The sequence below is a fragment of the Rhipicephalus sanguineus genome, unplaced genomic scaffold (genome assembly GCF_013339695.2).
Source record: "Rhipicephalus sanguineus isolate Rsan-2018 unplaced genomic scaffold, BIME_Rsan_1.4 Seq275, whole genome shotgun sequence".
In the NCBI taxonomy this organism is placed as follows: Eukaryota; Metazoa; Arthropoda; class Arachnida; order Ixodida; family Ixodidae; genus Rhipicephalus; species Rhipicephalus sanguineus.
The window spans coordinates 1-144179 of NW_023614921.1; the positions used below are offsets into that span (position 1 = coordinate 1).

The 144179-nt window shown below is 48.0% G+C and overlaps 1 protein-coding gene and 1 pseudogene across 1 annotated transcript; both read right to left on the reverse strand.

Moving 5' to 3' along the window:
* Positions 1-604: 604 nt before the first annotated feature.
* On the reverse strand, positions 605-23851 carry LOC125756236 (DIS3-like exonuclease 2; annotated as a pseudogene).
* Positions 23852-28917: 5066 nt separating this feature from the next.
* Positions 28918-105405, reverse strand: LOC119376914 (5E5 antigen-like). The gene is made up of 11 exons (XM_049411505.1): positions 105302-105405; positions 103893-103957; positions 102957-103018; positions 94068-94121; positions 78339-78440; positions 71663-71812; positions 51451-51588; positions 48293-48589; positions 39108-39392; positions 31978-32155; positions 28918-29180 (listed from the first exon to the last, which is right to left on the reverse strand). Exons 5-11 carry the CDS (start codon positions 78429-78431, stop codon positions 28918-28920), a joined length of 1404 nt encoding a protein of 467 aa, XP_049267462.1. The 5' UTR covers positions 78432-78440; positions 94068-94121; positions 102957-103018; positions 103893-103957; positions 105302-105405.
* Positions 105406-144179: the final 38774 nt, after the last annotated feature.

Here is a 144179-nt window from a genome sequence, read left to right on the forward strand (position 1 = left end):
GAAGCACATGTTTCTGGTTAAAAGAGGGAGAAGGAAAGGCTCCTTCCTTGCCGCCGCAGTGGTGGCCAGGCTTATTTCAATGACCTTCTGTTTACCAAGGTAACAGTTTGGGCTAGTTGGTTTTCCATTTTTGCTGAAGTGGCTCAGTGCAAAGCAAGACGGAGGACATATCAACGACGAAAACGAGCGCCTACTTCCAACTAAAGGTTTATTGTTTCCTACACACATGGGAAAAGCAGAAAGAGAAGAAAGAACGAAACAAGGAATGTTTATGGAAACATACAAAGGAACCCCTCGCATATCGCTGGTGTCCTTCCAGGAATTCTAACTACCTTTGCGATAGGCATAAGGCTGGCTTGGTGTGTGCATTCCTCAAGTACAACGCATGGTCCGCATGGTACATGAGGAGCATATAGCTCCTCAAGTACCATCGAACTAAAGACCCTAGATTTTTCACTTTTGCTTAAAGTGACATCTGCCTCCTCTCCCCACCCCCTCATGCGCAGCTGGCACCTGCCGCCGTGTTCTTCCTAGCGTAGAAGAATTACAAGCCATGCATTAGCCACGCAAACGGGCACATGCGAACGAGACGCTCGACTCTCACCCGCGGGGGACGTGTGCGCTGCTGCTTCACCAGGGCCACCTGCGATGGAATGCACAAGGGGGGGGGGGCATACACTACAATGTATGACTGGAGAACCCGTTTCTTCCGTTTCTGACATTGTTGGCGTGCTCACGCAGGCGATCATTCAAGCATCTTTCATGTCTGAATGTGCAGAATGGGATGCGGGTGGGAAGCGGTTAGCTCGCTGCCAAAAAGGTGGGAATTAGGCAGCAGGTTTCACGCTCAGCAAAAAGGTCGAAGTGATGGGTGCATTTCTCGCCGCAGACAGGGAAGGTCGCCACAGCGCCCTAAAAAATTCCACGTGCCAAAAAATTGCTAATATAATATCTGGGGTTTAACGTCCCAAAACCAGGATATGATTATGAGAGACGCTGTAGTGGAGGGCTCCGGAAATTTCGACCACCTGGGGTTCTTTAACGTGCACCTAAATCTAAGTACACAGGCCTCAAACATTTTTACCTCCATCAAAAATGCAGCCGCCGCAGCCGGGATTCGATCCCGCGACCTTCGGGTCAGCAGTCGACTGCCATAACCACTAGGCCACCGTGGCGGGCAATATTCACACAAGCCTAGTCAACACGCCAGCGTGTTATCCGTCAATGCCGCACGGTGGAGCCATGTCTCCACCGATATCTGCTTTTAAAGGAGCATAATCAGTCACTGAAGAAATCGGATGCTTCGTCACACTGCTGCCCGTGTGGTTGTTCTCCTGTGTTTGCAGATACAAAGGTCTTATCATCCCACAAATGTATACTTGAATGGTATGTATACTTGAATGGTGTCAAATGCTCGTTAATATGAAGGGATTTAGCCACACACCGGTTAACTCGGACAACTCCGGAGAGGGCTACCGGGACTCCCATGCTTTGAGTCGCACAATCTTGGCGGCTTGGAGGTTCAAGCACTGCTTGCCGTAACTGACGGCAGAATTGGAGTTTTGGAGAAATTGTAACCAAACGAACAAGTGCAGCAGAATATGACCATGATGATAGTGAATGAGGGGGAAGCGGCTGGGTAGCGCTAGTCACCACCTGGCGGAAGCGCTTGGGCCGCCGGGGCATCTAGCGTCTACTAAATGCAGAATGCACGGATGACGGGACGGTTTGCGCTGCCACTGTCACCACAGCTGCTCGCTATGCTTACGCTGCTGGTTTCTTTGTGTTGCGACTTCGTGCGTAGTGTGCAAGCTCTTGCATGTTATGTTCTTCGGCTGTGCTTGTGCGTGTTGCCGCCGTCGTCGCGCTTCATAGTGATGCCGACCGTCACTGGAGTGAAGCGGCTACAGCAGCCAGCGAATGACGACTCAGATGTTCCAGAAGACACCCGCGAGCCCACTGGAAACATGGACGATGAAGAGGTGAATGACACGCGTTTTAAGTCTCTCCTTCCTAGTGGTGTCTAGTTTGAAGACTATGTTGCTATAGACGATGCTGGTCCGCTGACTGACGATGACATATTATCGGAAGTGCTCGAAAAGGATCAGAATCACTGTTCCGATGACAGTCAAAATGAGCCGACGCAACATCGCACCGTGCAGGAAGCCGCCGAAGCCCTCACTGTCCTCGAGGAGTTCTGTGTCGGTTCTTGCGACAGCGAGCGTGGAAGAAGATTGTTCTAGCACCAATTCCGACAACGAGGCAGACAAAAATAATGCAGTTTTTTCGTGAAATAAAGGTTTGTCTGCGCCGAGTACATTTTCCTTTTGTTTGCATGATCCATTCGATAATCTGGAATTCGGTTAACTTGGGACATTTTCGCCGGTCCTGTGAGATCCGGGCTAACAAGGTTTTACTGTATAGTTGAACTCCACTACAACGAACTCCACTTCAACGAAATTTCCGGTACAACGAAAAATTCTCGGTTTCCCGTCAACAGTCCATAGGAGTCAATGCATAAATATGCTCGCCACAACGAACACTTTTTCTGCTGCCGTTCCGCTTCAACGAAATTTGACGATGCATTCCGGGCTCAAAAATTTAATTTACCGTGCAATAAACACAATCTCGGACATTTTGGTGCATTTTAGAACATAAAAATACGAATTCAAAGTCTAAATCGCGTATTGGAACCACCAGAAACCACCGCTGTTGACTGAGCATGGGGGCCGCCATTGCTTGATAGCAACGGCGATCAGACTGCCCTGCTTTCGCAACTGGCTTGAGTTGTTTCTTAGTCGCAGACAATCCGAAGCCAAAGCTCAGTTGTTGACACTGAGGCAACTGGGGTGCAATCGCGGAACGATTCCTTTTCCGATGCCTTTCCAATGCTTTTCGTGCTTTTCGCGCTTCGCTAGTGGTCAGAGCGACGATACATTTGCGTTATCAATGCGAGCGGCCCTGGGGTGCAGTCGCGGAACGATGCCTTTTCCAATGCCAATGCTTTTCGTGCTTATCGCGCTTGGCCAGTGCGACTGGTGGTCGGAGCGACAATTCGTCCACGTTATCAACGGGATCAGCCAGCCGCGAGTGGTGGATAAGAATAGCATAGAATAAGGCGTAAATCATCACTCCGCGATAGCACGCCTGCATGTCGCTGTTGTCGGCGAATAGCTAGTGTTAGCGTATTAGTGCAACTGCGCAGTTTGTGTTGCGCGCCCTTGCCTGTTTGATTTGTTCACGGAAGCCGTTGTTTCCGCGTGCTTTTCAACATGGCGTCGCTATGCATATATGAGAATCGCGTCGTGACGCTGCTGGAGACGCAAAGGAAGCAGCAGACACTTTTTGAATTTTGGAAATAAAAGTTTCACCGTTCTACTAGCTCAGGTCAGCCATATTTTTTTCGATTTCACCACAACGAAATGTTCGCTTCAACGAACATTTTTCCGAGCACCGTCAATTTCGTTGTAGCGGGGCTTGACTGTACTATAGACTAGATTACCCACTTTGCTTTTGCATAGAGCTGTGCGATAGCAAAATTTTGGGTGCGAAGTGAATTCGAATATTAAAGTGTGAGTGCGAATCGAATCAAATATTTTTCGAATATTTCTCGAATATTTCTACAATATTTTTCGAATACTTCGAAGCAAAATTGCAGAAAAAAAGTTAGAGAGGATTCCTAAGCATATTCTTATGAGATAGCAACATGAAAGTGTTTCTTTTCACTAGGTTGATGAAGGACTGGCAGGGTGGCGTTTCATAGTTGTCTTATCAAGAATGAGGCAATGTAGAGGCCGAATTGTATTTAGGTAGATGATTTGGTGCAACCAAAGTGTTGCCAACAACAACACTTTACACTGATAGGCAAAATGCCATTTCCTCAGCCTCTCCTCCTCTTTCAACTTCTGTGGAAGCCCAACTGATGTGGCAGACAAAGGTGTGCTCCCTTCAAGTTCGGTGTTCCAAATCTGCCTCGTAGACGTCGATATATAAGAACATCTGAAATTTTGGATGCTAGAAAGCTTCGGCGTCCGATTTTTCGGACTTCCTGCCGAAATTTCAGGCCCGAAACAGCATTAATGAGACCCCTACTCAGCCACATCTATATCTCCATGTTGGAACCAGCATTTTCTTGAGTTAATACATTTGCGACCGTAGCAGAGCTCGAAAGGCAGCTTTGCCGCAATAAGGGGCTGTGATGAGGTGAAGCATATTGAAAATCTAGGGACCACTTCCAATCGGACGTTGACTGTGTCTTGCTAAATTCGACCGTAACGGAGCTTGAAAGGCAGCTTTGCCGCAATACTGGGGTGTGACGAGGTGAAGCATATTAAAAATCTAGGGACCACTTCCAATCGGACGTTGACTGTGTCTTGCTAAATTCGATCCACCCGGAGCTGAAAGGCAGCTTTGCCGCAATACCGGGGTGTGATGAGGTGCAGCATATTGAAAATCTGAAGGGGTCACTTTCAATCGGACGTTGACTGCATTTGTTTTTGGCAAGTTCGAATAGTTCGAATAGTAAAATTCCAGTGCGAATCGAATCGAATAGCAAACACTATTCGAAAAATATTCGAAATTTCGAATATTCGCACACCCCTACTTTTGCACACTTTTCCTTGTTTTTCTTTGTTCTTGTTTACGTGGGTGTTCTTTTCATAAAATTTTTTAGTTGCGAGTCAGCGTCGTACCTGTGTGTTGTTCCTTCTTAGCCTACGACTTTTAGCGGTGCTTCAAGGATGCAGGTGTTACAAGCACTAAATGTAGTCCCTTCGTTGGTTTCGAATACTGCGACATTGGTTCGAATATCCGCCTAAGTCCGAAGTCTCACCTGTGCATGCTCGTAGCTCAGCTTGCAGCACGACCGGATGATGGAGCGGCCAAACCATCACTCAGCACCCGACCGTCGGAGGTCAGTGTCCAGACCACTGAGAAGGTCAGCTTGTCCTCACCAGGGTGCAAGCTGCACAGGTGATCACACAGCAGCCGTGGCAGCATCGGAATCACCTGAGAACACCAACGAAAAAATTTGTGATCCACTGTAGCAGGTCTATCAAGAAAAGTGTCTGCAAATCCTTGAAAATAAAGGAAATGTGGTATATTTGCTCGTGCTTTCATTATTACCATTCCTGGGCAGCTGACACCTTGAATGCAGTAAGTGTTAACTATAAAAACTTAAGCCTATAAATTAGAGAAGAGGTGGTGGGTTTCAAATGGGAGAATCGAAGCTGTCCCTGCAAAGAGGCCATTGCCACTCTGAGACTTTGAAAAAGCAGCTGCAGGTAATTTTTACCAAGTGATGAAATCAAACAATACTGCAAGCCAAAAGGATGCTCTCAGGTAGGCAGGGCAGAAATTCCAGTCAGGGTTTCTTTTTCTTTAACATGCATGCTGCTCCACATCTTCACCCTAGTGGCCTATTGAACTGCACCGTATCAGGTAAAGATTTCACATATACATACTGCATAGTGATTGTGATAACGTGGATAATTCGAGTGAACAGAGCAAGACTGTTCAAGAAAGAACTGTTATTGAATACTGGCCCTGACTTCTTTTGTGCCCCTGTGATCTAAGCAAAGAGGAAACCCGAGTATACGACTTTGAGGGACCATGCAAACCATCATATAATCGAAAACTAAGAATACAGGCAGTGACCCTCAGCCTTGCCCAAAAAAAGGGAACAGACCACTGAATAAGCCCACGACATGACCCTGCACTTCTCCGAGGAAGGTAGATTAAATGATTTTGAAAACGGCATCTAAGCATTTCATCAAAGGAGGCATGAGCAACTCTTTATTCTCGACTTAAAAAAAAAGTCAAATCCAATTTCCAATAAATCCAGTCCGAAAATTCCCTGTGCATAAGATGAAACCAAAACTGCGTTGGCAGCAGCCCCCATCAGAAGAGTCAGATACAGTGTCATCGTTATCATAATGGCAATGGAGCACATTTTCTTGGGAGTTCGTGTAAGATGCTTTCGTGTGTGACAGAGATGCGTGCGTCTTATTTGTTCCCTTGTAAAGTGCAATTGGTGATGTGCCGCTCTTATTATGAACGCTCACGTCAAGGGAAAGTTATTTTGCGCGGTGAAAATACCTGCGTTGCGTCCTTGATGCATGGTCAACGCCTGCGCCGAGTACAGCAAACAAAGGGAGGAGATCTTCAGCTGTATGATCACCAGGAAAAGTTTCCATGGACTGAGAATGTGAAAATATTCGGATCTCAAAGACGAACTTTCTGACAAGCTGAAGCTACTCCATGTGGATATAGCACGTCTAAGTAATGGCCCTGGATAGGCATGCCATCGAGGCATTTTCAGAAGAGATCTTGAAGCCAGGAAAACTGCATCACAGAAGCCCATGAACTGCCAGGAGAATAAATTTTCCAGTCTAAGAAGTAGGGGTGTGCGAATATTCGAAATTTCGAATATTTTTCGAATAGTGTTTGCTATTCGATTCGATTCGCACTGAAATTTCACTATTCGAACTATTCGAACTTCCCAAAGACAAATGCAGTCAACGTCCGGTTGAAAGTGACCCCTTCAGATTTTCAATATGCTTCACCTCATTACACTCTCGTATTGCGGCAAAGCTGCCTTTCAAGCTCCGTTGCGGTCGAACTTAGCCAAGAGACAAAGTCCGGTTTGGAAATGGTCCCTAGATTTTCAATATGCTTCACCTCATCACACCCCCGTATTGCGGTAAAGCTGCCTTTCAAGCTCCGTTACGGTCGAACTTAGGCAGAGACAGTCAACGTCTGATTGGAAGTGGTTTCTAGATTTTCAATATACTTCACCTCCTCTACCCCCGTATTGCGGCAAAGCTGCCTTTCAAGGTCCGTTACAGTCGAACTTAGCCAAGAGACAGTCAACGTCCGTTTGGAAGTGGTCCCTAGATTTTCAATATGCTTCACCTCATCACACCCCCCTATTGCGGCAAAGCTGCCTTTCAAGCTCCGCTACGTCGTAAATGTATTAACTCGAGAAAACGCTGGTTCCAACATGGAGATGTAAGATGTGGCAGAGTTGGGGGCTCAATTAATGCTGTTTTGGACCTGAAATTGGGCAGGAAGTCTGAAAAATTGGACGCCGAAGCTTTTTAGCATCCAAAATTTCAGATGTTCTTATATATCGACATCTACTTGGCAGATTTGGAACTCCAAACTTGAAGGGAGCACACCCTTGTCCGCCACGTCAGTTGGCCTTCCACAGCAGTTGAAAGAGGAGGAGAGGCTGAGGAAATGGCATCTCTGCCTATCACGTGTAAAGTGTTTGTCGGCAACACTTTGGTTGCACCAAATCATGTACATAAATACAATTCGGCCTCTACATTGCCTCACTCTTGATAAGAAAGACAACTATGAAATATTGACCCCACCAGCGCTTCATCAACCTAGCGAAAAGAAACACTTTCATGTTGCGATCTCACAGGAACATACTTAGGGATTCTCTGCAACTTTTTCTGTAAGTTCACTTCGAATTATTCGAAAAATGTTTGAGAAATATTCGAAAATTATTCGAAATTATTCGATTCGATTCGCACTCAATCTTTATTATTCGAATTCGCTTCGCACCCAAAATTTTGCTATTCGCACAGCTCTACTAAGAAGGCATACTGTGCCTGTCTCACACTACAGAGAAACTTTAAATAAACATTCCCTGGTCATGCGACGACCCCCATTTTACGACAAACTGGCTTGCTCCCGGCAAAACCCACATAGAAATAATATATTAAAAACCTTGCTTGTACGACTCAATTTTACGCCAGCCCTTCCTTGTACAATGCCTCCTTGGGACCGTCTGAGAAAGAAAAAGCCCTAAGACGATGCAGGCTGGCACGTGAACACACTGCATCCACATGAAAAAAGTCGGGAAACTGAGGAACCGAGTTCCTCCGCGTTGCCACCACAGGACCTCTTCAATTTTTCGACTCGCGGGCTGCCATAGCTAGCCAGAGCCAACCAGAGTGCATTCGTTTTTGTCGCATTGCACTGCTCACCACGCTGCACACTTTCGGTGCAGTCGTTTTTTTTTTCTTCTGGCTGGCTGGTTCTAGAGTGACCATTGTGAGCAGATAACATGGCAGATGTTTTTTCACTAGATTTCGCTTGTTGCATCGGACCGTGTTGAACGGCGATTGTTAAAGGGCCCTGACAGCCGATTTCTTGTTTGTGACATTTATGTTGTAATAAGTAGGTCTATGTCTTGTAACCACGGAATGACACCGTAAATGCTCCAACGTGATGTCTAATTATTCCTGGCAGCGTTAATTATGGTCATTTTTAGTGTAGGTTCAAAACGCGCGCCGAAAGAGGATAAGAAACTAGCGCCGCGCCGCGGCGGTCCCGCCTCGGGGCACGCGTGATGACGTGCGCTCAGTATTGGGTGACGTCAGCCATGCGCTTGTTGAACTGCCAGTTGGAGAACACACACACGGAGAGCTCACGCTGCCTGCCGACACGTACCGAAGAAGGAGAAGGTGGGAGAGCAAACATGCTTCGCAATAAAGCACAGTGCATGCACCGCGCATATTTCTGTCTGTCACGTCGACAACACTTGCTTTACCTCTGCAACGTCACAAGGGGCCTACGTCTACGTCATACTAGTGGTTATGTTGATAGGAGTTCAAAATTCAGATGAGCACTCAGGCTTACTTTAAAACCAAATTAAAATATCTTAAAGGCAACGCTCGTCACTCATAATCGGTCAGAAGTGCCCCCGCATGCAGGACTATCAAACAACACAAGCATCTCGAGTTTCCAAATTCGGTGTCAGGGGTCCTTTAAGCCCGTCCATGTTAAAAGGTGGCAGCCGCAGAAACCGGAACTAGCTGCTGTCTAGCTACCAGAGGGCTGGGGCGCTGTCGTGGCTGCAAACTCACAGAAAAAGATCAGATTTTTTAAAAGGTTGAGATTCGTTCACACCTTCAATAAAATGCTTGGGCTCATTTTAGGGGGAAGCTCCTATAGCCGGGGCTATGTCCCTCGCACCGTGTACGCTAGTTCTCATTGCTCCCGCTAGAGGCACAGTTTGTTTAATTCAAAGGGTACCCGCTAGATGGCGCTGCCGCGGCGTGGCACACACCTGCACTCCCTGCTCCGCTGCACACTCGGTGCACGTGCTAGGTCCCTCTGCCATGTATGCTAGTTCTCAGTGCTCCTGCTAGAGGTGCCTGTGCTACAATTCAAAGGGCGCCCGCTAGATGAGGCGCGGCGCGGCACACACCTGCACTCCCCGGTTCCGCTGCACTCTCGACGCGCGTGCTAGGTCCCTTGCGCCATGTACGCTAGTTCTCAGTGCTCCTGCTAGAGGTGCAGCTGTGCTATAATTCAAAGGGTGCCCGCTAGATGGGGCGCTGCCGCGGCGTGGCACACACCTGCACTCCCCTGCTCCGCTGCACCCTCGTGCGCGTGCTAGGTCCCTCGCGCCATGTACGCTAGTTCTCATGCTCCTGCTAGAGGTGCAGCTGTGCTATAATTCAAAGGGCCGCCCGCTAGATGACGCGCGCGGCACACACCTGCACTCCCCGGTTCCGCTGCACTCTCGACTGCGTGCTAGGTCCCTTGCGCCATGTACGCTAGTTCTCAGTGCTCCTGCTAGAGGCAGCTGTGCTATAATTCAAAGGGTGCCCTAGATGGGGCACTGCCGCGGCGTGGCACACACCTGCACTCCCCTGCTCCGCTGCACCCTCGGTGCGCGTGCTAGGTCCCTCGCGCCATGTACGCTAGTTCTCAGTGCTCCTGCTAGAGGTGCAGCTGTGCTATAATTCAAAGGGCGCCCGCTAGATGAGGCGCGGCGCGGCACACACCTGCACTCCCCAGTTCCGCTGCATTCCGCGCGTGCTAGGTCCCTCGCGCCATGTACGCTAGTTCTCATTGCTCCCGCTAGAGGCGCAGTTGTGTTATAATTCAGGGCACCCGCTAGATGGGGCGCTGCCGCGGCGTGGCACACACCTGCCCTCCCCTGCTCCGCTGCACCCTCGGTGCGCGTGCTAGGTCCCTCGCGCCATGTACGCTAGTTCTCAGTGCTCCTGCTAGAGGTGCAGCTGTGCTATAATTCAAAGGGCGCCCGCTAGATGAGGCGCGGCGCGGCACACACCTGCACTCCCCGGTTCCGCTGCACTCTCGACGTGCGTGCTAGGTCCCTTGCGCCATGTACGCTAGTTCTCAGTGCTCCTGCTAGAGGTGCAGCTGTGCTATAATTCAAAGGGTGCCCGCTAGATGGGGCGCTGCCGCGGCGTGGCACACACCTGCACTCCCCTGCTCCGCTGCACCCTCGGTGCGCGTGCTAGGTCCCTCGCGCCATGTACGCTATTCTCAGTGCTCCTGCTAGAGGTGCAGCTGTGCTATAATTCAAAGGGCGCCCGCTAGATGAGGCGCGCGCGGCACACACCTGCACTCCCCAGTTCCGCTGCATTCTCGACGCGCGTGCTAGGTCCCTCGCGCCATGTACGCTAGTTCTCATTGCTCCCGCTAGAGGCGCAGTTGTGTTATAATTCAGGCACCCGCTAGATGGGGCGCTGCCGCGCGTGGCACACACCTGCCCTCCCCTGCTCCGCTGCACCCTCGGTGCGCGTGCTAGGTCCCTCGCGCCATGTACGCTAGTTCTCAGTGCTCCTGCTAGAGGTGCAGCTGTGCTATAATTCAAAGGGCGCCCGCTAGATGAGGCGCGGCGCGGCACACACCTGCACTCCCCGGTTCCGCTGCACTCTCGACGCGCGTGCTAGGTCCCTTGCGCCATGTACGCTAGTTCTCAGTGCTCCTGCTAGAGGTGCAGCTGTGCTATAATTCAAGGGTGCCCGCTAGATGGGGCGCTGCCGCGGCGTGGCACACACCTGCACTCCCCTGCTCCGCTGCACCCTCGGTGCGCGTGCTAGGTCCCTCGCGCCATGTACGCTTTCTCAGTGCTCCTGCTAGAGGTGCAGCTGTGCTATAATTCAAAGGGCGCCCGCTAGATGAGGCCGGCGCGGCACACACCTGCACTCCCCGGTTCCGCTGCACTCTCGACGTGCGTGCTAGGTCCCTTGCGCCATGTACGCTAGTTCTCAGTGCTCCTGCTAGAGGTGCAGCTGTGCTATAATTCAAAGGGTGCCCGCTAGATGGGGCGCTGCCGGCGTGGCACACACCTGCACTCCCCTGCTCCGCTGCACCCTCGGTGCGCGTGCTAGGTCCCTCGCGCCATGTACGCTAGTTCTCAGTGCTCCTGCTAGAGGTGCAGCTGCTATAATTCAAAGGGCGCCCGCTAGATGAGGCGCGGCGCGGCACACACCTGCACTCCCCAGTTCCGCTGCATTCTCGACGCGCGTGCTAGGTCCCTCGCGCCATGTACGCTAGTTCTCATTGCTCCCGCTAGAGGCGCAGTTGTGTTATAATTCAGGGCACCCGCTAGATGGGGCGCTGCCGCGGCGTGGCACACACCTGCCCTCCCCTGCTCCGCTGCACCCTCGGTGCGCGTGCTAGGTCCCTCGCGCCATGTACGCTAGTTCTCAGTGCTCCTGATAGAGGTGCAGCTGTGCTATAATTCAAAGGGCGCCCGCTAGATGAGGCGCGGCGCGGCACACACCTGCACTCCCCGGTTCCGCTGCACTCTCGACGCGCGTACTAGGTCCCTTGCGCCATGTACGCTAGTTCTCATTGCTCCCGCTAGAGGCGCAGTTGTGTTATAATTCCAAGCGCACCCGCTAGATGGGCGCTGCCGCGGCGTGGCACACACCTGCACTCCCCTGCTCCGCTGCACCCGCGTGCGCGTGCTAGGTCCCTCGTGCCATGTACGCTAGTTCTCATTGCTCCTGCTAGAGGTGCAGCTGTGCTATAATTCAAAGGGCGCCGGCTAGACGGCGCACCGCCTGAGCGGCGGCGCGGCACAGGCGTGCACTCCCCGCCCCGCTGCACACTCGGCGCGCGCACTAGTTAGCGTTGGAGCTTCGCCCCACTCATCAGCATTCACTTCGTGGAGATGGCGTGGTTTGTTTTCCAAATAATTTAATCCGCTTTTCTTGGAGCAGCGCAGGTTCGTGCTGCGGACTTTCTCAGGCAGTGTGTACCACTTTTCTGGGGCAACAGACCATCACTGCTTATATTCTTAGTTTTTCCAATTATAGGATGATTTTGCGTGGTCCCCTGAACGTCGTATAATCAGGGTACCACTGTATTTTTTTCTAATCGTGAACATAGGGGCTTGGAAAGTTTTTATTTTGCACCCGGGAATATTTGGTCCGCATTAGATTCAAGTAAAGAAGGAGATATTTTTTTTCTCGGACGGCATCAGAGAGTTGTTGTACAATGTGGGGTCGACGTAAAATTGAATCGTATATTGAGGTTTTTAATACATTTTCTATGGGGCTTTTGCCGCGAAATGCTGGTTGTTGCAAAACCGGGGAAGCATAATGGAGGTTCCACTACATAAGAAATGATCTTATTCACAGATGGGGTGAAGCCGCTCCAGTCACTTACCTGTTCCACGAGGTAGACACTGGTTGCCCGCTTCTGGGCCACCTGGTCGAGCTGTGTTCCTGGCCGCACAAAGCGAGACACATCCGCTATGTGCACGCCCACTTCCCACAGCTCACACGAATCCCCTTCGGCCACAACGAGCCGGCGACACGAGATGGCGTCGTCCAGATCTCGTGCGGTCTTGGGTCCACGGTGAACACCAGCTCTTCTCGAAAGTCTCTTCGCCCCGACAGTTCTTCCTGAAAAACCCGATATGCACAACAGGTTGCTTCACAAAGGATTGCTGAACTACAAGGCAGACTGCCAACAATCTGAATGACCCATTTTGAATAATGCCGTCAACATGCAGTGCAGCTCCAAGCCAGCTGGTAGATCCAGAACCAGAACCTTCAATTAGGTATTATGAGATTCAAACTCTAAACTTGAATATTTCTGCAACCTCGTTAATTAGTCAATTCTTTATTTAACTGGGTGTGTAAGTAATGCCTGCTTTTTCACTCAATGAGTAAACTTGTGCTACGAGTTGCAGGCATTTTTTTTTACAAACTACGTTAAAGGAGCCCTGACAGCGAAATTTTTGTTTGTGACTTTTTTACTGTAGTTTGTAGCCTTGTGTCTGGTAATGCTGAAATTGAATCGTTAGTGCTTAATGTGTCGTATAATTAATGCTAGCATCGTTAACTGTGACCAATTTAGTGTCACTTTGAAACGCCTGCCTAAAATCGTAAGAACCTAGTGCCCCACAGCAGGGGATGCCTGAGACCACGTGCGCTCAAGCTTTGATGACGCTGACAGCACAGTGCTTTAAATCGGGGCCTCACGCGCAGTAAGGAATGTGAATGCTTAGGTATGAGCTAAGCCTGTTAAGAGCATGTACCCTCAGGAAAAGAAAAGCATTTCTGGTGTAAGCAGCTGAAACCACTTTGAGAGCAGCCCGACAACAAAGCGGGAGGGGCAAGGAACAAAAGCCTTCGTTGGTGCCCTTCGTGGTTTTGTGTGTACCCCGCAAATGTTCTGCGACATCGACAATTCTCGTGTTTCTGGTGGAATGTCACATGGGCCTTCATCTACGTCATGCTAGTGGCGATGTCGTGAGGTGCAGTCAACTCAGATGAGCACTTGCGTTTCCTTTAAAATCAAATTAAAATGCCTTAGAGGCAACGCACGCCACTAATAATCGGCCAGAAGTGCCGCCGTATACAGGACAGTCAAACAACACACACATCTCAAGGTTTCGATTTCGGTGTCGGGGGCCCTTTAAGAAATGGCTGCTGCAAGGTGCATGGAGAATGCATGTGTGCTGCTCGTGGCTGACACTAGCGAGGGAAGTTAAAAACGTTGCTCACTCAGACTGGATAAATGGACTGGCACCCAGTGAGTGACTTCACCATTGGCTTGATTCATGCAATGGTAGTAGAGCACTGCAGACATGACTTCATCTTTAAACATGGCAATAACATCAGCCATTTATGGGGCAGCCAAATATGGGGCTTTTCACGAATTTCATGGCAAGTGCAGACACCAACTATAGCATGCTTATTTTAACATTGCACTCGCATGCATTGAACGTAAGGAGATTAGTAGGCCTGTGTGAATATTCGAGTACTTCAAATATTCCAACGAATATTAGAGCATTTGAATTCACTTCGACAAGGATTTAAATTTCCAAAATTTCAAAGTACTAGAAATGAATAAATAGGCGTAAGCGTATGCAACCCGCCTGAAAATGTGGTTTCACTGCAGAGTGGGGTCCCCTCTGCCGCGAAACCACACTTCAAAAGTCAGAAGACATATTTATTTATTATTTTTTAGTACCCACAGCGCCATGCAAGCATTACAGTGGAGCGTACAGAAAAAGAACATGAAAATTGCAGGCTTACATAAATCTGTGCAAATGAAAAATGTACATTATCCTACACCAACACAAACATACACAGCTGCGTCGCAAATGTCACATGTATTAGCAAAATGGAGTTAAAAAAAAAAGCACAAAGCACAACGATAAAAGGTTAATAATAAAACGGTAAATAACAAAGTGAAGAATAATTACAACAAAGTGCGGTAGTGGTAAATGGCACAGTACAAGGTGCAGAGTGTACACATCATGGTGATTGCCAGGCAGGATATTTTTAAGCCTGTGGTTCTATCGTTTTTAATGCAGAAAAGAAGGTATTTGTGGAAGGAAGTGGATTCCACTGACTGATGGTTCTATGAAACAACGAGCTGCTAAAGGATGATGCTTTCTGCATAATCACTGCGTCTTTCCTTAACCACAGTGTGCTGCATATTTTCATGTAAAAATGGAACATGACTGATTGCAGAATAATTAAATATTGAATTACATGCTCATTAGGATTAATTACCAAAACTCCCACTAAGCAACATACTACAGTCGAACTCGTTTATAACGAACTCGAAAGTGCCGCGAAAATGGCCGTTATATCAGTCGTTCATTGTAAATGGACTCGCCCTCAAAAATGTGCATTTAGCAACCAAGCCGCTTTTTTCTTTCTGCGCATTTTTATTGAGAAGTGCCAACGACCCCTCTGGTGTCACGTTAAGCCTTTTCGCTTTGTGAAGCGACGACCGCTGCGCTTCACCCACTGTGTGCACGAGTGACTTAAATCGTTTTTGCAGTGAACTGACACCGTTTTACTGAACAGCGGTACCGCCACGTGGAGCCGATCCCCTTGGCTAGTTGCGTGCAGCGCATCGCCTACAGGATCACGCCATCACTGCCAGGCCGCTTGTTGTATTACGCACATTTGTGCGTGGTTCGTGTCCGCTTCCCTTCAGACCGTGCATGGGTGCGGTGGGTAGTCTGTTCGCTCAAAGTGGCGAATACAAGCATTTTGCAAGTAACGTGCACTCTTGCCTCCGCGATGCTCTGACAGTTCTGCACGACGAGGTGCGGCGCGCTTGGGTTGTCGCCATAGTTGTCGCCTAATATAACACGAAGTATACGCGGTATACGCTCGCTGTAAGTGAATCGACGTTTTTCGGTGCCCGTGCCTCTCGGTGGCCATGCCGCTCAAAACCAGCGATGCTACCGAAACGGCAGCATCGCGCTTGTACTGCTCGTACTGCCATCAATCCGAACAGGTTACACCACACGTGCAGTCGTGCAGATAGCTGCAGATGACTTTGATTGTCGGCGATAATCATAATGGCACATTCATTGCTGGTCGCCACACTCGTTCGCTCTCTTCTGATGCTTATCCATGAAGGCATCGCCACAATCGCGCGGAAGTTGTAATCACTGATCGAGTGGTCTGTGCCGTTACCGAAAAGACGAGACATTTTGCTGCACATTGTGCCGTCGACGCAGTTAACTTTTATGCGCCGAAAAGTTATCGCGGTCATCGCTTATTGCATTTTATGAATAACTTCTTGCGTTCCAAGGCGTAGGTTCATCGTAAGCAGTCGTAGCTGCAGAGAACGGCGCCAGAAAAGGTTGCTGTGCGAAAAGCTGACCACAAGACTTCATGCTGCCTCTTATTCTTTCTTTTTTTTATTCCTCACTGCCATTCTACCACTGAAGAAATGACTTGAAAGTGAGCGACCTCGCTCGCAGTGTCCGAAATCAGCGTGCGGTGCTCGCCGATCTAGGGTATCGTCGTCGCGAGTAAATTTCTGGAGCGGGGCACGCGCGAGCGCGCGCCTCTCTCATGCTTTAGAACATGCTTTAGAAGGCCTTTTTGCTTCGCATACGCCACATTTTTACCGCGACCGTGTATGAGGGTTCATTGTAAAGGTAGGAGGCTTTGAAAATGTTCGCTGTATATGGACGCAATTTCGATGGGTAGCATAGGAAAATCGTAAGTGCACCGAATATATGGTCGTTATAACCGATAGATCGTTATATCTGGGATCGTTAAAGTGGGTTCGACTGTACTTGTTTTCTTTCTTAGAATGTAGTATCGAGTGCCTTAGATTATGTCATGTGAATTCGGCACATTTGCAGACAGGCGATCGTAATTTGTGCCTGACGGTGATCTATTCAAGCTATTCGATTTGAAATTGTTTGACTAAATCACTATTGCTTCGAATTCACTCAAACCTGAAATCCACAGAGATTAGCACTGACCTCGGGCACTTTCCACTCGTTGGTGACCCCAAGGTCGTCAAGGATGCCCGTGGGAACTCTTGGTGGTCGATGTTGTACGACTCGAGGATGGCATTTGTCTCCACGGGGATGCTGCCTGCAGGGCCGAGCAGCTGACGAATCCTCCTGCACATGGCACTACGTTAAAGGGACACTAAAGGCAAATATTAAGTCGACGTTGATTGTTGAAATAACGGTCCAGAAACCTTGTAGTGCTAGTTTTGTGCCAAGGAAGTGCTTATTTTGAAATAAATCACGTTTTAGTGGTCTGCATCGCGTTAGCACACTTCAAATCACCCGCCTGAAAGCGGTGTTTCTCACGTCACTGCTGCCGTGCCCAACGTTGCCCGCCTTTACTGTGCGGCGGTGTGCAGCGTTCGGCATTCGGCACCATCACATGCATGCGGCATTTTGTCGAACTTTCTGTCAGAGTGACTTTCACGAGTGCGCAAAAAACACGCGGCGGTATGCGATACTGAAACTACCACTGAGACGCGACCACGAGAGCGAAGCAGGGTGCCGGGTGAAGCGCAGTTCGGCTAAAATGGAACCTTTGAACCACACGCGCCGTTCCCCATGGCAACGCCAAAGAGGTTCTTTTTTCCGTGAATCAAACAGAAACGAACAAGCAGCATTTTATTACGCCTCTTGATGCACGGAAGGTTCTTTTTTTATTGCAGCTAGTTTTTACAAGTGATTAATTGTAGTCGGACTCTTTCACGTCGTCGGGATCACTTCCAAAATGTGGCGCTTGTGGCGCTCATCGTGAGATACACTTGGCTTAATTTCTCAGTAAGTAGGGCACTTCTGTTGATAATAATGCCGTTTTAGACGTTGTCATACATTGAGCTTTCACTCTGACATAAATTGTTATTTTCCTTTAGTGGGACCCCCCCTCTCCCACCCACAACCAGACTCACCCCAGGGGGAAGTTGGCGTCTGGCAACCACTTGACCAGCTCTGCTAGGAATAAGGTGTGGCTGAAGTCAGCGGGGCGTTGAAAGAAGCCTGCGAGAGACATTCAAGGTGAAGCACCGCAACACTTTGTGTGAATGTAGAGAAAGGTGCCCATCTGTATTCATGCAAATGCTTGGGCCTAATATTGTTGGACTGCATGTGCTACGGAATTCTCTCCTCCGCAGTGCTAATAAAACTAGGAGCATGAAGGCCTCATGTATCAATCGAGTGGGCGTGCACCAGAGGACCAGCAGGGGCGACATGCCCAGCCATTCATGGGGTGCCACAACGTGCCACCACACTGCAAGTCTGAACCAGGGGCAGCAGTGAATATGAAAATGTAACATATGGGTGGCACTCTTGCTTTCCTACTCGCATCCAACTTTTCGCTTCACGGTTGTCAGTTGGGAGCGTGAACACTGCGAATGCTTAAGAAGCATTTATCGAGACTTTTGTGACCTTCGGCATGCCACAGAAGAAAATGAAAGCTGGCGGGTAGACATGCTGTGCTCCGGCTTGTTAGCAGCGCATCTCCTCCCCACTACTTTCCAAAACAGTTGCAGCTTCAACCGAAAGGGGGCACTCCAATAGCAATAGCACTGTCATGGTTTTATAGTGCGTGTACACACGTCACCACGAACGCTGGCGTGATGAAGAGCAAGCATATGGAGTTACTGAGACAACATAAGCTGCAACGTGAGGCGTGCAGAGATTTCAGGACACTGGCACTGAGCAAACCGAGGGATGCTACCAGCTCTCTTGGCTTGACTCGGCAGCACAGAGGGCACCACCTTTTACGATTTTGACCTCCCTATGCCAGGCTGACTAAAAGAGAAACACCCCCTTGCGTGGGCAAAGAAAAGGGAGTGCCCAAACAGTTGGTCGGTGTGTCACGAATGAAACACTTGCCATGTACAGTGATGGCAACAACAGTGCTCTTTTCACTTGGAACGTCCCGATACAACTGCTTTTGGAGTGAGGTTGAGTAAGGAGTGGCTTTGCCAGATCAACTGTCAAAGTTGCCTAGTTGATAAAAAATAAAGTACAGTAGAACCCCGCTGATACGTTTTGAAGGGACCGTAGGAAATAACGTAAGAGACGGGAAACGTAAGAGCCGAAAAACAGGAAAAACGGCAAAATATTTAGTGGTACAGAATTTTATTTAAATTCTTACGAGCAGCATGAAAATTGGCGCGCTCAGCCGCGATCTAGTCGATGGATAGAAACGCGGAGCTTAGGACGGCCTCATCCACAGAAATGTAATCAACGTATGTGATTTTTTTAACACCAACAGCTGTAGGTATGAAAGAACTAAGCACACGCAATCACGACCGGCGCGGCGAGTCCGACCGCGAACCGCACGCACGACCATGTGAGCTCCAACCAGCTCGAACTCCTCCCGTTCTCCGACAAATAACGATGATGATGAGTCTACGCCAACGCGATGGCAGAAGTGAATGCCAATCTCGAAGGCCTTGCTTTCGCATGCAATTACGTCATACACGCCATGTTTGTGCAATGCAAATCTCAGAGGCTATGCTTTTGTCAATAGTAAATGCCAATCTCGAAGGCCTTGCTTACACGAGCAGTTACGTCATAGACGCCATGTTTGCAATTTGAATCTCGAAGGCCATGCTTTTTTTGCATCAATTGAAAGATTCTGTTGTTTGCGCCTCTCATGCGGCTAATATTATGGTCAAACGAGGCCAAGCCGCGTGAAAATGCGCCATGGCCGCTCTCTTTGGTAGTCACTCGGTCGGCTCCGGGCGCACTTCGCGACGTATCATACGGGAACGGTCCGACAGTTACGACGTAACCGGGGTTCCCAATACATTGTATCCTATGGGAGCTATGCCGGGACCGGCGGAAAACGACGTAACAGCCGGGAAAACGCAGCAGTGAGGAACGTAACAGCAGGGTCCTACTGTATTAGTTTTTGTCTGCACCTCTCTAATAATCCCTATTAATATGCTATGAAGAGTTGTGATTCACAAGAGATGAATGATGGTAGGAGTCTGGCCTCCAAAGCTCTTCATCCTCACTGCCTTTCGTATTTCTGCTACGTATTGCCTCGCAAGCAGATGAAGCCCGTAGTGCGAGTCGGGATGAACCAACAGGGTCTCAGGTGAGCTGCGTTCTGCTTTATTGCTCATTATTGCACAGGAGGCATGCTATTAGCAAGCGAGTTTGCTTAGGCAGTCCACAACTGCTTCAATAGAGTGACAATAAAAACAAATGTTAATGGCAATGCTTTAGTGCCACGCAAATGCTAAAAAAGGCTTAGATAACTCTTGATGATCTGGAATACAAGGCAAGGTGGATGTGCATGTGGCTGACATTTCTTTGCATGTCTCAGCATTGCACTGTGGCAAAGGATCGCCTTCAATATCAGTTTCCAAGAGCTCAGGGGCCCTTGTGAAGCCCAGACGAACAAAAAGATCCCAGTTTTTCATGACCAACTAGACAAATAACAAAGCCAAGCATTACATCGAAATGTCATGACTATGAAACGCCATCTTTTTTCAGCACATGACCTTCTTTTTGAGCACGAACAGAGCAGCACCTTGAGCAAAAATATTTTTCAATAATTTTAAGAGAAAAAAATTTAGTGTTCCTGCATGGTGTTTTCAGTAAGAAATAGCACAGGAGAATGCATACTTATGGGAGCTTTCGTGCCTCAAAGCGCAAGGATTGAACATTCACACACATGGGGAAAAAATGATGAAGCTCACACAGCACTGGCTACTTAAAACAGCACGGAGATGCTTTACAATGCTACATGGTGACATCGTTTCCCGATGGCCAAGGTTCGAAGCACAATACATCTTTCCTTAAAGGGGTCATGAACCACCCTTAGGGCTTGGTGAAAAAACATCCGTGGAAAGCAGACACTGCCATGAAAAGCTCAGCCAGATGTTTCAGTCGTGCACAGCAAGGAGAGTCCAGAAGTGGAGAGAAAAGCTGCCATTTTCTCAGGCGCCCTCTTTTCATGGCAAGGCATGTGGTCACTTTCTTTGGAGTTGCCAGTGCTCGCTGTTTGACGTCAAACAGTAGATGGGATGTTGGCTAATAGCCGGCATAAATAAAAGCGGTGTTTGAAACAGATGTGCTTCTTGCCACAGGGTGCCACCCCCCCTCGCTCCACAGTCTGATAACATCACACAGTAAGCCACACTAGCGCACACAGGAATCACAATGGCAAAGAGCGACTGTGTTTCATCATCCGCCAGTGTGCTCATCGGATGAGAGGAGAGAGAAAGCGCCGTGACAAATCCCTGTAACTCCACTCGTCTTGGACGGATTCGCAATGTATTCGCAAGGCATCAACTCCAATACTGAGGCCACGCGATGATTACTGGGAAAAGTGGTTCAGGGCCCTTTAAAACTGGGTGTGCATAAGAATGAGGCAAATACTGCCAAACAATGTGGACATACTTCTGGCTTTCTGCAGTTCAATTCACTGAATCAATTCAATTCCACCAGATCCATTCCCAATGAGTCTCAGCCGGAAACTGTCGGGCATCCCTGGTCTGACTCACCGGGTGGGCACTCCTGTGCAGGCACCATGAGTCGGGGAAAGCGTGCGTCCCTTGGCGAGAACAGCACCCACACCGGGTTGTTGTCCTGCAGCTGCCGCAAGATGCCAGCCGTCACCCTAGAGTTCTTGGCCTCAGGATATGCACCACCTGCGCACCTCACTCATTTAGCTCTGTTCCCAACCTGATTGCTGCAGTTTGAATAATCTCCTGTAATAACTTCACAGAAGCAATAAAGAAATGAATGTGCTTTTCAGGAATAAAATTTTTTAAATTACTTACGGTCGAGTGTCACCAGCTTCAACAATACAGTATAACCCTGTTACCTCAAAACTCAACAACCAGGAAAAAGTTACCAACGACTGCGATACTCCCTAATGAACCATTTTAGTGCAACTCTATGCACTGTTTTCATTTCACAATATATGAGGTATAGAATTTCGAAGAGACATATGTATGTAAAGTTATAGACAACTACATATTTTCCACACGTATACTTTTTTCTCAGCGACAGTGCCTAGCTTGTGCTTTGGCCTCATTGAGCATCTGTTTGGGCAGATCGTTTAGCAGCTGTGGCAGACGATTTTTCCACCAGTTGCATCGCTCATTGTTTAAAAAAATCTGATTTGCGTGCCGAGCACATAAGCGCTTACACGAACCTTCGAAGGTTCCACACACCGTATTTATTCGAATATAGGTCGACCTTTTTTCCCCAAAAATGTTGCCCATAATCAGCTATCGACCTATATTCGTGACCAAAGAATCTCGACCTATATTCGCGATCAAAGCGACCAAAAGCACCGCACCTATGGCGTTCAACTGCCGCGCCTGCTGTTCTTCAAGCAGTTCCTGCTACACACGCACATTATATACCATAAAATCTGGTATAAAAACCGTACCCGTTCGTCTTTTCCGACTAAGTAACTAAAAAAAGAAGTTATTGTGCAACCGCCTTTCAAAGCCCCGCGAAATGCAGCCGCTCCGCCATGTTTGCGCTGGAACCCGTGATTTCCCTAGGTAGGCCGTGAAGTCCCTAGCCCCCTAGCCGTGCTGCCTGCCGACGCGCAGCTAGCGCAGCCGCACTGGCACTGGCCTAAGGCCTCACTCTGTTTGTGTTGATCTGACGTGACGGTTCGCATTTGCAAATGTGCGGTTGCGACGGTGTCACGTCGGTAGAGCTACACAGCTGACTTCAAGCGTCAAGTGATACTTTTTACCGAGAATTCCAGCAATTGGTCGCTCAGCGTGAGTTCGACGTAAAAGTTGATTAGGGTTGGCGGAAGCAGCGGGACCGACTGTTCGCGTGCAATGGATAGCGTCGTGCTTTTCGCGGCCCAGCAACTGGCAGGCATGACACTCTTGAAAAAGAACTGAGGCTCCGGGCGTCAAGGAGGCCCTGCAGAAGGCCAACAGACCTGGTCGTCATACCGCTAGGTATGACGTCCCGGCTACATTAAGGACCGGGTGGCGAAGAGTTACAAAGAGTGGCTTGAAGGAGGATGCTGCAATGACACCGACGGGACGCCGCGAGAAGGGCTTCCCTCAATAGGCAGTTTTAGAATAGCGTACGCTAAGTTAGCGTTAGCGTTTGCCACTTAACGGGAGGCCCCAAGCGGTTAGCGTACGACGCATGTGCAGTTGCGCGAAAAGCCAACGCAAAGCTTGTGGTACGCTATTCTAAAACTGCCTAATGAAGTTGCGACGTGGGTGAAGGACGCGCGGAAAGACTTGCCCGCGGAAATTATCGTGACTGGCTTTAAAAAGTGCTTCATTTCCAACGCAATCGATGGCAGCGAAGTCGACGTCATTTGGGATGCCGAGGATGCCTGCGAAGAATCCGACAACCTTCCTTGCACATCTGACGAACGTGACACTCCCGGCAGCGACTAGGGCGCTAAGTTAATTGTAAATAAAGGTGTGGTATGTTTCAATTTTCCTGTTCTCTAAAAAAAAAAACATGGGTCGACCTATTTTCGAATATTTTTTTTTTATTCTCGTAGAGTGCTATAAGTAGGGGTCGACCTATATTCGTGCCCGACCTATTTCGAATAAATACGGTAATTGCTTGGCTTCCAGAAAGGGCTGAAGTGTTACACAGTTCGCGTTACGCATACAATCAGATTACGATTACAGTGGAACCCCGATTATGACTTTGAGGGGACCAAGCAAAACCGTTGTATCACCAAAAAACTAAGAATATAGGCAGTGACACTCAGCCTTGTGCCCCCCCCCCAAATAAACGGATACAGACTGCTGAATAAGCACACGGCACATCAGGTAGATTAAGTTACATATTATATTATATTAATTATATTATATTATATTATATTATTAGCTTAGAAAACACCTTTTTATTGCCCTTCACTCTTCGTCAGAATCGCTAGACACGTCATCCAGGTCGCTCACCAATTCGCCATCTTGCTCCCACAACTGGTCATCTGCGCTGTGTCCAGCGCATTTGCAATTCCAGTCTTCTTAAAACTCTTTACAATCAAATAGCTGGCAGCGAGCGCCGTGCATCCAAGATTCAGGAGCATGCCAGCTCGATGGACGGCCTTTTAATCTTGCCAGTCGGCGTCAGGGCGCGCCCTCCATAGGCCATTTAGTCTGTTTACAACTGGCGCACACTGTCTTTGAACGGCTTGTTCACACAAACATCAAGGGGCAGCACCAAAGCTCCACCTGGAATGATGGCGATCTCGGTGCGCAGCTCCTTCAGTTTCTGGCGTACGTTCTCTGCCAGGTGGCTGTGAAAGCTGTTGAGCACAGGAGAGATGGGAGAAGCAGGGCACCAGGGCGCCATCCCCAGACTGTCCGGACCCAATCAGCCATAAGACTGACCGACATCCATCCTTTCTCTTGGGCTTGCACGTGTATGCCGGCTGGAGTCGGCCTTTGGCACGGTTTCCCTTTTGAGGATAACGCACGGTGGCAACTTCCTGCCGTCTGCCGTGATAGCCAGCATTAGCGTGAAACGCTGCTTCTCGGCGGCTGTTGTTTTAACGAGCACGCTGCGTGCTCCCGTCTGACTGATTGTTCTGCTCATCGCATATCGAAATTGATGGGCGTCTGGTCTGCGTTCCCGATTTGCGAGAGAAGAAATTCTTGGTCCTGCGCCGCGTATCACAAACTTGTGAAGTCCACTACCTTTTCTTCGTAGCAACTAGGCAGTCGCTGACAAAGTGATGTGCACCTCCTCAAGCCCAGTCCGTTGCGCCACATGAAGCGTGTTGTCCACCCATTACTCGTTTGGAAAGCAGTAGTAGCGAGGCCATGCTTCCTGGCTGTGGCTCGAGCGTGCATCCCGACCATTTCATGCGAAACGACACAGCCCTCCTTCCGCAGGTGCTGGACGTATTCTAAGACCGCTTTTTCCCCAGCAGGAAGCTTTCCTGTCTTCGGTCCCCAAACACATCGTTCCCTATTCGTAGTGCACAGTTTGTCGTGCTGCTTCCTTCCGCCAGTAACGCACACGAACTTCGTCAATTCCAAAATGTCTACTGGCAGCACGATTCCCGTGCTCAAGAGCGTACTCCACAGCCTGTAGCTTGAACCGGCCGTGTAGCTCACATTTCGGCCCACTGTCCACGGCAAAACGCAAAACAGACTAAAAACGAACCCACAACGGGGTATGGCTGGTGGAAACAAAAAAAGTAGGGCTACAATGGCTAGAATGTTAGACACGCGTCACTGTTTAGTGCCGTTTTGAATGGCTGTCCCACCCAGCCTTGGAAACTCCGCCTTCTGTGGTAGATGGCGCTACTATCTTCTGCAAGCTGTCTCCACGCACTCCCGCCGCCGGTTGCCGCCGGCTCCTTAAAGTTTCGTATTTGTAGAAAGCAACCGTTGGCTGCGTGGGCATTTCGTGACCTTCGCTCACTGTGTACTTGTTAGCTGCGATGCCTCTACACTCGCACCGTTCGTGAATCCTGCTGTGGTGCACAGATACTTCAAAAACAGTACAAAAGAGAGTACATACCGTGCACAGATAGAAAGAAAAACAAACAAGAATGGTGCGCGGCAGTGGGCAGGAAGGGGGTAGACGAACCAAGGGGGAGTTGGCAGAATAATAAAAAAAGATCTACAGGCGAAGAGGTGCTGCGCGTCGGTTCGCGGGCTGTAGTGGATGAAAGTAGGGCATGCGTTTATTACGCTGGAGAAAACAAAATCCAAATTTCGACAACTAAAGTTGGGGGTGCGTTTATTATGCAAGTGGTTGATTACGTGAGTAAATACGGTACACACATTCAGAACCGCAGTTATGTTTTGCCACAACCACTGTGGACGAAGCTGTGGTCACTATCGCGCGATCATATATGGCGACTACAAAACTCCTAAGTGCTTTGGCATCCGATGCTCAGAGAGTCAAAGCAATGCCACTAGCCACAACTGCTGCGGACAAAACCGCAGTAGACACAATCATAGATACGACAACGTAGTTCTGAAGGCGTGGCCAGCACATAGATTGAAAACGGAACTACTGTTTGGCACAACCACCTCGCAGAGAACCGCAGTTGCTGTCGACGTAATCATTGACACAGACTACGCAGTTCCGAAGGTACATGGCTAACGCAGCGGTAGATTAAAGGCAACGAAGTCGTAAAAAGGCACGAAGTGTTTCGGCGTTCCTGTCGTACACTTATGGCTATGGTGGCGTGGACTTTCGCACTTAGTTTTCAGTTGGCCTCAAGTGAAGCTATGATGTGTGTGTTGCGGCAGCCCGCTGCGACGCCCCTTATTGATCCGTTCAAGTGTTTCTCAAAGACGTGCACGAGTTCTTTTGATGGCAACAAATGTTTTTGTGTTATCGCGGTTTGAAAGGGATCTGAATAGTTTTTTTGGTGATACAAAATTTCGAGTGATACGAATACTTTTGCTCCCCCTTGAGATTCGTATCATCGAGATTCTACTGTACGCACTGTAAAGAAAATGTCATAAATATCAGTTTATCTTCTTTGCATATTTATTTACATATATATGTAATAAAAATGGTTTGTGCATCACTTGTTTTCACTGAGTTTGAACCTTTCCAGGACAAGACGGACGACAAGTGTCACTATCACTACCGTATTACTCGAAAATAGGTCGGGCATGAAGGTAGGTTGACCCCTACTTACAGCGATCTATGAGAAAAAAAAAAATGTTCGAATATAGGTCGACCCATGTTTTTTAGAAACAGAAAAACTGAAACTAGCACACCTTTATTTATAATAACTTAGCGCCCTAGTCGCTGCCGAGAGAGTCATCTTCATCAGATGTGCAGGAAAGTTGTCGGATTCTTTGCAGGCATCCACGGCATCCCAAGGACGTTGTCCTCGCTGCCATCGGGCGTGTCAGGACAACAAAATGGATGTTCGAAACCGATTTGAATACAGTAGAACCTCGTTGATACGTTCCCGCTGATACGATTTCCCGGCTCCTACGCTCGAAATCGCGAAAATTAAAAATAACCCAATACAGCTGTGTGTAATATGTTCCGGTTAATACGTTCCCGGAATTCCAATTATTCGGCAGCAACGTTCAGCACCGCGGAAAACTGGGGTCGTATGATACGTTTTCTACTCAGAAACTCTCATTCAGGTGTGCAAAAAAAGGCCTTCTCAGCGACGGCAGCTTCTCCGCAGTGCCTTTCCTTCCTCTGTGCTTTCTCTGATTTGCTCAATTGTCCCCTCCGCGTCTCTTCCGAATTGCTCGATCGCCGCTCTCCTGTCAACCACGCGGCGACGCGGGCCGTCACAATCTTCGAACGGCTTGCCGCGGAAACGCACATGCCGCTGCCGCATCGCCACCGCTGCCAACAACGCCGCGACCCGTAACCATAGCAACGCCGCCATTGTGCCTAGTCAATATGGCCGATAATTTCCCGCACACTTTTCTCCCGGAGCGCAATCGTTTTTGGGTTGCTCCGCCCGGCGCAATTCCAGTCGGCGTTCGTATTTCTCTGGCTGGGCAGTTCTGCCTACCAGCGGGTCGTCAGAAGCTGACCGAAAAGATTTGTTCTGGAAGATATCTAGGAGATTTCTGGTTATCAGACGCTCGCCGCCATCTTTGTGAGGACTCGACAGATCGCAGTACGGGCGCTTGGGGACTTCACCTTCGGTTGCCATTACGCCGGGCGTTATCTTTTAAAGCCCGTTTCGCCGTGCGAGATGGTGCGATACGAGTGGCGGCGAACATACCAGCACATGTCTCAAGTTAAGGGGAGATGCGGGTCTTTTTTTTATTTCTTTTATTAGCTGGGTGAACTGAACAAAATTTAACAAACTTGTCCCATTTTTTCTGCAGATTCCAAATCTCTAATTAGATTTTGGTAGCTGCATTAGTACAAAAGATGTGCAATCTCTAAAAGCATATTTCTTACAGGAATTTTTGGCAACTTTGCTTTGTCAAACACAGAAACAAAGTATGTGGCAAGGCTGCCAGAGAGCTGGTTTAGCCGGTGATGCTAATCCGATTGTCTTCAACAAACTTGAATGCAAAGTAAATAGACGTAAATGTGAGTGAAATTTTTTTGCTGCATACTATTTCTGATAATCGAGAATTATAATTTGGTGAACAACATTATAAGAAAATAAATAGCATCACCGGCTAGACCAGCTTCATGGCAATCTTGCACATACTTTGTTTTTGTGTTTGACAAAGCAAAGTTGCCAAAAATCCCCGTAAGAAATTTGCTTAAATATGTGTTAGAAATTGCATATCTTTTGTTCTAATGCAGCTATTAAAAATCTACTTAGAGATTTTGAATCTTCAGAAAAAGCTGAATAAGTGTATTAAATTTCATGCCATTCACCCAACTTTTAAAAATCATTTTTTAAGACCCACGTCTCCCCTTAAGACGGAACGCAAACTGATCAGCGCGAGTGTGCGACGTAGTATGCGATAGCCGCGAACAGCTGTCGCTTTCGGGGACGCTTATCACTCTCGCGAGATATCGCATATCGTGTTGTACCGCGATTATTACGTGCACTGCGAAGAGTTGAGCTTGTTAAGCCTTTAGAGGGGCGGCAGTTTTCTTCACGACGGGGCGAGTTACGCGTGATCTTTCGAACGTACGTGATCGTATCCCAAATGCGCATGTTCGAGAATATCACTTCTGCTCTTCGGCAAACCTAGCCCCATATTTCCAAGCGACAATGCAGAAAGAACCGACGCTCACGTGGCGCAAAGTTTCGTCTGCTGACATGGCGGTAGCGTTTCTTTACGTTTACGCTGGTTGTCTCAGAGTTCGATTTTGCAATATTCGGGTTGTCTCGGGATTTCAATACACGTGACCACGACGTTATTTTCGGTCAGGATCGGAACTAGCTGGCTGACCTCTGGCGGCCAGCGAGATGCCAGGAGTTCGAAAATCGAAGAGTCCCTCCATGTTTTTTGAGAAATAAATGTTTTTGCCTTTGCACCTCAACATGGGCTTGTCAGCCTCAATTTTTACTGGATTCGGATCGTACGTTTCCCGGATCATACGTTTATTTTCCGCGTTTTTTTCGGAAACGTATCAACGAGGTTCTACTGTAATTGTTGTTTGTTGAACATTCGCCACGGAGTCAATTTCGAGCTGGGATTTCACTCGAGAATGTTCAACATATGGTAACTTTTGTTGAAATGGATTTAGAACATCCATTTTTATTGCACTGCACTCAGTTCTGATTCTAGATTATTGATATGCTCATTTATTTTGCAACTCTCTCAGTTTAGAAAAAATCTTGCTCCCCAATGGGCACATGAAATATTTTATTTTAAAAACAACACATTATACTAGAAAAATAACTGCATATTTGGAATTGGCACACAAAGTACAAAACTCGGGGAGTTTCACCAAAATCGATCAAGAAATAAAAAACACTTTTTAAAGTGCCATGTCCCCCCTTAAGCGACTATGGCACCTACCTCTCCTGTGCGCTGCACAAAGCGTTTGGACAGAGGATGGCGCAGAATGTCGGCCACCGAGAGCCCCTCGTACTGGCCCTTGGCTGCACGTGCCTTCCCACCATGCACGGCTGGTCCCCGTTTTTTTCTGTCCTTCTTCGACGAACGTCTTTTCCGGTGCTTGTTGTTGCCGGCCAGACGCTCGCCCTTGCGGCTGCTGACGAGACATTCCTCGTCTGGGGGTGTAGTTTGCGCGGCAGCTTCTGCAAAAACCGGTGAGCTCAAACCAAACACTAGATTCAATTTTGTAGCAAAACATCAAAGTAGAAATGTGCTGAAGATTTCTGATCTCTAGACGGCACCAGCCGTAGCCCTTTTATGCATCTCGTACGGCAACCACATGACACTACACAGATGTAAAGGCAAGTTCGTGTCTGTCAGGGGTTACAAATAAAACATTAGTGTTACTGTCCTACCTCCACCAATTGCCCTCGACATTTTGGTTTATGTTCTCATTTTGTTCTTGCAATAGGACATAAAACTACCATATTTATTCGAATCTAGGCCGATGGCTTTTTCGGAATTTCTTTGTATCAAACTCCAGGGTCGGCTTAGATTCGAGGATTTTGAAAAACGCGCCATTTTTCATCGAGAAAATGTTGCAAAACTAGCGCCACCTAGACAGTATTGTAGCTGTTAGTAGCCGAGCCAACACCTGGCTTAAGTACGCACATGAGGCCGCCATTTTTATCTTTGTGGCGAGTGTTGAGGCGAGCCGTTCGTCAGTTCGAGTCCGCTTCGAGTGGGCTGTGTGTGGCGTAGCTCAATGGTGCCAAACGAGCGTAGTCATTATAGTGCGGCATATAAAAGGAAAGTTGTGCTAGCCGTGGAGTCGTCCTCCAACTTTCAAGCCGGGCGGGACTTTGGAGTGGACGAAAACAATGTTCGTCGCTGGAGGGGCCAACGGGAGAAGCTCTTCGCGTGCACCGCAACGAGGATGGCTTTTACCGGTCCACGGAGAGGCCGTCACCCTGAATGGAGACTGCATTGGCCGACTTCGTTCGGACGCAGCGAGCAGCTGCCCTTCCAGTGACAACGGAAGTGCTCCAACGAAAGTTGGCAGGCTGGGTGGCTGCAGCGTGGGACGACATCCCAGGAACTTTGATCATGCGCTCTTTCAAGAAGTGCGGCATATCAAATGCGCTTGATGGCACTAAGGATTGCGCGCTGTTTGAGGACAGCGACAAAGAGATCAGCGACGACGACTCGGAATGAGCGCGGCATCTTGATGATGAACCAACTGCTCCGTTTCATCTTCATATTTTCAATAAATGTTTTCTCTTATGAATTTTACCCGGCCTACATTCGAGGTACGTTCTTTCTTTTTTTTCGGGCTTCGGACTTTAGGGGGTCGGCTTAGAATCGGGGTCGGCCTAGATTCGAGTAATTATGGTATGCCTCGCAAATGGACAATCTGATTAAAGGGCGAATATTATTGGCTGTCCAAACTAGGTACTTCTTTTCTACAGTTTCTTAAAAATTATATAAAAAGGATTCTAGTGTACCGATGCTTCACTATGGGCTGATCTCACATATCATAAATTACGTGTAAAATAAAATGTGACCTCAATTGCGATACTTCCCAATGCAAAATTCGAGCACACATCTATACAGTAAAACCTTGCCGATACAAATCTTGCGGGGTCAAGAAAAATATTTGTATCACCCGAAAATACAGAAAATTAGTAGGCGACAAACGAAAGCTGGAGTACATACATTTTCATTTACTGTTCCTCAGGGCTGCAGCAACGTCATAGACGGACCATGAATGATTTCAAGTAAAGGTTTTAGAACATCAGCGATCATACTGCTACTCATAAATACAGGACGTGTGCACGTGTGTGAGCACAGAACGTGCTGTGACACGTGACAGCTAGTAGCCCCTTCCTAATCTTAGTATGCTTTTCTGCATAACACCAGAGTACAGTGACCAAAGTGATAAGTGCTGCGCACGTGATAGGCCAGAAATTTTAGCACTCTTTTAGTACTCCCTTTTCGTGGTTTTTCGGGAGTTGGTGGGTGTGGCCTACAGTCGCGCATGTTGACCTTGCGAGGTCTAGCTCCTTCACCAAGTCCGTCCACTTCCTCTTTCGGTCCTTGTCCACCTTTCGTAGGGTGTCTGATTGTGAGGACATGGCTAGCATCAATGTGGCAGGCAGGTGTAAACACAGTACAACAACAATGCTGCCTTAAGCGCAGCAGCACACATCAATGCATCGGGGGGGGACACGATGCCAATGCCCTCTGTAATCCAAAAGCAAGGGCACAAGAAGGCGCTGCTCACACCATCTCGGACACGTGCTGCGGATGGGTGATACTGACAAACCGCCAAACCAGTGGTGTGCATGCCCACACTAGGGTTCTCACACTTGTGCACGACTGCCGTGTCTTCAATGGCAGCATGGACAGCGCCTGTTTGTACCTCTGCATTAGCGAACGTCCGTATCAAACGTTGCGGGGCTGAAGTCGGTTCGTAACAACTGCACTCTAGCACAGTGCAGGCTAACTGGCCTTGGTCAAGAACAAAAAAGTTCATATCACCCCAAAATTCACACGAGCCAGGATCGTATCACTGAGGTTCTACTGTACATGTCTTCATTTCGCAATATATTGGCTGGTGCGGACAATCTGCCTCGTGCGGCATGTTGCAAATGAAGTGAAGTGCGGTGCAAGTGCCTCGCTAATCTGGAGATCGCAAGAGCTGGCACATGGTTATAGCAAAGTGGGCACGACTCGGAGCAGCCACCACAGAGAGACCTCCCAGACAACATGCACTAGTCGGGCACCATCTCGCAGTCTTGTGCGGCGCTCCGATTCCCTCCTCGCCCTTTTTCCATCCTCTCTGCACTTCACCTCTGCTTTCATCTTTCTTTTGCTGCTATGACGGGTGAGGCATGCCAATGCCCAATGCAGGAATGGGTGCCTAAGAGCCTGCACTCCAGAATGTAATTAAGCTCAGCCATGGCACTCGTCAAACCCAAGTCTGCATGCCACACGCACCTTGCGCTGCTTGAGGTGGCACAGCGGGTGTCTCCTTTGGCCCCTCTTGGTCCCCACCGGGAGCGAGGCCCCACGTGAGAGGCCCCCAGCCACCCCCGGATGCTGCACTCTTGCTGTCTGGTGGTGGTTCCTGCTCCACGGCGGACCTTGGTGGAGGTGGCAAACTGATGCCGTCTACCTGGAAAAGATCCACTCTCTAAAGCTGCATGCGCACTCCAAGTAGTGTGTGATCTACAGCTCTCAACAAGATGGGGACAAAGGTGCCCTCCCTTTTTGCCCTTCTTGTGTCAAGTGCTTCACGCTGGTCACACCAACAATACTGAACGTGGACCCTTGTCTGCTCAACCACTCTCGCCATGCACAACAGTTTGGCAATACAAAGGGTCCACAAATGTTCCAAACTTCAAATATGAATAGAATATTTTCATTATTGAAAGCACATTCAATCCCGAAAATTTGTACAGTTAAACCTGCCTATAATGAACCCCAATAGAATGAATTCCTCATTATTACGAAGTTTTTTATTCCCCGCCGTTACTCCATAGAAGCACATGTACTTGCGACCTCTATGTAACAAAGTGGCAGAAGGAGACACCCTTGGTATAATGAACTTTCGCCGCCGACAACCTGGGGATTCCGCCCCAATTTTTGTCATTTTGGCACAAGCAGGAGCCACATGCATCTTCTGCGGTTGCCTCACTGACGACGGAATGCAAAGCGGCGGCGGTGCACATGGCACTCGAAGCCCCGGCGACTGCGAGGCAAGAGCGAGCACTTTTTTGTACGTGCACCCCTGGAGCCGGCGTTCTTGCCCCGCGGGCGTGCCCTTCCCCCCCCTCCCTTCAAACCTCATCCAGCTGCTCGCAGATGCCACCACACAGGCTTTCCTAAAAAAAAAAAAAAAAAAAAAAAAAAAAAAAAACGGTTTTTGCGTTGGCAGCGCCACTCTTCAGTTGTTGCAGAAGTCTCTGAACTGCACTTTGTTAATGTGACACCGACGCCACTAAAAAGAAAGAACAAAAAATCATTGCTCCGTGTCTTTACACTTCAAGTTTGTGCCCCATAAGCGGGGTCCCGCCGCATACAGAGTGCTTTTCTGAATATTTCGTGGTATCCGTGTCGCTCACTCTTCGTTTTCAACGCCGTGCGTGCGTGCATGGTTTCACTGCATGTGCATGGAGCAGCCCCTGAAGATGTGCAGCTTTGCTATTTTTTTCTTTCTTTTTTCGGCGGACTGCGCTGTCACTACCAAGGAGATATCACATTAGGCACTGGTGGAAACTGTCTCAGACAACAACGGATCTACAGAGGTTGACCCGTCATGCGTATTTCCGTCTTGCACAGCGCCGCGGGTTCGCTAGACCGTGGCCTCCGCGATTAACTCGCTGAGCCAATCCCGGAGGCCGGGACTACATGATGATGGATTCCCGGGACTAGATGATGATGGAGCAGCATTGTATTGATGCCCTACGAACGTCCAGTATTGCAATCTGTCATGAACAAGCAATAGAGCAAAAAAACGCAGTTTTTTGTCACTAAATAAATGTTTTAAGTAGAGCTGTGCGAATAGCAAAATTTTGGGTGCGAAGCGAATTCGAATAATAAAGATTGAGTGCGAATCGAATCGAATAATTTCGAATAATTTTCGAATATTTCTCAAACATTTTTCGAATAATTCGAAGTGAAATTACAGAAAAAGTTGCAGAGAATCCCTAAGTATGTTCTTGTGAGATAGCAACATGAAAGTGTTTCTTTTCGCTAGGTTGATGAAGCGCTGGTGGGGTCATATATCATAGTTGTCTTTCTTATCAAGAGTGAGGCAATGTAGAGGCCGAATTGTATTTATGTACATGATTTGGTGCAACCAAAGTGCTGCCGACAACACTTTACACGTGATAGGCAGAGATGCCATTTCTTCAGCCTCTCCTCCTCTTTCAACTGCTGTGGAAGCCCAACTGATGTGGCGGACAAGGGTGTGCTCCCTTCAAGTCCGGAGTTCCAAATCTGCCTCGTAGACGTCGATATATAAGAACATCTGAAATTTTGGATGCTAGAAAGCTTTGGCGTCCGATTTTTCGGACTTCCTGCCCACATTTCAGGTCCAAAACAGCATTAAATGAGCCCCCAACTCTGCCACCTCTTTCATCTCCATATTGGAACCAGCGTTTTCTTGAGTTAATACATTTGCGACCGTAGCGGAGCTTGAAAGGCAGCTTTGCTGCAATACGGGGGTGTGATGAGGTGAAGCATATTGAAAATTTAGGGACCACTTCCAAACGGACGTTGACTGTCTCCTGGCTAAGTTCGACCGTAACGGACCTTGAAAGGCAGCTTTGCCGCAATACGGGGGTGTGATGAGGTGAAGCATATTGAAAATCTAGAGACCACTTCCAACTGGACTTTGTTTCTTGGCTAAGTTCGACCGCAGCGGAGCTTGAAAGGCAGCTTTGCCGCAATACGAGAGTGTAATGAGGTGAAGCATATTAAAAATCTGAAGGGGTCACTTTCAACCGGACGTTGACTGCATTTGTTTTTGGGAAGTTCGAATAGTTCGAATAGTAAAATTTCAGTGCGAATCGAATCGAATAGCAAACACTATTCGAAAAATATTCGAAATTTCGAATATTCGCACACCTCTAGTTTTAAGTGAGCACTACCTTCAGTTCCCCTTTTGTTTAATTTGTGTGTTTCTTTTCCAAATTTTGGTGCTGAAACTGCATATAACGAAAACATGTTTATAACGAATTTTTTCGGGAATTTGTCAATTTTGCGATATCCAGATTTAACTGTACTCATATTTTCCGAATACTTGGCTATGGCTGAGTATTGGTTAAATATTTGATAAAAGCCGGAAGCCTTTGAACAACTTTTCAATATTTGAGCAAATAACAAATTACTCGGGTGCTGAAAATTCTTATGTTTACAGTAGAACCTTATTTTAAACTTACACCGGCTAAAACGTACTTGGAATGAATCCTTGACTGAGACTCCTTAGAGAATAACATATTCATTCACTGCACAGCAGTGGCTCACCCTATGCCTACTGATTAGTGCATATCACTATCACTGGTTGTCGCACCAAGGTTATAACTGCACCTGTAAACTCTCAGTACATCTCATTATGCCGCAAATGGTCTTCTCCCTTTAACACAAGTGTAGCGACACCTAAAAGGCTCATAGGTGTAACTGCAGGTTTTTGAAACACATAAGTTATGGTCAGATGGGTAGGTTAAAGCAGCATACGCAGTTCACTAAGATTTTTAGAAATTATCTGTGGGCTTTCAGTTGATTTTCTCTGCATTTTGCCTTCTTTTTGATTATGTAAATTTTGCGCAACACAAATATTTCACAGGGCCCTGCAAGATTCATATATCTGAGGTTTTACGGTAATCCAAAGCAAGAATACTCACGGAGGTGTTTCCTGGAACACTTGTTTTCTACGTGACATACTGTACAGTCAAGACGAATATGCAGGACATCCGATTTTCACATGTTCAAGGTAGAAAAAACTAAAGAAAATGCAGGACTAACATATATACAGTGAACTCCCGTTAAGACGAACTCGGTTAAGACGAATTCTCGCTTATGCCGAACAATAGAGAGCCGTTTGTTTGGTTTCCCATAGACTCAATGCGAAAAAAATTCGCTTAAGACGAACCGCCCAACTGTACTCTTCTGTTAAGACGAACTTTCGCGGTGATGACAACGCTGGCGATTCTGCGAAACGAACATTGCAGTCTTGGTGGAGCATTCAGGCGACCGAGAAAAAGCAAAAAAAAAAAAAAAAAGCGCTTCACTGAGCAAAGACAGGAAGCAAATCGCGACGCGGAGGGCACGAGATAAACGAAAAAGAACTGTCCCGATAAAGCTGGTATTCCCCCTCACCCCCAGTCGGTGGGTAGGGGAGGTGCGGGCTTTATCAGCAGAGAAAGCAACAAAAAGAGATGGGGAATTTACAAATGGGACCCCCAAGCCATTGCGTCCTTTTGTATTCCCCCCCTTCCTCCCGTACAAAGGAGAACAAAGGAGAACAGAACACAAAGAGCTTGGGGCCCCTCCGCCCGGTCAGAGGGGCTAACGCAAGGGGAGTGAAGGGAAAAAGAATAAAGAAAAACGGGAACAAAACTTGTCTGCGCATTACAATCGAAACTCGCACTCCCGTCAGAGGGGTCAGGTGCATTGTCATCGCCATCACACAATGGCGGCCGAGCACATTTTGTAGTCGGTTCGAGTTGGTTTGTGTAGGACCGTTGTATCTGTTTTCACTGAAGTGCAAATTGTGATGAGCCATTTTGATTACGGAAGTGCACAACAAGGGAAGGCTATTTTGTACACTGAATATAGCTGCGTCGTGTCTTTTCCGTGTGCGCGAGGCTTGTGACCGTGAGTAGCGCAATTGGATATCTTCAGCTGCACGTCGATCAGGAAAAGTTACTACGGGCCGAAAACGGGAAAATATCCGGACCTCGTAGAAAACCTTGCAGACTTTCTTAAGCAACTCAGCGTATCATGACTTTGTCAAGGCAACAGCACGCGACCGAGGCGTATCCAGAAGTGATCTTAGAGCCAGCAAAACAGGCTCATAGAAGAAAAGGAACTGCCAGGACAATAAATTTACATTATTTGAAGGAAAAGTGTGCTTCTCTCTCTCTCTCTTTTGTAATCGTCAACATAGGAGCGTGCTACAGTTTTATCATTAAAATGTGATAGCAGTATCTTCGTGGAATTTTTTATTTTTGAACCCGCGAAATTAGGTGCTCGTTTCGTGTAAATATTCTGCTTGTAGTTTTTATCTAGGTAAGCCAAATAAATGCTTTTTCTTGTCTTTTTGCCCCCATTGTAAGTCTACTCCAGCCAGTGTTTTCAAGTAACATATTTGGATGCACTTGGCATGTTAGCTTCTCTCTTTTTGGGGGCACTTCTGATAAGCCGAACTCCTGATAAGACGAACAGATGACCGCGGTCCCTTCGAGTTCGTCTTAACGGGAGTCTACTGTATAGTGTCACACTCAACGATTGGCAACCATTTTCACCACCCGCACCACATGTCCGACTCCTTTCGTCCCTCTCACTGTCCACTTGACACTCGCGCCATCTGGTTCCTCTCCCAGCAACTACACACAGCCTCTGAGAGCCGCACCCAACACAAGTGCACTCTTCACTCCCTTTCATCTCGCACAACATATTTTTTGGTACCACGTAAGGAAAGCTCCAACATACGCAATGACGCTCGACCATTCAGCTGCCATGCCATCCTGCTATTAATTTTCCTGGGTAGTTATGCAGGTGTACCAGACCTCTGCCACTCACGGCCATTGCCGCTGTGGCTGGAAGACATCCATTCAGACATCAAGTACATCAAAGGAAACAACGAGAATAGTTGTGATGGGTCCAATACAAAAAAGGTTATAAGAATTAGCAGTCTTGTGCAGAAAAAAGAAACAATAGCGTAAGTACCATCATAAGCGAGAAGTATTACACAGATTCAAGGAGCCACGCTAAAAAACAACAGATAAATAATTACTACGAACACACTAAATATACATGAGAAAATTTTTAAGAATAAATAAAAACTCAAGAAAATGCCTGGTTAGAAACAAAGATAGTTTCCAAGTAATGTCAAACATCTTGCGAGTTTTATTTCAAGAGGCAAATTGTTCCACAACTTAGCACCAGAAAATTGGATTAGTCTTTCACCGTACACATTCGAACATAGAGGAAGGTTAAGATTACTGATGCTTGCGCGCCGTGTGTTTAATGATGGGAACGTGAAAATAGTACGGGGCAGAGGCATGTTTGTGCTTATTATTTTATTTACTAAACAGGAAATCTTGTAGTTGCGTATGTCCGTAAACGGCAGTACAGTAGACGCTCGTTAAACTGAACCTGAAGGGACCAGGAAAATGTGTTCCATTTAACGGAGTTCCGTTTACTGAGAGGAGAGCAGGGGTGCAGAATACAAGTACGAAACTAATCTTGCCAGGGGCAGTTGTTCCATTTAAGCAGCAGTTCCGTTTAAGAGATTTCCGTTTACTGAGAGTCTACTGTATATGCAGTCTCTGAAATAAAGTATTAGAGGGGTAATGACCTGGGAGGAAGTAATCACACGCACAGCTCGTTTTTGTAAATGGATTAGCAGAGTAAGGTATATTATGTACGTTTGGCCCCACGACTCACAACAATAGCTGAGGTAGCAGTGAATTAGGCTAAAATATAATGTTCGCAGCAATGTTAAGCCAAAATATTGGCATGCGTGTATGAGAGTATAACAGGTCAATGACAACTTTTTGCAAATGGTATTCATTTGGTCTTTCCAGTTAAGGTTACTGTCAAATGTTGATAAGGCATATAAGACTTTTGCCTTAATAAGCTGTGAACTAACTAAACTTTTCTACAACCTTGCTAGGCATAAAGCACAAATGATGATCACACGCATTCCACTGAGAAGTCGAGTGTAAAGGCGATTCACACAAACTTGATTCTTTAATAACCAACTCTGTGCCTGCCCTAAATACTTTATGCTCTGTGCTGTTTCAGTGGGGCCTGCTAGGATCGTTGTCCCAGACCTTTCAGGACTGCCTGAAGAGGGGCAGCCAATGAGAGCACTACACAAGAAGCACCTCTGGCAGTTCTGGACAGTCTAGAATGACAAATCGAGGGGCTCGGCATGGGTATGTGTTTTGCAATACTGCAAGTGTGCCTGAACTAACAGAGAATGCCATGATTACAGTTGGGGTGCTTTCACTCCAGCGACTGACAGAGGTCGTGTGACCGAATTGGTTGCAAATGGTCACTTTGGTTGAAGAGTGACCGTTTGGTGGACTTACAACTGATTCTCCACCTCTGTGACTGGAGCCACAAAGCTTCTGAACCAGTCGACAGCGCAGGAGCATGTCATCAGAATACCTGTGGCGATACGCTGAAGGTTATTTTATGTGACCATGGTTGCGCTAGCCAAGACAAACGTGAGGAGCAGATGTAAACAGAAGTTATTGCAGTTGTGAGGAAGTGCGCGTTGCAATCACCAGTGTGAACACCGTGAGTAGCTTCTCGGACCAGTTTTAGACTTCTGTCAGTGTGCCTCGGAGAGCAGGCCTAATTCAGTGCCCCTCATCCGTGCTCCCACTCACCTCCGACGTGGCTGCTGCCAAGTTGACGCTGCGCCCGATGCGCTCGGCGACGCTTTCTCCCCCCGTCCTGCCCTGTGGTGCGCTGCCCTCCTCCTGCTGTGGGTTGCGTGCATCCAGGGAGGCCTGCAGGAAGGCCATGTCTTCCAGGTGTTGCTCGAGCGCTGCACTGCCCGTGCTCTCCGCATCCGATGACCAATCGTCCTCGCCGCTCAGTTCGTCGGGGGCGACCACACGCCCTTGGAGAGGTGGCGACGAGGAGCGGTGGTGTCGCTCTGGCTCGGGTACCTGCATAAAAGCAGAGTTAAGGACGGGATGAGAAACTTCCCACAGGGTCCGGTGGCCCAATAATGTGAAATTGGTACAGAATAGAGAGCACAAATTAAAAAAGTTTTCAATACTGCTGACTCTGGCACACATTGTTGCTAAGAATGTAATAAATTCTAAATTTAATATACGAGACATTCTTCAAACAGAAAACAGTACTGGTGAGGAAAAGAAACAACATGGCTGATCCCTCTGTCATAGGCATCGGTATAACACGAAAGTGAAATGTGTCTTCACAGATGTAGTTGAGTGTTTGTTGTGCATTCTTTTGCCCCAAGCGCGAAGGAACGAATGCTACAGCAACAAATTGTAATGTCACGCGAAGAACGACACAGCTCGAAACTTGCAATGCGCTGCACAAGCAGAAGGGGCGCACGGAACGAACATACACAGGATGAGCGCGAACTAACTGTCACAGTTGCAACTTATTTCTGTGTGAGAAGCGCGCTCCTTTTGCAAAAGCGGCCGCTGCAGTGAGCGAAGTGACCTTCGTCCCGCACACCCGCACATGAGCGACCATGCCCTGTAAAGGTGCGCGCTCATCCGCGTGGGGCGACGACTTTTAAAGTTCGCTCTTCGAGCCCTTCGTGCCATCTCGCTAGTGATAACGAAAACACGCTGATGTACCACCGATCTCTGAGTACCGCCACCGGCAAATGGTGTATATAAATAGCTCGCCGTTAGCATGGCAAGGAACGTGCCATTTGTGGCCGAATCGTTTCGCGCCCTGCGCTGCGGAGCGAGGGGTCGTAAGTTTGACTCCCGGCAATGGAACTTTTTACAACGTCATATCCATGACGGAAATGCGTCAGTGGAGCCGTGGTTGACCCCGGCATAAAACACTTTCATGTTAAAAAGGTGGTGGCATCGACAGCGAACAAGTAAAAATGGTGCTCAAAGTTTTACAAGACTAACCCGCACATGCAGGTTAATCTTGCACATGCGGGTTAGCCCATTCTAAACACTTTTGGGGAAACTAATACAAGTACACATGCAAGGTACAGTACAAAATCCAGTACAAATTGAGTCTGAGAAGCCCATTTTGAGGCGCAAGGGCAAAAAAAATTTATTTCTTAAAGAACATGGCGGGGCTCTTCAATTTTTGAACTTCTGGCAGCCAGAGGTTAGCCAACTAGTTCCGGTTCCGACAGAAAACAATGTCGTGGTCACGTATGTTGAAATTCCAGAACACCCAAAGCCCAAAGATTGCAAAATCGAACGCTGGGACAGCCAGCACAAACGTAAACAAACGCTACCGCCGTGGCATCAAACGAAACTTTGCCTGCGTGAGCGTTGGTTCTTTCTACATTGCCCGCTTGGAAATACAGTGGAACCTCGATTATCCGTCCCCTGGTTTTGCGACGACCCGTATTTTACTACGAATCGGTTTGGTCACGGCAAAACCCCCATAGAAATAATGTATTTAAAACCTTGGTTATACGACGCAATTTTACGCCGATCCCGCATCTTACGACGTCCGAGAGAAAACACCGCCTTCTTTATTCGAATCGGACGCCGACAAAATATTCCCGAGTGTAAAATAAGAACTTAAGTTCCCCTAGGTTGTCGGTCAGAAAAGTAGAGTGTAAGACAGTATGCCTTCTTAGAATGTAAAATTTATTCTCCAGGCAGTTCATGCGCTTCTGTGATCCAGTTTCCCTGGCTTAAGATCGCTTAAGATACGCCTCGATCGCATGCGTATCCAGGGTCGTTACCTAGACAAGCCCCTCTAGTACACGGAGAAGCTCCAACTGGCCGTAAAGCTCATCTTTGAGATCCGAATATTTTCACGTTTTCAGTCCGTGGAAACATGCAGACACTTTTCAGGCTTGATTTGTCGGGAGAAAGATGCGCGTTGGATTCGATATCTTAAATTTAAGGATAACGACTCGTTCACACCTCATTTAACTAAATAATGCTGCCATTAGCTGCCATTTTCAAAAATAATTTAATCTACCATCCATGGAGAACCTCAGGGTCTTGTCATGGGCTATTGAGGCGGTCTGTTCCCCTTTTTTGGGCAGAGCTGACTGCTACTGCCAATATTTTTAGTTTTTCGATTATACGACGCCCGGGTTATACGACGGTTTTGCATGGTCCCCTCAAAGTTGTATAATCGGGGTTCCACTGTATGTGGCTAGGTTTGCCAAAGAGCTGAAGCGATATTGTCGAGCATACGCAATTGGGATACGATCATGCACGTTCGCAAGATCACGTGCGATTCGCCCCGTCCGTGAAGAAAACGGCCGCGCCGCTAACGGCTTAACAAGTGTAACTCTGTGCAGTGCATGTAACAATCGCAGTACCCGCCGCGAAAGTGATAGCGTCCCCGGAAGTGACAGCTGTCGGTTATTGCGTGTACTACGGCACACACACGCGCTGATCAGTTAGCGTGCTGTCTAAACTTGAGACATGCGGCGGTATGTTCACTGCCTCGTAATCGTGCCATCTCATGCTGTGAAATGGGCTTTAGAAGACAATGCCAAGCCTAATGACAACCGAAGGTGAAACCCAAGAGCCCGCATTGCAATCCGCCGAGTCCTTACAAAGATGGCAGCGAGCATGCATGTGTCTTTTTGGCGTTTGATAGCCAGAAACCTTCCAGAATTCTTCCAGAACAAGTTGTCCTGGCCACGGAGGAAGGAAAGAACTGCCAGGTCCTGGCAGGTTCTGGCGACACGCAGGTAGGCAGAACTGTCCAGCCAGAGAAAAATAAATGCGTCTGAAAGTGTGCCGCGTGGCGGGTGGAGCAACACGAGAATGAATGCGCTCTGAGAAAGTGTGGAGGATATGAAGTCTCATCGGCCATATGCACTGGGCACAATGGCGGCGTTGCTATGGTTACGTGGCACAGCGTGTCGTGCAGCAGCAGCGGCATGCGCCATGTGCACTTCCGTAAGTCTCGTACAGAACCATGGAGGACTGGAGAAGTTCCACAGCATCCATTCTTTTCGTCGCATTGTTAGCTCCGCAGTGTTTCCCGGCTGTTGTAGCCACGGGGTCTAAACGAAAGTGTGTGGAACGAGTATGTATCTACATACAGTGCTGCGGATGAAGATTTGCAGTGCTCAGCGAAATCGCAGAACGAAATCACTGCTACAGAGAAGACACTTTCTTTTTTTTGAAAGCCAGTTGAAGATTTTGAAGGCCAGCATGACCACCTACCATCAGGTCAGTGTGTGTTGACGGAGAGCTGAGGCAATGGCTGAAGGGGCGATCGAGCAATTCAGAGCAGACGCAGAGGGGGGAAATTGCACACGGTGGAGAAGCGCGCAGCGGAGCTTCACAAGTACACAAGAGGGGCTTTTCTGCACACCTGAATGAGAGTTTTTGGCTGCAGAAAGTATCACACGACCGCAGTTTGCCACAGGTGCAGAACGCTGCGCGAATAATCGTATTTTCCGAAAACATATTAACGGAACGTATTAACATGTACAGTCGACGACCGATTTTTCGGACCCAATTTTCGGACATGCTTGATAATTCGGACATTACCGGCACCAGGACATAGCCTATAAATTCAATGATTTCACAGCTCGAAATTTCAGACACTTAAGGACGGGCTGTTCGATATTTCGGACTTCCAAGTGTCAGTCGAGCCGACTGCTAGCATTTTTTCGCGCCGCCGCGTCTTGTTTGTTTACTTTTTCCTCCAGTAGCTCGAACCGGTGCTGGCGTGCGCGGCTAGCTCCGCTAGGGTGGCTACCTCGAACTGCTGGATCGAGGCTATTTCCGCATCAGCGTCGCTGCTGAAAATTTTTCTTTCTTCTCTGCTTGTGACCGTTGGATTGACAGGAACGCATCGACTGACTGTTTACCTGTGCGTGTGCCATGTGTTCCACGTATGTTGCCTAGCTAAATGCGCTGATTCATAATGGATAAGGGATCATCGATGTTGTCGTCGGCCTCGAGAGCTCCGATGAAGCGCGGAAAGTATGTCACCATGTCGATGGCGAAAAAAGCTGCCATCGTCAAGCTTGTTGAAAGTGGCCGATCGCAGGCAGACGTTGCGAAAGAGTTCCATAGTTCCAAACAGACTCTTTCGGACTACATCAAAACAAGCAGAAGGTTTTGAAGGCGGCGGAAAAGTCCACTGGATGTCGTCAGAAAAATGTCAGCCAAGGTACCTACCCTAAGCTCGAGGAGGCCCTTCTCGTATGGCTGAAGTCGACAGTGGCCAGCAAGGTTCCCGTCTCCGGGGGCCTCCTCAAACAGAAAGCTGAGACGATGGCGCTTCAAATGAACATTGAAGGATTTAAGGTCAGTGACGGCTGGCTACGAAACTTCAAGAAGCGCTCCGACCTCAGTTTCAAAAAACTGTGCAGTGAAAGTGCAGCTGTTGACCTCAGCGCCGTTTCGAACTACCACTCTGAAAAGCTGCAGTCCCTTTTACAGGAGTACTCGCCAGACGATACTTTCAACTGTGACGAGACCGGACTTTTTTTCAAGCTGATGCCAGAAAAGACTCTTGCCTTTGCTGGCGACCCTTGTCATGGTGGCAAACACAGTAAGGAGCGAGTTACTGTACTGATCGGTAGCAATATGTCGGGCACAGAAAAACTGCCGATGCTCGTCATCGGCAAGTCGAAAGCTCCGAGGTGCTTTAAAGGAGGCCAACAAAAAGGCCTGGGTAACGCAGAAGATTTTTGAAAGCTATGTGAGAAGACTAGATCGCAAATTTGATCTAGAAGGCCGCAAAATTTTGTTGTTTGTCGACAACTGCGCTGCGCACGGGCACATAAACAACTTGAAGGCGGTGTGCGTCGAGTTCTTGCCACCGAACACGACAAGTGACCTACAACCGATGGACCAGGGTGTCATACGCACTCTCCAAGTGAACTATCGGTCACGCTTGCTTTCGCGTGCGGTGGTGTGCCTCGACAGCGGAAAAGCGTCCTCCGTCGATTTGCTTGGGGCACTTAGCATGCTCGCGATGCGTGGAAGTCGATGGCATCGACAACGCTGCGCAACTGGTTCCGCCACGCGGGATTTGTGTTGAATGGCGAGTCGGCCGCCTTGGACGAGGACAGCGTCGTCGACCAGGTGTTGGGAAGCGAGCAGCTTATCGACGACCTTCGCACTGCAAGCGTCGAGATTCCATCAGATGTCTCATTTTCCGAGTTTGCGTGTGTGGACAGCGAGTTAAAACTGTGCGCTAGCCTCACGGATGAGGAAATCATTCGCCAAGTGCTTGCGGAGTCCGAGAGCGACGATGACGACGACGACTTACCTGCAACAGCACAGCCGACGCAAGCTGAGCTGATGCAAGTGCTCGCAACTAGGGGTGTGCGAATATTCGAAATTTCGAACATTTTTCGAATAGTCTTTGCTATTCGATTCGATTCGCACTGAAATTTTACTATTCGAACTATTCGAACTTCCCAAAGACAAATGCAGTCAACGTCCGGTTGAAAGTGACCCCTTCAGATTTTCAATATGCCTCACCTCATTACACTCTCGTATCGCGGCAAAGCTGCCTTTCAAGCTCCGTTACGGTCGAACTTAGGCAAGAGAGCGTCAACGTCTGATTGGAAGTGGTCCCTAGATTTTCAATATGCTTCACCTCCTCACACCCCCGTATTGCGGTAAAGCTGCCTTTCAAGGTCCGTTACGGTTGAACTTAGGCAAGAGAGAGTCAACGTCTGATTGGAAGTGGTCCCTAGATTTTCAATATGCTTCACCTCATCATACCCCGTATTGCGGCAAAGCTGCCTTTCAAGCTCCGTTACGGTCGAACTTGGGCAAGAGACAACGTCCGATTGGAAGTGGTCCCTAGATTTTTAATATGCTTCACCTCCTCACACCCGTATTGTGGCAAAGCTGCCTTTCAAACTCCATTACGGTCGAACTTAGCCAAGAGACAGTCAACGTCCGTTTGGAAGTGGTCCCTATATTTTCAATATGCTTCACCTCATCACCCCCGTATTGCGGCAAAGCTGCCTTTCAAGCTCCGCTACGGTCGCAAATGTATTAACTCAAGAAAACGCTGGTTCCAATATGGAGATGAAAGATGTGGCAGAGTTGGGGGCTCAATTAATGCTGTTTTGGACCTGAAATTTGGGCAGGAAGTGCGAAAAATTGGACGCCGAAGCTTTTTAGCATCCAAAATTTCAGATGTTCTTATATTGACGTCTACGAGGCAGATTTGGAACTCCGGACTTGAAGAGAGCACACCCTTGTCTGCCACATCAGTTGGCCTTCCACAGCAGTTGAAAGAGGAGGAGAGGCTGAGGAAATGGCATCTCTGCCTATCACGTGTAAAGTGTTGTCGGCAACACTTTGGTTGCACCAAATCATGTACATAAATACCATTCGGCCTCTACATTGTCTCATTCTTGATAAGAAAGACAACTATGAAATATGACCCACCAGCGCTTCAACCTAGCGAAAAGAAACACTTTTATGTTTCTATCTCACAAGAACATACTTAGGGATTCTCTGCAACTTTTTCTGTAATTTCACTTCGAATTATTCGAAAAATGTTTGAGAAATATTCGAAAATTATTCGAAATTATTCGATTCGATTCGCACTCAATCTTTATTATTCGAATTCGCTTCGCACCCAAAATTTTGCTATTCGCACAGCTCTACTCGCAACTCTTTCGTCCGCTTACAGCGACACGACAACTCTAGCCGAAATGCGGGCGAACGTGCTCGCACGGAAGCGAAGCATGGTCCAGAAGAAGATAAATCACTTTTTCCGCCCTCCGGCTGAATAGTAAGCAATAAAGTGAGCATTTTGGGGGCACATTTGCTTTTTCGGACTGCCTGATTTTTCGGATATTTTCGCGGTCCCTTGAGGGTCCGAAAAATCGGTCGTTGACTGTAGCTCTATTGGTTTATTTTTAGTTTTCATGATTTCAAGCGTAGAAGACGGGAAATCGTACTAAGCAAGAACGTATCAACAAGGTTCTAACGTATTGGACAAACAGGGCGATGCATGAAGATTAGGTTGAAAGAGCATGTGTCTTCTCTGAGGGCTACAGGCAGTTTGCACTTGTCATCACACTGCACAGATTGTGGATATGAGCCAATGGTGACGGAAACAGATTGTTTGTTCTGGCACAAAGGTCAGAACATGAGGGAGATAATGGAAGCTGTGCACATTAACAGAGAAGGGGAGAGGTGCATCAGCCATCTGTCTGTTGCCCTTATGCCCCGGTCACACTGGCAAGTTTAGTGTCATTTTGAGCGAGTGCACTTACACCCCCGGAATGGCACTTTGGCAGCGCGCTGCTACACGAGAGAGGACAGTGCACTTTGGAAATGATTGTAATGGCGATCGGTAATTAAGTAGCACAACAGATGTTTGTTATTTCAGGCAATGTCTTTTAAGCAATACTGTGTTACAGCTATAACCAACCCTTAAAATAAAATTTACGTACAAACGCGGCAGCTGCAGCCATTGCACGGCGTGCGCTGGGCATGCCCCTGGCGGTCGTGGGTGTAAACTGCCCGAGAACGAGAATATCAAAGTAGTTTTTGTGTTATAGAATGTTTTAATGCATAAGAATATTCCTAATAAAGAAAACGATAGTTCAAAAATGCTATGAACTCGGCTTCGGATAATAACTCATTTATTCTCGAGCCATTGCTGTCGAGGCTAGACACTCAGTCTCGGCAAAGTGAGTTTGGCGAACGCACTCGCCGGCAAGTGTGCTTTGCAGCGAGTGTCACTAAACGTTCCCGTGTGACAGTGTGCGAATGGCACTAGCGGCGAAGTGCACTCCCTTTAAGTTGCCCCGTGTGACAGGGGTATTAGTGACCACGGTGGTCTAGTAGTTATGGTGCTCGACTGCTGACCCGCAGGTCGCGAGATCGAAACCTGGCCACGACGGCCGCATTTTCCATGGAGGTGCAAAATGCTTGAGGCCCGTGTACTTAGATTTAGGGGCACATTAAAGAACCCCAGGTGGTCGAAATTTCCGGAGCCCTCCACTATGGCATCTCTCATAATCATATCTTGGTTTTAGGACGTTAAACCCTAACAATTATTAGAAAAAGTGCCGGGATTTTTCAATTTGAGATTGTCACCCTGATTAACGCGAGGAAAAAAGGTTTCTTTGCGACTCTTTTAGTTTTGTTTGTTTGTTTTCTGGACGCACACATATGGTCTATGTGTTCTGGCATCTTGACATCACTTGGATGACTCTGCTGCACACACTCAGTCGCTCCGCTGAGGCGTGGCTGAATTTGTATTCTATTCATTTGTGACATTCCTTCCAAGAAACCTTTAGTCGTGTGTCAGTGCTCGTGTTGTTGCCTTCTTCATACTTTGTCCTCGTCCCTTTAGCATTGTGAACCATCAAAAATGTATTGCGTATTAGATTCGTCTGGCAAGCTCGCTGTTGTAAAAGTTGATAATAAATGTAAACATGTTCGTTTGTTGCCCGACGGCGTGACTGTCCGTGTGCTTTGAGAGCAGCCGGCCCATTTCGAGCACCCACAAACTTGGTACATGTCTGATATGACAAGGCAAGCTACGCAATCACATGCCAGCACGAGGACCGCAGAGAAAGTAGTACTCGAGAAGGAATCTGCTCTGCCGCATAAGCGCGTGCGGGCGGCATGATAAAACTACATTCGAGCAACGAGAAGATAAAGCTTTCACTGTAACATGATGGATGATGCACCGGGCGTGTTGCCATTGTTTACATGTTCTTGTATAGGCATGATGCACAAAAACCGCAATATACTGTTTCATGTATTGTAAATTTTCCTAGCTTTCCACCTGTAGCATCAATACACAGAATTGTATGACCTTCTAGCTGCATTTATTAATGAATACTGCCCTAATCACATGCCGTGCCACGCTTATAACAAACTACTAGATCGAACAGATGTCAAAAATGCGAGTTCACCTCGAGCAGTTCCTCCGGCGAGAAGACCATGGTGGAGCCCAGGTCCTCGGTCTCGGCCCAGGGGTCCATAGCAGCGGTGTCCTCGCGCTCTCTTTCCGGTTCTGGCTGGGTCTCCGGCTGTGGACGGGTTGGTGCCGGCAGCCGGTCTCCGCCCAGAGTCGTGGCGACAAGTGCGGAAGGAAGCGGTGCCAGCGATGCCTCCAACGAGCACAGCATGGGCAGGCGGCCTTGACGAGGGCCTCCCGACTTCCGGTGGCTTCTGCCATTGTGTCGCTGCTTCTGCACATACTCCTGCACCTGTCCCGGGGAAGAGGGATGGCAGTCACGTCTAGTTAACACACTTGTTTCTCAAGACAAGCATGTGATGCCGTTTTTTTCCCATTCGTGCAGTCGACCTCCATTAATTCGGCCACAAAGCAACCAATGAGAATGGCCGAATTATCAGGAAAGTCAAGTTAAGCAAAGAGGCACAAAAAACAATTAAGCGTGTGGGTTAACCATTTGGCAGTGTTCGCCACAATTTTAACACTTCCCCGACTCAAACAAGCACTAGTGACAGAAAAATTAGGCATGGCTCTGCTATTGCAAACACCAATGAAAAGCAGAGCTGCGGGGTCTCAGCAAACCACTGCAAGTTAAGCAAAGGAGAAGCAATTTTTTAGCACAGCCACATCTAAATTTTAGCAACTAACTGTTAGTTAACTGTTAGTGTGTGCCATTTCTTTGTGCTCGCCTTTGGACCATGATTATCCGGGCTAAATAGCTGCCTCGACAAGAAAGATAACTTTTAGGGGCGTAGCTCCTCTTAGTCTAACCTTGTCACGTCTCCGTTGTCCGGCGTAAACGGCAGATGGCGCTGTCTCATAAAGTACGTGCAAATTGCAGTTCAGGGACAATATTCTAGATGGCGCTGTACACAATCTGTGTCGTCATCACCATTTCTCGTCTCATTTCCTAGATGGCGTTGGTCCAATAGAATTGTGTGCAATATGGCGCTTGTGTGAATCGACACTAGATGGCGCTAGAAGTGCCGCTGCTCTCCGATTGGCTGCTGCGCGGGGAGCGAGCGCCTCTCTCATTCTCCTGGATCGTCGCCGTACGTGTCGGATCGTTCGTGGAGCAGGAACGATGCACAGCGGCGGGCGCTCGCTTGGCGGCAGCCAGGCGAATCCCGAGACGGTGCGCGCCAAGGACGCTGCTGCGAAACGGGCTCAACGAGAAGCCGATCCCGAGACCATGATTGCTTCAGGAGCTTCGCCCAAGCTCTTCATCATTCACCCGTGGATATGCTGTAATTTTTTTTCTTTCGATCTCTTCCTTTCTTTAGATCTATCTCATTCTCTTTGTCTCACCCACAGCAAGTTCCCCATAGAAAACCCATACAACAACGCAATCATATGCTTCCCATAAATGCATGTTCTGCAAGCGTGGGTGCATAGCTTAGAGGTTATAATGCTCGCCGTCGGACCACAGGTACTCGGCTTCGAATCCCGCCTTGCCAAGATTTTGTTTTATTCCTTTCTCCTCTGCACTTTGCCAAGCGGAGTTTTCTGTTAACATTCGGCACTTTGAAGGCAGAGGCCATTCGTGATGATGATGGTTTTCTGTTAACGTTCAACACAGCCAGAGGTCAAGCGTAAAAGAACTTCTAATCATTTGCGGATGGCATATGCTGCACTTAGTGGAAGGCAACATCGCATCAGCACGACTGCCAATATCTTATGAATCTCGGGAGTTTGGAGTTATGCAACCTCCAGCACGAGGCCCACAGGAAGAATGCACACATCAAGCAATCAATGATGTTGAATATCCCTCGCAGCCACTGCAGATTACCTCGATATTGTGTGAGGAACTGTGCAAATGCCTAGCTGGCAGAGCCAGCACAGCCACCATCCAAACAAGAGGAGACATACTTACTAGGCCATAGGGGTCCCGATATTAAAGAGGAAATTCGAATAACTTGTAGACATGCACGACGTCACGCTGATGTACCACTCCTGGCAGTTTTGTCCAAAACTTAGACATTTAATGTCTAATGTGCAAACCAACTTACCATAAGAACAGGAATATAGGTTGAATTTTTTTTCCAAAACAGCCCAAGTCTGGCCCCTATGGGCAACTGAAGTCAACCGCCTCCATCGCTATCGCAATCATCAGCGTCACTTTGTTACTAACAGCCTTGTGCCGTGGGTGGTCATTTTGCGCTTTTGTTGTTGTCTTGTGAATCTATTGGACTCAGAGGTGCTTTTTTTTCTTGTTCTCAACCTGCCAGTGGTGGACGACAGTTCACCGTAGCGTTCAAGAAAACAGTGATCAAGTTTGCGAAGGCACGAAAAAATCTGGTCTGAAGTGTGTGCAAGGTGTGTTGGGATGCTAGCTCACGTGAACCTGAACGCGAGCGGGAGCCGTGAGCAACAAACAATAACTGCTAGTTTATCTTTGCATGGATGTTCTGGCTGCTCCAATCTCGCCAGATACTCTTTCTTTGTTGCTTTCTGCGATGCCGGCAGCTCTGGTTACAGCGGCACGTATGGCTACGGCCGGGGGCAGATCGAGTACGCCACAGAAGCATTCGCTACTGGTGGACACTGAAGGATCACATCACGACACGCAGCGATCAGAAGAAAACTTTGTTTCGGTGCCAGACTGCAGCGTATCTACAGCTGGAGGCGAAGGTTGCACAGTTTAACCGGAAGCTGCACTCGCATTGTGATTGCTACTGGGGACATCCAATCCAAATTAATGCTGTCAAAACGGATGTGACGTTTTACAAAGATAATGCTTGAGTCCATCTTTTGGCTTTCTGCCATGTGGAACTTACGTGTAAACACATGTGTAAATTAATGGCATTTTCACTGTGCACCATTTGAAATTGTTTTTGTTTCACGGTGAGGCGTCTTTTGATACTTTGGCCGTTTCATGTACTTTTTTTTTTTCGATTTTTCAATAGTTAGAGTGGGGGGTTCGACCTATATTCCGGTCTTTACAGTATCACCGCTAAATTAAAGAGGGAGCAGCCCAAAAAATACTGATTTTGCCATTTTTAAAAAAGAAAGTTTTCCTTTAGGAAATAAGAATTTACAAAATTTATAAAGAGAAAGCAAACTCTGCAGATTGCAGGCAGATTCAAAGGAGTGAACGAGGCAAAAATATCGCACCTGGCCAAGCAGCCGCTCGATGCCGAGCACCTCGATGGTGTCCGAGGGACGAGGAGCACCTGGGTTCGGAGAAGAGCCATCCCAGGTGGCTGCTGCCAGAGGCACTGGCGATTCGGGCGACTCGTCCACAAAGTCCTCCTGCCAGACAGCCAAACAAGATCAGGGTAAGATGAACAATCGTTGAACACCACAGTTTTGGCAAGTCTTCCAGAGGGCTCGACAGCCCACATGGACATTCCATGCAACATTCAACGATGTTTCGAGACTAGACATTCACTGTTGCATTATCATGGGCTTTCAGTGTGCTTTATGCAGCGAAGTTAACAATGGGCAAGTCCCAATTCACAGCACGAAAAGAGATGGTGGTAGAGTGAACAGGGAAACGGGAACTTCCTGCAGTAGTTGACAATAATGCAAGCAGAATGCAGTGCACCTGCGTTCCATTGAACGCTTCAGAGCAGTGCACAGACACCAACGACTTGAAAGCTACATTAATGGGCATACAGTGAAACCCTGGTGATACAACCACATCTGGTACGAATTTGTAATACTCCTCGGCCAAAACGCACTATGAAGGTGCTTGGAAGTGCAACACACACAAAATACACAAAAAGCTAGACAAGACAAGCGCTCACTTAGAACTAAAGTTTATTTACAGAAAGTGGCCAAGTTTTATGGCACACCAAAAGGCAACAGGAAATGCATGCATGAAAGAACAAACAACTGATGAACGTTGCAATTCACACCTAGCGCGTCACCGTCGACAGTGCGGGTGCATTCCCAACTCAACAAAACCATCGTTCTTTTCCGGCACCCAAACAAGAGAAATAATCTACGCTTTCCATATCCACAGAATGCTCCCACGTGCGTCAGCTATCCGTCTATTAACACACTCTATTAACATAGAGACAGGCGCGATTTGGGCGGCATCCATAGTAGCTGAGCAACTCTCATTGGTCCCCCATCGAGTGGACTGTACCATTCTCAGCACGCATGAAGGGATGAAGGGCGAGACAGACAGCCAGCCTTCAAGAGCCTGCGTGCTTGCTCCAAGGCATGCACATCCTCCCCGCGCCATAACAAACCGACCCTCAGTTTCTCTTTTTATATTTTTTTAAATATGCGATACCAGCAACCCTTGCACAGCTCCAGCTTGTGTCTCGCCTCAAAGCCTGTTGCGCATGTGCTGTTTGCACAACTCAGCTCTTCACACTTGAAGTTTCACATCCGTTTCACGCTACTACATGGTTTGCTCATCTTGGGAGTTTGATATGTTCCTCACCAACACGTTGCGAAAGCCTCCTGCATAAGGTAAACAAAGATCTGACGAGAAAATGAACTGACCTCAACAAGGAGTTAGGTTTCACACCGTCCACTCCGTGCACAAGTGTCGGTTAGCATGACTACATAACATGTAACACTAAAGAAGCAAAACCTGCACATTGTGTACTCAAGGAAGTTCTGTTAACGGGATTTAAAGAGGTGACAGTTCGAATTGAAGATAGGAGGGAGCTGAGAGTTACTACTTGCACTTAGTATGACTTCGTCATTGCTGATGACGGCTGTGTGACATGCGGGTTGTGCACCGTGGGGCCGGAACACAACATGCACTTGACGTGCTGAGGCATGCAATATGAGGTCACGTGCGCACATTTTGTGACCCACATTGGGGCAAGAAGAAAACGCTGACGGATAAATTCACTTTTTTTTGTACTTTTTGGTGATACAAATTTCGGGTGGCACAATTACTTCATGTGACCTCGCAAAATTCGCAGTACCGGGCTTTTACCGTATTGCACCTTCACTACCTCTTTCAGGACAGTAAATCCTACACAACTGAGAAGTGAAAAGCAATTGATCAAGTAACTCTGATCATCAGTAAACAGTTTACTGTCCAACAAATGGAGCAGAATGTTTCCAAAAGAGCACCTAACTTTGTAGAGAATAGGCGAATCAATTTATGACGAAATTAAGGTGCAATGAAAATTCCATCTAGATGGTAAAGACCCTTTCATTGTTGCTAACTTGGGTGCTTTCGCTACCCGTTTCATGACAGCCAGAATATTCAATAAAACTGACTGGTGGGCTAGTTGGCACAGCATATTTTGTTTCAGCACAAGGAAACAAGAGGACGTAAAGAAAGACACGAGGACACAGCGCTACTAACAACTGAGGTTGTTAGGCTGAGCATGTGCTGCGGTTGTAAGCCCATTTTTCATACAACTAAAATGATTGTAAGAAATTCAGATCAGCTGACCAGAGAAATTGTCGAGGCGTTTGAAATTAGCAAAAGCGAAGGTTGTGTGAGCTGCCCATCTGTTTCGTTGTCTCAAAAAGAGATAGTGTTCTTCTCGTGGTAGCAGTGGTGCTGTTGCCGCAAAGCAATATGTGGTGCAAAGGTGATTTTGACACCCTTTCCCTCTTTCTTGTACATGCGTATTTATGCGGGTGCGACTATCACCGCTAATGAGTGCAGCACTCAATCACGTCAGCACACAGAACTGTGACGCACTTCCGCCAGTTCGCGAGCAGCCACCGAGAAAGGCTGCTGGAGCGAACGCAGCAAAAAAAAAAAATGGCGGCTATGACATCATCATAACTTGTTGCAGTGTGGTCACATGAGGGAAGTAGGGGGGTCACCGAGGGTGTTGATCGCTCACGCAAACTTCGAAATTCATTTAAAATACCTTCCAAGCTACTGTATTCACTGTTGATAATTTGCAGATGATATATGCATGTTCACGGCAATCGATCCCACAGGCTATCTCGGCCACGAAATTTTGTGTCAGTACCCCTTTAAGATATGTAGACGAATTTTTAATAACAATCGACTAACAGTACTCTTTAGGAAGCCATGACAAAGTTAGCTAACTTCAACACAGTGGTCTTTCATGCATAATTTCCTAAGTGACAACGAGTTGTCGTTTTCAGATTTGAAGATCAGGTCTTTAGATGAACATATCTGCCGGCACTATTCACTGCAGTGAGGTAACAACTACTGCATATGACGCTAACCCTCAAAAATTATTAATAGACGACAGACTCTGCCCAGGCGGCGTTGCGAAAAACACTGCCACCAGCGCCCTCATCGCAGCCCTGGTGCTAACTGGGTAGTACAAAAAGGGCCGTCCGCAAGCGAATGTGCGTAGGCCATAATAGAGCCGCCTTCTTCCGTTTGTGTCGAGGCGCGGTTCCCTGAAAATCAAGGACCTGGAAAGCTTCTTCCGCCAATCCACGCTTCAAAAAAGTAGGAAGCTCATCAAAGCAAACTGCGGGTACAATATGTAAAAGAAGTTTCAGTTATTCTGGCGCGCTGCAACTCGCAAGTACAAGCGAGCATCGCACGACATCGAGTTCGAGGCAAGCCCTCCGATGTCCGTTCTCTAGCACCTAAATGCGTTTAATTCGGGTATATACGTAATGCCAAAGTGATGAACTACATACGCGATCAACTTACTTAGCTATGTATCTTACATCAATGGTACAAAGCTCGCTTTATCAGGGACGAATGGCCCTGGCAATTTTCGCCTTGTCGGTTGCATTCTCCTTTAATTTATGTCTCTCTTCCTGTGCATTGGACTGTTTTATTACGCATCCTCAAATGGTATCTTGATGCTTCTATCCTGTTTGTATATACCGCAAATGGGGATACGTGCGTGTCCACTTTCGCGGGGTACAACCAAAGGCAAAACCGTGGCCTCGAGATAGCTACGGCAATCGCGGTGGCCGTGGGCAAAACAAGCCTGAAGGTGGTCACGACCAACATTTTACGATTTACTTGTATGACGCACGTGTTAGCTAGTTAGAACTGGAACTCTGAGCCTTAAGAATGTACATCCGCGATGCTGTGTGGTGACAATAAACTCTGATGTCACGGTGTGCGTATCATGACTCTTCAGTCTGCCTTTATCTCCTCACTTCGTGTTACACGGCACGCACTGCGATCAGAGCACCTGCTGAGCTTCATAGCCAAGGTTACCACAGTTCTCCATCAGGGCTATGCAAGAGAACAGCAGAGCACATTATCACACTTTCTCATGCGACCGGGAGAATACGGGTACTTCGCTTACCCAACACGCTCGCAATGGCCCGTCTATCCAGCGCTCTCGCCTTCTTCGTCCGACAACTATGAAAATCGGTAAAACTGAACGTTGTTATTCAGTCCTCTACGTCCGTGGCAATTCACAATGCAACAGTAGCGTTGACTGCGGTGTTTCTTCGTAGCGTGCGGAGCAGTCTCGTCTGTTGTTTTCGCCGTCGTTCTGGCGAGTGATCCAGCAAGCATTTCATGGTGGTTCGATGGAGCATCCGACTAGCGGAGAGAAATTCACAGCTCTCCTTCCGAGTGTTAAATGCGCAAACACACAATAATTAGCTCAACCGTTCTTTCGCACTCGCTAGTTGCACCTGGTCCCACAGGTGCAACTAGCGAGGGAGTCGGTCTGTACTACCCAATACTGCTCCCACAGGTGCGCACTCGTCTCGGAAACCCCAGAGTCTGATGTCTATAGACGTTCACAACACTCTGCCTAGGCAAGAGAAGTTTGGGAGGAGAAACTTCTCGGCCGCCTCAGCCGTGAGGGCAGTGCAATAGCGTCACGGAGGAAATGTGTATTTCGCCGCAGCACGACAGATGACCCTTCCGCGGTTGCCATCGTTTTACATGCTCTTCTATAAATGCAACGTATAAAAGTCGTGATACCACCTCGTATATTGTAGATTTCTCAGATTTCTGTCTGTGACATCAATCGACAGATGTGACAGGTATTTCAGCTGCAGTTAATAATAGATATTGCCCAAATTATAGGCCACACAGCGCTTGAAACAAGCTGCTAGTTGTGGCCCCTGAGCAGATGATGTCTGCTGCATGAATAGCTCCTCGCTCGCATGTTGAGCGCACGCTTGCATAGATGGCCTCGGGAGGAAAATTTCCAATTCGCGCGGGCAAGCTGTCATGCATTTCTTCACGATTTGCAGGCTTTCTGTCTCTTTAGCACGCTCAAGGGCTTCCGCGACGCTGACTTCTCAAACTTTGTGCGCGCTTTTCACGCCACAACAAAGGCACGTACAAAGTAGTATTGCTCCGTGAAGAAGTATTGCTCCTTTAGGATGGAGTGGAAACGTGTCGTACCGAACTGTAACGGTGGGTACGCATCCTGCAAGGAGAAGGTACGCAAGCTTCAAAGTTCCTAGTGACCCAGTGAGGTTGGAAGTATGGGCTTGTGCAATACCAAAGAAAGATAGAGAGCTCACGGGTCGTGACTACGTTTGCAAGAAGCACTTCTCGGAGAGTAAGTCTCACCATTCACTCAAAAACTCACAGGGTCCCTTATGCATTAGACTAAAACGACTCAAAGGCGAAAGCCATCTTCTTTTTCTTCAGTGAATGTGCCTATCCTGCCCCACCCCCGTGCAAAAGCTTTCAGCACCTCACCTGATTTTGCACTTCCTCCGTGATCGTGCCACCAATAACGGAGGCAACGCAAAGTGACGATGTCATGTGATATCGTTACGTAAAATGACACGAGGCGTGACTATCTACAAGTGTATTTACACTGATGTGCACAGCATCGCGCAAGATGGAGGACAGCACCCACAGCAGACAGCCAGGCCAGTCCTCTTTGTCATCTTCTGTACGCAGAATGTCTGGCTCTTGATGGGTTAGCTACGTAGCATTACCCCCGGCGGTAAAAGCGCCGTCTCGGTGCGCTTTAACCATGTTCTTCAGAAGGAGGGCGGTATTGTTTTAGCCGACTGACGTGCACTACGTCACTGGGCGTGTTTGCAGGCGGGCTACTCTCGGAAACGGGAACGATCTCGTAGGTGACGTCCGTTACCTGGCGGACGATACGGTACGGACCCATGTAGCGGGATAACAACTTCTCGGACAGGCCAACACGACGAACCGGGCACCACAGGAGAACTAGGGAGCCAGGCGAGAAACGAACGTCGACATGCCTGCTGTCGTAGAGGGTCTTCTGGGCTGCTTGTGAAGCCACAGCCTAGAGCGGGCTATCTGACGCGCGTGGTCGCACGAGCGATAGCATCCGTGCGTATTCGCTCGGCGGAGATGTAGTAGCCGGAAAGTAGGGTTCCAGTGGTAACGTCGGATCACGGCCATAGAGCATATAAAAAGGTGAGTAACCGGTATATCAGACGCGATGAATGTAAGCGAAGGTCACGTGAGGTAGCGCCAGGTCCCAGTCATGGTGGTCAGATGAGACATACATGGAGCATGTCCTGAGAGTGCGATTTAGGCGCTCGGTGAGGCCATTGTTTGGGGATGGTAGGAAGTGGTCAACTTGTGCTGCGTTGAGGAAGAGCGTAAAGATCATCAATGACTCGTGACAAAAATGCGCGGCCACGATCGGTGAGCATTGACGAGGAGCGCCATGGTGTAGAATGACGTCGTGGAGCAAAAAGTCGGCAACGTCAGTAGCAGTGCTGGTGGGGAGCGCTCGAGTGATGGCGTACCTGGTCGCATGGTCTATAGTGTGGGAGAGCACGCGCGCCCATTTCCTTTCCTTAAGGCAGGCGCGATCGGGAACTGACAGCGGGAGCGAAGGAACCACTAGGAGAGGAGCACAGTCGCCCTTTCCGGACAACCCCTTCTTTCCCGCTACTCCTCGCGCTAATCCTCGCATCCCGGCTCGCGGGAAAGGGAACTCGCCCTGCGAGGGAATCAACCCTCGCGGTGGGGAGGGACACGGGAGGTGAACAAAACTGCCGACCAGGCAGAGACGCTCTCGTGCCCTGCTGACCTACGAAGGAACATCTCACCGCCCCGAGACCCGCGAGCCGATCATCGACCGAAGGTGTAAGCCATACCCTTCTACGAGAGCGGACTATCCCTCTACGCGACATTTACGCGTTATTGCTAACGTAGCAATAAAGTGTTGTTTGTTGTGCTAGCCTGTTGCCTTATTCGCCCGAACCCGTCGTAGCTGCGATGACGCGCGCTACGGGAAGGGGACGTTGACACGGTACGACTATTTGCGGCTGGGACCGGAGCTAGGCTTCTGCACCAGCCGTACGTAGAGCGGACCCCCTCTGGCGCCCAACGTTAACGAATTTGGCAACGCGGCTAGTTTTGTGGACGCGAGCGACTACCGACGCTCCGTCAACGTAGGACAACGGGCATGTCTGAATTCCAGGATTTGTTCATGTTGTCTGATGTCGCGTCGCAGAATGTCGATCCTATGGCTAACGCGGGGGCATTGTTTGGACTTTCCGACAGCGTAAATTTTGGTTTCACGCAGGACAACCAAGGTGTTGCAGAGACCGCGTTAGGAGAGATTAGGCCTACGACGGAGAGCGCCACGCCGGGCACCCCGTCACCTCGCGACGCGAACAGCGAGATGCCACCACATGTTGCTTCGGCACAAGCCGCAGATGTGGTCGCGTCTTCGGGCAATAGTGTGCCCTCGAGCGAGGTACTCTTGCAGAATGCGCTGTCAGTTATGCAGAGCTTAGCCAGCGCATTGCAAAACACAGCGCAGCCTCCTTCGCAAAGTGCGGGACCACGTGTCAAGGTAGACATGCCTACCTACAGTGGCTACCACGACTGCAGGAGCGCGAATGAGTATCTCGACCGACTGCTCTACTATCAGCAAGCAATGGGGCTTCCCGACGCCGAACTTCTCGCGCGTGTGGTCCCGGTGTCGCTGACAGAGCAAGCGGCCCGATGGTTCCGACTGACCGGACATCGTGCCCGCACGGTAGAAGAGTTCCGCGAGAGCTTCCGCGACGAATTCCTTCCGGCGAATTACGAGTGGCGTTTGAGGAGGGAGTTGGAGCTACGCACAGCATCCGGACGAATCCTTGCTGGAGTACGTACGGGCGATGGACGAACTTATCGCCTCGCTAACCCTCTCGCCACCAACGCGGAGAAAGTCGAGCGCGTTACACGGCAAGCGCACCCGACTTTTGCGGCTCACTTCAGGGGATGCAAGTTCGCAGACCTAGAAGAGCTCGCCGCCGAAGCGAAGCGCATACAAGGGGACATCCTCGCGGCGCGAGCGTACCGCCCGCCTCCACCCGCAGCGCAGTCACTCGAGCCTCGCTGCGCGTGGAACGGTGGCGCGGTCGGTTCAGAGGCGTTTAGGGGTAACGCGTCAGCATCGTTCGCTGATGAGCACGTACCGCGCGGTTGGGAACTGTCAGACCGCGCTTTGGACCCCTACGCTTACGCGCTTCGTACGGCCCGTGCTGCGCCTGCACGTGACGTTCCGCGGCAGGAGCACGTGGTCGAGACGAGCCCAGACGAGCGGCGCAACGCGGAGCGAGGCCCGCCGGATCGTGGCGACGAGCGCCCGGCCGGCGTGGTTTCCGCGGTCCTTGCTACCGGTGCGGCGCACCGGGGCACATCGCCCGCGAATGCGGCCGCACGCCGGTCAGGAGCGAACACGCGGTTCGGGAAACGGACGACGCCGCCGGTGAACCACGTCGGGCACCGCGCGGCGATCAGTAGTCCTACCGATGCGCTCGGATCACTAGCACCTACAGTCTGTCGCGCAGGTGATGCCGTAGACTCGCCCGCACCGTTAATCGAGTTAACGATAGCTCGAAAGAAGTTTGTAGCACTTTTGGATACTGGGGCAAGCGCTTCATTATTTGGGGACGAGGTGTTGCACCATCTCTGCGAGAACAATATCCGCTTGAGACAAAGCAACACCACCTTCCGCCTTGCTTCGGGCACAGCGCAATCGAGCGGTGCGGCTAGACTTGTGATCCGCTGGGAAAGACGCGTGAGGCGACAACGCTTTGTCCATCTTCCCGGTTTGTCAATGCCTCTAATCCTGGGTCGAGACTTTCTCGCCAAGTCAGGGATTGTCATTGACATTGCAAGAGGGGTTACCGAGAGCGCGACGGCGACGCGCTAAAGCTTTTCTCGAAAGCACCCGCATTGACAACGGCATGCCAATCGCAGGGAGCAGCGCGAGTGAGAGAGGAGGAAAGCGCGCGGAGTAAGCGAGTAACCCCGCCAGAACAATGTGCCGCGGTACAGGGAAGGTCAGTGCACCCGCTTTTGGCAGATGCACACAGCATGCCAGAAAGGGAAAAGGTGCAGCTGTCGTCGCTGTTGTACGAGTACGACGCGATTTTCACTGACCGCCCGGGCCGCACTACGCTGGTCAAGCACACAATCGACACGGGTGACGCACGACCTTGGAAATGCAATCCCCGACCGATTAGCTTGGCTAAGCGGAAAGCACTTGACGCCGCCTTGGACGAACTCATCGACACAGGCGTGGTCGAAAGGTCAAACAGCCCATGGGGTTTCCCGGTGGTTCTAGTTCCAAAGAAGGATGATACATATCGCCTTTGTGTAGACTACCGCAGGCTGAATGAGGTTACGAAGAAGGACGCATACCCTCTTCCATCCATTTCATCGTTAGTATCCAACCTAGGCGGGGCGAAGTACTTTACGACGCTCGATGCTAGTCGCGGATATTTTCAGGTCGAAATGGACGAGCGGGACAGAGAGAAGTCAGCTTTCACATGCCACAGGGGACTTTTTCAATTCAGGAGAATGTCTTTTGGCTTGGTGGGGGCTCCCGCTACTTATCAGAGGCTAATGGACCAAGTTCTGGGAGATGCAAAGTGGCAGCACGCCCTCGCATATCTAGACGACATAGTGGTTTACTCGAAAACGTTCGATGAGCACTTGCGCCACTTAAGAGACGTTCTAGAAAGGCTGAGGTCTGCGGGCATCACTCTGAACCCGAACAAAGCTCAGATAGCGGCGACCCGAATAACATTGTTGGGATTCACGCTTGACGAGGGTCGCATTTTGCCGAATAAGGGTAAGCTTGAAGCGATAGTCAGCTATCCGTCGCCGAAAGACATCGGCGAGCTGAGGCGCTTTCTGGGGATGGCGAACTTCTATCGCCAATTCATTCCAGACTGCGCGCAGTGCAGGCGCCTTTGACAAAGCTCTTGAGGAAAGGCGAGCGTTGGGCTTGGGGTCAAGAGCAGGAGGCCGCACTGCGTCGCCTCACTAAGTTGCTGGCTAACACGGCTGAACTGCAGCTACCCGATTTGAACAGGGAGTTTGTGATTCAAACAGACGCAAGCGACCTGGGCTTAGGAGCAATTTTGCTTCAGCAGGAGGTGCCCTCCGACCGATTGCGTTCGCGAGCCGTTCGTTACGCCGGCGGAGAGGAACTACTCGGTAACAGAGAAAGAGTGTCTCGCGATAGTTTTCGCTCTCCGTAAGTTTGACTATTACATCGACGGAGTGGCGTTTGTTATTGAGACGGACCACATGGCGCTCACGTGGTTGAGGCGCTTGAACGAACCAAGCGGCCGCCTGGCTCGTTGGGCATTGCTTCTGCAGCGTTACGACTTCACCGTACGCTACCGCAAGGGCAAGAACAATGCCGCGGCCGACGCACTATCGCGTGCTCCAGTCCGTCACGAGACTGACCCGGAACGGACTGTGAGCGAGACACTCGAAGTAGCGCTAACGGAAACAGTAGAACAAACGTCAGTTCAAGGCACGAGCGTGAACCACGTAGAGGCTGTTGTTAGCGCGGGGATTGTTTTCAGCAGAAGGGAGCTGTTAGAAGCTCAGCAGAAAGATCCGTTTTGTCGAAAGGTGTTCGACGGGCTCCGGGAGCCGGGTGGCGAGGCCACCGCGCACACGGGGGCAGCTGGTATTGCTGTCGGTGCGGAGCGCTCGGCAACAGCTGGTAATGCTGTGAGCGCGCTGGATTCTTATCTGCTGGATTCTGATGGCGTCCTGCTGAGGTACATCCCATCCGACGATGACACAAGTGAGTCATTCAAGGTCGTTATACCGCGCAAGTTGAGAGGAGCACTGCTTCGCTACTTTCATGACTCGTGCATTGCTGGGCATGCGAGCGGCCCTAAGACTTATGCTAAGTTGTGTCGCCTCGCTACCTGGCCAGGCATGAAGCGGGATGTGATTCGTTACGCCCGTTCATGCCACGTGTGCCAAAGCGTCAAGCCCCGAGGCGGACGACCGCCCGGCCTCATGCAGCCGATCAACAGCCAGACTCCCTGGCAAATCGCGGCATGTGACGTAATGGGACCGTACCCCACAACTCCTAGCAGAAACAAATTCTTGCTGGTGATCACGGATCACTTCACTAAGTGGGTAGAACTTTTCCCCCTTAGAAAGCTGACGGCTCGTGTGATCTTGGATAAGTTGATGGAGGTTTTCACCAGGTTTGGTTTCCCTGAGCAGTTGATAACAGACAACGCGTCTTATTTTACTGCGAAGGTGTTTGTTGACACGTGCGCCGCGCTTGGCATTAAGCACAAGAAAACAACCACCTACCATGCTCAGTCGAACCCCACGGAACGAGTTAATCGCAACATCAAGCACATGCTTGTCGCGTTCTCTGAAAGGCACAAGGACTGGGATACCTACCTTCCAGAGATCGGGTTTGCGTTGCGATCGACTGTGAACCGCTCGACTGGGTATGCGCCTTCTTTTCTAAACCTGGGAAGAACTGCCGAATCCGATGGAGACTGTACTCGCGGATCGCAGTGGAGTGCCAGTGGCGTCATCAGCACGAGCTGAATACGCAGCGCAGTTGCGCGAGAAGCTAGCGGAAGTTTTACGTAAAGCACGCAGTAATCTCGGCACTGCTAGGGCACAACAGAAGGCGCAGTACGACCGCTCGCATCGGAACGTACACTACGAAGTGGGCGATCTGGTGCTGCGACGCCATCATGTTCTTAGCGACGCTAGCAAACAGTTTGCAGCCTCGCTGGCACCGAAATGGTCCGGGCCGTACCGAGTGCGAGAGAAGGTTTCCTCGCTTGTTTATCGGCTCGCGAACATGAAAGGCAAACCGAGCGGCGGACCAGTGCACGTATGCGACTTGAAACGTTACGTGTCACGGGAGGAGCATGGGGACGACTATCAGTCCCCCTCCGAGCCGCGGCCGGCGGCTGGGAACGCTCGAAACCGAGTGAAGAGCCCCGAGCCGCGGTACTTCTTGCGAAACAGGCGGAGACAACTGTAGTGTCGAAGGTCGACACTAGGTGACTTTAGTTATGTTCAACTGTCATCAAGAGATGGCGCCACCTCTGACATATATAAATACGACTGTCACCGGAATAAAGGAGTCTTGTGTGGCATGGGTTGAGTGTGTTCGTTGTCCTCAGTCGCGCCGTGTTGCCGACACTACAATCTGGCGACGAGGTTTTCGATCACACCGCGATGGCTTCCGCCGCGCTTTCGCCGCCGCCCCCCTTTCTCGCCGCCCCGGGCACTCCAGCCATACCATGGACCCGCTGGATACGCCTCTTCGAGAATTTTCTTCTCGCGTCTGGAGCGGCCGACCTGCGCGCCCCGCCGTCGAGCCCTGCTGTTGCACTGCCTGGGCCCGGAAGGACAACGTATTTTCGATGCGCTTCCACCGACGCCCACCGCACCCCAGCTACCGACGACTGAGCCGTTGGCCGCCGCCGCTACCTCAACCGGTGAAGTCAAAGACCGTGGCGTGCCCTCCAAGCAAGAAGCAGCAGCGACGAGTCTCCCAGACGTATACGACGCGGCCCGCGAGATTCTGGAACGACATTTCACCGGCGCGCGCAACATTCGCCTAGAACGACATCACTTCCGAGAGCGCCGTCAGCTACATGGTGAGTCCATCCCGACTTCGCCCTCGCGCTTCGTGAACTGGCAGCCTCTTGCGATTTCGCCGAGCAAGCCAACGATAATATGTGCGATCAGTTCGTTACCGGAGTTGCATCCCCGCAGTTGCGATCACGGTTGCTCTTGGAAGGTGACACATTGACGTTCGACCGTGCCGTTGAAATTGCGCTACTCAGCGAGCGAGCCCAGCTGCAGTCGGAAGCTTTTCTAATTCCGTTGAGCGCATCACACGCCAACATCCACGTCAGTATGACGCTTCCGAACAAAACACGCGCGATAGTCGCCGGTACAGCAACGAGGCACGCCCCCTTTATCAGAGCCGCCCTAGCTTGCCGCACGCTCGTCAAACGAGCTCGCCATCTTCAGATACCAACGCTGCCGATGCTCAGTACAGCAAAAATACGCAGGCTTGTGGTAATTGCGGCACACGTCACTGTGAACCGACGGCATGCCCCGCTCGCGGTAGAACCTGCTTCGCATGCGGCCGCCGTGGCCACTTTATGCGAGTGTGTCGTAGCTCACGCAGAGGACAACGACCACTTCGCATTGCAAGGTGGACTGCTCGGTTGCTGCGTTACAACTTCGTTGTACAGTTCCGGCGTGGGGAACACAACAAAGTAGCAGACGCTTTGTCCCGGCTTCCTGTCCCAGACACAGAAGACGGCCTTAAGATTGAAGAAGAAATAGTGTCCATCGTAACGTCTTCAGTCCATATCAATGATCTCCGTATTGCCACAGCCGAGGATTGCAAGCTCCAGCAGGTTGCACAATGCGTTCAGGCTACATGGCCAACCAAGAAAACATTGTCACCTGAACTAAGACCTTACTATGAGGTGCGAGAGGAACTGTCAGTAGTGGACGGCCTGTTGATGCGCTCAGAACGCGTTGTAGTTCCAGCCAAGCTCACAGCTACATTTGTTCAACTAGCCCATGAATCACACCCGGGAATAGTGAAGACAAAGCAACGTCTTCGCGAAAAGTACTGGTGGCCAGGTCTGGACAAGCAGGTTGAGAGTGCTATCCACAGCTGCGCAACCTGCCAAGCTGCAGACAAGAGTGTTAAGAGCTACCCCACTCCACTGCAGCCAGTAGCTCTTCCCGACCGGCCTTGGAGCAAGATAGCTATTGATGTTGTTGGGCCATTTGAGCGTGCATCAGCTGACTGTCGTTTTGTCATCTCTGTAGTCGATTACTTCTCAAAGTGGCCGGAAATAGCTTTCTGTCGTGAAGCCTCCTCCCGTACAGTGCTTGACTTCCTCTTGTCGATATTTGCACGGGAAGGCTATCCGGTTGAACTCGTCTCGGATCACGGACCACAGTTTACATCTCAAGAATTCGAGTCCTTTCTTCTTCAAGACAGAGGTTATCAGGCACAGCTTTTCGCTGTATTCACCCCCAAGCCCAACGACAGGTCGAAAGGTTTAACCGTGTCCTCAAATCATACATTCAGTTGGCAATGGAGCAGCGCCCAATAAAAAATACTGTTAGAGTACTTGGGAATCTACAGAGCCCTCCTCACGTACCACTGGACTCTCTCCGGCAGTGCTCTCTACATAGCCGCACATGAGGACATCCTTGGACGTCATTGGCTACCCCCTGCAACTTCTTCGCAGATCCCGCTCAGGAGATGTCCTCACTTCGGAAGAGGGTGAAAGAGCGCCAGCTTAAAAGCAAGGAGTTGACCGACGGAGAGCTGCCGAGTACCATCCAAGTTGGAAAGTACGTTGAGGGTCAAGAAGCCAGTCCCTGGTCCAAAGCACTCCCACTTTTGGACTCCTTGAAAATTCTCAAGCGATCGGAGCGCTGGTCCTTCTGCTGAAGATGGTCTCACACGTGGAATGCCTCTCAATTGACTGCAGTTCCCAAGGAAGCCCTGCCGCACCATGCTAATATGAATGACAAAGGACACTCCCACACCCGTGCGAAGTCCACCGACGCCTGGCAGACCGACTCTCTCCTCTGACCTTCACCGCACCCTGCCTAGATGATGATCGTGATGGTGATAGTGCTCCAGTGTATGGGATGGTGATAGTGCTCCAGTGGATGGTGATGGGATAGTGCTCCAGTGAATGGTGATGGTGATTGTGCTCCAGTTGTTGCACCGAACCGGCTGGTGAGCCACCACCTCTTCGTAGGTCCGCAAGAAACCGAAGACAACCCACGAGATTTCAGGACTATGTATAATACCATGATGTGAACATTGACTCTTTTTGTGATTATTTTTGGTAAATATGTATATATTTAGGGAGGATAGATGTAGGTCGAAGGTCGACACTAGGTGACTTTAGTTATGTTCACTGTCATCAAGAGATGGCGCCACTCTGACATATATAATACGACTGTCACCGGAATAAAGGAGTCTTGTGTGGCATGGGTTGAGTGTGTTCGTTGTCTCTCGCGCCGTTTGCCGACACTACAACTCTGCATGTTGATAAGCAAAAGGGAAATAGGTGCCGCCGGGACGGCTCGGAGAGGAGACCGCCTCCTCACGGCGAGCCCACACTCACATTCAGTCGTTGTCGCAGCCCCACACACCGGCAAACATCGCCATGGACGCCTGACTGGAGGTCGACTGGTACATCCCACTGCCACTTCCATGCTACCCCATCGCCTCACCGCCCGGCCTCCACACAAGAGGCCCGAAGACCATGCCAACCCAACTGGGAGCCAGCTGCCTGGGGGCCGCAGCCACCAGGACGTGCCAGGTTTGTGGACACCCCGATGGCCTATGCTCCCTCAAGGCCACGGCGCAGCACGCCGAAAACCCCGAGCCCCGCCAGACCGGAGGAGCCCGAACCATGCTGGAGAGGCCGCCCGGAATGAAACGCTTCGCTGACTCGCTCCTCTCATCACCTCCAACGACCAAGAGGCGGGGCCCAAGGAGACGCGGTCCGGACCACGGGGCTGCAGGAGCAGGCCAGACCTACCGCAGCAGTGATGGCGGAGGCGACGACTGGGGAAGCCATGACCAGGTGACGGCAGCGAAGACCGCAACGAGGCCGGTGGTGGCTACTTCGGAGGCAGCGGCGACGCCAGTGGGGGCACCGGCGACACCCACGCAGAGGGCCGACCGCAGGAGCACGACCTGGACCGATCCATCCTAGCCTTTCTCGATGAGGAATAACAAAATATTACCTCATGGTGCAGTCTCTGTCGTCCGAGGGCTTTCTTAAGGGGAGGAGGATGTGGGAGAGCACGCGCGCCCATTTCCTTTCCTTAAGGCAGGCGCGACGGGAACTGACAGCGGAGCGAGGAACCACTAGGAGAGCACAGTCGCCCTTTACCGGACAACCCCTTCTTTCCCGCTACTCCTCGCGCTAATCCTCGCATCCCGGCTCGCGGGAAAGGAACTCGCCCTGCGGGAATCAACCCTCGCGGTGGGGAGGGACACGGAGGTGAACAAAACTGCCGACCAGGCAGAGAGACGCTCTCTGGTGCCCTGCTGACCTACGAAGGAACATCTCACCGCCCCGAGACCCGCGAGCCGATCATCGACCGAAGGTGTAAGCCATACCCTTTGTTTTTCTACGAGAGCGGACTATCCCTCTACGCGACATTTACGCGTTATTGCTAACGTAGCAATAAAGTTTGTTTGTTGTGCTAGCCTGTTGCCTTATTCGCCCGAACCCGTCGTAGCTGCGATGACGCGCGCTACGGGAAGGGGACGTTGACACGGTACGACTATTTGCGGCTGGGACCGGAGCTAGGCTTCTGCACCAGCCGTACGTAGAGCGACCCCTCAATAGCAACGGCGACCCTGTTGCCAGAGTTGGACTCAGGAAAAGGGCCGAGAAGGTCTACACCAACACGGAAGAAAGGTTCGGTAGGGATGGAGATCGGGTGAAGTCCAGCAGGGGGTGCGGCAGGACGCTTCCGACGTTAGCATTATCGCAGGAGGCCACGTAACGTCGAACGGACCGGGCAGACCGCGCCAAAAGAAGCGGCGCCGGACACGGTCGTACGTGCGAGATATGCCCAGGTGGCCGGCAGTGGGCTCGTCGTGAAGCTCATGCAGGACCGTTGAACGCAAATGTTTAGGCACGACGAGAAGGAACTCGGGGCCATCGGGCAGAACGCTACGACGGTACAGCGTGCCATTCACGAGGACGAACATGCGAGTGACGCGTCGTTAGGGGCATTCGAGACGGCTAATGAGTGATCGCAAGGAAGCATCGCGACGTTGTTCTTCACCATCTGAAGAAACCGAGACATGGACATGAGCTGGGGCTAGGCTGGATGACCGATCCGTCTGGCTTTTCAACAGGTAACGAGACAAGCAATCGGCGTCCAGATGAGGCGTCCAGACTTGTAGGCAACTGAGTAGGAGTACTCCTGAAGACGCAGCGCCCACCGGCCAAGTCGTCCAGTAGGGTCCTTCAGTGAAGAAAGCCACAGAGCGCGTGATGATCGTTACGACGCGGAATGGGCGGCCATACAAGTAAGGGCGGAATTTTGAAACCGCCCAGACAAGGCAAGGCTTCACGTTCTGTTATAGAGTAGTTGCGTTCAGACTTCGAGAGGAGCAGACTTGCGTACGCAATACACGATCAGTGCCCCGCTGTTTGGGCCATACTGCACCGATGCCGTGACCACTAGCGTCTGTGCGCACTTCTGTAGAGCATCTGGGTCAAATGTGCAAGAATAGTGGTGTCGTTAGTGCGGTGATTAGCTGAGAAAAGGCGTCAGCTTGGAGAGGACCCCAACAAAACAGGACGTCTTATTTGAGAAGGTCAGTGAGTGGCGGTGAGTGCCGCAAAGTTTTTCACGAAACGGCGGAAGTACGAGCACAGGCCCACAAAACTGCGAACATCATGGACAGAGCGAGGAACGGGGAAGTTCGTTACAGCGCGACTTTGGCCGGGTCTGGTCGTACACCGGAAGCGTCAACGAGGTGGCCCAACACAGTAATTTGACGAATACCGAAGTGGCACTTCGATGAATTGAGCTGGGGCCAGCTTGTCGGAATATTGATAGAATGGTCGAAAGGCGTTCAAGGTGTGTGGCGAAAGTGGGTGAGAAGATGATCACGTCGTCCAAGTAACACAAGCACGTCGACCATTTAAATCCTTGAAGCAGCGTGTCCATCATTCTCTCGAAGGTTGCTGGAGTGTTGCAAGACCGAAGGGCATGACCTTGAATTGGTAAAGACCGTCAGGGGTAACGAAGGCGTCTTCTCATGATCCATGTCGTCTACATCATTTGCCAGTAGCCAGATCGGAGGTCGAGAGTTGAAAAGAAGGTGGCGCCATGGAGACAGTCGAGTGCGTCGTCAATACGTGGAAGAGACACGTCTTTCTTGGTAATTTGTTGAGGTGCCGATAATCGATGCAGAAACGCCAGGAACCGTCTTTCTTCTCTTACTAATACCACGGGGGAGGCCCGGGCTAGACGATGGTTCGATTATGTCTTTCGCTAGCATTTTGGCCACTTCTTTTTGAATCACTGCTCGCTCTGATGCAGACACGCGGTAAGGCGCGGTGGATGGGCGCAGAGTCACCTGGTGTTAATGCTACGTAGCTATATCATGACGGCATCACAATTTTGGCGATCTATGATGTATGATAACATCATGTGGCGATGTCATCACAGGACGATGATTTTTTGCATTAGTCACTTGAAGCCGCCGACACGGGCGGCACGGTTGTTTTTTGCGTTTGATTAGGCATCTAAGGCTTTCGCCTTAAAAATTGTACCTAACCTATCGAGTTCCCGTTACCAAAAATTATAGCTTTCACTTGTACAAGACTCACTCATGTAATTTTCCTGTATGTGATGCCAATTTTCCGTTAATTTACCAAAGCCGGCGAGAACACACAAGAAACACATCCACTTGGGCGTAAAGTGCAAACAGCGAATCGGCGCCAAATGGCCTTGAACCGGTGAGCTTCATCGGAGAGCGCAACGTACGTTTTTTCCTCTCAGCTAGCGGACTCTTACGACAGAAGGCGCGTCAGTGCTATGCCCTATTCCGTGACTTTTTAGGACGCTCAAGAAAGCGCAGTTTTGCCTCCTTAATAATTCTTACTCTGTGGCCTAGGGTTCACGATTAAATATTTGTGTTCCCCCTCAAGTCTAGATTAGAACATCAGGTCCAGTGGCTTTTAAATTTCAGACTCCCACATTCGGCTATGACCTCGTGGCACAAAACTTTGCTGCAAAGTTAAAACGTAGCAGTATACCAAGCTGGGTGAGCAGGATTTCCAAACAGTGCACCTTGTTCTAGCAAGTGGTCCCGACCTAAAGAAGGTGGTGACCTGTTATGTTTTCCACACAGAGAAACCTGGTTCACCTAATCACCCTAATCACAAGATTGCAGTGCGGATGTTAAGAATACAACAGGCTACCCGCAGATTGCTCCACTGCAGTTGTCTACCAGGCACCCCTAAGTTGTGGATAACCTACTGTAAAATGCCGCAAGTGCCCCCCCTACAGTGAAGGATAATCCGACCAGATTTGGTGGGGGGGGGGGCGCTTGCTCGGTCCCAGACTGAATTCAACATGGCGTGGGAGAGCTGCTAAAAATAAAAAATGACCATAGCTGTTTCTAGTGAATGCTTTATTTATTTACGTTTTTATTCCCCCTTGTCACTGTCAAACTCGTCAAACGACTCCCTAGAGTTGGATGCAAAAGTTAAGTCCGCACACTCGGCCTGCAGAGACCTGCGGTCTTCTGGTGGTACATCGCCGACACCAGAGAGCCTGACGGGCAGCGCACCATCCTCCGAACCATCTAGTGCATTGGATATGCACGCCCGGTGAATGATCGAGTCACCATTCTACCGAAACGCTGCCCAAGCCTGGGATCGAAGCACAGGACATCTTGCCAGTACAGTTTTCGGAGGTTGCCCTTCGGCGTCCGCTCGTATTTCCTCATGAACGTACACGGGGGCGTTTGCTCGGTCATTGGTGCATATTTCAATCTCCAGAAAAAGGGAGGGGGGTGCTTGCTCGGGTGGGGGCTTGCTCGGGTGGGGGTGCTTGCTCGGGTGGGGGCGCTTGCTCGGCATTTTATGGTATGTTGGTCAAGATTACTTCTGTATGTGTAATCCGGCATTTAGGTAGCATGCAAAAGTTGACAGAAGCCAGCCGTCAGCTGTTAAAAAGATTGTGTGCTGCATGATGCCAACATTCTACATTTGCTGCTGCAATGGACACGAGTGGCACCGACTAACATTCCCAGAACTAACTAAGAAAGTGAATGGGGAAATGACCACCACTGCAATTCAGTACGTAAGTATTGCATGTGTAATCCAAAGGCTGTGGGTTTTGTCCACACTGGAGCATAGTTGTTTTTTCATCCACTTTAATTCATAAGTACCACACTTGGATTAAAAACTGCAAGTAAGACCCTGTTGGCTTCACATAAATTATGCATGACATTTGATGTCACTGAATCTTGCAAATGTCGCAATACAGTGAGAAGCAGTACACAAGTCCAGGTGTGGACTTGTGAAATAGCATGTCGTGACAAGTGCACCAACGGAGATGACCAAGTTGTGCTGCATTCCCAAAGCTAATGCGAAAGAAGGTCAGATGTACTGAGACTACAGGTGACAACTGTAACTTGAGCATACTCACCTCCAGGAGTGAGTCGTTGGGCTGCTCTTCCAACTTCTCGCCATCTTCGACTGGAGAGCCTCCTCCGCTTGCACTGTTGCTGCCTAGAAGGACATCGTGGATGCTCTGGCCAGTCTTCTGTTCCCACAGGTGTATCCGGTCCCAAAGAACCTGCAAGTGCACACAACACTTCTTCCCTAAGAACCACTGCCAACTCTCCATCTGCACAGGGAACACACACTTGGCAGTGATCAGAAACGCTGGTGCTAAGACAGTAATATACAGCAGAACCCTGCTGACACGTTTCTGAAGGTAAACGCAAAAGCCGAGAAACAGGGAAAGCGAAAAAGATATTTAGTGGTAAAGAATTTCATCTGAATGCTTACTGTGCAACGTGAAAAAACTGTGCAACGTTGCCTGGTGCGCTTACTCATGCCCAAGCAGCACGAAAAGTTTTTGAGCACCTGCAGTGTCATATACTTTCAATAAATATAGTGTTGGCACGGCCAACAGCTGGCGAGCAATCACTTTCGGAGATACCTTTGTGAGATTGTCACCAAATGCGTCGGCGTCTCTGAGTGATAATGTAGCACTGTTGGCATAGTGTCGGACTACCGTGGCTCGTCGTAGACAGTTTAACGCCTCGCAAAAGTGAAAGTACACCCGAAAGCGATCGTCGAAGAAATGACCCCTGCTCCACCAACTCTTCATCACTGGTGCACGCATTGGCGCACTCAGCCACGATCTAGCCCACGAATAGAACCATGGAGCTGAGAGAATTGTCACCCACAGAAATTTAATCAACGTATGCAATTCTTTTGGCACCAACAGTCGCAGGCGTGAAAGACCTAAGAACACGCAACATGACCAGCACGGCAAGTCTGACCGCAAACCGCACGAACTCATCCGACAAATAATGATGATGAGTAGAGACCGGAATTTAGGTAAATGCCTATTTTGTTCCTTGCGTTCCTATCATGCCACTTTGATATATGAGCATGAATTATAGGTTAAAAAGGGCTTTCATGGTGTTTTTATAGTGCCTATAAATGCCTATTTCTAGTGTTTGTGCCTAAATTCCTATAACTGCCTATAAATTGCAGTAGTACGGAAAGCCGAGCTAGTTGGTACGAATGCAGTGCTTGTATCGTCTCTCTTGCCCGTGTGCCTGTGTTCTTTGAGCTATTGCACTATGCCTATAAATGCCTATTTTCAGAATCGGTGCCTATATGAACATAATTTAACCTCAAATTTTTCGCTTTCGAGTGCAGTTTGAGCATGTCATTCATGTTACCCAGCAACAATTGACCTTTCGGAACTCTATGTGGTACAACCTAGCCCTCTAGTTCAACCAACTTCCGAAAACAACCGCTAGCAATGGTGAAATGGGCCACCTTACACCGCTGTGCTGACATGGCGCGAGCGGTTGGAGGAGGACAAGGAGGAGACAGGAAAAGACACTATTTCTGCAACCCTAAACGGGAGCACGTCTCAGCGTCTGCAGGGGAATGGGGAGAGGGACATAAAGATGGGAAGAGGAGAGAAGAAGACGAGAGTAGCGTCCATGACGGCGGCTTCTACAGCCGGTTGTCCAGTCCAGTGCCCCAAGGAATTGAATAACCTCCTTCAAGGCCTGGGTGCGGCGGTGGGCAGGGAACAGGAGGTCCCGCTGTGCAGCCGCCCGAAGGCGGAGAACGAATGCGAAACCATGGAGTGCCGTAAGGAAAAGGAGAGTGCAGATTAAAAGAAAAAAAAAATGCGATATGCACGCGACTTTTGTTTTGTTCGTAATTTACTTCTTAAAGGGCCCTTCACCAGATCATATGAGAAATTCTAGTTAGACACTGGAAATGTGTCCAATGAAGAGCGTTGTACCACAACAATTTTCAAATTGGTTAATTACGAGCCGCGAGACCATGATGCGAGGAGGCAAGCTTGAAACCCTTGCCACTCTCCCCGTGTAGCCTTTGCAAGCCAAATTCCTTCCCTGCCCTTTTCGCTATCGGAGCAACTCTGAGCCGGAGCATCACATGATGCAGAAGCATCAACACGTCATGCGCATGCAAGGTCACATGCGCATGATGTGCCCGAGCCAGCTTATCCACGCGACCAGTGTTGTGTACTGCCTGTTTCTGCAGGATGGATCCCTCAGTGCGCGCGCGTTTGGAGAGGCTGGCATGGATCATGTATCCATACTGCGATACACGGCCTCGCACTACTGGAACTGCTGTAAGGGACAATGAAGGAAAAACGCGCCAAGCGTTGTCAGGAATGGCACCGGCACTATGAGGGAACGGCGAGAACAAAATGCATGCGAATTGGAGGCAGATTAGTCTCGCATCCCGCTGCGATTCGAAGCAAAAGAAGAAAAATGAAACGCACACAGATTCTGTTTCAGAGTTTTAATAGTCTATAAACTTTCATTGATCTATTCAAGAGCTGACTGCACAAATTACACCTGTCACCTCGAATAATCCTTGCAGTTTCGCATGCTACTGTGAGCTATGTCAGAGCATTAATGTATACGTAGAGGAGCGACATCAGGGCACACATAACTACGCAGGACCATCCCTTCTTGCACCCCCTCCGTGTAGGATCGCGCGCCCGTGAGATGACGGGCAAGCGGTGTTCATTTTGAAATTTCCCCTCTTTCCATGGCACCTAGTGTAGCAGATATTGGCAGACGTGATCGTGGGTGCCCAGCGCATGCATTACACTTGTCAGCTCGAAGTGCTCCAACCTGGTGAGGAGCCTTTTAAGGTGTTTACCGGCAGAAGAGAAATTCCCCCTGCGCGATTAGACCCTGAGGATATGAGGCATCCCTCCCTTCTGGTCTTTTGGCGTTTTGGCTATCTGCTCCTTTGTTGTCCTTCTCAGCCATGCCGAAAAGGAAAAGACACAGGAGTGTGTTTATTCGACTTGACTCACCATGCTAGACAATAAAAGGAGAGACCATGTTCTGCGAACCATGCGAAAGAAAGGACAATTGCATGGCGATGTTCAACTATTTGCGCATTTGTGCCAGGAGGTCCCGATAACAGTCTTCGACATTGGGACCTCCTTATGTATACTAAACACGTGTAATATTTCTGTATTTCTATCAATAAATTCTGATCATAAACAATAACAGTTTTTGCTTTTCTGCGCAGATACAAGTCGGCACGTCTTTCTTTGAAGTTATTTGAATTTATGTAAATTTATTGCGCTATATTTAAGATTTTGGAGGCCTATAACGGCATTTGCCTGCCTAATTTGGGTGCCTAAAACGTGCCTTTTTAGTGCCTAAAAATACGGCCTCTAGTGATGGGGCTCTTCGATTTTCCATTTTCTGGCAGCCCGCTGGCTGCCAGAAACCAGCCAGCGGGTCCGGTTCTGACAGGAAATGACGTTATATCACGTGGCCTAAAAACTTCTGGCAACCAGAAAGTGGTCGGGAGAAGTAAAATCGAATTTTGGGCTCGCGGCTGGGCGGCTCACAACTGCGTCGTCTTCCCCAACATGCTAGTACAAATTTTGTTAGCTACGATCGCTGGGCTGGTGGCCTTGCTGCACGCACGCAGGCTCCGCAGGCGTCACCAAACCATTGTGTGCGAGGATGAAAATGTCGAAGATCTCGTTGTGTGTCTGCTGATAAGCAGACTGCAACGAGAAGAACGGCATAGAGTTCCGCTGTATGTTGAGAACGTCGTGCCCCGACTGTCTAGAATTACTTGTGCAGCCCTGGTTGAGGAGCTTGAAGCTTCGGCATTTTATCCTCAAGGCCTCCGAGAACGACCGAAGATTTCGGCCAAAAAGACGCGCGCTTCTTGTCGCACTGGCCGAGAGCGGCCGAGGGTCCCGAAGCTTTTGCATTCCGCGGAGACCACGCAAAGATGGTCGCGAGCGCTCATCGTCCCTTTGGCGTCTGCTAGCCAGAAAACGGCCAGAGAGCCGCCAGACCAAAATCGTCCTGGCGAGTTCTGGCGACCTGCGGGTCGCCAGATGCAGCCAGAGGTCGAAAAACGAATGCCCACCGGAAGTGCGCGCGCGGTGGGCGGAGCAACCAGAGAAAAAACGAATGCGTTCCAGCTGTCTCTGGCAGCCCGCGGGTAGCCAGATGTAGCCAGAAGTGGTAAATCGAATAGGCCCGATGAGTCCACGCAATTAAACAAGCTGCTGCGCAATAGAAACATGGACAAGAAGAGAATGAGGATGGATGCAGTCTTCTGGGCAGCCCTCGGCGCAGTCTTCTGGGCGAAGTCCTCGTCCTCTTTTTGTCCATGTTTCGACTGCGCAGCAGCTTGTTTAATTATGTACGACCAATTCGCAAAGCAACATGCATGAGTCAAGGCCAATACAATGGTGGGAACAAACGCCAATCTCGAAGGCCTTACTTTCGCAAGCGCTAAAATCTAGTTTAAAACCAATTACTTCATACGCCATCTTTGCAATACAAACTCGGAGACTATGCTTTTGTTCGCGGCCACCAAAAATGCGTTATGCGTGTCACTTACGCCACTCATGCGGCTAATATCGCAGAAAAATTGCAATAACTTTACTGAACTTCAAACATTAAGCTTGTGTGAATGGTCGAGCACTTCAAATATTCAAACTCGCTTCGGTTTGAGTTTAAATTATTGGAAATTTCAAGTCTTCGAAATGAACGAATAGGTGTATATTGGTCCGCATGTAACCCCCCTGTAAAGGTGGTTTCACTGCAGTGGAGGGATGCTATACAGTGAATACATCTTTCCAGGAAAATTTGCATTGCTGCGAAGCCCCACTTCAAGGTTAAATAGAGAGAGTGTGAGGAAGTCAGCAGCTAAAATGGCTCAGCTTTTAAACAGGCATGTCTGTACTGTTAGAAAAACATTGTCAACGAAGACTGACTAACTGAGCATGTTTTGATTTTACAGAGTTCTCCCCACATGTTTCACTGAAAAACAAGGCATTTAGGAGCCCATTGTGTTTTAGAGCTGTGCGAATAGGCCTTCCAACCTCCAGAATGGGGCATAGCGCTAACACACATGGACAAGGAAGAGACAACAGGATAGCGCTTGTCCTATTGTCTCTTCCTGGTCCGTGTGTGTCAGCGCTATGCCCTATTCTAAAGCATATAACCAACTAGCCCAAAAAGCCACGATGACAAACTTCCAACCTCGGCCAGAGGGCGCTGCGGCACACGCATTTCGCTGCCTTTCTGGGAAAACCGGTCGCTTGTGTCCCCGCTTTTTGACTGCGTTCTCCCCACAAGTTCACGCGCTGTCGTCTACTCGCCGTGCACATGCAGCCTCATGTGTCGCTTGCTCTGAAAGTTTAAAAAGAATCAGAGGTGGATAAAACATTCTCACGGTGTGAATCTCACCAGAGGAGAGTGGTTGATTGACCACTTTTGCGGGACTTAACAGGTTGTCAAGGACGATGCTGTTTGTGCGAGTGCTACGTGCGTGTCGATGGGACTGTGCAGACTCTGTAATTATGTTACCGGTAAAACGCACATTCATTGCAGCAGTCCTGTCTGCTCGGCGCTTTCAGCAAACAACCACCAGGCTTTCATGTGCGTATATAGCGTTAGACTTTCGATTGCTTGGATGCCAAGTTTGTCATGTTAAAAATGCCAGAAAACCTCTGCAAGACTGCAGCACAGGCAGCCGACGTGGCCGCTGAGACCACGTGATCCTGCCAAGTATGTCTTGCCAACGGTTGCGCCAGCATTTCCAGTGGTGGGCTAAGCGCCCAATAGTGTATGTCAAGAAATACGCATAAATCACATGTTTAATTGAAAGGTTTGTGGGGTTACTTCAGTATTTACAAGAATTACACACCAACCTCTTAAGATTTTCAGAAAACGAGCCATTTCCTGGCTTTCATGACTTGCTCATTAGTGATACATGAGAAAACCAGCGAAAAAAGACGCGTACACAAAGGAAGGAAGACAAAACTCCACGCTGGACTAGCAAATGACACATAATTGAAAAACACACTGGCCTGAAATAATCAAAACAGGCAACACATGCGCCATGCTCTCAAAGTACAAAAAAAAGGACAAAACACCAAATGTGTCTTAACGTAATGGTTGCATCTCTTTTCGCGGGTTTTCTCAAGTTCAGTATGAAGAACTGGCCCAGAAAGCAGCACTTCTACAGTACATTCACTCATTAAATGTCTGGTAGCCTTTTATACTGCCTGATCACGCGGAGCCCAAAAGTGCCTCGGTCATTTGCTTGTCCTATTGCTGCTGTGCATCCCGGCCCAATACATGTCAGCATCATGGACGTGCAACGCGCGTAATCTTTTCTGCTATGTCTTAAAAAATCCGGACTCTCTGTTCATCAATACAACGTAGTAACACATTTAATCCGGCGCGCCATGTGGTAGCAGCGACCACACCGGCGCACCTCGCTGAAGCCTGATGCGACTACAGTACCACTTGCCGCCTCCACTTACGGTGAAGCCGTGCGACAGAGCCTTCAAACTGAAGTAGTTCTAGAAATGCTGGCCCCTAGCAATGTTTACAACTTGGTCCTAGGGAGTTAAAGAAATCGGGCGTTGAATGTATTTATCTTCCGGAAGTTTGCATACTTCGAATAGTCAAACTCCAGTGCGAATCGAATAGTGAACACCATTATAAAAATATTCGAAAGTTGGAATATTCGCACACCCCTAGTTTCATCACCCTGTGTCTTGTCATAGCAAAACATAAGGAAGGGAAACCTGCCTTCCACTCTTCCTGTGGCTTGATCTTCACAGCCACAAGGTCCCCGTTGAGGGCCCGGTTCCGGTCACGTAGACCGCCAATATAGATGTCCATCTGACTGTCCTGCAATGCACAAAAACCAGCGGCCAGTTCACAGGTGTGCTGGATGTATTGCATAACAAGAGGGATACGTATGTAAATGCTTTGAGTGCTTAATTAAACAATGTATATGCCAAAGGTACTCCTGCAAGAAATAGTGGTGTGTGTTTGTGAGGCAAAAAATTTGCGTATAGTACGCAGATTTACCCTGCTCTCACACTGCTAGAAAGTTAGGCTGGAGTAGGAAGGTGCGATACAGTGAAACAGGCAGATGCCAATGGCTCAGTTTTGATGCTTGGTTTCATTTTTCCCTAAGGTGCCAATATGGCTTCAGAAAAGAAATATCCACAGTTCTGACAGCAACTGGTAGTTTTACATAAATTCAAACATGTCAAATTACCTTTCATAGATAACTTGTGATGCAACACAAGAGCGCATTTACAAGAACACGGCAATTGCATTTTTGCAAAAAACACAGTCCAAGCTTATTAAAATTTCATCTTCTTCCAATGAGTTCAGTGCTTCCTCCTCCATTATGCCTCTCTTGTGTTTCCCTTGGAATACGAATGGTGATCTAGGCAGAGAGTGAAAAACACAAAAACTACAACAACAAATTCCTGTGACAAAAACAATGCACTTTCATCCACTGCAGCACCGAAATATTACTGGAATGAAGACATCACTCATTTCAGGGCAGCAATGATGACTTACTCACATGGTACACTCAATATTTGCCTTCTGCATTAAACAAGAGTCTAGAACCCCAAAAATCTTGAAAAAATACTGTAGCGTAAGAATACTTCATATTATACTACAACAGATTTCTTAGGAACCACTTTTGGTTTCATTTCCTAGCAGGTGTACGTGCCGTGAGCTAGAAGGTGTTTATCAGGGTTCGTACAAGTTTCAAAGGAGAAAATTCAAGGACATTCAAGGAATTTGAAGGGCCTGTCCCACGTTTTTGAAGACCGAAAAATAGCACCCAAATGTGGATTTTTTTTTACTATAACAATGTTTCAAATTCTGACTAAATGTATTGCCCTCGTACGTATACAGTTGAAACTCAATTCAACAGTCATTACCACACCCAAATTACTTTGTTAAATCAGGAAGTTTGTAAAATCGAGAAAGGGGCTTTTCAGTCCTTCAAAACCTAAAATTTCAACATACAGACACCCAAAATCTACCACGGGTGCTCCACGCGTGCTCATGTGAAAAGTCTGTTCAGGTGTATCGAACATTGAGCCTCACTTATGTGGTCCAGGTGATGCAGGCCAGGTAGACATTCATGTGAAATATGACATGCAGCCGAAACGCAAAGACGGGGAGAACGAATGCAGTGATTATGTGAGCCAGGTGAGCAAGAAAGTAGCAACGAGACGATCAGTGTCATCTGTCGCATAAATAATGAAATAACGAAAGCCCACAGTAGCGTTCCAGTGGCAGCATCGACAGGAACAATAAATCGCCGAGGACAGACTTTTGGGCTAGTTGGTAAGCGCACGTCCTGTCCTCTTTCTGTGGTCCCTGTCTTATCAGCACTATGGCTTCAATGAACGTAATAAATCGCCGCCACCCATAGTGCCATCTGATACGTAACAGCGCAACTGTTGAGTCCACTGTTCCATGCACGTGAGTAGCGTCTAGCCTTGTCAAAATAAAACAGGCTCGTGACAATGGGTGACAGATGCTTTAATGCAACATCATTAATGCCCGCACTTCAAGAAAAATTCCATCTGTGTAAAAAATAGAAAAAAAAAACTCTTATTTTTACATATTTCAGAAAAAGCTTCTTTAAATCGGTTTTGGTTCCAAGTTAGTTTCATTAGTTTGGGTTGACAAGAATGTGGAACCTTGTAAGTACCTGCCTGGGAATGCAAATTTTCTTCCTTAGAATCGGGTTTTGTTAGATCGAGTTTTAACTATATTATTATACTCTAGAAAAGTCTAGCCTCGATGCCATCTAAAGTAGTTCCTAATACAAAAAAAATGCAGGTGCTGAGACTTCTCTAGTATTAGCAAGGCTTGACATCATTACAGTGCACTAACCACAGCACCGCTTGCTTGACAGGGAAAAAAGCAGCATAAATGCAGAAGGCAACAGTGAAGTCATAAGGAGATAAGCAGAAGAGAGAAAGCGAGACAAGATGCACTGACGGGTGAGGAGTGAAATGATCGATAGGACAAGGCATGAACAAACAGAATACATGCAAACTCGCACGGTGTATTGTTTCTGAAATGGAAAGTTTGCCGCATCGACGCTAGTCTCGAACAGAAAGCAGGTTGCACTGTGAGTGCACTGGCCCCGAAATTCAAGGGTTTTCAAGGACAGAACATAATCCGCCTCTTTCATTTTCCCGTGCTGCCCTCTGCCGTTTTGGTAGGGTTTTAGTCAAAGATGATGAGACGCTTCGCGACTTTTCCACTAGAGGAGAGCGCATGCACGGGGGCGTCGTGAAAAAGGCAGATTCCAGGACCTTCAAGGGCCTTGAAAATCTACTTTTCCAATTCAAGGGTTTTCAAGGTTTTCAAGGACCTGTACGAACCCTACTGCTGCTGCTGCAGGAAGCTATGACATTTTGGCCCTCTCCCGGGCCCGTTTGTTCAGCTGCTACTTGGGATACAGAACAAGTATGTGACACTATGACACGTGTACCTTGTGGGAAACAAAACTGACAAATTGATATTATAAAAGCCGCTAGAAGAAATCCTCGAGGCTTTGTACTGTTCAAACATTAAAAATGAATAGCCTAAAATGCCATCTCACAGCCGCTCCGAATGCTCCGTCTATGGCAGCTACACGCCTGTACTGCCAGCGCAATGCTGCACTGTAATTAGGCACCAGTGGGGGCTACGAAAGCAGGGCGATGAACTATTATGCCACGCTGCAACAGCATCAAAATATTCAAGATATCTGAGCAGCACTGGGATGTCTGGTCACTTTATTCAGGCCCACACAGTCTGTCATGACAGAAAGACTTCATGCAAGCTGGACGCAATGACAGCATGCCTGCATCTACAGAAGCCCCCCTTATTTTTTCTTTTTGTAGTGCAACGGAGAAACGTTCATTCTTTCGCTCATTTGTTCAATTTGTATTGAGCGTTCCCTACATCAACAATGACCTCGTCACTATTACAATCCTTGCAATGCAGGGCATAATATAAATTTTCAATGGAGTTTAATTTACAGGAAAGTTAAATCAGTGACAACACGCACTCATCCTACTAATTCAATTTCTTTTTTCTACAGTGCCTTTCCATCCGCTGCTCTATGCACTACAATTAACGAGTCACCCAAAAACAAACCTGCTGTTATCCCAACGTTAGTGTTCATCTACAGTGCATGGATGCAGCCACAGACACAAAAATTCCGAGCACAAGACAAGCACACTAGCTGAGCTTAGTTGAATGACAGGCTCTGTACAGCACAAGCAGTGCCAATGAGCTGCTGCTGCTAAGTTTGAGATCAGCTTGCCACAAGTGCCATGCACATGCTTTATACGTCCATGTATAGAAGTATGCATGTTTCATTGCAGATGAATTGTTGTCGTGGCATGACCCTTTTGTAGCAACCATTACACTTACAAAGAGGACATCTGTGAACTTGCACTTATATAAGAAGTATGCCTGTACATGCAATCTCTTGACATTGACCTTAAGCATATGTTGCCAAACAACACAGGCAAAGTGTAGTGCCACCTATTCTATCCTTCCAGACAAATGTGACTAACGTATTTACAATGAAAGTGCACAGAACTATTACACTGATGGGTAGCTAGAAACTACCGCACTCAAGCTACTAGCAACAATGCCATCACCGAGGGCACAAAGTAGGGCCACTAACGAAGCCACATGAAAATCCACAAATTGCCTACGTTTTGATATTCGCATGCTGAACCTAATTATTAATATGCTTGCCTCGTTTAACAGGCAGAGAAGTACAGACAAGAGAAGTGTCAAGAATATATTGCTGCTTACAGCACCATTACACGAACAGAAACCAGGGAACAGGCACGAACAATCCCATACACTAATACATACAAGGAAACTGAATTAGTAGCTTACATTGAAGGATTTAATTGCACTTGCTAGCAATATAATAGCTAGGCTAAACTTTTGCATTACTCAGCTACACAAAAACCAAATTAATCAAAAAATACTACCATAACCACTATGAATTGGTGGAGAGCAAAAGGTAATTGACGCAATAAACCAATTAAGTTAAAACAAATGACTATTCACAGTGGTACTTACAAAGTGAAACCTGCGAAACCAAAAGCCATCACACACCACAAGTAGGTCTGACTGTACAAGCAATGCTGGGCAGTATCAAAGATACATACATGTATCTTAGATACTGTTTGGGTATCTTGTATTTGTATTGTGATACGTCTCGCAAGGCAAGTATCTGTACCTGTATTTCCGATACATTTAAATGTATCGTGTATCAATACAAGCAATAGCAACACCACCGTGTGAAACAATAAATGTTGATTGAACTCCGCTTCTCAATCTAATACTGCTGCCACTACGCCACATGAATACAAAATTCTTTTAACTTTCCGCCAGAGTCCTCCAACTAGGGCAGGCAATGCCATCTGCGAGTGCTTATTGGTGGAGCAGAAGGACTTGTTCTTGGGCTAGTTGGTGCTTGCTAAAATCATCATGTAGTGCGAAAAGACAAAACGGACAAACAGAACCTACAAACCACAGGAGCAGAGTCACACGGTGGCGCTCGCGCCATCTCGACAATCACAAGCACGCGAACGTATGCGCACATCCAACCTTTCGCTTTCTTGGTATTTCCTTTCTTCTTTGTTGTGTCGGTGCCATGACACTTGATCGTAGCCACTGTACTGTGCCGCATACTCCAATGCGTGTGGCGTCTTTCATGCAAATTATGATGCCGCTGTAGTGTCGTTATCGAAGTTTCTCTTGCGTGGTGCTTCGTTACGAAGTCCGAAGAATACAAGAATGGGGTTGCTTTGCGTCTCACGGGTTTCGGACAGTGATTTGAAAGATATCGTGAGTGCAAGTTTGACTTGCATACGATAGGATTGATTTATTAACTACACCACAATCTGCGCTGATGCTAGATGAAATAGAACAAGCATTTATCTCAGAAGATATCTTGGTGTATGGTTTCTTTGTTCTTCCTGCTAAATTATTCAAGGAGCTCTTTTAGTCATAATTTGATTGTTAGCACAAGCGCTTTTTTTTGCTGACCTCCATTTGCATTCCATACATTACCCTGTAGGCCTCTGTATAGTTTTTGCCTGTCTGTTTAGTGCAACCTACAGGTCTTTTGTAAGCTGCTGCTAAAATATGTTCTTCTTATTTTTAATTGTCTGTGTCATTCCTACCGTTTACATATCTACATTCCATTTGAGTTTGCTATTATACCAAGATGGTTTGCAGAAGTGTTGAAAGGCGGGCAAGTTGGTATAGGTTCATACTGAAAATTGGCAGCGCAAACAAACGGGACACAGAAGAGGAACAGAAGAGGTAATATTATCTTCTGTGAATAAATCCAAGTTTCAGTCTGCGCCTGTTTGTGTTCCTCTTCTGTGTCCCGTTTGTTTGCGCTGCCAATTTTCAGTAAGTACCAAGATGGTGTTGAGGACAAACGTAAATAATCTGGGTGTATAGTCAACTGCCGATTTTTCGGACACCCGATTTTCTGGACATGCTCGAAAATTCGGATGCTTCGCGGCACCGTCACCAGCCCCATAGACGTCAATGGTTGAGACGTCGGAAATTTCGGACGCTAAAACTCTTCGGCATCTGATTTTTCGGACTTTCTGCCCAAATTGCAGGTCCGAAAGGCAATAATTGAAGCCCCCCACCTCTGCCGCGTCTATCATGTCGTAGGTTAGAACCAGCGCTTTCGCTAGTCGACCTGTTTGCGACAGGAGGAGAGTCCGAAAGTCAGCTTTGTCACGATGCCGAAGTGTTATGGGGTGAAGCGGACCGGAATTCAAAGGGGCCGCTATCGGCGCCGTGCGGCGATGTCTTTACGAATAAGCAGTGGAAATGCACAAAGGCGTGATGGCGGCAGATGGCAAACGCGCCAGTAGAGCTCAATCGCTGACAAGCCTTACGATAAGCATCTTCAGTCAACTGCTCGATAGTGCATGTGGCCAGGTGCAGTTGCATGCGTAGTGCACGCATTTAATAGCACGCCGCGCCGCCATTCGTGCTGCCTCTTGGTGCGAGACCGCTAAGTGCACCGCACAGATGCGTTGCCTTCACGAACGAAACCAGCTCATCATCGTACAGCGATCACATCACACTGGCGGAGGTACAGGCGGACTTGGCTGCACGTAAGTGGAAGTGCGGGCAGCAACGCATTGACAACTTTTTTCAGTCACCGGGACCCTGAAGTGTCAATAAAAGTTTTTTTTTTCTGACGCATTAGTTTTTTTGGACCTTCGATAATTCGGACTTATTTACGTTCCCCGTGGAGTCCGAATTATCGGTCGTCGACTGTAGCTAGAGCATACAGTAAAGAAAATTCTGCTTACGACCTCGTAAAATAGCGAAATTGAGTTTGCATTATAATAATGGAAAATATAAGCAAACATATGTTAAAGATAAGGGAATTGGAGAAACATTATAATACCAATGAAGGAAAGAAGATGGTTTTTAAGGGCTCGTTTTTCTTTGTTAGACAGAATACTAATGAGAACTAACAGACAATAATGCCAAGGAAAGTATAGGACATGTCACTTGTAACAATTGGGATATAAATGTGAAGAAAGTAAAGTGGACAAAAAGATAACTTGCTGCCGGCAGGGAGTGAACCTGTGACCTTCGAATAATGCGTCCCATGCTCTACCACTGAGCTACGGCGGCGGCCATCCCCCCGTGCACTTTACAGGGTATATATGCGCATTTAAACCTAGGAGTGTTAGTCAGCGCTGATCGCAGCTATGGCGGCGAGTGTGGAACACTATTTTCTGCCTTTTTGGCGACACATAGCACGTGATCTTTTTACGAGCTGGCAGCTGACCAATAATCCCTCGCATACTACCTGAAGGCATCAACTCTGCCAGAACAAGACCCTTGCTATGAATGAAGGAAAGAAGATTGTTTTTAAGGGCTCGTTTTCTTTGTTAGACAGAATATTAATGAGAACTAACAGACAATAATGCCAAGGAAAGTATAGGAGATAAATGTTACAAATGACATCTCCTATACTTTCTTTGGCACTATTGTCTGTTAGTTCTCATTATTATAATACCAAGTACTTCGTTTTTCTCATGCGCGTCCCCATGAGCCACTTCATGCTATTTTCTATAGAAACTGAGTTTTCTTTGTTACTCTCTAGTAACGACGAATACATATCAACTCGCCCAGTTTTCTGCTCCCGAGTTTTCTATTGTATGACCTTAAAGGGACACTAAAGAGAAACCATGAATCAGTTTACATCGATAAATTGTGCTCTGAGAACTCTGATGTAGTTAATTTTGCCATCATAGGTTTATTAATAAAAGAGAAAATGAAGTTTAAAGTTTCATTTTTAAATTTCGCGCCCAAATCTCCGCACGTGACGTCACGGATTTCAAAGTGTATTTATTGTATTTTGGCACCACTGGCTCAACAAAATTACCCGTAAGTTAAGTCTATGGCCCCATTAGAGGACAATGTACTTTATTTTTACAAATTGGGAACTACGTAGTCCCTAGTAGGCACCATCAAAACATGTGACATCACGGTGAATGGTGCGAAAACTTCAAGGTGGTGTCGCCACCCACATTTTGTTTTTGCACGTTTTCTCGCTTACCAAGCATCTTCTCGCAGCAAGCGTGGTATTTTTGGTATCATGAAAGAGTACTTTACTAATATGAGAAAGATTGTTTTGCTCTTAACTTTTAACATCTAATTTGACAATGCATCAAACTCAACTGTCAGACTCTAGAGGTACTGCCTGTACCGTGCTTATACATGGTGCTTCGCATAACTAGAACCAAATATTTAAAAAGGGATTCACTTCAAATGAATGAAACCAACAACATAGTTTGACATCATGCGGCGCTCATTAGGGTATTTTCATATTGAGCTTAGTTGGTTAAATGGTAAATTACCCGAGATCAATTATGCAAACTTTTAATATTCACTTTAGGGCCACGTGCTTTTCGGTACGTTGTATAGGGCATTCTGAAACGACCGATCTTTTTTTTTTGTGCCAACATATATGCTGCGTGGTCATTTTTTTCGACATTTGAAGAAAGCCTGCGACATATGACCACGTCACTGTGTTCGTGCCCTACTGTACTGTGCAGCGCTCTCAAATGCGATTCGAGCGAAACAACCGGCGCATGGACCGCGGCAAAATGAATGAACGGCCGCGGCTCTAGGCATGGGTTCCCATTGCGTCATGGCAAGGAAACGCCATCGTCGCTGAGAAGCGGCAGGCTGACGGTCTGCGTGCCAGTTGTTGCGCTCGAAGCGCGTTTGAGAGCCCCGTAGTACGGCAGAGCATGACCACAGTAACGCGGTTTTATTTCACACTTCGCGGGCTCTCTTTAAAAGCCAGAAAAAATCACCTTGCAGCATGTATGCAGGCCTAAAAAATTCGATCCGTCGTTTTGGAATAACACTACGATGTGACAAAATGCACATGGCCTATCTACCTAACTTCTATCTAAGAAGAAATGTTAAAAGATTGCACGTTAGTGAATATGGTGCTAACTAATGCTTTACCCCCACAGATAATTAGAATATTAAAGTCATTGCAGTGTTATGCCATATATGTAGACACAATGTGTGAAAAAAAATTGCTACCAGCATTGTTGCTGCTGTACAGCTGACGCGTGATCCAGTAGTGCGAAATAGGTAATACGTTTCCGGACAAGGTAAGACTGCACAGCGGTATTTGCACCATTTCGCGAAGGCTTGTTATGGATGTTCTTGTAAGTTGATGACAACTGATGCTAGCTAGTCAGGAAGTAGAGCAGCGACACCCATCGATTAGAAAAGTGACACGCAAAACCCTTGACAGCGCAGCGTATAAAGATCTGTCATGCTAAACAGCCAAACCAATCCTAATAAGTTGTTTCGCAACAAAACTAATATACTTTGAACAAGAAAGACCGAACTTTTGGGATACTAACAGATATTTCATTAAAATTAAACAAAGTCGTTTGCAGTTAAGAAATTCTGAAGCAAACGTTTTTGTACATACGCGTTTGCTGCTTCATTATATAGACTTATACTAACAAATCTGCAGTTGCATACAAAGTTGCCCTGATCTAGGAACTGAATCTGCCAGCAAGCCATATCTGGGGCAGTTACCCCGCCACTGAGCAGCACAGCACCAATCTGCAATGTGCTCCAACATTTTTATTATACTACTGACAATTTTTAAAATTCACTCTTCCCTTAACATATGCCATAATACCAGTTCATTCAATAATAATTGTTGGGCTTTTCCATCCCAAAACGATATGACAGATGCCGTAGTAGACGGCTCTGTAAATTTTGACCACCTGGAGTTCTTTAACATGCCTATATCTAGGCACACGGGCCTCCAGCATTTTACCAGTTCGTTTGGTTGGCAAGATTACCTGTTCAGAAAAGCATGGTAAAGGGTTCAATCCTTGGGCAACAATACATTTTTATTCTTGCACTGCAAACATTTCCCAAAGAGCCTGTATCCCCAAGTTGCTTTCAGATGACTTTCTCTAACCCGAGACATTTCACGTACATTCATGTCGTGGATGATTGATTTCTTTTAGGAAGAAACTTGCTCCATGCTTTGAAATACTACAGTTTTATCCCTGAACACAGCTTGCTTTCTTTGTCCTTTTAACCTTTGCCACATGTGTGATTTTCTGTGGTGCTATACTTTCACGTGCACATGCAATACGCAGAACCAATGGAAGAACATCTTTTCTTTGCCTTTATTGACAACAGGAGCCCTGCACCTGCAGCGTTTGATGGTAGGGAAGCATACAAATGAAATAAGTGTTTGCCACAATCCGGAGGATAAGATGCCCAGAGATATAAAGCTAGCCTTTCTGGTGTGTCAAGTGCCATGAGCAGTATTGCATAATCACCACTTTCTGTAAATCTGCAACAAATCAGTGGGAGACATTCTGCATGACACAACTGTAGGAGAAAAAGTAAAATTAAGCAAATGCTGTGTGCAGCTGGCAAAAGACGCAAAACGTTTGGGCATTCCGAGACTTGTCAATCTCTGTCACAATAAGACAAAAGAATACGTTTTCCACCACCACTGCTATATGTCGCAGTGCAGTAGTAAGCCTGACGAAAACGCCTTTGAGAAGTTTACCGCATGTTTATGGCATGCTCCCTGCCACATCTTTCCTTTTTTTTGTCAAAACAGAGAACATACGGGATTTAATTTGATGCCGCTAAAAAGATGTACTTGCACAATAATATGAGCAAAAGACCTAAAACGAACTGAACAAGTGTCTGAATTTAAGCTAGTGGTAAGCTAGTTGGTAGTGGCTCCACGTATCAAAGGCATACAAGAGGAAAAGCAAAAAGAAAATGCTTACATGGAGCACTCAGTTCTCAGTTCATTGGTCCAGCGTTTAGATAACCAAAATAATCGAGACACAAAGTATGCAATGCTTACTTGGTTCACAGCACCGTCTATAGATCTAAAATATTTTCTTACCATGCTCGGAAATAGAACTTACACCTACATTCAATAACTGAAATTTTCAATTCGGCACCCATATTCACAACTTTTTCAAAGTAGATTTTAAAAAATTTTTGGGTTGGCGATAAACGTGCACTTAGCCTAACTTCTGTCGGGAATGGGCAGCAATAGGACTGTTCCTATTACAACAGAACCATGTTCACAGGTTCACATTCTCCTAACTGTCAAGTCATATTTTCACCATGAACACCTAATCTTTTATGCCTATTTTGTACATCACTGTTCTGCATTTTTTACTGATGCAGGCAAAATATAAGCTTATTGTACAAATGTGTATTCAATGGATGAACCGGCCTCATTCCCGACATGGGCAAACCTTCCACATCAACACACACCACTGCCTCCTGCATGCCTACAAGTGAGGCAGTAACTCTTCACATACGTGAACACTCCATTACCAGCACTGTGTCTACTCGTTCTTTTTGTTCTACCCTTTGTCTGCTGAGCTGTCTCTTGAAGATTACGCAAGTACTACCAACTTTCTCAGCTATAAACAACTTTGCATTCTCTAAACCAACAAATACACACACGCTCGAATTTAATACACAGTATAATGTGGCTGCATACAACTGCGCAAAACCCCGAAACAAACTGCTCTGTGCCGTGTCAGGCAAGTGCTCAAAATAAAAGCAGCAGCGTGGCATGCAAACACAAAGAAGACAAAGCGTGAATAGCAGCAAGAGGAAAGCAGGAATGCGAGGAAAATAAAGATGAAGCTACAGCCCTCAGCCCGGCGGTGACTGCATTCACCTAAAAAAGCCACCGTGCTGCTAAGTGCACGCATAGAAAAACAGTTTCTTAAAGGGACACTTAACAGAAGAAAAATTTCCCTTCTAAAAGCAAATTACGTTTCTCGAATACCAAATGCTCCTTTCCTACTGTGAGAAGATGCTTGGTAAGCCAGGAATGGCCAAAAAGAAAACCTGAGTGCCAGCAGTGCCCTCATCTTCCCACACCGGCTCATTCTGATGATTTTGATGGTGTATGCTAGGGCCTACATACTAGATCTTCATAGGCAATCATGGATTACGTTGTGTTTTAAAGGCGCAGGACATTTTGCTGAGCCAATGTGCCCCCCCCCCCCCCCCACACAACCCTTCAACACTAACTAGCATTTTTAGCCAATTGTAATACGATGACGTTGCACTGGCATACACAAATTGTTTTGGCATAAGATGCCATGAGCGAAGGTGCCATTGTCATTTTCTGCCCTAATAATGAACATATAATAGCGAAATCAAAGACAACAGACTTATCAGATAATTTATCAGTTTAAACTGATTAAGCATACCGTGTCCTCTCAAAAATTGCTTGCAACAAAATGTGCAAAACACTAATTTTGAATGAAGAGCAATAAAAGCACTCAGCTCACTTATTTTTTTTTTTCAATTGACAGATATGTCACAAGCTAAGACCTGCTGTCCTACCACTTCGACAGCTTCTGTGATTAGGAATACATGTCATATACACACCATGATACTGCTAGCACAGACTCCCCCACACACCCCCCACTAGACTCTCATGCACTTGATACAGAAGTCTCAATACAGAAGCCTCTGTGCCCCCCTTTCTCTCTTAGGTCAGTAGGAACCACTCCCCCCCTGTGCGCATGCCTATGGTCGCAACAACTACCAGCTCCCTGCAAACATGATGTAGTTGGCACGAGCTCCTCAGCTGTCATGCTGTCACTCGGATGATGCATTTCTGAAGTGTGTATTAAAGGAGTACTGACACGAATTTTGAAAGCAGAGTTTACTCCGCTGTACAAATCTCCCGTATACAGAGATAGCACTGACCAAGCGTAAAACTTAGAAAATGCTGATAAGATATCTGATTTCGACATAAAAGTCAATTTTCACAGGGCACACCTACTGGCATTAACACTAGTGTGATGTCAAGTTACAGCATCAATTCTGGCGACTTCATGCACCAGTTGCGATGATATGTGGGGGTGCTATTGCTCCCTGTAAAGCAGCATGTGCCTCATGGCACCCACGCGTCCCGTGCATAGGGCACAGTCAGGTTAAACGGCCGCCGAGCGAGCAGTGGCGCTGTGCTCGCGGGTTAGGGTTAGCGTGGTGGCGCCGCCTGCGGGAGAAGCTAGGCTGGCGGATAGAAAACAGGAGCGACTCTCTTTGGGTTTGGCAGCGTGCGTGGATGGCCGTCACCCGTGGTGGGTCCGTGGGCGACGATACCGCGACTAGTCTCCCACGGGCCCCTCGTGGTGAGTCGAACATCGGTGAAGACGCATTTGCGGTGCATTGCATGTCTTATGTTGTCTTGAGTGTGGGTTATGTTTTCCAGGTATTGTATAAATATTGTGTAAGGTTACTAAGCGTGCTACTAGTTGTGTATCAGATTCGGCATGAGAGCTCGGCGTATGTAAAAAGTAAGATAATAAACGCACACATGTTGTTGCACGACCACATGAACTGTCTCCATGTGTTCCGAGAGCGGCGATATCTCTCAGACCCACAGACGTCGAGTAGTACCAAAACATGCAAAATGGCTGCTCATGCATCACTAATGGAGCCATGGAGTGCAGCAGCCGTGAAAATGTCACGATATCTTGTGAAAGCACGTGACAAGAAGCTCATACAGTTGTACCGTCACGAAACAGCACTTCCGTGCACAGTGTCAAGAGCACATGCACGAGGAACCACGTGACTTTTCTTCGGGAGCTTCGAAGTGAATAAAAGTTCAGTTGTTTGGGACGCGTGTTGCTCATACTCGTTTAGCTCGGCCTAGCTGCGCGTTCCAACAATGGTGATCCGGAATCGCAATGCAACCCGGGCTCAGCATCAACGTTGCTATGACTTCGACGTCGACGACAGACTCAACGACTATGACTTCGAAGTGCACGACGGGCACTACACCAACAGTCTCCTCAGTTGACGGTAAACTGCCCCCTTTTGGACCGCAGAACACCGCACTCTGGCTTATTCAAGTAGAGTCACAGTTCGCAGCACGACGCTTCACAGCAGACCTTACCAATACCACTACGTCGTAAGCAGCCTCCCGCCACCCATAGCCCGTAATACACCGAGACGTCCGAAGTTGGACACGGGAGTGCCTATCATGTCACTGCTCCAAATTGCAGCGCCATACTGTGACCCCCTTAGGATCCTTGCCTGAGCCGGACACTCGATTTTCCCAAGTGCATTTGGACCTTGCGGGACCACTGCCTTATTGCCAAAGGCAAAACTACTTACTAACTTACGTCAACTGCTTCACGCGGTGGCCGGAAGCCATCGGCATCCCAGATACGACTGCCGATACTGTTGCCCGCGTTGTCATTCACCACTGGGTAACACGATTAGGAGTTCCCATCAACAGTGGCAACGGATCGCGGAACGCAATTCGAGTCAGCCCTATTCGGGAACCATGTGCATCAGAACAACGGCCTACCATCCCATCAAGAACGGTATGGTGGAAAGGTTCCATCACCAGCTGAAGACTAGCCTGACGGCAACTTCAAGTCACAGTTGGGTAGAGGTGCTACCCCTGGTTTTATTGAGAATTAGGATGGCTCTGAAAGAGAACATTGGCTGCTGCTTGGTTGAACTCGTATACGGCACAACACTTTGCCTTCTGGGAGAGTTTGTAGCCAACAGTAAATACTCAAACGCCCAGGCCAACAACAATTACGCCCTGCGACTGCGGGACATTATGAACAAGCTACGCGCTGTCCCTCTGCGTCTGCCAGCACCACGGCTTGTCCACGTTCATAGTGATCTCTCCTCCTGCTCTCACGTGTTTGTAAGGCACGACGCTGTACAGCGTCCAATCCAGCCCCCTATGACGGGTCGTTCAAGGTGGTGAAACGAGGAGAAAAGCACGTCACGATCGACGAGGTGGCCGTCATGACGTGATTTCGCTGGACTGCATAAAACCTGAGCACGTGGACAGCAACAGTGAAGTGCGTGAATCATCTCAAGTTCCACAAGGACTACCAGCAGACCAGACTGAATCGGCCCAACCAGTCATCGAAAGGTTCACATGGTGTGGACAGCGTACAAGACCTCCGTTGTGAATGAACTTATGAACCGCAGCTCATTGTTGACCCATTCGGGAGTATTGCAGCATTGCGAAACGGCGCTTCCGTGCACAATGCCAAGAGCGCATGCTCGAGGAACCACGTGACTTTTCTTCGGGAGCTTCGGAGTGAATAAAAGTTCAGTTGTTGTTTGGGACGCATGCTGCTTATACTCGTTTAGCTTGGCCTAGTCGCACGTTCCAACACAGTGTTGTGACATCAGGGTACAGGATGAACTGAAACTAGCTCTTAAAGACATGTAACTATTTTTCAGGGCACACTCACGCATACCAGTAGACATTCAAGGCTCTTGAGGGCTTGGCCTTTCATTTGATGCAAAAAGACGACAACTGAAAATTTTTGTGTCGTACCCCTTTAAATGTATGAGTGTTATGCTATGTCTTGGTATGTCTCTGCCCAGGAGTCTCCTAACCCTTATGTTTGTTCTAAATGATGCATTTCCAACGCTGAGAGACTTGTGATGGGTGGGGCTCTAGGTGAGAGCTACTACACTGCACTAGTTCATCAGCAGTTATCAGTGGCCTCATTTCACAGCCCTGCATGTTACACTGTCAGGTCTGATTTGTGTCATCCCATGTGCAGGTCTTGTGTGAGATACGAGTCCTCATTTACTGAGGCTGGAATCCACACAGGGTTGGTGCTATACCAGTTTCTTACAAATGCTTGGTCGTGTGGCACTAATGACCTTGCCACCCGCCTTTGTGCACAGAAAACCACTTCTGATAATAAACTGCCCTAACAAAGTGAGTGACAGGCCTCTCAAAGGCTAACATGGCTGGGGCCACCCTAAGCAGCAGCAGCAGTGGTTAGAGAGAGACAGAGGCCGTTAGTTAAGATGAAGAGAGAACAGGGAGCCAGGGGAAGAGGAAGGAGCCAGCGAAATAGGACTACCGAGGATTACCGGCGCACTGATAAAGGAGTCCTCGTAGTTCCTCGGGTTGATGCGCAGCACCCCCTGCAAAGAGCACACACAGCAAGGCACTGTCACAGCACTGGTCAAATGCACATCAGCCCAAAGGGCCAAGCATCACACTACAGCAGCAATTTCATGATACCAGCAGAAAATGACAAGGCACAAAAAACAAACAAGGCCACGAGACAAGTGCTGACTTGCAACTAATTCGTTCACAAAGTAACCTGAGCATATAACATTGAGGTAATAATCTACACATATACCGCAGCAACGACAATCGCTGCACAGTACTCTCTGCACAGTGAGCCATCCAGGCGTGTGAGAGCAATATCAAAGCCTGCTTAACGTAGCCAGAACTCTATTGTGCAGCGTGAACTGCTTCGACTACCGACATTCCTGTTCCCATCTTGGTGTTTGAATAGTATACACATGTCAGTAAATATCGATGAGCACTAACAAGCATGACAAAGTGCAGACAGACAAGTGCAGACTCATTCCCTAAATTAACAAGGCGTGCTCTTTTAGGCCAACATTTATGCATCAGCGAATGGGTCCCCTGTACTTTCAGTTATATGAAAGCAAAAAACAATACAAAACGTTCAATTGTACTTACTAACATATTTTTAGAGCTGTGCAAATAGCAAAATTTCGGGTCTGAAGCGAATTCAAATAACAAGTAGGAGTGCGAATCTAATAATTTTCGAATATTTTTCTAATACTTCAAAACAAAATTACAAAAAAAGTTGCAGAGGACCCTAGGCATACCCTTACGAGCTAGGAACATGGAAGTGCTTCTTCTGGCTAGGTTGATGAAGCACTGGAGGGTGCTAAGTCGTGTTCCCTAGATGTCTTATAAAGAATGAGAAAATGCTGAGGGCGAATTGTGTTTACAGTCGAACCTCGATATATCGAATGGCACGGCGATCGCGAAATAGTTCGATATATCCAGAATTCGATATAAAAAATCACATAAAAAATGCGTCAAGAACTTGTGGAAAACAACCAACGAACCAATCGTGGTGCAGTAAATACTCACTTGAAGATTCAAACAATGTATTTATTGTGTTGGCTTAAAATACTGAAAAAGAGTAGCCTGCTTTTTGTTGGCAATGGCGTGTTTGACGACTGCGTCCTCAACATAGTCCAGGCGATCCACAACTGAAAGGCCGGTGCCTTCAATCGCGTTGCAGTGGCAGCGTGCAAGGGCCAAAGCGGCTACGACCTCAGCTGATGTCGGGACGGGGCACCATCAGCGCTTGCGGGATCCACCTCGGCAGCGTCTTCATTCGGCTGCTCAGCGGTAGCTTCGGCGACGATCTCTACATCCGTTAGCTCCGCCGTTGTACCAGTGCTGTCGTCACCTCCAACGAAGTCTTCGATGCACATGCTTTGCGGCTCCGCACCAACAAAGCTCTCCAGCTTGCTCCACGTTTCGGTCAGCTCGCTTTCATCTGCGCACGCCAACCCAGCTTCCTCGGATTCTTCCACTGATGCTTCGTCAGTGCGTCCACCGAAGCCCGCATGCCGAAAGCAGTTGGCTATCGTCGACTGCTTGACGTTTTCCCACGACGCCTTGAGCATTTGGATGGCGCCCAAAAGATTGATCTTCAGATCTTGGCCCATCCGGAGTCTTACAAGCAAAATGTCGATCAGCCGACGCTTGTAGATAGATTTAAATGTGCGGATAATGCCCTGGTCCAACGGTTGGAGCTTCGAAGTGGTGTTGGGCGACAGAAATACCACTTCGATGTTGCTCAGCTGGGCATCGGTGTGGTGTGCCGTGCAGTTATCGACGATAAGGCATACCTTCCGTCCCTGACGCACCAGGTGCGAATCCCACGCCTTCAGCCACTTGAGGAAAATATCCCTCGTCATCCACGACTTCTTATTCCAGGCATAAGTCACCGGAATATTGGGGCAGTTCCGCATGCACCTTGGGGTTTTAAATTTGCCAATTACAAGTGGCTGCAGCTTCGTGCTCCCATCCATATTGGCAGCCAATAGGACCGTCACACGGGCCTTGCCTTGCTTGCCCCCGTGGCACTTGTCCCCGCGAGTGTCCAGCGTTTGCCGCGGAAGCATTTGCCAGAACAGGCCCGTCTCGTCAGCATTAAAGATTTGGTTCGGCTCATACTTGGCGAGAACTTTGGGCCACTCATGATCAAGCCACTTCTGAATTTCTTCATCATTGGCGTCCTCACTCTCTCCTGACACAGTCTTCCCCACAACGTTGAAACGAGTCTTAAAACGTTGTAGCCAACCGCTACTCGCACTGAAATTCTTGACGCCGAGATGAATGCAAAGTTCTTTGCCTTCTGTTGCAACATCGGCCCCGATACAGGAATATTTCGGGCCCTTGCGTCCATGAACCACTGTGGAGAGACTTCTCAACATCTTCAAAAGCAGCTTTGCGTACACGCCGCGCGCCCGAGTGCTGACTCTTCTTGGCCTTGGCCTTTATGTCGGCTTTGTTTTTGAGCAGAGTACTCAATGTGCTCCTTGGTATGCCTAACCCGTCCGCGACGCTCGACTTCTTCTCACCATTCTCAACGCGCTGGATTGCTTCCAGTTTTGCTGCAAAAGTCAGGGTCGTCCGTTTCTTCGCGTCTGCAGCCATCACTACACACACCACAATGCGTGGCAGGCCTAACACACGAGCACAACGACGACCGATGCGACGGATGCCTGGCGATACTATCAAGGAGGAGCTGGTGCAACAAGTGCAGTGTGTCGTTGCTGCAAGGCTGCGGCGTGCGTATGCCGCTACGTTCAAGTGGCGCACTCGGCGCCATCGATGTGTGCAGCAGTCGTAAACGGCCACCCGCTACCGCTATTTTCGAGAGTTGCGGGAAAGCTCGCCGCCTGTCAACGGAGCGCGGGCGGTTTGGGGTGGCCGAGTTCGATATATCCATTATACGTCAAACTTTGTTCGAAAAAGAAAATTAAAAATGCATGCGATTTCCCACGTGATATAGGAACCGTTCAATATAGGCAATAATTCGATATGTCCGTGTTCGATATATCGAGGTTTGACTGTATTTACATCATTTGGTACAAACAAAGTGGTGTTGACAACATTTTACACGTTAGCGCTGGCGTCAGTGCCCATGGGAGAGGTCACATGTTTTCCATGCACACCATTTGTGGACGCCAGATGAGTGCGCGCTTTTGCAGACCTGGCCAAGCAACGAAGTGCAAAACATGGCCAAAAAGAAACCAACTGCTTTTGCGCAGCAACCCATACACCTTGTCCGCTGCGTGAAAATGAAACTGTGCTGCTAGGTGTCACGTAGTGACGTGGGTGACGTAACGTGCAGCATTGCCGTGGGCCTGGATAAATTCATATTTCGCTGTTTTTCGTGTGACACTAATGAATTTTGTATCACACTGGCTTTGCGGCACTAAGACATTATTCGGAAAGCACGTTTTGCAAAACGAGTCGATCGAGTACAAAACCGAAACAACATTTGCTGCTTAGCAACAGCCGAGACCGCCAATGATGTGGTGTCATCGCCATCCCAAAATGGTGCCGGAACACATACAGTATAACCTCATTACAACAAAGCTTCATAGCGAAGAGGATTTTGGTCTGTTGTACAGGGGTGCAACAGCCGAAATAGGATTTGGAGCAATTTTTGGAGCAGCAAAATATTGCTTTTGGAGCACAAAAATCCAAATTTGGGGCAGGTTACGAAAAAAAAAGAAAACCTGAATTTTTTAGCCTGAAATCCCAAATTTGGAGCAGTATAACAAAGAAGGCTTACTTTTAGACAACAAAAATATGTAAAAACCATTCAGTATCAGCTAATTCGTGCACAGCGCACGTGAACACTGTCATCTCAATAAAAGCAGTGTGTTGAGCCACCCCACAGTGCAAACAATGACCAAGTCAGTGCGAACAATGACTAAGTCCATATTAGCATTTGCAGGACCTGTCAAATAAATCGACAGGCACTGGAAATGCTAATGTGGACCTGCGAACCTGGCAACTTGGAAATTTGGGAGGTTCGTAAAGCAGGACCAAGCGAGGGTAGCGAAAAAAGAAAACTGGCATACGCTTTTGTCTCGTTTCTCAAGGCCGCAGAAACGCCGTACACAGCAGCTCCAAATGATTTCCAATAATTTTTTAGACGTCAGCGATCATACTAGTACTCGTAATTACATGGTGTGTGCACGAATGAGTAATTAAGGAACAAAATGTGCTGTGTCGCTGACAGCTAGTACTAGTAGCCCCTTCTAAATCTCAGTATGCTTTTCCACAGGACACCAGTGTACTGCGGCAAAAGTGGCTTAAAAAGCATTCTGCACGCAATAAAACAAGCATCAGGAAATTTGAGAACTACTGTCCTTTTCTACTGCGATAGCAACTATATGGACACTCTCAATGAGTTTTTGCCGTCATCTCCCGTATTAAGTCCAAAATGATAATATACCCCTGTGCATAGTATGTTCTACCGTGGGTAAAAGCGCGTGAGTGCGGGCGACGAACGCGGCTGAAGCAGATATCAAACGAGCCAGCCCATCTCCCATCACTAGGGGGGCGCATGCGATAACACTACTCCGCTCGGGAAGCCTGCAATCAAAGCAAAGAGGAAACGCCCCGACCGTCTTGAACGAGCATGAAAAGATGCGAGGGGGGGGGGGGGGCTGTCGTTCGAGCAGCAACATTGAACTTTGATTCTAAGGGTGTGGTCGCTGGCGCGCGCGCTATCTTGGCAGCCATTAGCGGGCGGCTCGTATATCCTGCTACGTGCTGCGCTCTCAATGCGAAGACACTGTGCAGAAAGAGCATCTTTCCCTGGAGCGGCCGTATTCTCTTACAACAAGGTTTTGCAGAGTTAAGGCTGTTTGACCTGCCGCGATTGCAGCGAAGAAAATCGCTCGGTTCGTTCTATTCACTTTGTTCGCAACCGCCGCTAATGGCAGTTTCGTTTCACATGGACTATGAATGGTCTGCGATTTTCGCTCTGCGACTGGTGCGCGCGCAATGTTGCTTGCTGCCATTGTTTGTGGCAAACTCTGCATAATTTTCGAATGTAATGTAACAATCTGTGCATTATGATATTCTTAACTTTTCATCACCGGTAGCGAGGAGCACGCGTGTCTTGTCATTTAAAAACACTTTCCAATCTAAATTCACTTGAGAATACGCAACAACAGCCATAACCAAAGCAAATTCGCTGCTGCAGTTTCGACGGCTTGGCCGGGTCGGCGCAATTTCGATGGGTCTCAAATGAAAAATCGCTCCACCGCTGCGAAAAGAGTGAAAAATTTCCAACATGTTGGTCGCTCGCCGCTGACCGCTGCGGCAAGAGCGATCGGCCGTGTTTTCGCTGCGAGCGAATTCGCAGCCTGAAAATCGCTCTGTTTTGTGTCATGTGAAACGGCCTTTACGCGAGATCGGATACAAAAGAGTTTGCTGCCAGCCTCGCTTCGTATAACTTACAATTTGTTGCCATTGCATTCACTGCTTCGTCCTTGCGGTGAAACTGACTTTTTTCTTTTCTTTCGCGGTGGGGTTAGGGTTAGGGTACGCACGTCTGTATTGGATGACGATGCCCACACCGCAGATGAACAACGCGGCCTCCATTTCTCACTCAAATTTGTACAACTGAGAAAATTTTAAGCTGGTCGGGCATTTTGGCACAGTGTGGTGCAATTTTAAGGGGGGACATGGCACTTGAAAAAAAGTTTTTTATTTCTTGATCGATTTTGATGAAACTTCCTGAGTTTATGTATATTTGTGTGTTAATTTTAAATGTGTAATTGCTTTTCTAGTATGATGTGTAGTTTTTAAAATACAAATATTTCATGTGTCTTTTGGGGAGCAAGATTTTTTCTAAACTGAGTTAGTTACAAAGTAAATCAGCATATCATGATAATCTGGAATCAGAACTGTGTGCAGTGCAACAAAAATGGATGTTCTAATGCCATTAGAACAAAAGTTATGGTTTGTTCAACATTCACAAGTGAAATTCCAGCTTAAAATTGACTCTTCGCAAATCTACAACATACCATAACTTTTGTTCAAATGGGCTTAGAACATCCATTTTTGTTGCACTGCACACAGTTCCGACTGCAGATTATTGTGATATGCTGATTTACTTTGTATTGCACTCAGTTTAGAAATAATCTTGCTCCCCAATAGGCACATAAAATATTTCGTACTTTAAAAACTACACATTATACTAGAAAAGTAATTGGATATTTGATCAGCACACAAATATAGATAAAGTTGTCAAGTTTCATCAAAATCTATCGAAATAAAGAAAAATTTTTAAGAGCAGTGTCCCCCCTTAACAAATTTCACAGTTTCGGCTCGGCTTGGCGCAAAAATAAGGAATTGTATCAAATTGGCGCAATTGGCGCAGCTGTTGCATCCCTGGTTGTAAAGAGAATATGTAAAATCTAAGTACTGTTACAACAGACCTTTATGTAAACACTGAGTGGGTATGTTATAACTGGTGAGAATTACATCACAAACACGGTCAAAGAATGCATTTATTCTTAAGTGGGGATACGGCTTTTGTTTTGCCAAAAATAACAAAAGAAATTACTTTTTTGAAAACCACATTTGCAGTTTCTGTAGCCCTTTTCTTCCGATTCCAAAATATCTTCACTGAAAACTATGTAGAAGTGTGGTAAAAAATTTGTGCCTGCCGAGGTGATGAAAAATATGGCAAAAATTGCAAAAAAAAAACTGCGTTTAAAAACAATTATAGCTCCGCAATGGCGCAACCGGGCGCCGCCATTTAGGCTCGTCAGAAAAAGCGTTTCTCCATCTTCACATTTCCCACTTCAGCTAGGTCCTCCATTCAGAAACCCCGGATGGTCGAAATTTCCGGAGCCCTCCACTATGGCGTTTCTCATAATCATATCGTGGTTTTGGGATGTTAAACCCCACAAATTATTATTAATTAATATGCAACACAGTGGTGATACGCAGGCAGCATGTCACCTTCTCCTCGCAGCGTCAACACGTCTGATGCGACCATTCGCACATTCTTTCTGGTAACAAAAAAAAAGAATAATGGCCAATATGACGGCTAATTTGCGCATCACCCTGTGTTGTTTCCTCATTTTTTCTGGTCCGTGTCTACCTGCAGCGCATAACAAGCATGAAGACGTACCAACTAGCCCCTATGGCCGCCTTATTAACAATGTGACGGAATTCGCTATGTGTTCTGGCTGGAAAACATGATCATTGAAGTTTTCAAACTGAGTTTTGAAGTAGGCGCTGCAGGCAAGAATTCCTCCGCCAGCAGTGCAAGTGCGCTAATTGCCGGAGCAACCTCCAATCGCATGTTCGCATACATTGCAAATTACGTCAGACCGTCGTTTATTATTTTTTTTCTTTTCCCAGAAAGGATGGGTAAATCATGACGTGCTGACGTTGCAAGAAGCACGCGACATGCTGCCCGTGTCACAGCTGTGTTGCAGTGAAGCACACGTCTTTTCCACAGGTGCACATTTCAGCTAACCACGACACCACTATTTATTTTCTTTTTTTTTTTTTTTGAGCTAGCAGCAGCGAGGCCGGGGTGCTTAACTGTCACTCATTAGTATTGCTACATTGCATTGCCTTGTAGCTCCTAAGGGAAATCGGGATCGGGAATCGGCACATGGCACCCAAAGTTTTCGAATAAACCGGGCTGGTGCTGACTGCTACTTCAATTTATTCACTCAAATTTACATTGCAATATATGGGACCACAGAAATCCTTCTAATTAAGGGGGATTCGAAATAACCGAGTTTGAATTAAAGGGGTTTGCTGGACATATACACACCATATTGCAATACGAATCTCGAAGGCTATGCTTTTGTTTGCGACAAACGAAAGTAAATCATGCTTGTCACTTCGCCACTTGTGGCTAATATTATGGTCAAACCAGGGCAAGTTGCGTGGAAAGTCAACATGGCCGCTCTCTTCCGTGGTCGCTTGGCCGGCTCGGGGGCACTCGCGACGTCATCACGGGAACGGTCCCGCCGTTGCGAAGTAACAACAGGGTTCCCAATACATTGGATCCTCTGGAGCTACGCCGGACGGCGGAAACGATGTAACAGCGGGGAAAACACAGCAGTGAACGCAACAGACGAGCTCTACTCTATTTTTTAAAGCTGTTTGAAGATTTTGATGGCCACCGCGGCAGCCTACCTCTAGGGTGGTGTGTGGTTGACAGAGAGCTGGCAATGGCTGAGGTGGGCGATCGAGCGATTCGGAGAAGGGGGGAAATTGGGCACCGCGGAGAAGCCACCGTCTGCCCCCTAGCGCTTCACAAGTACACGAGGGGCCTTTTTGCTCACCTGAATGAGAGTTTTCTGGCAACAGAATGTATCAGGCGACCGCAGTTTGCGACAGTGCTGATTTTTGTTGCCGAATAGTTGTATTTTCTGGGAACGAATTAACCGGAACGTATTAACCTATAGCTCTATTGGATGAACAAAAGCAGGGAATTTAAGCGCTTGTGTTTCTTTGCTAGACACAACCTTAAGGAGAACCAACAGGTAATCAAGCCAAGGAAAGTATAGGGGACGTTAGTTGTAGTAATTATGATAAATGCGAAGAAATTAAAGTGGACGACAAGACAACTTGCCGCAGGCAGGGACCGAACCTGCAAGCTTCGAATAATGCGTCCGATGCTGTTTTCGCGATTGCAAACGTAGGAGTCGGGAAATCGTGCTAAACGAGAATGTATCAACGAGGCTCTGCTGTAGTGCATGGGCCTCATAGCACTTTTGGTGGTGATTGGCCAAGGATGACAGATTAATTAGAACAGTGCAGCACGAAGACAACATGACACACATGAAACTATAACACAAAGGCCTGTATACATAACCTTGCCACTACGTATCAGAGTCAAATTAAAAGTAACTCACCTCCACGACCTCCCTTTCTTCAGGGCTTGTTGTACTTCACACAATGGCATGTATGCCTCATACTGCATGGAGAGCAAATAAAAACAAGTCATGGCGTCAACCATGCTATAATGCATACACGCACAGTGAACGTAAGAATGCACCAGCACTGTAATAAAAAAAAACAAGGATCGATTCACTGCTTGACGATAATGTACAAAAAGAAACAGAGAAGCTTTGAAAGATGACACAGATGCAAACAAAACACGTGCTTCACTACAACATGACGGTACCAGATCCTGCATTCTTGACTTGGTTCCGTAGCAAGGTTTCTTAAACTCAGTTACGTGAGCAATCAAAATAAGTCCAGCCACATACTGCTTCCCCGTTTACTTTCACAATTTACTAGGGCTGTGGAAATGTTCAAAATTTCAAATGTGGATATTTTCTTTATTCTGCATGTCTTCTCCTCTGCAGGCATGCCGCCAACGATACCTTTTTTTTTTTTGCACTAGCAGCAACAAAGTTCACCTGTCAATCAACATCACTACGTGGCATAGCCTTATGGCTGTAAAGGGCCATCATTTCACCCGGTATGCAGCGAAATGGGAATCGGGGATTGCCGCATAGCACCCAAAACCCAAAACTTTTGAATTACTTGGGCTGGTGCAAGCCGCCGCTTCAAATCAAATTATTCAGCCAAACTTGAATTTAGAGGTGCCTGCAGAAGCTCTTTGAACTAAGTGGAACCTTGATGTAGCCGAGTTTGAATTACTGATGTTCTTAGCTTACTAATGCACGCCTGCCCTTAATTGACACAGCCTCATTTACACTGGCAGGCAAAATCTTGGCATTCCGCTTCTAAAGACCAGAACTTGGCCTCGCTGAGGGTGCAGAATGCATGAAAAAATGTCAATGCATTATCTAAAAATTTACAGCAAGTGAAGCAGCACTCACTTTGGCGGCACGGTCCTTGGGCTTCTGTCGTTGCGATGAAAAGGATGGAGATGCCAGGTGGGTCTCTGCAAAACAACCAGATGCCACACGAGGTAAGCACTTTTTTTTTTCTCACAGCCATGTCTTGCTTCTACTGCAGCAAAGGAAAACTATCAATAACGCCTAAATGATTCACCTCGAAAGGGCATTTTTCTTTGTTTATTCACTCATGATTACATTAACTGCCGTGTAGTTGGCATTACGTGAAACCCAAGAGGGCTAGAAAACAGGCTGACCATTCGTTCCCTCCTTAAAATGGCATGGGCGAGGTGAACTTTTACATTTCAAGGGAACTCTTGACCAGACTTTCACACACAAGGTTTTTTTATTTTTTAAATACAGTTGAACCCCTTTTATAAGAGACACCGATGTGAGAGACAAATGGGCATAAGAGCTACAGTGTGCCTACATAGAAACGGGCTGATCAGAACATAGTACCTTGCTCACAAGGGACGCCCAAGAGCAGCTCGCCAGTGCATGTCTCTTAGAAACAGATCACATATCAGTTCAGAACTTACTCAACATTTCATTTCACACATTTACAATGCTTTCAAGAAATCTGCACATAACATTCAAACTCAATTTTAATATCAAACACATCAGACGTTACCTACTGAACATAATATTAATAGTAAATAATATTAATAATAGTAATAGCAACAATAATAATTGTTATGGTTTTACGTCCTCAACAATGATTTGACTGAGGGACACTGCAGTGGAGGGCTCTGGACATTTTCACCACCTGGTATTCTCTAACGGGCAACTAAATCTAAGCACACAAGCCTCTAGCATTTCGCCTCCATCAAAATGCGGCCACCGCATAACCACTAGACCACCGTGGAGGGTGAATGACAACGTGCAGATGTGACGTGCAGGTAACTAGTTTTTCACATAATACTATTGTTGGTGGAATAAATTGACTTCATAATTTTATCTTTCGCGACATGTGGCACGTGCACTGTCAAACTTGTAGTGAGAGATACTAAGCGAGGCAAGTTCAACTCGTAGTCCGCATACATGCTTTAGAACCTGGTCGCTCCGGATGGCAGCCTGTTTTACTTTTTGCTGCACATTTCCAACTAGCCCAAGAAGCGGCATTTTTTAGATGTTTTCTCCATTGAGCAGTTACAAAAGTGGCTATGTATGCAAGCGTAGCACATCTCTCTGGCCTAATTCATGGCAAAACATTCTGTGAGGCGACAATGCGGCCTTGGCCGAGCATTCCCAAACAATGACTTCCACTATGTCAGACAAGGCACAATACAGTCACTTTTGTTTCTCCCAGGAAAAATCTTATCTATTTAAATTGAAATGACACGGCCTCGTGACACTGCCGCGCTCCCATTGCAGCAGAGGGCAGCACCTACCAGAGCTTCGCCTGCTGGAGGGGAAGGAGCCCTCCGAAAGCGTCGCGGCACTCGATGGACTGCAGGGACTCGGCGGAGGTGGGAAGAAGCCAGAGGGCTCGAGCCACTTTCCGACCTGCAACAGCACCAAACCACATCAAATGAACTCGAGGGACGTTTCCTCGTTTGTAGTGCACATATGCAGCCACACGCCGTGGTATTACTGCTTTCAATCATTTGCACCATAAATTAAACAACACACCATGTATCAAGGCACACCCATGTCACCCTCCTTCTCAGCACTGCCTTTCCACAACTTGTCGAACGTGCAGTCGCGCCGGTAATGCAACATGCTGCGATGTGCTAAGCTGCACTCCCCCTGCATGGCCTCCTCAGCATCTCTGTCACGCCGTTGCACTGCCGAAGCGAAGTAGATCGCAGAGGCCACGCAGAAAGAAGCGCACGATTACAGTCATTCGCTAGGTGCTGCGATGATACTATCAGTCACATTTTTTCTCCGGGGTCAGGCGAAACCCGACCTCGGCACCAATTAGCTAAGGTAGAGTTACTAGATAATGCGCTAGCTGAAGCGACTCCGCTCACCAGTAGCCTTACATGTCACACCTTACATGTCATCATCACTAGTTTCAGCCCACAATACTCCAATGTTTTCAGAACCAACACAGTTTCGCAGCTCCGCCCGCGTGCCGGCACAGGCGCTGACGCTGAACTTACGGCGCTGCTGCTCCATTTTGCTTCACTTGCCGTGGCCCCCTGGGATTGGATATGGCAACGCACCGTTGCTCTCAATGGCATTTGCCGAAGCTAATCGCGGAGGCGACTCACTGCCGCAGCGATCTCATGTAGAGGAGTAGCCGCTTGCGACGCATTGCGCGTTTCTCTGTGCTCGCTTTCTCCGTACTCCGTCGTGACTGCTTGCGAACGGTGATCGCTTGGGAAGCATTCTTTCGATTTAGCATGCGTGAAAGGGACAAAGCTGCAGAATGTCATGTTGATGCACGTGTTGCACGAGCGGCTCGGAAACGAACATTGGTCATCACTTCTCCGAATCAGGGCAGGCACTTCTCCGAATCAGGGCACTTCTCCGAATCAGGGCTTACAAGAAATATCTTCTGAACGCCAATCCCACCAGAATCGTGAAGACTAACTTCGCTACAAGTCACCTAACCGAGGTCGGAGAATAAATCAGTACCTTGATCCACCATAGTTCGCATTGTACACCTTTCTCAAGAAATCAGAATTAATTCGCCCGAAAATTAACAATGGTCCTCTGTTTTACGACTTGCTTAGTATGACAAATCTAAGTACATGAGCCAGTGTCATTCTCGCCTCCAAAGAAAAAATACGACCACCATAGTCGTGATCGTTCCCGCACACTTCGGGTAAGCAGCCAGCACCGTAACCACTGTTCCACCGTGGCAGCTAAACACAGGTTGACAGCAATAGAATATTCGTGCGAGGAGGCAGCTAGACGTGTGAGATTGTACCATTATTATAGGTCACGTTGATTATCTCTTAATGTTCCTGGAGCTTAGCTTGTGAAATAATCGCTTTTTAAACAGTCGAGGTTATTTAAAAAGTTTAAATCTCAGAATCTTGGCTGTCACAGCCGCCAAAAGCTGCAGCGACGATAAGTCACATGGGTGTGTAGCAGACGACGCGTGAGGCATGATGCAAGATGGAACTGCAGTGCCGCTAGTTCTTGCGTAGGCCGTCGCGTCCACTTCGGAGAGCAAGCGTCTATGGGGAGCTGCGAAAATGACCTGGTTCTAGAAACGTTGGTAGCTACAGCAATTCATGACGCCTGAGAAAAGAACCTCAAGATAAACAATGTGGTACAACTCACATCAACACAGAGCACATTGTAACACAGCAGATGACACTTGCTGTCTATTGGAGGTCCCTAAATCTGGCAGCAAATTGTGATAGTGTATTGTTACTGTTACCGCTTTTTTTATACAAAACAAATTATAAAGTGTTTCAACTATTACAAACAGCATTTCTTCACAATTAGGTTGGAAAAATGGCCAGTGACGTACACTGAACATATCCAATCAGACCGGTTGCCAGTGCTATGAATATTGGAATAATGCTACTTATAATGGAAGTGGGCGGTTGAAAAGTCGCTTGACCGAGCCGCTCCAATTTGTAGCGATTTGCAGGTTTAAAGTCTTGTAATAAATTACACACTTCATGCAGAGAGCTTCATCAGTCTGCAAATGATCCCAAGGACTTGCTCTACCAGCCTAATGCATTTGTACAAATTCGTCAAAACTGTTTCAGGGTCACCAGCCACACTACACAACTTTTGAAAAAGATAAATAAAAAAAGAGATTTAATTTTTTTCTGCATTTTGAAGGACCCTGTTTATTCAAGAATATTTACCAGAAAGAATCATGTTTCTCTTAAGGGGGGAAGAGGCACTTGACATGAAGCATCTTTTTATTTAAGTTAGGATAATGAAAACTTCGGTGATCATGTATTACATGTGTAAATATCAAATATGAACTCAGTTTTTATGCAGCCCTTACGACAATTTTTTTAATTATCATTCATTAAAATTTCGTTTAATCAATTTTTAATAAATTGGCTACTTGGATCCTGGAATTAAATGTCATTGCATTCTACAGTTATCAAAGAGTGCAAAAAGCAAATTTCGTGGTTCTAGCTTTCCTACAACAAAAGTTATGAAGCTTCAAAATCCGCCATTCGATTACCGAGAAAATGTATTTTTGTTATTTTCTTTCTTGTAAAAACTTACGCTTTTCTATAGTAACATATGACACTTTGTTGCACTCACTAAACATCCAGCTTTTCAGTAATACAAAATGATCAAAATCGAGTGTACCAAAGCTGAGAAACGCTCGCTAAAGAATGAAAGGTGGCCAAAAATTGAAACTGAGAAAAAAGCAAAAAAAAACTCTGTATCTTCAAGAAGCGCTACACAAGTAAAAATGCTTTACTTTGCAAATAAATGCCTTAGAAGACACCAGGAGAGTAGCCTATCACATTTTCCAATCGAAACGGCCCCAGTGCATGTCATTTCAAGCAGTTTGTTGATTGCGGAGAAGTCGACGATGCCGTAGTTAGCCGCCGACGTGTCAGAGCCCTCGCACGCTGTTGCGAGCGTGCGCAGCTTGCGCTGGCTAGCGGAAGTTGCCGATAAGCCGGAGATCTTATCTTCAGTCTTTTTTCTGCTGTTGCGCACGATCGGTGCTAGTCAAGAACGTCGTGTCGATCCTTCTACCACGCTTCCTATCACTGACGTCGTCGAGGCGGCCGCCGACACAGGTGAAGTCGGCATTTCGACCGATGAATCGCGTTCCGCCACCACGCCGTCCTCCGCTGGATGCGCTTCTGATGCACCCGAGCCGTGATCTCGCTTCTTGTTTTTTTCGAATATGAGCGCTGCGCAACTTTCGATACGGCTTCGCCACGATCAAAGTTCCAAAACGCGGCCGAGAGCGTAGGCCTAATTCACCCGGCGGCTGCGGCGCACTTCGTCTAGCTCACTTGGCGCCGTGCCAGTAAGCCGCCGCAACGTGCAGTCTGTTGAGGATGATAAAAACGCCTGCTCCAGTTTCTTGCCAGCTTGCGCGGGTTGGAACTTTACGGACGTAAATCGACGAGAACAACACAGTTATACCGGTTATACTACGGCGATCAACTTGCCGCTTTGCGTGTACTGTAGCAGACAGCGCGGGAGGCCCGACGAATCGTAAGGTGTTATTTAGTCACGTGGGCTCACTGTGCCAATAGGCTCACGCAGAGGGACCTTTTTTTGGCGCGGATTTTCTACGTGAATTCTGCGTGGACGGAAACAAGGGCGGCGGGATATTCAAGAAAAAGCGCGGCTCTTTCGAATGCGACCAAGATGGCTGCCGTAGGTAACGTAGAACGGCAACAGCGCGGCGCTGAATAAGCCCGTTTTTTACGCGTTCATCGCTAAAAATTTAGCTCGCTGACGGCACATAAAATGCTGTCACGGCTAAAATACTGATCTAATACGCATGAAACTTGGCGAGGTTATGCATCAGTAGCGGCAGAATCCAAATAAAACATTTTCAAAAATTCGATTTTTTTTCTGATTTTCGGTCTCAAAGACCCGCTTCCCCCTTAACCCATTTGTGAGGATCCGAGGTGCGCCCGAAGCCTCTGCGGGCATTTCGCCGTTCTACTAATCCCTTTCCTCTCCCGTTCTCCCGCGACGACAAGTGGCACCATCTTGCGCTAAGCGCTGGCTCTCACGGTGGCGCTGCCCGCGGTCTCAGAGCCACGAGATTCGGCGTGACTGAGACATGTGCGCGGGGACGAAGTCTCTCTCTCCTCGGATGTCGCTAGGTAAGCACGTGTTTCCTTCTGGTCCGACGTCCCCTTTGGGAATCACCAGTGTGGTCGTACTGCCTGGGTGCCTCGGCATCCTCGGCGGGCGTGTTTACCTTTGTGTTATCTCCGGTTCCGTACTTTAAGCCTAAGAGCGACGCCTAGTGCTCGTGCGTGGTCGTACTACGCCGAGCCGCACTTGCCGGAGGCCCACGCATACGGAGATTTGCCCCAGCTCTCGCGACCAGGCCCAGTGGTCATCGCGAGAGTGCGCAGCACAGCCGCGAGGGACCTTTTCCCGAGCGGCAAGTCAAAGCTCGCCATTGCCAGCTGTGACGTGCTCGCGGTTCCCCCCTGGTGTACTGTCTGCACGGGAAGCCCTTTGCTTCCCCGTGTCCTGGAAGTGGACGTTGTGCTGTGTGTTGAGGTGCTGCCAAAGGCAAATAAAGTGTTTGTGTGTGTTGTTATATCGAACACTGTGTTTTTGCCAAGTGGCGCTCAACGCCTTTGCTAGTTGAGCACGCGTGGAGCAGTGCGCTACACGTGAGCAGCGAGGGTGGACGCGGCTCTGTGGCTCGCTAAGCCTGAACCCGCGGTGGTCTTCGACTCTGGTGAGTATCGATGCTACCACACATTCAATAACTACGAGGATCTTTCAAGCCCCTCCTATGCCTCTTAAACTGAAAGCTTCCGATTCAACATTTTATGTGAACTCATCAGAAATGATGCTATATAAGAATATGTCACTGCACTTGCTGACATTCTTGAAATCAACACAAATTACACTAGAGCACTGTGGAGCACTCCAGGATTAGGCTGATCTGAAAAATGTATAGTTAAGCTTACTAATTGGCATATTTGAGTTTTTCAGTGCTGTAAACTAAGTTAAATGATGCAAACAGAGACATACTTGACACTTTTGAGCATTTAGGCATGAAAATTGGCTACCAGACTGTGTTCTCCTAAACTAACATGGAGGCTGCATGTTGTAGTGTATGGCAGTACCACTAGATGGCAGCACATCATCTATGCAGTGTACAACAGTACTGCTGGATGGCAGCACATCATTCACTGTTGTATATAAAAGCTGCAAATAAACGCGAGGGCACTGGTCCTTCCGGAGCCTCTGCTCGTGTCGCACTCACTCGCCCGATACACTCGACATGGTGTCAGAAGTGGGCAGGATCTGATCCGCTGATCCCGTGCTTCCATCCTTGTGACATGGCCCCGCGGCCGTCACTCCGCCATGACTACTGTTGTTGAGGGCTCAGCCGGGACATCTACTTTGTCAGCTGCTCCATTTCTACAAGGCATTGCCCAGCTGCGTCCGCTGTCGGCGTTTGACTTCGACAACTCGAGCGGCTGGCCTACATGGCTGCTGCAATTTGGGGACTACTTGCTCGCCACCGGACTTTACGCCGCTCCGGCAGAGGTCCAAGTGTGTTCTATGCTGTGTTGTATGGACCCGCAATCCAGGGTTGTCCTTGCGTCGACCACACTAGAGAGGCGGACCTGAAGGTCATTGCCGCCGTGAAGAAGGCATTCACCGATCACTTCGTTCATGCGCTGAATGAGCTGTATGAGTCAGCGCGCTTCCACCACCGTACCAGCAACCAGGTGAAACGGCAGATGCATTTTTTACTGAGCTCCGGACGATGGTCAAGTTCTGCAACTACCCGCTCCCCAACGTCAAAGTGCGGCTTGTCGGAGACCGTTTTTTCGTGGGTTTGCTTGACCGCAAGCTTTAGGACCAGCTCTGTCGGAACCCGAAAATGATGTTGCATGAAACACTCACGTACACTCGCCAACACGAGGACGTCGATAACGAGCGGGCTTGTGACTTGGCAGATACATCGTCGTTCGCCGTTGACACCACACACCTTCGCAAGGGAAAGCCAGCGCCAGCTGATTATAGGACAACGCAGCAGCTGTGCCCATTCTGCGGGTGGGCATCACACCCTCGTGCCGACTGTCCAGCTCGCAGAGCGTCCCGCAACTTTTGCCACAAGAGTGGCCACTTCGAGATCGTGTGCCGCAAGAAGAAGCACATAACAGGAAAAACACAAACAAGCCTTTGGCCAGCTCCATCAAGCTGCATGCAGTTACGAGAGTACCCGAACCCGAAGTTCGTTGAGGTGCTCATCAATGGGTGCCCACATTCCTTCAAGTTGCACTTCGGAGCCAAAGTTTCAGTTGTACCCAGTAGGTTTCCTGGCGTCCCCTTGAAGCTTCAAGACCCCAAGAGCGAGTTGAAAGGCCCTGGCAATAACATCCTGCCGGTCCAAGGCACTTGCGTCGCTACCCTGTCGTGGCACGGCAAGTCCACCAAGCAGCTGCTCTATGTCCTAGCAACAAAGATGGTCCCACTGCTGGGCTTCCCGGCAATCCAAGCCTTCGGCATCTGCACGTTTGTTGACGAAGTCTCGAGGACTCCACAGCCCTCGAGCGACTTGTGTATTGCTCCCAGCCTCTTTCGAGAGCTTGGGCCTTCCACTCCCTCTTCGCAAAGTTATCAAGACAGAGCTAGACAAGCTAGAAGCAGAGAGCATGATTCGTCGAGTGGACCACCCACTGACTGGTGCGCTGGGCTGGTGGTCGTCCCCAAGGTCTCGGGCGGCTATCGACTGTGTATGGACTTGACTCACCTCAATAAGGTGATTCTTCGAGAGCGTCACGTGCTCCCTACTGTGGAACAATGCCTCAGATTGCTTGGAGAGGCCACAGTTTTTCTAAGTTAAGACGCCACGTCATTCTTCCACCAAATCAAGCTGTCCCCGTGTCGCAAGAGTTGATCACGTTTAAACCCCATTTACGATCACATCTGCACCGGAGTACTTCCAGTAGCAGATGTCCCAGAGGGCCAAGCAGGTGTTGTGAACATGATTGATGACATCCTCGTCTTTGAGAAGACACACTCCGAGCACGACCGCCATCTCCAACAAGTCATGGACCGGCTAGCTCAACTTGGGGTGCTAAACAGGCAAGAAAGAAATTATGCATTTCTGTGCACACAAAATCGAATGTGCAGTTCTTAGGAGGGCCCAAGCTATAAGCATAATAAGCTTTAGACATATAACGTTTTTATTATTTCAACATTCTCTTAAAATTTTAAACCGATTTTCCTCAAAACTTTCTTTTTTGAATTCTACGGTTACGTGAGCAGTGATCACTGGCTTTGCAATGAGTACTTATGGATAAAATTTGGCTCGCTATTTATTTATACACTCATCTGTGCAATGAAGCAGGATAACTGAGATCAGGTGGTAACTTTTTATACTGTGGGCAACTGGTTGAAAACTCATTGTGCCATAAGTAGTTTTGCACAGTGTTTTTGTTATGACTTTTAAGAGCGAAGCTCTTGAAGCCGCAATTAAAATGTGTGCGTTTAACGAAAAGCCAGCCACGCCGTAGCCATGGCAACCAGCGACTGTCGACGTCCCGCGTCGGCGGCGTCAACACGAGTGATGCAAAAAATAATTGTCACGTGATGGCGTCACCATATGACATCATCATGACATCACATAATGCGTCACATGATGATGTATTCACACTTCATGGTCGCTTTGCACTGCCTCCGTGATCGGTCATGGAGGCCATGCAAACCCGTGTTAGGTGCAAAACGCTTTTGGAGGGGGGCACGGGAGGATCAATACATCGGCTGACAAGAAGAAAAAGATGGCTTTCGCCTTCTAGTCATCTTTGGGTAATGCATAAGGGACCCTGTGAGTTTTTTAATTCAACGTATCTAAACAATGAGTTGCACATCTGCAGGCGATTTTGTGGACGCTGAGCACGGGGCCAACAATCAAGAGGTCGCACGGGAGGGTTCTGAGATGGTATCGCATGTGGTAAAAGGCAGCGCCTTTTACATCCTGTGGCAGATGAGCATCATTTGCCGGCGGGAAACGTGCGAGCCATCGTCTCAGTGCGCGCTGTCTGCTACTCGCCGAACATCGCAGGCCCGACGCAGTAATGAAAGTCTTCGTCGCGGAAGTGCTTGTTGCACACAAGACTCGTAGCCGATGGCTACTTGCCAGTTCTTAGCTTTACAACCCATGCTTTACGCAGTTTCTTGTCCCGCAGTTACCGGTGCAGGCTGACACTGGGCTCCGTTGCGTAAGCCCGACACTGCGGCACCGAGCGGCCCTTACAAAAATTCACTTAGACAGTCTATAGCCTGTCTAAACCCATTTTTAGAGTGTCACAGTCGAACTCCGCTACAACGAACTCCGCTTCAACGAAATTTCCGGTACAACGAAAAATTCTCGGTTCCCCGTCACAGTCCATAGGAGTCGATGCATAAATATGCTCGCCACAACGAATACTTTTTCTGCTGCCGTTCCGCTTCAAACGAAATTGACGATGCCATTCGGGCTCAAAAATTTAATTTACCGTGCAATAAACACAATCTCGGACATTTTGATGCATTTTAGAACATAAAAATACGAATTCAAAGTCTGAATCGCGTGTTGGAACCACCAGAAACCGCGCTGTTGACTGAGCATGGGGGCCGCCATTGCTTGATAGCGACGGCGATCAGACTGCCCTGCTTTCACAACTGGCTTGAGTTGCTTCTGAGTCGCAGACAATCCGAAGCCAAAGCTCAGTTGTCGACACTGGGGTGCAATCGCGAAACGATAGCTTTGCGATGCCTTTCCAATACTTTTCGTGCTTTTCGCGCTTCGCTAGTGGTCAGAGCGACGGTACATCCGCCACAACCGCGTTATCGACGCGCAGCTGTGGGGTGCAGTCGCGGTATGGTGCCTTTTCCAATGCCAATGCTTTTCGTGCTTTTCGCGCTTGGCCAGTGCGACCGGGTGTCGGAGCAACAATTCGTCCGTGTTATCAACGGGATCAGCCGCCGCGAGTGGTGGACAAGAATAGCATAGAATAAGGCGTAAGTCATCGCTCCGCGATAGCACGCCTGCATGACGCCGTTGTTGGCGAATAGCCAGTGTTAGCGTGTTGGTGCAACTGTGCAGTTCGTGTTGCGCGCCCGTGCTTGTTTGATTCGTTCGCGGAAGCCGTTGTTTCTACGTGCTTTTCAACGTGGCGTCGCTATGCATATATGAGAATCGCGTCGTAACGCTGCTGGGGACGCAAAGGAAGCAGCAGACACTTTTTGAATATTGGAAATAAAAGTTTCACTGTTCTACTAGCTCAGGTCAGCCATATTTTTTTCGATTTCACTACAACGAAATGTTCGCTTCAACGAACATTTTTCCGAGCACCGTCAATTTCGTTGTAGCGGGGTTTGACTGTATAGACTGTCTAAATATTTTTTGTAAGGGGTAGAGCCCCATGTTCGTCGCCTTCGAAGGCAGCCACTCTATTACAATGGTTTCAATTGAGTAGAAAATGCGAGAAAACTTCCGTATTTGAACAGACCGCAGCGCATGTAGACTTGAAACTCGTTTTCAAAGCACATGGCAGCACTCCACAAGCAGCGGACGCGGCCGCTGAGACCACGTGATCCTGCCAAGCACGTCGCGCCGACGGTGGCGCCGGCGTTTCCAGTGGTGGGCCTCGCGGCCAATAGGGTTTGTTTCTGAAGCAGTTTCAAGCATTCACATGGCTCTGTGGTAGAACATTTTACTGCCATGCAGAAGGCCTTGGTTCGAATCCCACTCGAACTGCAGATCTTTATTATTTACTTATTTGCATCTATCGATTTTTTGCTCACACCAACAACGCCGACACCGAAATTTCTGTGAAACAAGCTTTTAACAACCACCGCACTAAAATACATTATGCACACCCACCTGCTTCCTGGAGGCGGACCTCCACCGGCGCTTGCAGCGATGGCAGCGTGTTGTGCTTTCAGCTCTGGTGGCAACAAACGCTGCTCCAGCCCCTCGTCGTGGATCCGAGGCTGCCCGGTCCGAGTGGGCCCCACGAGCAGCACCCGACAGGGACGGGCTGGTACTCAGAGGGACCGAGGGTGTCTGCCGGCGAGCGGAGACCGTGCTGCAGCCGACGAGGCATTGGCACGCAGGTTGCTAGGGTCGCTGAGGGAGAGGCGACCACGCTCGCGCACGTTGCCAGGCAAAGCTGTTGACGCTTGGCCTGCACACAACCAGTGAAGCACAAGTGAAAGGCACTCCATGCAGTTCTGTCTTGCAAGTACAAAAACAGCACAACCATGTGAACACCTGAAGTACCACTATTTTTAAAAACAAACCATCATAGTGGGGATCTTCGATTTTCGGACTTCTGGCAGTTCTCTGGCAGCCAGAGCTAGCCAGAGGGTCAGCTAGCTAGTTCCGGTTGGGACAGGAAACAGCGTCCTGGTCACGTGTGTGGGAAGCCCGAGACAATCCGAAGCTGCCAGAAGATTGCAAAATCGAACGCTGGGAGAGCCAGCGTAAACGTAAACAAACGCTACCGCGCGTAGTACCAAACGAAACGTTGCGCCGCGTGCGCGTTAGTTTTTCTGCATTGAACGCTTGAAATATGTGCTAGTTTTGCTGAAGACTGAAGTGATATTCTCGAGCATACGCATTTGGGATACGATCACGTACGTTCGCAAGATCATGCGCAACTCGCCCCGTCCGCGAACAAAACACCCATATGGCGCACAGCACCACGAAAACGATGCAATGTGAGCTGCCGCACCGCTAACGGCTTAACCAGCTCACGTCTGCTTAGTACATGTAACAGTTGCTGCACAACACGCGAAAATCTCGCGAAAGTGATCGTGTCCCAAAAGAGCTTGAGGATCTAGCGTACTCGCACACACGCGTTGACCAGCTTGCGTTTTGTCATAACTTGAGACATGCGGCGGTATCGGTACCACGAGTGCACGTTATACTAAAATAAACTGCTGTTTGACGCGTCTTGACTCATTTTGGCAGATGTTGCCTGAGCCTCTTTTCCATCCTAAGTGGCACTCCAAAAATCTCATGTAGCTCAGCTTTTATTTGAGCTACTAGGTGATAACCGCGAACATACTACATGGCATTATTAGTAAGAGGTGGAAAAAGACAAAGCCGACGATGAAATAGCAACAAAAGGATGTGTACATTTCTGAATTCATCTCCGTTTTTTTCACATCGACGCTTCGTAGCATAACATAATACCACACCTTATAACTGGCCCGTAGATCGAAGTACGCTGCACGCCGTTCGCGACCAACGAGCATCACACAAAAAACAATGTCGCGATCGCTTTATTCAATCAGTGCATTTATCGAGATCGAAGACCTAGTTGAAATAGTTATGTTCTTTCGGAGTTCACGCACGCAAACATACGACGGAGCGAAATAGCTAGTTCGATCACAATCGTCTTCGCTAAGTGCACGAAAGCACACACGACACCACAATCGAATACTACTACGAAAAAAAACTCTAAAGGGGTCTCCATGCGTGCGTACGAACGTGTACATATTTGGGACATGTGCACGACGCAGTTAGAACGCCACAGTTCGCCGCGTTGTTCACGGAAGGAAACTTCACGGGGCACATAAGAAAAGCAATAAACATTAGCTCCAAATGCTCGCCGCAACTCATAATCGCGCCATCTCGCACGGCGGAACGGCGCCGCGCGTAAGCACAAGCGAAGGTGTGTAGTCCCCAAGCGCCCGCATTTCAATCCGTCGAGTCCTCACAAAGATGGCGGCGAACGCGTATCGTCGCTTTTCGGCGTCTGCTAGCCTGAAACCTTCCAGAGAGCTTCCACGACTAAATTGTCCTGGAAGCTTCTGGCGACCCTCGGGCTCCCCGCGGGTCGCCAAAACCGTCCAACTCGAGAAAAACGAACGCCAACCGGAAGTGCGCCGCGGGGGGGACGGAGCAACCCGAGAAAAAACGATGCGCTCTGGCTGGTTCTGGGCAAGCGGGTAGCCAGAAGTGGAAAATCGAAGAGCCCCAGTGTCACGGGGTAGTCAGTCGAAGAAGGCAGCAGTCGGCGTGTCCAAGATGAAACTCTTTATTTGGCCGAATTGTGGCTGGGAAACGGTAAGTCAAACTACAGCAATACACACGTACACTGATAGTGGCACACAGAGCGTCAACCATTGAAATACCAACAAGCGGTAAAACATGTCTGCTTTTATACGTGTGCTATCGAAGATTCCAGCATTATCGCTGGTGGCCATGTAATCTCTAGAAGAAACTAGACTATTCGCATCTTGTGCGCAATCTTAGTAGAATGATCTAAAACAATCATGAAGTTTCCGCAACACTGCGGCACGGTCTATGCGGCACCTTGCAAACAGTCTTTGCGTGTGAAGCCCAAATACATCAAAATAAAACGCGTGGCAATGCCCCCTCTGAAAAAGCATCGCCCGATGCTTAAAACAGAACATGAAATTGAAAACATGCATGCAATACAAAAAAAAAAAAATTACCAAGCAAGCAGGAACTGGAATGCACAGTTCCTTAACACACACAGAAAGGCTTCAGGTGCACCACATGCACGACTTCGGGGTGTACCCGGCGCCGTTGAGAGTTCATCATGCCGTCGGGGATAACCTCATAATCGAGTTCGCTGAGACGTCAAAGTACCCTGTACAAAGTATTGTCGAAGAAGCTTCTCGCTAAGTCCGCGTCGGCGTATTGCCATCCAGACCCAGACACGGTCGCTAGCCTGGAATACACAAGGCATCGTCGAAGGTTGTAAAGACGGCTGTCGGTCTTATGCTGGCTCTGAATGCGCAGACGGGCGAGACGGCAGAAGGCCCCGAGTTCCAGGTCAGCTCGTCGTTCAGCGAAGTCGTCAGCACTTATGGTGCCCAAGAAGCAGTCATCATCCGGTCATACTGCGGCGATGTGTCAACGGGGGCACGAGACAGGCACTCAGTCGGAGTGTTTCTTCCGGACTTGTAAATGACGGTAATGTCAATTCTTGAAGTCTCAGGCTCCACCGTGCAAGGCGCCTTGAAGGGTCTTCCAAGTTAGCTAGCCAACACAAGGTGTGGTGGTCCCTCACAACTTTGAAGGGCTTGCCATAAAGGTAGTGACGAAACATTGATGTAGTTCAGATGATGGCAAGGCGCTCCTTTTCTGTTGTAGAATAGTTGGCTTCCACCTTTGATAGCGACCGGCTAGCATAACTGATGACCCTTTCCAGCCTGTCAGTCTTCTGCACAAAGACGGCGCTGAGTCCTACGCTACTTGCGTCGGTGTGGATTTCCGTATCGGCGTATTCGTCGAAATGAGCAAGTATTGGAGGCGTCTACAGGCGTCGTTTCAGTTCTTGAAATGCCTCGACTTGCGCCGTTCCCCACTTGAACTCCACGTCGCTCTTCGTGAGTTGAGTTAGTGGCTCGGCGATCCATGAAAATTCCTTGACGAAGCATCTAAATAGGCGCACAAGCCGAGAAATCGGTGTACAGCCTTCTTGTCGGTGGGCGGCGGGAAGGCAGCGATGGCAGCTGTTTCCGCGGATCGAGGCGAACTCCAAGGCAGTCACAAGAAACGTATTTTCGCTGCGTGCACAGCTTGATTAGTACCTGCCGTGTTAGTAGCTCGGTGTGCCGAATCCTGACCACATTTCGATAGGGGCGATACACAAAAACACCAATGCACTTAGGCATGGGTGCACACTTAAAGAATCCAATGTGACCAAAATTAATCCATCACAGCGCATGCCTCCTCACTGTATTGTGCTTTCAGTGTGGAAACCCCAAAATTTAATTTTTAGAACTTGCTTCATTGTGATTAAAGAGGAAGTTATGGGCAAAGTACCTGAAATAAGATTTGAAGAAGGCGATGCTGTTAAAGAGACTACGACTTCCCCCAGGCCTTTGATGATGCATTATGTGAATGCTGGCTTGAAATTTAGCAGAAAGTCTGGTTGGGCACTGGTCGATTAGGCCGACAAAGTGCAGCTTCCCTCCCCAGAAACGTTGAAGGACTTTCTCATGTCTAACGGTGCACCTGTGCAGAGAAGCCCTTTGTTCCTTCCATTTATTTCGCATGGTGGTTACACTGCGCCAATACGCACTTGGTCACATCAGCAAAGGCATAACCAGTGACTGATTAGCCAATGTGCTGGGATAAACAATATACAGCTTTCTACTGCCAAAATATATTAACTTTGTATTTGCACAAGGGTGTGAGCTCTGCTTTCAACTTGTGCACTCTGCTAGACCTCCAAATGCATGCAGAACTTGTACCGTGATTTAACTGAGCCCGCCAACAGAGCACTTCCTGTGTGCATGGGCAGCAGTACAGATACTAGCAATGCCAGTTTTTATTCTCCTTTTGAATTTAGTTTGTGTAAACAATATGATGTTAAAGGTGACGCAACTTCTAGTCTTCCTGTCTATCTAGACGTACCAAGCCTCGCCCCTCCGATGACAGGGAACTGTGCGCAATCCCCAGCGTGACAGAACCTTTTTAATTCCAATTTTTATACCCGACTTTCACAGGCTGCAAGCAGAGTGGAAAACTAAGATTCCCTGATGTAAGATTTGGCCCCCTTTATATTTGCTCACACGGATCACCAAAAAGTAGTGGTGCTGTACTATTCCAAATTAAACTGGCTGATTACCCGCTGTGGTCCAAGACCCACCTTGGTCCCTTGTGCCTTCTAGTGCCACACCTTGCCCCTGGGCAGCTACCGCTGGGGGGTGGCCCCGATCAGGCGCCCCTGGGTCGGCCGGCCCCAGACTGAGGCTTCCGAGGCCGTCCTTCATCAGAGCCCCGCTGTCGAGCCTGACCAGATCCATAGCCACCGTCCCGAGTCCCGGTCCACTCTCCATGCAACACACTCTTGGGCTTTGTGCCTGCATTTGCACCAGAGACACACTGGCGTATAGATATGCTGACCTGGTGGAGCTGTCGCACGTGTGTGTCACTGTATGGAGCAGCCACCCAAAGCGCATTCCACTTTAGTTTGCAAAAGGAAGACATTGTTTGTCTTATTCTAAAACAGTGCTGTCGTAAGCAACACATCACCTATCTGTCCTTCAGCTTAAAGCAAATGATACTATAGGACTTATTTCAGGAGTGCTCCCTTCCTTGCCAAAAAAATCGACTGCGAGTACAATATTTTTCTGGTCAAATGCAGTAGTGTTAAAAGTGTTCTCTCACTCTGGCGACACGAACACATCACTTTTCCAGTTGACGCGGCGGCTGCTTTTCTTGTTTTATATAGTTGACTTATATATCATTGAAAGCTTGATCTTTGTATTTTAAATATATTTATTAAAAACAACTCAAGCTTTTGTATTTGGGGATGGATAGCTGAGAATAAGGCCAGTTACACAGTTTTGGCTGACTGCCCTCAGCAGGGACCCTTTTCTGAAAAATCTGCTGCAGTTACGGGACTGTTCCTTGCGCAGTACTTTTAAGACATATTACCTACTATTTCCTTAACATACGAATTAATGTCCTACTTCTACTTTTTGTTGCGCTTTTGAATACAGCCGCATTAACTTTGGCAGCAGACGTCCGAAACTATTCGCTAGGAATTTCATCTTCGGGGCGTATGTAGAGGAAGATTTCAGTCTGGATTGCTCAATTTCATCGATGTACGCGCACTACTTTTTAAATTATATTGATCTAAACTTGACAGTATCTATATACAGGGACCTACCTTGGCCATTTTCGTGGAAGCTACGGAAGTTTTGTGAATATGCACGTAGAGAAATTAGCCCCCGATTTATTTTATCAACATACGTTTTTTCAATAAAGCACTAAGATGTGAAACGAGCTCGTATTGTCTTAATTTGATCGTTCCACAAATGTCAACAAGAACCGTTCTTATCTTCAAAAAGCGCTGAAGTCTGGGCACCTAGCTTTAAATATAGCATTATGGTCTCCTGATATAGTTACCCACATGATTCACACCAAATACTGCAGGCATACTGAGAATCTACATTATTCCTATCACTACAACACAGAAATTTTCCTCTAGCGCCACCTAGACAGACAAAGCGAAAGCGTGAATTTGAAAGCTCCTCGTCTCTGTGGCGTGCAAAACATTTTACCTCGGGGAACGTGCCTTTTATAACTTCAACCACGCACCACCATCTCTAAGTCTTCTTTTTGGCTCCCCTCTGCGTCTCGTTGACAGCTTCACGAGACGTGGGGAGCAGGAGCATGTACGTTATCAGCGAAGGCTCCTGCGTGCCGCGATAACCTCCCCTGGGCTGTTTTTAATATGTGTGACCCCCGCAAAATGCACTGTCGAGCCTGTGACATCAGCTTTTGTACTTCTGTGCAACAGCTAAGAAAGGAGGTGATCCTTCCCTCCGTTGAAAATGCACTTCCTCCAAGGATGGGGTGAACATCTTCAGTGAAAAGAAAGGCCGAATTCTCGGGGCGTCCCGCTTGTGTGCGTGTGTGTTAGTGGCTCCTGCGTGTGAGCCCCTCTCGGGCTACCACAAAAAATCGAGGGGTGTGCGGCGACAGACAAAAGAAAGACGAACGGACAGTGCGCGTGCGATACGAGCGAACTGAGTGCACGTGAGTGGGCGATGTTGTGAATACCACCTCGTTGTTTTTTTTTTTTTTGCAATGAAACATATTTTTCCAGAAGTGTGGTTAGGTGGGCTAGTTGGCATGAATCCATTGCAAAAACACCACAAATACGAGATGAAGGACACGTAAAGGAATGACAAGAACATAGTTTTGTACGTGCTGCATATTTATTTCTGTCATTGCTAATTAAACCAACGAAATGAACAATTAAATACAATTAAGCTGTAGACCTCCACGTCAATCAGATCTAGATTGATCGACGTCTTTCGTGCCTGCTTCTCTTCATTTCTACGTCTTCAGCATTCGGACCGGGAAAAACCATGGCAGGGCAAGTGTGCGTGTCGCAAATCTAACCCATCATGTTCAACCGCGCTTTTTGTGCTATGAACTTGCTAGATGAACTTGCTAGATTAGGCAACAGCGGATATTTGGCAGGATACACTCACTCCGACCCGCCGTGTATGGTATACCTTAGCAGGTTATGCATCGCACTGTTTAGCTCGAGGACATGGGTTCGATTTCCACCTACAACAGGCGCATTTCCATGGCAGCGAAATTCAGGTACACCCAAGTATATATTGCCGTGCACTCCAAGTGTTCAGGAGTCCCCGATTACGGCGATCTGCATAATTACATTAAACTCGCTCCAAGGAAACGCGGGCGCTTGCGAATTCTTCAGTCAGAGTCGTCTGTGAATATCAGTCATTGGTTTCAATGAACCACAAAGCTGAACAATATTTGCTGCGGTGCTGACTGCAGGAACACAGCACGGGATTTTGCAGGTTTCCGCCAGAAACAACGAAGCAATCGGCATGAACTTTTGCTGACTGCAAGGCACGGTGCAACAAAAAAAAGAAGGTTGATGCATGTTTAGTAATATGCGACGTTTTTTTTTCTTTTACTGGGGAGCACCCATAACAAGTGAGTTCTTTCAGAGGGCAGGGAGGTGGCAAACCTATGCACAATGTGTTTTGACTATGTTGCCTCTTGAGGAGGTGGGAGGGGGAAACCGCCCTTGATCCTGAGGGATAGACGTAATGGGAGACCAGAACCGTGCACGAAGGAAAATATCGTTTGCAGGAAGCGCCAAGTCAAAAAAGAGAAGCAACTGGCAGTGGTGAAGCCCATCCATATTTCCTGCGCTCTGAGGTTCATTCACACACTCAATCTGGGGATCACTATGCCAGGTAGGCGACTTCTTGGTTTTCTTCACTGCCAGTGTAGTACGCCATGCAACAAGGTGCTCTCGTGGTTACTTTGCACCCAGGGGCGTAGGCAGAAATTTGGTTCAAGTGGGGGGGGGGGGGGGCACCTCCTTTTATAATGACCACTATCCAGCTCAAGCAGCTGACAACTGAATAGTGGCCATCAGTGAATGAGGTCACAGCGACAGAGGGGGATTATTTACATATGTACACAGAAGGATGTAATGTCTTATGGTTCGATTGTGATGTGACCTCCGGCGATAGAGTTTGCTACCCAGCTCCGCATTTTGGCACCGCATGTCACGGAAAGCAGCTGGCCAGTGAGGCAGGACTTCTCGAGCAAGTTGCTGTGCACGGAACGGACTGGCGTTGTAGGCTGAAAGCCTGCGCGTGCGCTTTTCAGCGCAATTGTTCTTCCCGTGGTGCTTCAAAAGCACCGCACGGCAAGGGGCAGAGAGAAGTGTGCAAGGGGCATCAGAGAAGGAGAGAGATGTCGTTGAAGGGGAGAAGAAAAGCCACTTCTAAGGGCCTCATTTCCTCGAACCGTGACTGCAAGGTTCTCGTCCCCTCCTCATCCAGTGTGGCGGCCCGACAAAAGTTTGGAAGTTTCTCCCCCCAAATGTCGTCCTCCGATCTTAAGTGGCGTCTTCTGGTGGCTCAGATAGAAGGACTCGCAAGATGGCAACCGTAGAACTGCCACCTTAAGGGCATATATAGCAACCAATTTGAAACTTATTCTTTATGGCCAAACATTTATTTCAGTATTGCGTGTTTTATTGATAGCTTGAAATTGAGCTACCTATTGAATGCAATTTTGCAGTAAAGCAATGCAGTGTTGCATATGCAGCAGCCAGAGAGTGAAATATGTTCTCATATCTACATGGCAGAATGCTCCTAGTCAACCATCGTGCGGCAACTTCTCTCAGCACGTAGCTCTTTTATCATCATCAGTATGACTGCACCCACTGCAGGTCAAAGGCCTCCTCCCATGTTTCTCCAATTAACCCAGTCACACAAACGTCTTTATCTCCACAAAACTTTCTGCCTCATGTGCTTGCCTTCTCTTGGAATCTAGTTGTAATGATCCTGCCTTCTCGCTACATGCCCTGCCGATTTCTTCTTCTTGATTTCGACTAAGACATCCTTAACACCCGCTTGTTCCCTGACCCATCCTGCTCTCTTCTTGTCCTTTAAGGTTACCCCTATCATTTTCCTTTCCATGGCTCACATCGTCGTCCTCAATTTAAGTTGAACCCATTCTGTAATACCCTAGTTACACGGGCACGCTAACCTCAGTTAACCACAGTAAACTACAGTTACTGCCAACTGTAGGTGGCACCTGTTACACAGGAAAAGCTGTCGATGGTTTCCAGCTGTGAAGCAGGTCACGTGACACACAGGTTCACGAATAAAGACATCAAGATTTAGCTGCGTTTCGTAAATATACTGGCAAATAAATATATTTTCTTTAAAATAAATACTTCCTGTTTACCCCTGCAGTCCCCGAGCTTATTGCATCACGTGTTTTGACAATGTTTGGCAGAAGTTTAGGCTGGTGCTCGACTATGGGCGAAGTCACTTTGCGGTCGATGCGAAAGCCAAGACAGTCCGTTGCCCCGTATGTTTACTATTACCATGTCCAACTGTGTGCACTGGTAGTCCGATCAAGCTCCCTACATGTGTATATTTGCTCATATAGACATCACCAGCAATGAAAAATTGCTGCCACTACTGTACATACTTATTTCCTGAACAGAACAGTCACCTGCTGGGCTACTGATTAGTTACAGTGCAGACAAGCACAGTAAGAAGCAGAGTTGGTAGTTAAAAGCAGCAACAGTCCAATGATTTACCCTGTCCTGTGTGACGCCTTGGCTCTGCATTTCCTATCCTTCTCATTCAACATTTCTTCATAGGTTGTTCAGTGTATATTTTTCCCATTTTGGTCATTTGTTAATGAGTTACATGACCATTCATATTACTTATTTGTCAACTGAAAACTTGTGTAACTTTCGGTCGAGACTTGCCTTTTCTTGTGTACTGTTTTGGTTAGCGCCCTTAATTTGTTTCCTTAGTCAACTTTTTATCTCTCCTCTAATTTTTATTCACTCAATGTATCTTTTTTGTGTATTTAGCTCAGTTTTGTTATTTTGCATAACCTTGTCTAACGTTTTGTAAGCAGACATTGATTTGCTTCATATGTCTGTTCCCCTATGTAATAGCCCTTCGACGGCCTTTAGGGTATTATGATATCCATCATAGAGTATTCCTTTTTAGATTGATTATGTGAAGTATGTTTATCTATTACTTCATGCACCTTGGTCACGGTATAGCTCCCTCTGTACCAGCTTTGCATGTAGTCACTTTGTTGCCGTTTCTTCATTAGTGGTTTGAAAGGGCTTGCTTACAAGTTCTTGCTGTGCCTTTAACTTCAATTGCTGCTTCAGAAATCACCCTATTTATGGTTTCATTCATTTCTTCTAAAATACCATGCGTTTTCAAGGGCAATCCTGTTTTCATCGCGAAATAATTTAAGTTGACCTGTTTTTTATTGACTAATTTTGTTCTTTTCAGGTTGAGTGCAACCCTCACTAACCTATGATTCCTATCCTGTACTTACTTCTGTACCGTGTACTATGCCTGGGTCCCTGCACATTATAAAATCTGCTTCACTTCTCCGCTAGTGTTTTTCAATGTCAACTTCCTATTCATAAGCTTTCAGAAAAAGTGTTCATTATACAGAGTTGATTTCTATTTGTAATTACCATCCTATTAAATGCAAGTTTGCAAATACTAGCTTATTCTCTTGAGGTACGATACGAATTGAAGAAATTTACTTCCAACACATTTGCATATCTGTGTAGACGATATGGCTACAGGGATTTTCAATGTTTCTGTTGTGAATGTTCAGAGAACTTGGAGTTTCCCATGACCCTGTACGGAGCGTCACATTGAAAACACTGCATAGTTCCCCCCTTCGCTCAAAAAGACCACTACATGGGAAGTTATGCCCAACATGAAACGTTCTGAAAACAAACGTACATCACAAAATGCTGACAGAGAGTCAATTTGCAGCCTTCCAACATTTCTTACTTAAGTGGATTGCACATACTGTTCAATTTGCAGTGCGAGATGGTTAGTGGTTATCCACCATGAGAATGTTTCATGCCATTAACATAACTGGAACCACCAGTGTGAATAACTGCAATTCAAGGCCACAAACAAACCCTATGTTTGGTTCTTCATGACAAAGCAAAAGTACTACAGTCATATGTCCCAGAGTAATTGGTGGTTCACTCAGTTCTTGTTAAGTCAAGAAAAATAGGTTGTGCTATTTGAGTGATGAGTGAACATCTAGTACTAATGACAGATAATGGCTGCTATGACAAAAAAAAAAGTCACTTGTCTATATACGCCTTAATATCCATTATGATGGCAATATGACATTGTGCTGCCCCTTCAGTTTCGTGTACGAGTTTACATTGATCCTTTCATACTGTATTCATCAACAATGAAACGAGTAAATCGTGGTTTCAGTGGACACTAACGTAATGGGCAATCAGCTGTGTTGCTGGTAGAGACCGAAACCACAATACAATCACATTGATGTGAGAATGTAGGTAATACTGCTCGCTAAAATTTGCTTGGCTGGTTTGGAAAAAACTCGAAATTTTGAGACAACTGTACGGCCTACTGCTGCCTCTCAAGCACACGAGAGAGGCTACCAACGGGATAGAAATGGAATCTCTCTATTTCGAAAGCGTGGTCGCCTGGCGTGCCACGACGCCGATCGATTCTCGGGTGAAGAGGGCTTTCCGGAAGGGGAAGAGCACGTCCTTCCGCAGCGCGTCGTTTGCCTCCCCATCGCCCAAGGACGAAGGATATAAACACAGCGGCGCCAGATAGCAGCGATGCTTAAGCTGTCTCGGAACCTATGAAATGCGTCCACAGAATGCGACATCGGCAGTGCTGCCGGAGCGCCATCCCGGCGAGGATCGCAGAAGGCCATGTGAACCTCAACGATGCCGCACGAAAGAGAAACCAGAGTGGAACAGTGAACGAGAACAAACGGTATTTACGCACTTGAGTGATTCGAACTGGACTCGGGATAAGGAACGTTTCTGATCAGCGTCGAACATTCCAAATCGAACAACTGCTCACTCGGCTCTCGAAGAAATACCCCGAGAAAAACCTTCACACACACACCGACAGTGAGAACTCGAGAAGGAAATAAAGTATTCGGACGTCATCTAACAGCAACGACAACCTTCCTAAAAATACGGAATGCACATTACACAAAACGTCGACATCGCTACGGTACAACTCGCTGCCTCGGGGACTGGCGCTTGGAGGTCTCCCAGGCGCGGCGCGATCGAAAGAAAGGAATAAGTACAGAGAGCTCTTACCTAGCACGGTTTCTGAGTGTGCCGGTAGTTTCGCCGAAAAAGGCCTTCTTCCACGGGACAGTATCGGACAGAATTTTTTAATGGCCGACGCAGAAGCTGGCAGAAGAGCAGAAGCCACCGGCAGATTTAAGAGAGGAGGAATAGAAAGGGCGATGGCGATTCGACTGCCTGTGCGCAGAGCAGCACTTCGGCGGTGGCGCGACGTGTCGCCAGAAAGAGCGCGAAACCAATCCATGCGAAAGAAACCAGCAAAAACTCAACTTTTTGTCAGAAAACTCCAGAGAAGGACGAAGAAGGAGGCACATTCAAGCACACACCGGTGTGTGCTTGAATGCATGAATGTGCCTCTTTCTTGAGTTTTTGCTGGTTTTTATTGCATCTAAACATGAACCAATCGACCGCTAAACCAATCCCGACGACAGTAGCCGTTTGTATAACTGAGCTCTTGCCACGAGAAATGGAAATCGTTATTCAACCGTAGAAAGTTATTGTCGGCGAAAGCAAAGCACGCTTTGTACATCAGTGAGACCGACCACGATTAGAAATAGAACTCGATCACCTCGAATCATGAGCGTCGTCAGGATTTTGCCTTGGGGGGTGTAAACCCGTGTTGCATCGCGGCTGGGGGAGGGGAGGGGGAGAGAGCTGGCGAGAGAGCTTGGGTGGGGGCAAGTGCCGGTGCGGCTTGAGGGGGACAAGTGCCCCTTTTGCACCCCCCTGCCTACGCCGATGCCTCGAATGATCATATTCGAAGAAATGTCGAGCAAATCCATACAAGAACAAACAACGTACGGGACCACTGGTGCCAACAAGGTCAAACCAAAATTCTGTTATTTGTAAAAATACAAACCCAAAAGAAGACAAACCCAAAAGGGACTACAAAACCCCACAAAATTGAAGGACGATTTGTAAATTCCAAAGTGTGTTCAGCGAAAGCATGTGGCCGTTCGACTGAATATGCCATGCCGATGGACGCCGCCGCCGTGTCGCGCAAAGCGCGTTGGAAGCGGCAACGCGCTACTGGCGCTACAACACGCAACTGTTGCGCGCGTTTACGGACGGACGGCGCCTCCGAGTTGCGCAACGCGAGTTGGAAGGAGCAACGCGCAACTGGCCCCCAGGTGAAAATGTGTAACTGGGAATCCAACTGGTTTCAACTGGTTCCACTTCAACTGGTTTATGGAACAATTCCCAGTTGGTAACTGGGACCAGTTGGGAACGCATTCCCAGTTGGCGACTGGGACCAGTTGGAAATACATTCCCAGTCGGCGACTGGGACCAATTGGGAATGCATTCCCAGTTGGAAACTGGAACCAGTTGGAAATGCTTTCCCAGTTGTGAACAGGTCCCATTCCCCGTTGGTGCCCAAATGCACATGCATGTACTCCAACTAGCTGAAACAATCTTGAACGTGCAAATAATGTTTTCTGAGCACATCAAAATCAAAGAACACCTGACACTCCATGTTAGGTGTAGAAGATCATGATTTATTAATATTACACAAGAAAATATTACACAGGCATTTCCTGTTGTAGCTGGTTTGAACCAGCACCCTGGTTGCACATTCAGTGCAATGATTTCCTCCGCTCGCCTTTTATGCAGTCCTGTATTTTCTCAGTGAAACTGGTGAATTTCAGGCTGCGCAGCTGATGAATCTGGGCCATTCACCCGTGACCAATGAAACAGCTAGCGTTGCTGCAAAATAAGAGGTAACATGTTTCATGCAAGTCTCAGAAGAGTCATATCAATTTATAGATATACACAGCAGACCTGCCTTCTAAAAATTCATACTGCAAACACTATCTGCAGAGATCATGCGCTGATCTATTCCCCCCGAATTTTTAAAAGTCGAGTTTATATATAGCAGCGGCAAATATATAATAAAAAACTACGGGCAGTGGGCCACAAACATCTTTATTTTTACTCGAATTCATATGCCTACTCATGCAGAAAGTTCAGGAGTGCAAATACGAGCCCTTTGCGCTTTCCTTGAAAGTCGCGGACGGAGTTACAAATTTGCACGAGTATACTTCATTTGTTATTTAGCATGCCGTTCAAAGCACAAGTATTGCACGGCACTCGTTTTCTGTGATACTCCAAAGCAAATGGCAGCAAATTTGCGAGCACTCCGCACAAACCCATACAGAAACATATTACAGAGCAGTGCCGAAAGCATTTGTTTACAATGCAACGTTCCATCGTCTCAATATATTCAACGCACTTGCCTTGCACTATATCATATATACATCGAATACTGAACTAGCACTCGAAGCCTAAGTGATATAATTACCTTCAAACGGCTGCATCGCGGACAAGGTATGCAGCGCAGCATTTCGCACACAATGGATCTATATATATCCGTCCTGTCTTGGCGTAAACACTTGTCCGACGTTCGCTTGAAGTCGTCTTCAGTCTTCCAGGGATGAAGCTGTCGAACATGAAGCTGTCGAACACTAATTCGATAAAATTTATTATTTACGCACGCCATGTCTGCACGTTCCTTTTGAAAAACAGCACCAGCACGTCCACGGACCACCGCTTGGTAGCTAGCCCTCGTCAGACATGTGGTGTACGAAAACTAGCATTGGTGTGTTTTCTAAATTTTATGTCTTTGTTATCCGTTTCTTGCTTCCATTAAATGTTACGGAATTGGCACGCAGTAATTCATTTCAGTTTAGTTTATTGTATCTTTATGTTTGAGTACTTTACTGCTTCGTTGAATTTTTGAGCTATGAGATACGGAACTAATGTGACGGCTACTGTCGATTAGAGAGGCTGCGTTTGTGCAACGGGCAACGGTTTGTGTCGGCAGCATGTCGGCAGTCTCAGCTATGGTGGCTAGACCACCAAGTCTCAGCTGTGGTAGCTCCCGGTACTACTCAATTTTCTTCTCGTACGGAAGTATTAACCGCTGTGCTGCACACAAGACTATTAAGCATGGCATGCTCCCGCGAGACAACGCAATATTAACATCCCAACGTCACAGGGCCCGCTTCGGCTGCGCGCATTTCACCGTGATGGACGTAAAAAGATTGACAACAGCTTTTTAATAATAGTTTAATGTAATGAGGCTAAACAAGCCTACGTTTAAGTGCACTGTGTTGCGCATTGTTGCTCGACTGAATAATCCACGACAATATGATTTTAAAAATACATATATGAGCTCAGGTAATACTATTAATGTAATGGGGTTGAAACAACGGAAGAGGATGACGTCTGAACAAGACAAGATCATTCATTCGCAACCATATTAGATGCTATTTTCCTTATTCTTCCATTGTCCTCTGTTTTAATAGCGGCCCCTTAGAATCAGCAGGACGTAACTAAGGGGGGGTTGAGGGGTTTCTGAGACACCCCCGAAATTTTTGGATGCTTTAACTTTTCGGGTGACACTAAATACTTGCACGCCCACACAGCGACCACCAGTTGCCAAAGTTAGCCATTCTACACACCAATACCCCCCCCCCCCCGAAACAAATTCCTGGTACGGCCCTGCTTAGAATATTACCAGGCCAGTGATCCAGAACCCTTGTGTGTGTAGGACACAAAAAGCTCGTGGATAAAACCCATGCGTTCAGTTTCTTCTTTCACTTTGAAGAATCGTACAACTAGGACAACTGGTCGCACTTCCAGTTAGGGCACAACTGGAACCACTTGCTTCCAATTTAACTGGTTATGGTTTCCAACTGGGACCAGCTGCTTCCAGTTCAACTGGCCATGGTTCCCGTTGGTGGCCAGTTGAGTTTGTAACTGGGACCAAGATGCTAACTGGAACCAGTTGCAACTGGAATCAACTGGGCCAGTTAGTTGTAACTGGTACCAGCTGCTAACTGAACCAGTTGTAACTGGAATCAACTGGGACCAGCTGTTTCGCAACTGGGACCATTTGATTCCAGTTAATACCAGTTGAAACCGTTAGATTCCCACTTACACATTTTCACTATGCGCCGCTGTGCCAACACGTGATTGATGTGTGAGGGGGAGGGGCCATAGTTGGCACTTCATTGGCAAAGCCATTACTGTAACGTCAGATCCACGGCCCAGAGTCCTGTTGGTCTGTCATGGACCCAAGTAAACTTCTTCCAAAACAAGCTTGGTGGGTGCTCTTTTTTAGATGCGAAGTATCTCTTGCTGGGGGGTATGTAACGCGGCGTAGTAGTCCGCGCTCACACTATGCATGCGCGACTCTCCTCCTTCCCTCTCTCCAACAGCTGCGCGTTACTCTCTACACTTATCTACCGCACCTGCTTGCGCTTCTCCTGCGTTCTCACTTCTGCTCTCACGGCGCATACGCTACTCTCCTCTAGTCTCCTCTCCTTCAAGTGGCAGAGCGCTGCGCGCGTTCAGTACAGCGCTTGCCTCGGTTGGCTCCTCTGAAATGCGGGCTCGACATGCCGAAATTCTCTCCTGCGCAGCGCCGCGATGAGGGCCAGCGCATGCGCGTTCCCCTCCCCCCTCTCTCATCTCCTACGCTGTCTCTCTCTCGTGCCCCTGTCGACGTTCCCCGCACGCCCTGTGAGAATTAACGGCAAGGCTAGAGGGAAGACACGACGCGCGTAGTGTTCCTCTTCGCGTTCCACAACGCGAGGTCCGTAGCATGCCCAGTGAACGCCAACGAAACGCGATCGCGCAAGTGCTCCGGCTTCGCATCGCCTCATGGTCCCCTTTAGCGGCGTAATTTTTCTTCCTCGGAGAGGCAGATAAGCACCGGCGGCAAAAGTGTCCCTTTTTGCTGCAGGCAATGCATATTTCCCGTTCGCCGGGCACAAAGTGCCTGATGGTGGGTGCGTTGTTGAGCCACACCACTTGCACGTCGGCGCCGTTTGATCGCGCTGTGTTTTTTAAATGCGAAGCATTTCTTAGCGAACTTCCGCGACTCTAGCGTATCTATCTATCTATCTAGCCGCCTACGACTTTGTGCTCTCCTGGCCGTTTCGTTAATCGGATGTATACCAAAACTGGTGCGTCATAACATGGCCTTATTACGAACATAAATGGCAGGTCATATCATGAAAATCATGACACGCATGTCATGAACAGCATGATTTACATTCCACGACCTTAGGCTCTCGCGCCCGTTCCGTTAATTTCATATACACCAAAATTGGTATGGCGTGACAAGAATTCACGACGAACATAATGACAGGTCCCAACATGCAAATCATGACGCGCATGTCATGTGCAGCATGATTTACATGACATGGTCTCTGGGCGGTCGCGGGCCGTTTAAATGAAGGGATATACGAAAACTGGTATGACGAGACATTTCTGTATGACGAACATAACTGACACGTGGTAACATGAAAATCATGACATGCATGTCATGTATGACATGATTTACATGCCACGCTTACGGCGCACTCGCGGTCGTTTCGCTAGATTGATATTACACCAAAATTGGTATTGTGCTATGCGACTGTATGAAGAACATGAATAACAGGTGGTAGCATGAAAACCATGACATGCATGTCATGTATGTCATGATTACATGCCACGCTCATGATGCATTCGCGGCCGCTTCGCTAGCTTGATGGACACCAAAATTGGTATTGCGAGACACGACCGTATGACGAACGTAAGTGAGATGTGGTAACATAAAATCATGACATGCAAGTCATGTACAACCTGATTTACATGCCACGCTCATGGTGCGCTAGCGGCCGTTTCAGTAGATTGATATACACCAAAATTGGTATTGCGCGAAGTGACTGTATGAAGAACATGAATAACAGTTGGTAAGATGAAAACCATGACATGCATGTCATGTATGTCATGATTTACATGCCACGCTCATGATGCATTCGCGGCCGCTTCGCTAGCTTGATGAACACCAAAATTGGTATTGCGCGCAGCGACTGTATGACGAACGTAAATGAGACGTGATAACATGAAAATCATGACATGCATGACATGTACGACATGACTTACATGTCTGTTCATGGCGGACTCGTGGCCGTTTCGCTTGCTTGATATCCACCAAAATTGGTGTTGTGCTATGTGACTGTATGAAGAACATAGCAGGTGGTAGCATGAAAACCATGACATCCATGACATGTATGTTATGATTTACATGCCACGCTCATGGTGCATTTGCGGCCGTTTTCCTAGCTTGATATATACCAAAATTGGCATTGCCGACGCGACTGTATGACGAACATGAATAACAGGTGGTAACATGAAAACCTTGACATGATGCCATGTATGTCATGATTTACATGCCGCGCTCATGGTGCATTCGCGGCCGTTTCGCTAGATTGATATACACCAAAATTGGTATTGCGCGAAGCGACTGTATGACGAACGTAAATGAAAGGTGTTAACATGAAAATCATGACATGCATGTCATGTATGGCATGATTTACATGCTATAACTCGTGGCGCACTCGCGGCCATTTCGCTCGTTTGATATACACCAAAATTGGTTTTGCGGGATGTGACTGTGTGACGAACATAAATGAGAGGTCTTAACATGCGAATCATGTTATGCATGTCATGTACGATATGATATACATGCAACTGTCATGGTGTGCTTCCGGCCGTTTGTTAACTGGATATAAGCCAAAATTGGTATGGCACGACACGAGTGCGTGATGAACATAAACAACAGGTAATGCAACCAGAAATATGCGTTTCATTGGCATGGTGTATACTAGATTGTGCATGCATGCGTGCATGACAAACATGCGATATATGGTGGACTAGATGCCATGGCATGAATGATTTCATTTGGCTCAAAGACAAACAAGGCGATGTATGCAGCTCTTGCTGGCTGCTTCGCATTACATCGATTCCCACAGTGCGTGGGATCTGCCGAATTTTTTGAGAGCGCTGATTTGGCTTTCCTTTGCTCTTCGAACATCCACGTATAATATGGCCGCGAGATCAAACGGAGTCGCCGCCTGGCGGCTACTGGCTGAAGCGCGCATAGTGGGATTGCTCCCTGCGTCGTCTGCTAGACGTCGTACGTGTTTACATGTGCGCGTACGTCCTGCACGTTCTCAAAGGGCGGTTTGTTCTGTTATGTTAGCGCGAGTGAAACTGCTCGTACGTATACCTAACATGGTGTACAGAAGCAATGAGCTTGCTCGGCTGCATGCGCATTGTAATAAGATCATTGAGCGCGACTTTCGAGAGGGCTGTGTATTGGTGTCGTACCCTTCGTTCGCCACAATCATTTCAGTGTTGGTGCCGCTCTCTGGTTCCCCAGGTGAAAATATTGCAACTGGAAACAACTGGCCCCAACTGGGACCAGTTCAACTGGTTTATGGTAAAATTCCCATTGGGACCCAATGGGACCGAATTCCCAACTGGGACCCACTGGCAACTGGTCCCAACTGGAATTTGACCATAAACCACTTGACCTGGTCCCAGTTGGCACCCACTGACACCTGGTCCCCACTGGGAATCCTGCCATAAATCACTTGATCTGGTCCCAGTTATTTCCAGTTGCAATTGGGACCAGTTGGCAGTGGGTCCCAGCGGGGGCCAGTGGCTCTTACTGAGATCTCAATAAGAGCCAGTTGCCCATTGCAAATGGTGTCCCATAAGGAACTACTGTCTGAAGCTGGTCCCATTAAAAATTAAACCTGATATGGCCATTCAATTCCTGGGGCTCCAGTGCAAGATAAAAAAACAACCTTGGATACTCATCAATGTTTATTTTACAAACATCACACAGCACTCAAATTTTTTAGTGTTTGGCGGCAATCCTGAAATTTTTCCGTGAGATTCACGTACCCGCGACCAATGGGAGAGCGTTGCTGCAAAATAAGAGGTAACATATGTTACATGCATGTCTCAGAATAGCCATATCAATTTAATATACACAGCAGACCAACATTCTACAAATTCACACTACGAACACTATTCCAGAGATTATGCCGGATGTAATCCGATTTTTAGATGCGAAGTATCTTAAGGCGGAGCTCAATCCGGTGGTGGTGGTGTGCGGCGTGACCGCCCTTACTGCGCATGCGCATACCCTCTCCACACCTCCTCTCCACTCCCACACTCCACTCACCCCTCCCCTTCCCTCTCCACATACCCTCTCCCTCCCCCTCTCTCCTTTCCACTCTTCCTCTGAAACGCGGGCTAGACATGCCGAAATTCTCTCCTGCGCAACGCCGCGATGAGCTCGAGCGCATGCGCGTCCCCTCCCCTTCTCTCTCCTCTCCTACGCTGCCCCCCTCTCGCCCGCCTGTCGACCGCGTTCCCCCTCGCCCTGTGAGAATTAACGGCCAGGCTAGATGGAAGATACGACGCGCGTAGCGTCCCTCTTCGCGTTCCACGACGCGAGGTCGGTAGCATGCCCAATGAACGCCAACGGAACGCGATCGTGCAAGTGCTCCGGCTTCGCATCGCCTCATGGTCCCCTTTAGCGGGAGATGGTGTAATTTTTTTTTAAGTCGCTTACCTCAGCGGCAATAACATAAGAACTACGGGCAGTAAGGCGATCGAAAGCATCTTTGTTTCCACTCGAATGTATGTACCTTCAGATACAACAGGTTCGGGAATATCCATTTGCAGTGCAAAATACGGGCTCCTTTGCGCTTTGTTTAAAAGTCGCGGACGGATCTACAAATTTGCACGAGTATACTTTATAGTTATTAGCATGCCGTTCAAAATACAAGTATCGCACGGCACTCGTTTTCTGTGATGCTTCAAAACAAATGGCAGAAAATTAGCAAGCACTCCGCATAAACCCCTAAACAAACATAGTACAGAGCAGTGCCGAAAGAACTTGTTTACATTGCGGCGTTCCATTGTCTGAACACTCAAAACACTTTGCATTGCATTATATCTAGATGTTCTCTAGGATATTGAACAACTAGCACTCGAAGCATAAGTGATATATAGTTACCTTGAAACAGCTGCATCGCCGACAAGGCGCAGGCTTGCACAGCATTCCGCACACAGTGGATCCACATATCCGTGTTGTCAAAGGAAATAACACTTGTCCGGCGTTCACCCATAAAGACTTCCAGAGATGATACTGTCGAACACTAATTCGACAAAATCTAAATTATGCACGCCATGACTGCACGTTCCATTTGAAAAACAGCACAACTAAGCACCGCTTCCACGGACCACCACCACAGAACACTTCCACCACTCGGCAGCTAGCACAGCCTAAAGTGCGCTTGGCATAGTCCCAAACATGAGGAACATTAAATAGTGTGTGAACGCAGCGTTTCAGCGACTCGGTGGTGAAACGAGGCTCATGCACTTTCGCGTTGTTGTTCGGTGTATAACCGCGGCATTCCAGTTCGTGATGCGCTTTAGTTGTGCTTAAGACGTCCTTTTATTGTAGGGTCGTGGTCCCGCTACAGCGAAACATTTCTATCAAGTGAAGTCTGAGACTTCGGTACTCAAACTGTCCCTAAAAAAAGAAAAGAAAAAAGACAATGGAATGACACGGCAGTGCACGGAGTTGCCGCGCGCAATATTAACTTGGGTCGAAATTTATGCAGAACCACCCGTGTGCGTAGATTTAGGTACGCTTTGAAGTACCGAGATGTTCAAAATTATCCCGACGGCGTGCCTTACATTTATGTCGTATAATTCCACGCAAAACCTCATCCTTTCTTTTACATTATGCTGAGCGTTTGTAGTTTGTTATAAATTGATGAAGCCAGCGGACATTATTAGTTTGAAAAAAAAACACTTGTTCCATAAAATTGCCGGACCTTTGTTCATCATTGTCGGGCACGTAATCAATCGATGAAAGCTCTGTGCTCAACTCTTATCTGTGTATATATTCGTACTCGCGTGAACAGTGCTATTGAACTCCCTGCACAGGAATATGGGCTGGTTTACAAATGAACAAGGAGGAAACACTTAAGTAGTTCAGTCGTGCTACTGCAGTGCGTAGTACACAAAACACAAGCTAAACACGTACAGAGAAAACAACAAAAAAACGTCATATAGTGCGTAAGCGCAGACTGTCATCCAGGGCGAGCATCCCTTTCATCGGCAGATTGCGCTTCTCTCACTAGTAATAGTAACGTTGGATGACCTTCGTTCATCGATTCAACAACGAAGAGAGTATATATTACCAGTAAGCTGCAATCCACGCATTTTATTCGCCGAGAATCGGCTCAAACCGCTCACAACGAAGCGCCGCTGTGTGCATTTGTATACGCGCCTCCGACCGCCTCTCCACACTAACGCGGCGACGGTGCTGCCACCTATAGGTCGATCTCGCGGCCAATAGCCAGAGGCGTCTGTTGCTGCGGCCGTAGATCTTTTTGCTGCTGCTTGATTGTCTCTGAGTTGCGTGCAGCGGTGACGGCGGCTTCAAGAGTCAGCTCGGCGTTAAGTTGCAGCTTCTCGCTTAGTTGCGTGTCTGCGAGGCCGACCACGAGCCTATCGCGGATAAATTCTTCTTTCAGTGGTGCGATCTTGTACGCATTCCAAATAAACATGGAGGCGTGGCGTTACATCCAGCCGCATGCGAATGGCCCATGTGAACCGCGACAGACGTCACGGCCTTGCATTGACCAATCGCGTGCGGTCACGTGCGGCTGAATGTAATGCCACGCCTCCGTGTTTATTTTGGAACGCGTACAAGATCGCACCACAGCAGATCTATGTACTCGCAGGTTTCGGCTAGTCTGTAGAGTTCGGTTACGAACGCGTCGACTGACTCGTGCGCTTCTTGCTTGCGGCTGTTGAACTTCGCCCGCTCATATCACGTTCGTCCGCGGCACGAAATGTTTCGCGAACGCTCGTGTTACCGCGTCGTAGTTGAGTTTCTCAGTGTCGGAAAGTTTGAGGCGACGCCAGGACATCTGCTTCACTGCCCATCGCGTAAATGAGTGGGTTCACATGGGTTGCGTCGTCTTGTTTCTTCAAACCTGAGATGACGCAGTACCTTTCCCATTGTGTAAACCACCGCTTCCACTGCTCAGGTCGCCGAAAGTCGAGCTTTTCCGGCAGTTCGACGACGAAAGGGTTGAGCGGCGTTGCAGGCTGAGCTGTGGGCACTGTAGGCGTTGCCATGGCTACTGCAAAGTTCCGTGTTGCGATGCCGCCGTTTGTTAGGCCTACCTGTCCGGTGCCCTCTTCACTGCGTTGTCGTGACTTCCACGTATCCCACTGCTGCCACCATGTCGTGGTCGAGAACAGAGCACACGAACGAGCAGACGGATAACGACACTGTTTAATGACTCAAGGATTAAATCACACGGGCTCGCGCGGCTACATGTTAGCTCAGCAGGCACGATCGCACACGTTCGTCCCAGGCAACATCTTCCCGCCTGATCTTCCGTTCGTCACGTGATGCGGTACACATAGCGCCATCTCCTAGTGGCTGCGCCCGCGACAGACATGGACACGCTCGCGGCTCGCGCTCAGTGGCCGTTGACAGTGAATGGCGGCCGAGTCTTGGAGTGATAAAGACGTGTTGCTCAGCGTCTCGTCCTCAGGGCTGGGCAGTATCGCGATACTCTTGTATCGCGATAGTATTTCAGATATACTTTTGAGTATCTGTATTTCTGTATCGAGATACATTTCAAAAATGTATTCGTATCTCGGTAGTGAAATACTTTCACGACGTATCTTCTGTATCGCGATACTGTGCAGGACACGGGTATCTTACTACATTTTGTTTGTTGGAAATGAGTTCAGGCGTGTTTCCAAGGGGGAATTGGCGGTTTTTTGTTTGTTTGTTTTTGTGCCAAAACAAGCAAAGGCGCGCCACCGGTGGCCGATAGAAAGAGCGGCGATGGTTTCCCTCAAGTACAGAATGGCCCATGTGGTAAAGCGTGCGCCGCCACAAGAGAGTTGCCGAGGCACTGCTGTCGGCCTCTGCCGACGAAAGTCGCTATCTCACAAGGCGAGTGCAGCACGCCTAAATTTTTCGTGTGGCAAGACATTACTTCGGGACCTCCCGCGCGGATAACGCCCTGGAACAAATGCTTTGCAATGCTTCGTGTGCGTTCAGTTCTCAAAACGGCGACACTTCCAAAAGCAGTTCCCGTTATCGCGGCGGATGTGACTAGAAGATGGCTATCTTTGTCGCGCTTTCAGCAACTTCTCCAGCGTGTCAGGGTGCGTTCCTAATTGATTACAAGCGTGAAATGGTCTTTTGTGGTACCAGGCTCCCAGTTGAAAATGTGCAACTGGAATCCAACTAGTTTCAACTGGTTCCACTTCAACTGGTTTAAGTAACACATTTCCAGTTGGTAATGGGACCAGTTTGGAATGCATTCCCAGTTGGCGACTGGGACCAGTTGAGAATACATTCCCAGTTGGCGACTGGGACCAATTGGGAATGCATTCCCAGTTTGAAATGCTTTCCCAGTTGTGAACAGGTCCCATTCCCCGTTGGTGCCATAATGGACATGCTTGTACTTCACCTAGCTCAAACAACCTTCAACGTGCAAATAACGTTCATTCTGAGCACATCAAACACTCCAAAGGAACATTTGGCACTCCATGTTAGGTGTAGAAGATGATCATGATTTATTTATATTACGCAAAAAATTACACAGCTCTAGGCATTCCCTGCTGTAGCTGGTTTGAACCAGCACTCTGGTTGCACAAGATTTACTCCGCTTGGCTTTTACGCAGTGCTGTATTTTCTGAACCAATGTACTGGTGAAGTTTCGGGCTGCGCAGCTGATGAATGTGTGCCATTCAGTCGTGACCAATGAAATGGCGTAGCTGCAAAATAAGAGGTAACATGTTTCATGCATGTCTCAGAACAGTCAGATCAATTTATAGATATACACCGCAGACCTACCTTCTAACAATTCACACTGCAAACACTGTCTGCAGAGATCATGCGCTGCATCTATTTCGAATTTTTAAAAAGTCAAGTTTATATATCAGCGGCAAAAAATAATAAAAAAACCCGGCAGATCCCACGCATTGTGGGAATCGATGTAATGCGAAGCAGCCAGCAAAGAGCTGCATACATCTTCTTGTATGTCATTGAGGAAAATGCGTGTCATGGTTTCATGTTAACTCCTATTATTTATGTTCGTCACATAGTAACGTCGCGCAATGCCAACTTCGGGGTAGATCAAGCTTGCGAAACGGCCGCCAGCGCACCATAAGCGTGGCACGTAAGTCATGCTGTACATGACATGCGTGTCATGAATTTTATGTTAACTCATTTTTTAGGGGCGAAGCTCCTTATAGCGGCACCCCGTTCGTCCCTCGTAGCGTAGTATGTAACCAGTCTTACGCTTTGACCTGCAAGGTGGTGCCGGTGGGAGATTTTTCCTGTGCGTTGTTGAACAATAAAAAATTCGCAGCGTTAGCTAAAAGCCGACTTCTTCTGTCTCTCATTCCCATTAGCAGCCATTCTTTACCTCCAAGGTAGTGCCTGGTGAGATTTCTCCTGTGCGTGATTAAACAATAAAAATTTCGTTCAAAACGCCGTTGATTGATGAAATAAACCAACAAAAGACGCCAGATGTTTTGTAAAAGCAAAACGAAAGAACGCCAGATGTTTCTTAAGCAAAACGAAAAAGACGCCAGCTGCTTAACGAAAGACGCCAGATGTTTTCTAAGTAATGGTTTTCTAAACAATGAAAATTCACAGCGTACATGTAAAATTAAAGTGCGCTGCAAGTCGTCATAACTCATCGAACCTTTAGTATAAACGCGCCCGATCTCACGTCGGTGATGATGTACTGGGCAGAATTCACGGAAGATTCACGGTTTACCGATGAACCTCCGCAGCTTCGCCCACTCATCATCATTCACTCCGTGGATATGCTGTGATTTTTTTTATGTTCGTAACACAGTCACGTCGCGCAATAGCAATATTGCGGTAGATAAATCCAGCGAAACGGCCGCCAGCACCCCATGAGCGTGGCACGTAGTCAAGCTGTACATGACATGCGTGTCATGATTTACATGTTAACTCGTGTTATTTATGTTCTTCACACAGTAACGTCGGAAGATGCCAACTTCGGGGTAGATCAAGCTAGCGAAACGGCCGCCAGCGCACCATGAGCGTGGCACGTAAGTCATGTTGTACATGACATGCGTGTCATAATTTTTATGTTAACTCGTGTTTTTATGTTCGTCACACAGTCACGTCGCGCAATACCAATTTCGGCGTAGATCAAGGTAGCGAACGGCCGCCGACGCCCCATGAGCGTGGCACGTAAGTCATGCTGTACATGACATGCATGTCATGATTTCCATGTAACTCGTGTTATGTTCGTTGCACAGTCACGTCGCAAGATACCAATTTTGGTGTATATAAAGCTAGCGAAACGGCCGCCAGCACAATATGAGCGTGGCATGTAAATCATGCTGTACATGACATGCGTGGTCATGATTTTCATGTTATGACTTGTCATTTATGTTCGTCATACAGTCATGTTGCGCCATACCAATTTTGGTGTACATTCGATTAACCAAGCGACCAGGAGAGCACAAAGTCGTAGGCGGCTAGATAGATAGATAGATAGATAGATAGATAGATAGATAGATAGATAGATAGATAGATAGATAGATAGATAGATAGATAGATAGATAGATAGATAGATAGATAGATAGATAGATAGATAGATAGATAGATTATTATTTTCACTTGAATTCATATGCCTACACATGCAACAGGTTCAGGAATATTCATTTAGAGTGCAAATACGGGCCCTTTGCGCTTACTTTGACGTCGCGGACAGAGTTGCGTGTGTACTTCATAGTTATTTAGCACGCCATTACAAGCACAAGTATTGCACGGCACTCGTTTTCTGTGATGCTCCAAAACAAATGGCAGCAAATTTCCTTAATCCTTATATCGAGGTAGGGGATAAACGTCCTTACGGGTGATCTTATTCAGTCGTCGGTAGTCCGCACAGAGCCGTCCTTCTTCGCAACGAGAACGACAGGAGACGCCCATGGACTGTTTGAGGGTCGAATAACGTCGCGGCGAAGCATGTCGTCGACTTGCTCGTTAATTACACGACGCTCTGCTAGAGATACGTGATATGGACGTTGCCGTAGTGGTGGTTGGGCGCCAGTGTCGATGCGATGCGTGACAGCAGACGTGCGGCCGAGAGAAGTTTGCGCGACATCAAACGAAGAACGAAATTCTTCCAACAGGCATAGAAGCTGCGAACGCTCGACCGATGTAAGGTTGTCAGCAATCGAGGAACGAAATACATCAGCGGATGACGAATCAGATGTGGAAACAGCACTGAGCGCACGGGAGCTGGCGCAGTGCGTGTCACCCGGTGCGTCCATAACTTGTGCGTCTTCGAGGGGTTCCGCTCTGTCGAGACATTCCCCCCGCACCAACGTAACAATGAACGGGGATGGGTTGGTCACAAAAATATCCGTGTCACCCTGTGTGATTTCCACGGTCGCACATGGCACCAGCAAGACTTTCCTAGTGAAAACGCGGTCACATGGAGAAATGAGTGCAACGGCGTCGCAGAGACCGGTGCAATAGACTGACACAGCCGTTGACGAATTTGCAAGAACTGTGGTGTCGTCTTTGACGAATACCTTGGTCGCAGCCGATGAACTGTCTGCCGGCGTCAAATCTGAGAATGGTGGCGAAGGATACCACAGAGTGACGCCAGATGTATAAATTGGTTTGGACAAACTGCCTGTGCAGGCGTAATGCCATCGCAACGTCAGTGTGTTTGTGGTGGTGGCTGTCTAATTTTACAAGAAAGCAATAAACACTACATACGTAGTCCTACGATACCTGCGTCATATCAGATTGGCGTCTTTGGTTCCAGTGTTAGCTCCGCTTTTATAGCAGTCTAATAAGCATTACATTTGTATTCCTATGATTCAGCAAGCTATATTGAAGCATTAGTCGACCCCGGAGGAATACATTAACGAAAGTTACGTATGGTAGTCACATCATCGCACCGTAAAGTGAACTTAGTCCGCCAGAACGACGCAGTGTCCTCTTTATTTCTTACGAGGTTGGGCGATGGCCTCATGCTGACCGAGGATGATGCCAGATTGATTGACAGCCGCTTTGTAGACTAGGCTACGTAGGCCACATACGCCCAGGTAGTCCACGAATACGACAAGCGGTATCCACTGATGTTGGTCTACGTAGCACTATCCAGGCCTATCAGCCTCGACGGCCTATACCTCACCAGCGCGAAGGGTGACTTCAGGTTCCCACATGTCGCCGGCTTTATCGACAGACAATTTGTCGACGAAATGATCGAGGCATCCACGATTTCCCACAGCTGTACTATACCTCATACTTCATTACACATGGACCCCTCGTCACCGCTATCACGACCAGATCCAATGACAAGTCATGACCAGCTGCTCCCGATGATGATGATATTGTTCAAGAACTGTCAAGAACCTCTTCCACACATGCACACGGATTCGTGAAACGTGCGTGCGTTCTCCATGATAAGGGATAAGTATAAGCACTTCAGCTTACCGCTTATAGTGTTGGTAATACCCACGTCGCCGCTGGCAGCGTTACCCACTGTAACCGACTGGTTATATAACACATATGCGTCCTCTTCAACATATACAGGGTGTCCCAGCTATCTTTAGCCAAGGGTTA

Bases quoted from the DNA above. Each gene is read 5' to 3' on its own strand.
- LOC119376914 (XM_049411505.1), bottom strand. From the start codon at position 78,431: ATGGACATCTATATTGGCGGTCTACGTGACCGGAACCGGGCCCTCAAC. The intron at 51,589-71,662 runs GTGAGTATGCTC...GCTGTCTGGCAG, and splicing joins CCAACGACTCACTCCTGGAG to GAGGACTTTGTGGACGAGTC. The intron at 32,156-39,107 runs GTGAGTGGGAGC...GATCTTTTCCAG, and splicing joins TGGCAGCAGCCACGTCGGAG to GTAGACGGCATCAGTTTGCC.